Source organism: Rhipicephalus sanguineus, chromosome 4 (genome assembly GCF_013339695.2).
Source record: "Rhipicephalus sanguineus isolate Rsan-2018 chromosome 4, BIME_Rsan_1.4, whole genome shotgun sequence".
NCBI classification, from domain to species: Eukaryota; Metazoa; Arthropoda; class Arachnida; order Ixodida; family Ixodidae; genus Rhipicephalus; species Rhipicephalus sanguineus.
Genome location: NC_051179.1, coordinates 28,268,809 through 28,384,510, shown reverse-complemented (window position 1 = coordinate 28,384,510; position 115,702 = coordinate 28,268,809). Strand labels below are relative to the sequence as shown.

Genomic DNA, 115,702 nt, shown 5'->3' with positions numbered 1-115,702 from the left:
GGTGAGGTGTCGCGCTCAAGGACCCCGGTTCCATTTCCGGCCAAGGCGATAAGGGCAAAATGCATAAACGCCCGTTACTTAGATTTATGTTCACGATAAGTTACCTCAAGGTGCTCAAATTAATCCGGAGCCACTTATTATAGCTAGCCTTTTGATCTTACCGTTGTTTAAGGCAAGTCAAATTCCAGAAATTATTGAATCTTTCTCAAGGTCATATTATAATTGTTCAACTTACCTCAGAATGCTAAAGAGTAATTGGAAATGGAAAATTGAATTCGACAGTAAAAATACCATACAAAGCATACAATGAAACAAAAACATCGTCAATTTTCAATTCTTTTACTGATTTGCTTCATAATATATTTCGCGCATGTCTTTGATGGGTGTGGCTTAGATAAAGAGACTTTGCATAGAAATCTGCATATATTTGTGGTGATTTATGTCCTTTAATTCGTTTTGGCAAATTCAACCTTTCGCAGACACGCAAAGCAAAGTTCGCGGTTGTTGCGTCGCTCGAGCCGCAAATGCGAACTTTGCTCGTAAGGGTGAGGTCGCGAGCGCTGGCACGCGCGCTATTTCGACAGACATCAAGACGCGCAATGCTTTTCCCCTTACTTTGCGCTGAACGACAAAGTGCACGAAAAGCGCTTCGCCCCTCGGAACGGCCGTATTCGCTTAAACAAGCGTTTTGTAAATTTACGCCAGATCGGATCCAAAAGAGTTAGTGCTAGCCTTTCTTCGTATAACATTCCAATTCGTTGCTATCGCATTAACTGTTTCGCCGTCCCGGCGATAATGTGATTTCTTTTCCAGGTGAAGCATCCTTTGAGTTATAGATTTCGGTCGCGCATTGTACGCGATAACCCTAGGCATAATGAGGCCCTCGAATGTGCGCCGATTACACGTGTATTTCTATACGCCGTCTTTCGATAATTGATGCTCCTCTCGATAGTGGGGTTCTGGCGATCAGTCGTTTTGTTATGACAATCTCACCTTTTATCGTTGTCCGCTTGTCATTTCACGTTGCCACATTTGATTGCTGCATGGATGAGAATGCATGACCTCACGTTCCGGCCCCAGCGCTGAAACATGAGTGATCAGTAACGATGCCAGCTGAGATGGTTTGCCCTCACGCCACTCCCGCAACCCATCATAAAGCAGCATTAAATAATTAAAGGAGCACTAAAGCATTAAATGAGCCCCGAGCATTAAAGGAGCACAAAAGTGAAACAATAAATCAATAATTATCGGGGTTTAACGTCCCAAAACCACGACATCATTGAGAGATGTCGTAGTGGAGGGCGCCGGAAATTTGAACCACCTGAGGTTCTTTAACGTGCACCTGAATCCAAGCACACGGGTCTCTAGCATTTTCGCCTCCATCGAAAATGCGGCCGCCATGGCCGGAATTTGATCCCACGATCTTTGGGTCAGCAGTCGAGCACCATAAGCACTGGGCCATCGTGGAGGGGTAAACAATGAGTCATAGACTGTTAAATTATTCTTTGAGTACTTGACTGTCGTTGACTCCACGATGATATGTTTGTTATATTGGGATAAAAATCAAGGTCAAAGTATCATTATTCCGCGCCGATAACTATGCACCTGAATGCACTCGTGACGTCACGCAACTTGACAGCCTTTTTTAGTGGAGGCCGGACTTGCGCCTGGCGGGGCGTCACCGACATGATGTGTCCGACCGCAAGCACCGCTCGCCCAGAGAATAACAGAGCCTACATTAGTGACATTAGCCCAGCAAAGTTTCCTGAAACTTGGTATCCTAGGTCTATGACCCCATTAAAGAGCATACGTTTCGTTGTAGCCGAATAAGTCCTAGAAGATGCCGTCAAAATCAGTGACGTCACGATGAGCTGTTTCGGGAACTTAAGCTGGCGTCACCTCCTGTATTTTTCTTTTTACGCGTGTTCTTGCTCACGTCACGTGCCTTCTCGAGGCAAGAGTGGTACTTTTGGTATTGTGAAATGGTAGCTTACCAATACGAGAAAAATTCTTTCTCTTTGAAGGAATTCTTGTACATCTCGTCCATCTATATAAGAATTTCGAATAAGGTATCGTGTTCTTTGTAAAAAAAAGCATTGTGACTTTCCTATTTACGTAAAAGATCGTAGCTTAAGATGAGCACGCCAGAAAGTGAGTGAGACAATTGTGCAACCTCTGATTCCTAAAAGAAAGATCCCTACAATGAAGTTCTACTACAACGACTTCATTGAACGTAGACCTTTGATTTGCGATCCGTTTTTTAAAGGCGAAAAGCTTTTGCAGCTCATAAAATTTCTGGAGCATTCCTCTAGGCGTCCCTCATAATCATATTAAGGTTTCGGGACGTTAAGTCGCAATAGTTATTAATATCGTTATAGCACTCTGAAACGCGGTTCCGAAAACACAGCGCGGTTTATTAATGTATCTCCGCCATTGTTCCAACTACCTCTTCCTTCTCCTCAGCAGACTACCCACTACTAGTTTATGTCCCAAGTGTGTCGTGCCAGAAGTAGAAGAAAAGTATGCCACAGTTGGCCCCCCCTGCAGACAAGTGGCCGTGGGCACTTGAAGAAAAAAAATGATCAGACGGAGCTTGTCAGAATGGGTGCCGGCTTGATCCTTTCAATGCTGACTTACGCAGGATTACGCAGGATTGTAAAATCCCATTACGCAGGATTGTAAAATGATGTTCAGAACGCTTGATGACTGAGAAAGGACCGTCATAGCGGGGCTGAAGAGCACGGCGAGACGCATCGACACGAACAAAAACGTGTGAAGATGTCTGTAGGTTTGCCGGCAGAAAAACGTCGTTCTTAGTGTGAGCTGAAGTTGGTGATGGGCGCAAGTTTTGCATGAAGATCCGCAGACGATGGACGAAAGAAGATGGATCCGAAACACTCTGCGTAGTAACGGGGCTGACGAGGTCACCAGGGAAACGGAGTGTGCAGCCATAAACCATCTCGGCTACAGAGCAGGCAAGTTCTGGCCGAAGTGTTGAACGCAGGCCGAGAAGCACGATGGGGAGGTGTGATACCCAATCTTTGGCGTGAGGCTGCGAGGCGAGTGCTGCTTTTAGATGACGATGGAGTCTCTCTACCAGGCCATTTGATGCTGGATGATACGCAGTTGTGCGAATACGCGCACAACCCAGTAGAGATGTGACAGAGGTGAAAAGCGCTGACTCAAACTGTCTGCCTCGATCAGTAGTCACCGTTGATGGTACACCGAAACGGCTAATCCAGGTAGCAAGAAAGGTACGAGCAACTGTTTGTGCCGCGATGTAAGGCATTGGAGCTTCTTCAGGCCACCTAGTGTACCTGTCAATACACGTAAGCAAATACGTATTTCCCCGACATGGAGGTAAAGCCCGACAATGTCCAAATGAATGGTGTGTCGTTGTACCTTGATACGCTGACACGTTGTGCAAGTGCGAACCCAGTCACGAATGTTAGCGCGTATGCGCGGCCCGACATAGCGTTCAGTGACCAGGTGTTGCGTAGCTCTTACGCCTGGATGGCAGATGGAGTGGAGGGTGTCAAAAACAGCACGACGCAGCTGTGAAGGAACATAGATACGAGTGCAGTTGTGTGAAACATCGCACCAGAGCGTAACGTCGTCGTCGGGAAAGTTGACCTGTTCCAGTCGGAGGGAAGTAGAGGATCGGAGTCGTGGAAGCTCATCGTCTAATGCCTGTGCCTCCGCGAGCGAAGAAAATGAAAGGACGGTGGTGCCTGTCGTGGCATTGATGGTAATACGACTGAGAGCGTCCGCTGCACTGTTAAAGCTGCCTTTTACATAACGTATGTCTGTGGTGAATTCGGCAATGTAAGGAAGGTGTCGAAGTTCTCTAGGAGTGTGCGTGGCACTGCAGGAACGTAAAGCCGAAACAAGTGGCTTGTGGTCGGTAAGAATGGCAAATTGTCGCCCTTCAAGGAAGTACCTGAAATGCTTCACCGCAAGGTAGGCCGCGGTGAGCTCCCGTCCGAAAGTACTGTATCGGCGCTCCGTGTCGCGTAACTTGCGGGAAAAGAAGGAAATTGGAGCCCATGCACCATTGATTCATTGATGAAGAGCGGCTCCAACTGCTTCTGAAGAAGCGTCCACCATGATGCTAGTGGGAGCAGTTTGTGAAGGGTGGTGCAGGAGGGTGGCCTGGGCGAGTTTGGTCTTAACGGCGGCAAAAGCTTGATCCGCGACCGTGTCCCAGGGAAGTGCGGCTGACTCGGCTTGCGAAGTCGGGAGTAGTGCTTCCAGAGGCTGCAGCAGTGTAGAGCATGTAGGGATGAAGCGGCGATAAAAATTGACGAGTCCGAGAAAACGTCGCAGACTACGTATGGACGTGGGAGGCGGGTACTCGAGGATAGCTGAACCTTGTCAAGTAGAGGAGTGATGCCATCTTTAGTGATCTGATGTCCGAGGAATGCTATCTCCGAGACTCCAAACTGACACTTTTCTACATTGATGACAAGGTCGTAATCACGCAGTCAAGTGAAAAGCTCACGTAGATGTGCCTTGTGCGTTTCAGCGTCCTTGCTGGCAACGAGAAGATCGTCGATATAGGCGAAACAAAACAGCAAGCCTCTTGTGACTTCGTCTATAAAACGCTGAAATGTCTGAGCTGCGTTTCTCAAACCGAAAGGCATTCGTAAATACTCATAGAGCCCAAATGGGGTAGTTATTGCAGTTTTGGGAATGTCAGACGGCTCAACGGGGATCTGGTGATAAGCTTTCACGAGATCAATCTTCGAGAATACTGTTGTGCCGGTTAAAAAGGCAGTACAGTCCTAAGTATTGGGTAACGGGTATCGATCTGGAACGGTGACTACATTGAGAGCCCGATAATCACCACAGGGCCGCCAGTCATTGTTCTTCTTGGGAACCATGTGTAGCGCCGACGACCACGAGCTTGATGAGGGACGAATGATCTGCAGCTGTAACATATGCTCAAACTCGTTGCGAGCAATTCGAAGTTTATTAGGGCCAAGTCGGCGAGGGCGGCAGTGAACCGGTGGGCCTGTGGTAACGATGCAGTGGGTCACAGTGTGCTTGGGGGTCTTATCCATTGGAGACTGCGTTGTAATCTCCGGAAACTCGTTGAGCAGAGCTGTATATGGTGACGTAGGCGGTTTCACGAAAGTGGGGTTTAGGGCTGTAGCGCGTGACAGAAAACCATTGACCGATAAACCGGTATAGCTATCCACCAGGCGACAGCGGTTCATATTCACGAGCAGATGAAAATGCCTTAAGAAATCGGCGCCTAAAATTGCGTAGCGTACGTCTGCTATCCAAAATAACCCCTGCAGTTTCCTCTTGAGACCGAGATCAAGGGTCAGAGGCTTCTGTCCGTAAGTTGCGATGACCGAAGAATTGATCGCTTGTAAAGGAATTGACTTCTCGCGGAGACGCCGGTCAGTTTTGGACGCTGGAATTATGCTGACTTCTGCTCCAGTGTCCACCAGCAAGCGAAGACCTGTGGTTCTGTCGGTGATGTGGAAGAGGCGGCTTGATGCTTGGCCTTGATGGCCCGCCGCTGTTATTGACGATCGGCCGGAGCGTTTCCCATGCGCCATGAGCAGGGTGGCACACATCTGCGAGCCGCGGCACGAAAACGCCGGTGATAGTAGCATGTGTTCTGCGGTGAAAAGTGGTGCTCGGGCTGGTGGAGGGGCCGTTGCGGAGCAGGCGACGTTAGAGATGGTCAGTGTGGACGAGGCTGGTCATTTAAGTTGCGAATGCTCAGCAAGTGCAGACGCAAGTTGGCAACTTCAGCTGCGAGATCTTTTACCGTTTCTCGAAGGGAATCTGCTTCGGAAATCGGAGAGGTGTGGGTAGCGTTTATGACTGCCGGAGCAACGCCCATCATGTCATCGGCCATTTATGCCAGCTCCGACAGAGTCTTATACAGAGCTGGGACAAGAGCCATTCGCACGGTAGGTGGACGACGCTGTAGAAACAACTCACGTAGTATGGGTGTTTCCGAGCCGTCCGGCTGGTCCCCAAGCAGGTGTTGCAGGTGACGTAGAAACTGTGTGGGACGTCGGTCCCCGAGCTCTTCGTTGCACAGAAGTTGCTGAATGCGCCGATGCTTAGGCGGAACGAGTCGGTGAAGAAGAGCCTGTTTGACTGTCGTATATGGAGTGTCACCAGGCGGGCCCACGAGGATGTCGCGTATTTCAGTCATTGCCCGTGGCGGCAACGCTTCAACGAGGAGCTCATGCTTGCGAACTTCTGACATGATGCGATGAATGCGGAACTTGTTCTCGACTTGAATGAACCACAAGGAGGGATCGGCAAGCCACAGCTGTGGTAGCGTTATGGTAGTAGTACCTCCAACAACACCCAAAGAGGGTACATGGCCGGGTGCAGTGGCAGCGGTACCAGTGCTGAGGCCGTCGAGATTCTCACGCTGCTCCATGGAAGGTCGCGTTCGTAGTCCGGGTCACCAATAAATATAGCACTTTGAAACGCGGTTCCGAAAACACAGCGCGGTTTATTAATGTATCTCCGCCATTGTTCCAACTACCTCTTCCTTCTCCTCAGCAGACTACCCACTACTAGTTTATGTCCCAAGTGTGTCGTGCCAGAAGAAGAAGAAAAGTATGCCACATCGTTATATAGCTCATAAATCGCGAAAATTGACCGTCGGCGCAACGTCTCCTGGTGGGCGTCGTCAACACGAGTGATGGAAAAAAAATCATCACATGATAACGTCATCTTATGGCGCCGTCATGCCGTCACACAACGCGACATCATGTGATGACGTCAGGCCCGTAGCCAGGAATTATTTTTGGGGAAGGGGGGGGGGGGCACTTGCTGAAAGCCTCGACTATTTGCGAAAAATTTTCATTATTTATTTTCGGTAAAACACCATGTATCATAAAAATTTCGGGGGTGGCCAGCCCCCCCCCCCCCTGGCTACGGGCCTGGATGACGTCCCCACACGACATTGTCGCTTGGTCAAAGGTGAGCCGATCACGGTGGCGGTGCAAAACCATGTAAAGTGCAGAAAGCTTGCAATTCCTCCGATCCTGGAGGCAGTGCTAAACCCCGTTAGGTGCAGAAATCTTGACGCTGCTAAATGGTATTCGCATTACTTTCTCGGCTATTCCGAATAATAATGCTTTGGTCGGATAAACTACAGAGACGGGAGTGGTCCCGAGCATTATTTTCGTGAAGTGCCCCATGCGGTCACTATGTGTTCAACCGTCACCGTGAAACGAAAACTCTGTTTCAAAATTTCAGTGAGTCTGGAGATCAGTATCGGATAAGTTTCTCGAAACGCGACGTCAAAGCCCCTCAGATGAGACCCATGTATGAGATATTTGGACAGGCGTTCTTTCAAACGGCAACGTTAGGTGACGCTTTGCTCCAAATCTTTCCATACACACCTCTCCCCCCCCCCCCTCCCCCGCTCGTACCTTCACTGTGCCGGCCCTTGTTGAACTAAATTTCCCGCTACAGCTCAGGTGAGATTGAGACCTCTGCTCTCAAGGATGCGAGACAGCAAAATATTCTGTTGTATGTACGGTCCCTGTTTCTATCGGGAGCCCTTCAAAAACGTGGCATCTGCCATATCGAGCACTGAGAGATAGCAGGCCATCCGCCATCGTCGTGACGGAGCATATCAGGACGGTGCACGACGACGGCAGCTTAGCGCGCGCTTTGCGCATGGCTCCCTTTATTTTTTGTTTCTTTCGCGGCGAAAGGACAATTGCATCGCGCTGAAGCATTCTAAGTTTTCGAGCGCTTTGTTGCTGTCCGAAAGCGCTCCTACGCGTTGACTTACCGAATGCACTAGTCCTTTTGTACCGGCAAAGTGTGCAAGACAACCGCGCGCAAGCAGAGTTGCATTCGGAAGCAGAAACGGTCAAGACGCATTCCGTGTGTATTATATCAATCCATTCTCGTTTGGGAGATTGCAAAAGCTATGCCACCGCATGTAGCATTTCTATATGGCTGTAAAACTTTGCAGATGCAACTTTCATAGCGATTAACCATGTAATGTGCACTTTAGTTGTTTCGCAGGCGAATCATCGTAGATCATGTTCAACACATTGCCGCTCGCTCATATTTACGGTTGTCTTAACTTTGAACTCCAAGTTCCCTATTTCTACTAAAGAGAAGTGACAGACGACGCACCGCTGCCAAGGAGCAGCTCAAGGTGCGTACTAGATGATTGTTTTTTATTATGCTGGTTCTGCATCGAAAATTGTACGGCATACGTAGCCGTCGTCGGTGCTTCCACCACGGCTTCGCTGGCTTTCATCCTCACAACAGTGGAAAGGCTTTCCATCGCTTAGTAACTGCTGCTTTGGATATACAGGCAGGCCCCGGAAACTGAACACCAGTTTCGGTTTCAAGGGACATGGGCGCTCGCAGCGGTTGCCGGGCATCCTAAGATCTGGCTGAACGAAGTGAGGTTGACGTGGATGTTCCCATATATTGTCTTTCACGAGTTTTTTAAAAATAAAGAAATTTGATTGAACTGTCAAGAACTCTTCCTTTGTTTATTTGTCCTTTTTCTTTCTTATTTTGTGAATTTTAAATCAGGCGAAGCGCGGGAACTGGTGTTCGTAGCGCTTGCCTCCACTCACCCTTGCCACTCGCTGAGCGATATCACAAGTTGGATCGCGCTCGGTTATCTCGCTCGGTTGGCGTGCCAAGTATGGATACAGGGAAGATAAGAGATTTGATGTGGCGTGCAGCGAACGGAAGACGCAATGAGGCACGTCGAACAGGTCAACCGTGCATTAGACGAAGAAGGCTACATCGGGGCATCACATGTTTTGCGCGGATCTGTGGTGTGTTAACCCAGGGATTTCCTGTTCCGCGAAGGTTTTTCAGGTTTCCTAGTGCCAACGGGTGAGTTCTAGTATTTGGGTCCATTAATTGAGCAGGTTTTACCTTTGCATGAGTACAGGTGCCCCAAAAGTAAAACGGAGCACGCGAGCTGTGGCCAAACGGGGCGAAACTGCATGCCAGCGCGCTCTATCAGAAGATGCGCTCCAGATAGCGAGAGTGTGTCGGCATATCCGGCTTACTCATCCCGATATTCTAGTGCTCGCATTATCACCGGTTCGAGCGAAGCCGCGCTACTGCCATCACTGAGTGCCAGGGGCAAAAGTGGTGGCATTCTTGGCGATGCTAAAAGCGCATGCCTCCTAAGATTCCGCCACGACACGGGCAAACAAATGCATAAAGCATTGAAGCTCCCCCGACGAGCAGTGATGGTAGCAGCGCGGCTTCGCTCGAGCCGACGATAAGGCGAGCATCAGAATATCGGGATGGGTCAGTCGGATATGCCGACGCACTCTCGCTATCTGCAGCTCGTCTCCTGATAGAGCGCGCTGGCATGCAGTTTCGCCCCGTTTGGCCACAGCTCGCGTGCTCCGTTTTACTTTTGGGGCACCTGTACATGAGTAAACCCAGTCCTCTGCAAGCCTGACTGGACTGTCATGAGCGCAGTGTCGCTAGACTAATTCGTCATGACCGCAGCCTACCTGTTGCCGGCAAAACACGCTTAATGAAAGGCTTGAAAGCGTGTTGGTTCCGCGACACGGTTTGTTCGTTTTTTGCTTTTGGCATGTAGTTCAAATATTTTTGACGCAATTATAGGCTTCTTCCTGTCCATGAAAATGCATGTAGCCAGTTTGAAACATTGTGGGCCTTTGCTTCTGATACTGTCACTCAAATACATGTAATGGACTCACTGATGCTTTGAGAAATCGTTTAACAGGAAATGTCCCCGGAGCCAACGCTTTGACAAGTGGTCTTCGTCAAGGCAATGCTGCCGCGCCGACGAAGACAAGTCAACTTGCCGAAATGTCGTCTCCAGCGGCATTCGCTGTGATTGAGTCAAGTACTACGCAGCCTGCTCTGGGTTCCATGTTTGCTCATTATGTGCATATTTCAGTTGTGAATTAAAGCTACTTTTGAAGATTGACACTTTCACAGTACGTGTATGTCTGTTTTTTAGTAGGAAACGTGTGAATAAAAAATGATTTAAAATATACTTGTGCTGATCGAGTTTTGTCTCATTGAGAAATCGGTCAGCTTTAGTTTGTCCACTTCGATACGCAACAGAAAGACGATCTCTGAAGGCGGCCTTGCACCTTCAACAGGACTCGTGTTTAGAACTGCGGCACATTCTGGGTCCATGGCAAAACAGCATCTGTGCGTTACGCGCAACGAAAGCGCTGCTGACTTTCTTGCGGGCCACAAGCTCATCGAAACTCTGTAAACAGTGTAGTCTATGTATGTGTGTGTGGTTATCAATGTATATATCATAATCATCACCCTGGAGCACCTGGAGTAGCATGTCAGGCGAACAGCCAGGCAAACATCTCCAGCTTTTCATTAAAACATTTCTCTCTCTCTCTATTCGCAAATATGAAGGCAACGTTCACTAACCAAACTCTGTTTTCTTTTCCCCTGCTTACTGCTTTTACGCACTTTTAACGCGCAGTAAAGGCACAAGAACGATAAGGAAAATGAGATATAATGATAAGGATGGTTTGTGGATACGGGTCTAAATTACCTGCTTTTAAGGAACTTAAGCGATTTGCAGGCACAATATGGAATCGGGTCGGTCGTGCAAGGTAGGAAATATGTTCGGCATCATTGGGACAGGCTTTCGTCCTGCTGTAGACATAAAATTACCTGATTACTACTACTACTACCATACCCAGCAATTCCGGACATCGCTTTCAGTTCGCGGTTTTTGGCACCACGTGGCGTACGGACCTTAAAGATTCGTAATTCCCGCTATGACTCCGACAGCGTAGCGGACACAAAGACAGACGACAATATCGGCTTTCACCACCACGCGCGAACCGGCAATCGCCGACTGATAACCGCAACGCATGCGACGAGCGGGCGGCTGCTCAACTGTGAATCAGCACTAGTTTTGTTGCAAAGTGGCTCGGTCCTTCTTCAAGACGGCGGAACCTGGAAAGGGCGTCCTGCCCTTCCTCTCATTTTTCTTTCAATATTTTCCGAGTTTCTTCCATATTTTTCGTCCGATCGTACTGCCGTTGGCCTCCCCTGGTTCCTTTTAAAGTTGGCGAACACGCCTTTTGTCGCTGCCGTGTTTTGAATCACAGAAGCTAATTTTGAGAAATAATACCATCTTAAATTATGATGACGGTCGCGCGTTTCGGACTATGCACACTCAGGCTTGACTTCCCTCATTTTCGTTGACGTCAGTTTACAAACCCATTATATTGTACAACTGGGTGAAAGCGCCAAGCCGTGTGTTACAGTCGCTAACAGACTTCGCTTTTTCGTGTTCAATAAGCGACTCAAATAAGGCACAAATTTATTTGAATAATGAAGATTATTCAGTAGCCTTCGGTGAAGTATTTTAATTAGGCGCCATAGTTTCAACTATGTTGCTTTCCTTTCTCAAACTCATAATAAAATACGCCCTAAATAACTTATGTTCCTAAACACAGTACACAATTTACAGCTCGCCCTCGCCTTTCTTCTCAGTGTTTCTGAAAATGAAATTAAATCGAATAAACTGACAAATCCCACCTCAATGCCTCAATGGATATCTGCTAGTCTGCAGATTTGTGCGAAGTCATGGATTGAAACCAAGCTCTTGCGGCCTTTTTAAAGCAGGAAAAAAACGAAAACCAAAACGTGTTTCTTTACGTGACAACGTACGTTACAGGCCCTTCACGAAATCCATTGAAAACTTTTGTTACATTTTGAAAGTTTTATGTTGCTTATGTAAACAAGGCAACTGCAAGAGTCTCGAAACGCATGTCTTCTTGTTCTCTGTGATGAATGCTTGTTTACCGTGAAAAAAGTGCGTGTTCTTTGCAAAACATTGTTTCGATTGCACCTAAAGTTGTAGATGCCATCTAGCTAAGATTTCAAGAATGATTTTTTTGTAAATTTGTTAATTATAGGAAGAGTTGCAAGATGTTGAACTGTCCTGTTACCGCATTTCCAGAAGATCAGCACCACTGACAACTCAGGCACTCTGTGTCTTTACCTCGGCAAGAGTCCATAAGCGAAGTTAGTTTTTTTTTCCCGCTTTCTTGTGGACACTGTAGCCTCAGTACGTTGTAATATTCAGGTGATGGGTCCCGCATGTTTTTATCGCTATTTTTCATTGCGGCACCATTCTAGTGTCGTCACTGAGCGTCTCAGATTAGAGGGTTAACTGAAGTTGCGTGTCATAGTCAGTGACTCGATCACTGCGCTGCAGTCCGTGGCTCACATTCGCAGAAAGCCCGGCTCCCTCAGAAAGGCATCATCTTCTGTATCAAATTATGGCCGCCCTTCTGCGGAGCAGCCACTCATGTTTTGTAGACACGATCACCACAGAATGATGTGTACTGCCCATTTATTTGTAGTGCGCACTGATCATAGTGAGAAAATCCGACGTGCAGGGGGGGAATAAGGGCATAAGGCAGGCTAGCCGATGTTTTCGTATACGTGAGCCTATCTTGGTCAAAGGCGTCAATGACCAACCCTTTCAAACATATGGCGCCTTTGACGAATATACCACCCATCGAAACATCAGCTAACAGGTATGAGGCCCCTATTATGGCGAAAGCCTTGGATGCCTCATCAAACGCGAAAAGTGACCGTCGGCGTCTTCGAGATTTGGCAATATCTCTCGATACTTCGCGAGACCGGCGTTGGCGTTGAAGGATGCAAAAAAAGTAATAAAAGTGGGTTCAAAGTCACGTGATCGATACTCAAGTGAATGTGTGTGTGTGTGTGTGTGTGTGTGTGTGTGTGTGTGCAGTCGGCGTACCAAAAGTCACATGACCTCAGTGTAACATGACGTCAGCATGACGTCACAGATCGCCAGAATTTGACACATCGTAGTGGCGACATCGAAGGGCATCGTCACTTGATTAAAGGCGGGCCGATCACGGAGGCTCTGCAAAACCATGTCAGGAGCAGAAAGCTTGTAATGCCTCCGATCCGGGAGGCAGTGCAAAAGCACGTTGAACTCGGAAAGCTTTTGAATGTTACGCTGGAGGGGAGGGTCAGCACGTCGACCGAGAAGAAAAAGAACAAGAAAATGGCTTTCGCCTTCGAGTTGTCTTAGGCGATTGCATAAGGGACCCTCTGAGTTTTTCCTGTTCAGACAACCTCTATAGCACACCTATTCGGTGTCTTTGACTACGCTGTCGCTCATCTTCACAAATTCAGTCATGCGATGCTACCAATAAGCACTTCACAAAATTCAGAGGGCAGTACTAACATTTAGTAGTCCGAAGTCGCCGACATGGGTCACTGGGGGCAAATAGATACGACCCGTTGAACACAACCACACATTTATACTTCGTCGTTAACGCGGGAGTGTCACGCACTAAGCTTCGCCGAAATTAAGCTTGGGAATGTTCTATTGGAAGCATAAGTTAGTTCGTACGCAATCTGGGAAAGTTCACATGCGCATGCTATGCGCATGTGAACTTTTCTAGATTACGGACGCTATTGCTTCGCGATGAGTTATTGCAGTCATGACGGCAGATGTTTATCCCGCCTCTCCAATCTTGCTTCTGCTCCCTAGGCTGTCTTCTGGCGCTGCTGTTGCACGTGAAATGTTTCAATGCAGTGCATTTTGCTTCGTGGGATACGAGTCAAGCAATTTATTCTCATGGTATCCGCGTTTCTTTTTCTTTTCTTGCCATAGGTTGGGAAATCCACAGCATGAATAGAGGCTTAATACTTGTGTAGCTCATTGTTCGTACACCGGTGCACCGAGCAGACAATGTTGAACCAGCTTCAATGGAAAGCTTCTGAGCTTTCATTTGTGCCAATACAATTAAGTGTAAACGATCACATTAGCAGTTTGTGTTGACAATTAAAAAACGACCGCTTTAATTGATTTGACGTATTTCATCAGGGCTTATAGCTTAGAACGCTAGGTTACGTTAAATCCAGTTAACTTGTATATTCAACAGCTAGGGCACACTGTTCATTCAGCTGTGATTAAGCCCTCTTTCGGTCAGTCCAAGAAACGCCTCTGTGAGCATCATAAGCATAATTATCATCATCTTCAACCTATTCAGTGACCACTTAACTGAGGTTTTCTCTAGCGATCTCCCATTCCCTCTATCCCGCGACAGTTGATTGCACTTTATTCCTGCGACATTTTTAATTTCATCACCTCGACCTAACACTCTGCTGTCATTGACTTCGTTTCTGTTCTCTTGGTATCCATTACGCTGCACTAACGGCACATCAATCATCGGTCCTTCATATTAGTGACCTGCGCAAGTCCACTTTTTTCTGATGATGTAAACTAGGATGTCGGCAACGCCTGTTTGTTCCCTTATTTCCTCTACGTATCATTCGGTGTCTTAATGCGGGCCATTTTTTTCTTCCGTCATACATTGCGCGGTACTTCACTTTTTTCTTGAGTTTCCTTGTTATCCTCCAAGTTTTCAGCCCCGTATGTTACTACCAATACTACGAAATTGCACAGGTCGGCAAACTCACTCATGAGTCGACTCACTGAAACTCATTCAGACTCAGATAGGGCCATGAGTCTGACTCTGAGCGAGTCCGGGTAAGTAATCTTTTGGTGTGTTTTAGTCGGAGTGAGTCCAACTGAGGAAAATTTTAGTGAGCCTGAGCCCAGGTGCGTCCAGTTGAGAAACATATTGGTTATAGAGTTCCAACAGGGGAAAGGAACGTTTACTGTTTAATAGACACAGGTTTCAGCCATTGCAGACTTCATCTTCCTCTTCTCTTCTCCGTCGGTTCTTCAGCCGCAGGATCCCTACATCCTCCCGGGCTTTTATTTTCATCCCTCCGTGGATGGTATAGCAGTGTATTCCCAACCGACGCCTCTTCAACTTTGCTTCGTGGTCCTTGATAATATATAGTCTTGAGAATTCCTTGTTGCCTCGCTGTTTTCACGACCAGGTAAGGACCTACAAATGGACACTTTGAGTCCAGACCCTTTCGAACCAGTACCATGTCTCCAGGTTCAATTTTGGGCATGGCTGACTGGTGACGTTTGTCAAAGTTCGCCTTCATCGTTTTCCTATATTTCTCTTTCTGTTGCACATCCAAAGGCTTTTCCTTCAGCGTGATTTTCTCAAATATACACAGTTCTTTGTCCGCAGGAAGCCAAGGTGGTTTCTTGAAAACGGCGAAATAGGGGCTACATCCTAAGGCAGCAGTGTGCGACCGGTTATGATGGTTGACAGCAGCTTCCAACGCGCACTTCCACCCGCCTTTGAAGTTGGGGTACAGGGCTATGAACATTTTCACATCTCGAATAATTCTCTCAGCTAGAGAGTTCGCTTCCGGGTGATATGGTGCAGGAAACCGCAGCTCGATACCTCTTGCGGTAGCCCAATGCTGAAGTTTCTCGCTTCGGAACGCCGGTCCGTTGTCTGCAACAATAACGTTGACGTTGCAGAACATGTCCCTCTCTAGAAAAGAGATGACGCAGTTCGCATCCTCCCTTCCAGCTTTGGCAGCCACAAACGGCGTGCATTCGTCCACTGCGACTAGAAAAGCTTGAGTCTTCTTGACGCCCTCACCCTTCTTTTTCAGTTCTGCAAAATCAAGGTGCAGTATTTCAAATGGTGTGTCAGAATACTGTGGAGTTACCATTTTGTTTCCACGAGGCCTAAACTTTGCTTTGCAAATTTGACAGTTGTGGCATGTCTTTACATATTTAGCCACGTCGTCCTTCATGCCCTTCCAAGTAAATCTTTGGGTTAATTTTCTGTACGTTCTTTTGAACCCATCGTGACCTCCAGACTCAGGGCTGTCATGGTATAGTCGCAGTATTGTAGGTACTGCCGTTTCGGGCACAAGTACCTTGCCATCTTCTATCTTGAGGTCTTCGGAGCCTTCCCACAACTTTATTAGGTTGACTTCTTCAAGGTTATTGTCCCTGGGTACATGGAGTCTTGATAGAGCGTCTGCGTCCTGGTGCTTTTGTCCTGGGCGATGGGCCACTTCAAACGTGTACTGCAGAATCTCACTGACCCATCTGGCAAGCCGGCCTTTTGGTTGTGTCAATTGCAATATATAAGTCAATGCTTGGTTATCTGTGTATAGTATAAAGTTTCTTCCCTCAAGATAGCTCCTAAAATATTTGAGTGCCATAACAACTGCCAAGGCTTCTTTTTCTGTGGTAGAATAATTTACTTGAGCCTTCGTAAAGGTATAGGAGAAATATCCTATCACTTGTAGCATTTGTGCGACGGGCTTATTGGTGTCTCTTTGATAAAGAACGGCTCCAGTACCATAATGAGAGGCATCTGTGCACAACTCAAACGGCAAGTTAAAATCCGGCAGCGTAAGTACAGGATCTGCCGAAATAATTTCGACGAGTTCGTTGTAGCAACGCTCGCAATCTTCCGACCACACGAATGGGGTATCCTTTTGCGTAAGGGCTGTCAAACACTTAGTCTTTGTGGCATAATCCTTTATAAACCCTCGGAAGTGCCCGGCAAGGCCCAAGAAGACGCGAAGAGAGTGCAAATTGAATGGCTTGACTAGTGTTTTTATCCGCTGAATGCTCTCTTCCTTGGTGCTTTTAGTCTTTCCGTCAAAGGACCTGCCTAAGAACACAACCGTCCGACAAAAAAATTCGCTCTTCTTAACATTTATTTTAAGTTGTGCTTTACTTAGTGCTCCTAGAACCATTGACAGGTGGGCAATGTGGTCTTCTCTTGATCTTGAATAGACCAGTATATCGTCAACATACACGTTGCAGAATTTTACAAGAAAATCTTTGAGCACCATGTTCATCATTTTCTGGAACCAAGCGCCAGAATTTTTCCACCCAAATGGAAGCCGGTTGTACTCGTAGACGTCGAAAGGCGTGACAAAAGCGGTGAACATCTTAGTTTCTTCTTTCAGAGGTACTTGCCAGTAACCCTTACATAAATCAATCTTGGAGAACCACTTGCATCCTCCCGTCTCGTCAATTATTTCGTCGATTCGGGGCATGGAGAACGGGAACAAGTCAGTTTGCTTGTTAACAAGTCTATAGTCCGTGCACAATCGATAAGACCCGTCTTCTTTTGGCACAATGGTAATCGGTGAAGCAAATGTAGAGGTTGATGGTCTGATAATGCCGGAATCTAACATTCCTTGGAGCTCTTGCTTAAGCCATGCTTTCTTTTCGTGGCTTAGTCCATATGGTTTCTTTCGCACGACACTTTTATCTCGAAGCTCGAAAGGTACTTCAATTACTGTAGTTGCTGGTGGACAGTTCCCAACACACAAAAGCTCAGGAAATGTTGACACAACTTCTTCCGAGCACGTGACTTTCCTGTCTTGAGATGTATGTACGAGGTTGGAATGCTCGGTGGTGATGGCGTCATTCCAAAGAATATTCATTTTAAATAGCTTCATGTCAGGCCTTGACAAAAGGAAATCAAACTCAACTCCTGTAATGACAAGGCTTTTCACCATATGCTCTTGACCTCTGAAATGCACTTTTACGTCCGTCCATTTCTCTAGCTCTCGGCATGTTCCGTCGTAACTTTGGACTCTAACAACTCTTCCTGTGAAAATGAGATTTTTGTCCACTCGCTGCTCGTTGATCAAGCTAACTGATGCTCCAGTGTCCACAATCGCGGACACCTTGCAATTATTTACAGTCATGGGTACGGACAAAATGTTTGATTTCATAAGAAACACCATCTCCGGCAGAATCGGGATTTCCTTGCTAGTAAATTTCCATGTCATGCTGTTGGCTAGTTCACATTCGCCTGGTGTGCAAGATGCCACGCTAGTAGTGTAGTTGCCGTATTCGTCAAGTGGCCTCGATTTATGTGTCGCCTCTTGTATTGGAGTCACATCGGACCAGATCTCACATGAGACGTATTTTAAGCAGTGAAGAAGCTCATCTGAAGTTGACGGTGACACATTCTGTACTTGTCTCCGGCACCCTTTTGTCATTGTTTGTATGACTAGTGGCACGATGCATGAATCGGGGAGCGTGTGATCCGCTAGTTGCAGTAAGCGCCTCTTCTCAAAATAGTAGTCCAGCAAATTGCTATCTCCCTGCTTGTAAGAGATAGCTTGATCCCATAAATGAACTGGGTTCATTTGGAAGGCTTGCAAAAAACTCTCTTTCCACGTTTCCCACGAATCTTCAAGGTGGTGCAGGACACGTAGGTCATACCACTTCTTAGCGTTCCCAGACAGGTATGATCGCATGTTTGTTATACGATCTGAGTCATTTACCCAGCTATTCTGTTTGCAGGCAGACTGATAAAGTTCCAGCCGCACATCCGCGCCAGCAGTACTACCATCGAACACATCTGGCTTCACTATATCTTGACGTAGTGCCTTAGCTGTTATTGTCTTCAAAATTGCTTGTTGTTGCTCCATATAGTTGCGCTGTATATCAGTTAGCTGGTCTAATGCTTTTACTATGGCTCTCATCGACGGCGATTGCCTCTCATCTGCATCTCTTTCCGTGTTGCTCGCAATGCTTAGTCCCTTCCACAATTCAAACTCTTCCGCTTTCACGTCGCTTGTTACAGTACCTCTTTCGGTGACGTCGCTCATCGGTGCGTATGCTGTGCTGGTGATGGTATCCGTCATTTCAGTTGTGGTCAGATGCTGCGATGCCTCAACAAAGTCCTCACCGTCCAGCGCATAGCCCGTGATGATGTGGCGACCGTCCCGTCTAGAGAGGTAGAAATATCCATATTAGGTTGCTGTCGACGACTGCGCCAAATATAAAGTTCCAACAGAAGAAAGGAACGTCTACTGTTTAATAGACACAGGTTTCAGCCATTGCAGACTTCATCTTCCTCTTCTCTTCTCCGTCGGTTCTTCAGCCGCAGGATCCCTACATTGGTGAGTCTGAGTACGAGTGAGCCCTAAGCACAAAATATATTTCCTTTTAGTGAGTCCGAGAGGGCTGCACCGTCCATTGCCGACCTATGGTCATATCTACTCATCTTCAGCATTACTATCAGTCTTATATCGGCTTACCATTATACCCAAGTCTATTCACACATATGGCAACGCACGAGCGTTCATGCGCCACCTCAATATTTATTGATCAGAGGTGTGAGGCGTGTGCGATGGGGGGGGGGGGGGGGGGCGTTGACCTCCCCGTGCAAACTCTTTCACGGGAAGTTCTTGATAATATATCTCGTGTGAGTCGCGTATTTCATAAAACTGTCCTTGCATGATTTAAGCCACTTATAATACGTGTTTGATGGTGCAAGGTCAAAAGGCGCCTCGTAGAGCACCGATTACGTGAGATATTGGCGCTAAAGAACATCGGCACCATGACCGAAAAAGCTAATTTAACGCTAACAGACTCATGAATCGACTCACTCAGATTCACTCAGATACAGGTCAAGCCGTGAGTCTGAGTCTGAGTGAGTCCGGGTGAGTAATATGTTGGTGAGTTTGAGTCCGAGTTAGTCCGGTTGAGAAAACATTTAGTGAGTCTGAGTGAGTCCGATTGACGAAAATTGGTGAGTCTGAGTCCGAGTGAGCCTTCGGAGCAAAATGTATTTCTTCAGTGAGTCTGAGTGAGCTCCAGCTTTTTGGCGACCTATGCGCAATTGTTGTATACATCCCGCTTTAAGAATAGCGGCGAATTGCCTGTCATGACTTAGGAATGGCTATCTCAAGCACTACTCCAGCCCATCATCGGCGAGTTTTGGTTTCATGAGTAGGTTACCCTTTTAATTATTGGTGTCGATGTACATGCTCTCGCGCAGGTTCTGAACACTGGTTGCTAATTTTGAGTTCTTCTAAGGACTCAAAACAGCCGAGCACGCAGCACGGTTAAATTTGCAGATACAGGAAAAAATATTTTGATTATCACTGCTCCTCCGCTTGTGTTTCTTTGGGGTAAGGTGATTGAATTGAATTGAATTTTATTGCTCACATTTTTTAGAAAAAGTTTGCATACACTGTGTGGACCCATAGCCATAGGCTAGTTTGGGTCCAAAAAGAAACATTTTATAATGGCACTTCGGAAAAGTGTAACTAAAAATTTATATAATATCCAACAAAGAAACATTCATCATCAGCCTGTCTACGCCCACTGCAGGGCAAAGGCCTCTCCCATGTTCCGCCAATCAACCCGGTCCTGTGCTTTCTGCTGCCACGTAATACCTGCAAACTTCTTAATCTCATCTACCCACCTAATTTTCTGTCTCCCCCTCACGCGTTTGCCATCTCTTGGAATCCAGTCAGTTACCCTTAATGACCACCGGTTATCCTGCCGACGTGCTACGTGCCCGGCCCATATCCATTTCTTCTTCTTGATTTCAACTATGATGTCCTTAACGCCCGTTTGTTCCCTGACCCACTCTGCTCTCTTCCTGTCTCTTAAGGTTACACCTATCATTTTCCTTTCCATCGCTCGCTGCGTCGTCCTCAATTTAAGTTGAACCCTCTTTGTAAGTCTCCAGGTTTCTGCTCCGTAGGTAAGTACCGGTAAGATGCAGCTGTTATATACCTTCCTCTTCAGGGATAGTGGTAGATTACCATTCATGATTTGATAATGCTTGCCGAATGAGCCCCAACCCATCCTTATTCTTCTAGTTATTTCACTCTCATGGTTCGGCTCCGCGGTTACTACCTGTCCTAAGTAGACGTACTCCTTTAGAAAGAAACATTACAGTACATGTAATAGCCGCACGAAACCTTTACAACACAAGAAAGAACGAAGAAAGAAAATCACCAACTTACATATTAAAATTAAGACAGTCATCAGACTAAATATGACAGGACATTAATCAATCAGTACATTCTTCTAAATAGTGTTTTTCTAGTGCCTTAGTGAAATTAGAACACGTTTTTATTTCAAAAGGAATAACATTCCAGATTTTAATACCAACGAACTGTAAAAGCCGTTCACCATATACATTGTTACTTCGTGGAATATTTCATTTACCAAAGGTTAGTTGTCTAGTAGAACGAGAAGGTGCGGAAAACATCGAAACATGAAAAGGGTGGTTGTAATTAATAACTGTGTGTACATATTTGGCTAGTTTAAATTGCCATAGCTTGTCGAAGGGCAAAATAAGTAATCGGAAAAACAAAGGTTTGCTGGGGTCGTTATACTTGGAATGAGTAATGATTCTTACAGCCCGTTTTTGAAGTCGTCTAACCGGGTCCAGGTAAGTTGTGTACGTGCCGCCCCAAGACTCAATGCAATATGAGATGTGACAATGAATGAAAGCATAATAAAGTATTCGTAGAGTAGTGGTATTAAAATGTCGAGCCTGAGTAAGTGCATGACACCCTGAGGCTAACTTGGAACACACATTCTGAATCTGCATCTGCCAATGTAAGTTGTTATCTATAGTGACACCAAGATATTTAATTGTGGTCACTTGCTCGATCACAGAATCGTTAATTTTTATGTGCATATCATTAGCATTAATGAATTTCAACCTAGAGTGAAATGTGATGCATTTAGTCTTATCGGTATTTATAGATAGTTTATTATTCGATAACCAATGAGCAACCTTTTCCAATACGACATTGGACTTCGATTCAAGATCACTTAGATTTTTACCTGTTACTATGACACAAGTATCGTCAGCATACATCGGTATGTTAGAAGGCTGTAATATCTGCGGAAGGTCATTAATATACAAGGAAAAGAGCAATGGCCCGAGCACCGAGCCCTGGGGAACACCACTACTCAAGTGGCTAATAGAAGACATGAAATCATTAATTAATACAGCCTGTTGACGACCTTTCAGGTAATCTGAAAGAAGTTTGAATATGGTCCCACGGAAACCATAATGTGGTAATTTACTTAGCAGTATTCTGTGGTCTACGGTGTCAAAGGCTTTTTTGATGTCCAGAAAGATAACTGTTACTAATTTATTTTCATTCAATGCTGTGTTTATAACTTGACTAAGGGTCATAACGGCGGTAGAGGTAGAATAATTTGGTCTAAATCCGTGTTGCTGATGGGAGAGCATGTTATATTTCGCAATTAATTTATAGAAACGATTGGCAAGAATTTTTTCGAAGATATTGTTAATTATGCTCAAAACGGAGATTGGCCTGTAGTTTGACGGTTGAGAGTGATCGCCGCTTTTATGTATTGGAATAACTTTTGCGATTTTTAAACAAGATGGGTACATGGCTGCTGTCACAGAATGGTTAAATAGGCGACACAAAACCGGTCCGAGGACGTCTAAATTTTCTTTGAGAAGCCTTACAGTTATCCCATCTAGGCCTGCCAATTTATTCATTGGCATTCCTGACACAATAGATCTGATTTCCTCAAGGTCGATGTCATACATGACAAAAGAATTCGGATTGGAATCTGAGAGACCATGTTCATGGCTAGGTTCCTTGAATTTTTTAGCTAGTGTTGGACCAATGGAGGCGAAGTAAGTGTTAAACGATTCAACCGTATTGGAGTCGATGACATCCGGAAGCACCTTAGACGCGAAGGGTTACCGACAACGTCATTTACAATTTGCCAAAGTTTTTTCGAATTACCATTCGCCTGCTCTATTTGTCGTGCATAATATTCTTTTTTACTCATCCTCATCAAGGCTACTGATTTATTACGCATTGTTTTAAACTGGCGTAAATAAAACTCATTATGCTTGCGCCGTTTCCATTTGTCGTGCCAGTAATCCTTGCTTCTTATGACTTCCAAGATTTCTTTGTTCATCCAGGGACATAATGGGGTTTCCCGTGAATGAACCGAAACTTTTCTGCTGCTTCTTTTGATCGCGTTTTTAAGAAGAGTAATCAAGTTCGAAAATTCGATATTAACGTCATCATGGTATATTTGATTAAAACTAGATCCAAGAAGAATATTTCTTAAAGCCACGTAGTCTATTTTTGTTACAAACCTCGGCACGTCACGTTTTTTATTCTTTAGGCAATCGACAGAGACAAATATGGGGAAATGATCTGTGATAGGCTTATCATAGACTCCGGCACTAATATGTGTCTCGGAATTTGTCAGTGCGTGATCGATCAATGTAGCAGACGTTGCTGTTATTCGAGTTGGTGTAGTGATGAGGTTGCAAAAGTGATACGATTTGAGCAAGTACATGTAATCATCGTTCGCTGGACTACGGTTATCAATGTTCATATCACCAACAATAACAGCAGATTGTTTGACATTGTTTGTTAGTTGACTCAGAATCATTTCAAGTGTTTCAAGAAAGGAGAGAAAACACGCGTTTGGGGGACGATAAACTACGCCCACTGCAACTGAGGATTCCAACCTGATGAATAGTGATTCAATGGCACGTGTGCTGCATGATAGTGAAGGAAGAATTGTAAATGAATGCTCATTTTTCACAAAAAGAGCAACACCGCCCCCTCGAGAACGAGAGTCACGTGGCTGCGATAGCATTGTGTAATCAGGAATAACAATGTTTTCGTTCCTTTTAGGGGCGAAGCTCCTTAAGGCGGCACCCGTTCGTCCCTCGTAGTCGTAGTAGTGCGTAACCAGTCGCAACGCTAGTACCAGATCTTGACCTCCAAGGTGGTGCCGGTGGGAGATTTTTCCTGTGGGTTGTTGAACAATAAAAAATTCGCAGCGTGCGCGTTAACTAAAAGCCGAATTCTTCTGTCTCTCATTCCCCATTAGCAGCCATTGGCATGTTCCAGTAGGAAACGTTAGTAGAAGTAGAAGTGTAAGTGTTAGCTAAAAGCCGACTTCTTCTGTCTCTCATTCCCATTAGCAGCCATTGTTTACCTCCAAGGTAGTGCCTGGTGAGATTTCTCCTGTGCGTGATTAAACAATAAAAATTTTGTTCAAAACGCCGTTGATTGATGAAATAAACCAACGAAAGACGCCAGATGTTTTCTAAAAGCAAAACGAAAGAACGCCAGATGTTTCTAAAGCAAAACGAAAAGACGCCAGCTGCTTAACGAAAGACGCCAGATGTTTTCTAAAGCAATATTTTTCTAAACAATGAAAATTCACAGCGTACATGTAAAATTAAAGTGAGCTGCAAGTCGTCATAACTCATCGAACCTTTAGTATAAACGCGACCGATCTCACGTCGGTGATGATGTACTGGGCAGAATTCACGGAAGATTCACGGTTTACCGATGAACCTCCGCAGCTTCGCCCACTCATCATCATTCACTCCGTGGATATGCTGTGATTTTTAGCCAAGTTTCAGTGACAGCGATCACGTCAAGGCGTTGTGGCTGCTGGGCAATAAATGCGAGAAGCTGATCCAGGTTTTTTCTTATGCTGCGAACGTTGCTATGAAATATCGACATGCTTCTGCGAGTGCAATCGTCTTGTTGATTTAGGCGAAGCATTTTGTTTGAACTGGGTACGTGCACTGGGTATAGGCACAAGAGAAATACTTATGCCACACTGCCAAGGTCAGTGATTCGACACATCGTTTTTTTTTCTTTGCGGGCTCACTACAGGCAGTAGTATATATCTGCTCGAAAAAATACTTACAGAGTCCCAGTTTCCACTTTAAGGAAATCTATACATTTATGGCGTTATATATATATATATATATATATATATATATATATATATATATATATATATATATATATATATATATATATATATATATATATATATATACATATGGTGGGGTGAAATTCAATGGATCCGGTGGAAAATGCGGTAGAAAAATAGGTCGACAAACGTGCGAAACACAAGTTTTACTAACGTTTCGGCAGGAGGGCCTGCCTTCATCACTCTGACGAAGGCAGGCCCTCCTGCCGAAACGTTAGTAAAACTTGTGTTTCGCACGTTTGTCGACCTGTTTTTCTATGATATATATATATATATATATATATATATATATATATATATATATATATATATATATATATATATATATATATATATATATATATATCTGTGAACACTGCTCTCTTCCCGTCTGCGTCAAAGAATCGAACGCTCGAGCACGGAATTTTGAACCGCCACCTACGCAGGAACCATGACATGATGCTTAACCAATTCGCTCATTTTACACGAATTTGAATGTCACTCCGGCTGAGTCATGCTCACAACTGATAGGTCACTTTTATTCTGATTACTGCTTAATAATTCTCTTATTTGTTGCATTTCTTAGCAAACCTTTGGCACTTTGAGAGTTTCTATCTATCTATCTATCTATCTATCTATCTATCTATCTATCTATCTATCTATCTATCTATCTATCTATCTATCTGTCTATCTATCTATCTATCTATCTGTCTATCTATCTATCTATCTATCTATCTATCTATCTATCTATCTAGCCGCCTACGTATGGGTGCTCTCATGATTGCCTCTTTAACTTGGTGTAAACCAAAATTGGCATGGGAAAACAAGAGGATTTGACGAATATGACTGTCGGGTCATACACATGAATAACATGGAAATGCTGTCGCGTACGTCGTCAAACCCTTTCCTCCAGACACGTGTGGAACATACCCGTTTACCATGGCCGCGGTGTACCGGTATGCGCCACAGGTGATTTACAGTTTATATTTCCCCACGAACGGCGAGAACACACATTGGTATTTAAAACGCGAGAGCATTAAGAAAAACCGACATCGGCAGCGTTGACCTCGAATGGAAAGAATAAAAACTAGGATCTCAGCAGGAATAGAACCCAAGGATTCTGTGTGACAATCAGGTATTCTACCACAGAGCCACGCCAGGTCTAGAAACTGCTTTGGAAAAACACCCAATGCAGGCGTAATTTCGGTGCAACATCAATTGTGGTTGTGGTGCTGGGTATATAATTGTGTAACAATGCAACAAACATGTACTCCTACGATACAGGCGTCATGTCAGGTTAACGTCTCTGATTCCAGTGTTGGCTTCGCTTTTATAGCAGTCTAATAAACATAACATTTGTATTCCCATGGTTCAGCAAGCTATAATGAAGCATTGCTCGACCCCGGAAGAATACATTAACGAAAGTTACGTATGATATTCCCATTATTGCACCGTAAAGTGCATTTAGTTTCGATAATACTGACGTATGTACCTAACGTGAGGGCTGACGTTACGTCGCACCATAAGTTAGACTTTGAACGCCAATGTTATGGACGTGCCTGGAAAGCCCAACATGTGCACACAGCTACTACACTTACAAAATCACCTTGATCAACCTCGTAACGCTTGGCTAAAAGCCATAAAATACAGCATAGAAGTACTCGCTGACTGCTTCGCATGAAACAGATTCCCAGAAAGCAGGGGATCTGCCGAATTTTCGTTTGGAGCAACAATCCGAAAATGTTTAAAATTAATGTCAGTACTTCTTTAACGAATAGGCCGACTACGTCACGGGACCCTGGAGTGCTCTTCGAAATCGAAACTGCCTCAGGTCCTAACATGCGAGCACATAAATAAACATTCGTCTTGCGCTGGGGCAAATGAGTTTCGTTGCCGTTATTAAGGAGACTGTCGCCACTGATTGGGAGAAAAAAAAAGAGGTTCACAAATTTTCTGTCACCCCTCCTTTAAAACATGCAAACTGCACGTAGTTATACTACGGTCACGTAAAAGCGCGTGCGTTGTTCTTCACTCCCGCGTACAGGAAGCATCGGCAAGCCCAAACAAATTGTGACACTTGCTGGACAAATAAAAACGAAAATTTAAATAAAAAAAATAAATTACGACTGTATTCTGATAGCGTTCATGTCAGACCAGACTTTGCGTACAGCAGCCCAAAAAAAAGCATGACGAATGTTCCATTCTTGAAGCAGTTTGCGCATGCGTGTGAGAACGACATTGGTATAAAAGGCAAAGCCGCATGGTCGACAAGTAACAGCGGTTTAACTCTGTGTTGGCAACTATTCGTGCGGCTTCTTCCCGCGGTGGGCACTTCGCGTCTTCCTGCAGATGTACTACGTGGACGACCGATTCACTGATCGAGCATTTGCGTATCGGCATGGCTTGGTGTCTGCGTACCAGGAGCCAGGCCTCATGGTTCTACAAACAGCGCTCTAAGTGAAGGTGAGTTATGCGTTGTAATATTTTCGTTGGAGCATTCGTGTTTCGCTGCAGGTGGCAACGAAGTTTCATTTGTTCAGAGTAAAGTGGTAATACTGAAATTTGACATTAGCACAAAAAGCCTTCAAGAGTAATAACAATTCGTCGGGTTTCACGTGCCAGAACCACAATATGAATATGAGGAACGCGCTTCAGTATAGTAACGGAGAACGGGCCAACAAAAAAGCGGCAGATAGTAACTCTCGCACAGAAAGAAATCTGATGATGAGAGCAGTGCTTTAATAATACGCAGTAGTCCTGTTATTCTTTCATTTATTTGCTCCTGCGAATAATTTGGGACGCTTCTTTCAGCTAGACCGGCTTCCGTCGACACCTAGCATGTTGCCGTCCTATACATCACAAAGCCTACCGAGTAAGCTAACTTGAGTGCGATACCGTGACATTTGCGCCAACGGCTACAAGAGATGCGTTCAAAGCCTACCGAGTAAGGTAACTTGAGCGCGATACCGTGTTGCGTTCACTTCAGTTTTGGTCGAAGGTAGTCGCGTGTTTGCACTCTTCCTGTTTTCGCGGATTCTGCGAGTTCCACAGCTTAGAAATCAGCGCCGTGACTTTTGTACTGGCGTGGTTTCCTTTATATGGTGCTACATATCTGTTACTACTGCCGATAAATGTAGCCGCACCGTTGGCAAACATTGAAACAATCTAACCGCAGGTTCAGTGCCGTCGACGTTGCCGGCGCTGCGCTTCGAAATGATGTACATGTTTCCCATACTTTCTGAAAAAGGAGACAACCGTGCGAGACCGCATGTAGAAAGCTGATAAGTGGTACACACGATGTGTGTGATCGATAACTTCCACTTCTTTTGTTTCTGAATGGCGCGCTTGCACAACAACCTGTGTTGAACACTCAGATTTTTGCTTTTTGTGGTATGCTATACTTGTCAGACGTAGCAGTTCGCCCTCTAAATGCGCCCGTTCAGCAATGCAGGAGCGAATAAGTGACGTTACATCGTATAGATTAGCATGCGCACGTTAGCTGAATTATAGACGAAGTCAAGGTCATTTTCGGGTGGTCAGTGGTGCAGCAAATACATGACTGCGTAATATTGTCTCCTTACCAGTAAATTTTGTCCGTGCGGGTACAAGATGTTCTAGATATGTGTTTCCATAAGACCATGAAACGTTTTTCTGCATGGGCGGCCACAGGTATACACTGAAATTTAGAAGACAGCACTTCGGTGTGACTGCGGTCAAAACCTGGTGTTCAAACAAACCCGGGTGTCGCTTTTTTTGTTGTTGTTTTTCAACCACCATACACACCGTACAAGTTCACGTACAAATTGCATTTTCTAAGTAAGAATTTGTGAAATATTGGGCAGGCCTAGTACGTGACGTGCTGCAACACAATTTTAGGCATCTTAATTCACTGATGCTCTCGAGGCATCTTTCGCTTGCATGATATAACTCATGAGAAAGCATGTGCCAACCACGATACGATTGAAGAACGCCGTAGTGGGGACTCCGGGTTAATGTAGGCCCACCGGGATTTACTTAAATTGCAAGTCCGCCGCGGTGGAGCAGTGGTTATGGTGCTCGGCTGCTGACCCGAAGGTCGCGGGTTCGATCCCGGCCGCGTCGGTCGCATTTCGATGGAGGCGAAGTGGTAGAAGCCCGTGTACTGTGCGATGTCGCTGCACGTTAAGGAACACCAGATGGTCCAAACTTCCGGAGCCCTCCACTACGGCGTCTCTGATAATCGTATCATGTTTTTGGGACGTAAAACCCCAGATATTATTACTATTAAATTGCATCCAGTTCTGAGAACACGGGTGTTCGCATTTCGCCTATCGAAATCTGGCCGCCATCGCCCGGAAACAAAGCCCGCGACCTCGGGCTTAGCAGCGCGACAGCTTACGCGCTAAGCTACCGCGGCGGTCGTTATTCAGCTTGCATCTCTGCACTTTTATAGCTCGCTCACCTCTGCGACCAATTGAACCCATCCCGCTAATGCGGTACATTCATTAACGCGATGCAGCCGCTTTCTTGTGTTCTTTTTTTAATTGCATAAGTGCGATTAGCGATAACCATTTTGTAGCTCACGGCTGCAGCGAAGTTGAGAGCTCTGTGGCCAACGTAGCGGGGTGCCGGATGCGCGCCGCGCGTTGAGCGAAAACTTTGTACGAACTATTGCGCAGACATGGTGGCAGAAGGCAGATTGCTCAAGCTAATCGTCAACAAAACAGGGCAGGGGGGGGGGGGGGCATTTCATGCAGGCAGTCACGGCCAGGACATCGTCGTGACCGAAAACCGTAAGACCGCACGTGCACATATACCCTCTGATAGCGAGCACCAGGAGTAATCCGCCCTTATTGTGCTGCCGACTGCGATTCCGTTTTGCGGGTAACATTTTTGCGGATGATCTCGCCCACACTTTTCAACAAAACATGAAAAAGTGTTGCTTCAAAAGCGGCGCAGATTGATCGATAGCATTGAGCATCCTTCATGTAGCAAACACACGTGCGGCGCGGCTGACGACTCACTGCTGTCGTCATACGCGATGGGACGGCAGTGAAAGATGTGGTGGGGGCTAATACTGCTCCCTTGTAACTAACTTAGGCAAAATTAAATTTCATTGCAGTTGGCCTTCTGATGCACTTAGGATGCATCCCTTTTTTTTCTTTCTAACGATTATTAAAAAAGTAGTCTGCATTAGCGAAATGGGCTCAAAATGTGGTATAGGTATGTTATCGCGAAGAACGCCGCGCGATGCTAGTCGAACCTATTCAGAAAGCTTGGTAAAATCACATCCACGGCCTGCCTGACCTTTTCCCGCACCTGTCACTTGTACATGACATTTGTACGTTTTTCGCAAAAAATAAAAATCAAGGGAAGTGAATAACGAAAAGACCGGTTGACTAATTCATTGAACATACGGTTGGTTTCAACGGACTCTATCAGCTATATGTACTGGACTAGGCCCTTAGTATCTGCTGATGCTTTATACGCCACATATTGTATATGTACAAAGTGCCTCTGATTATTTTTTATTTTCTTATTCATTTATTTTTCCTAGTTTTCTTTGTGTATTTCTTCAATACTACTATCATGATGATGGGATAGCCGGCTCTAACGTAGCCTACCTTCCCATATTTTTTTTTTCATATATAAATCTATAAAAAAAAAGCTGACCAAAGCCGCGTCAAAGTGCTATCGCGTGTAGTACTGCATAATCGCTCCCATAGTTTCAGAAACAGTGACGTATGGAGCAACAAACCCAATCATTATACCCAATCACTAAACCCAATCAGATACAATACGTGTTGCGCGAGACCAAGCAAATAGCTGCACGACCAGCCTCAAAGGCCATGCTATACAGGGTGTTTAAGCTAAGAAGCACCAAGTATTACAAAAATTAAGCATAGGTGCTACGCGTCCCCAATTAGCGCAGTATTGTTCTGAGCCATATAGAGCACGTCAGAACATTTTTTCCAATCCGCCAAGCTCGGCAATTAACAAAGATTGCTTAATGAACTTTTTAAATAGTAACTCTATAGAAACGTTTTCAATACAGAAGTTGTAGCGCTTGCTCAGGAACATCGAATTTTTCAATCTATGTTAAGATAACTCCCCTGCTTAATTTTTTTCCGGCCTTTCTTTAAAGCGCGCAAATTTTAAAAAATACCACGTGACTGCCGCCAAACGCGCGGCGCTTTGTGCCCTAAAATGTAAGTTAAACGAATTATCAACGGCTGCTTCGCGCACGCAGATCGATGGAACAGGTTATCGGTGACTGCGATGGACGTTAAGCGACAAAATGAGCATACCGTTTCAACAACAAAAAAAGATTCTTCAAGGAAAAATTTGGCAGATCCCACGTACCGTGGGAATCAATGTTATGCGAAGCATGCGCGGGATGGTGACTGTGGCGTAATTTTGATATTGAGCGAAACGTTGCGGAATGACGCCAGAGAAATATGGAAGTGGTGTACGCGCACTCATATGTTGAAGAGTCGCATATCAATTATAAAGCCAGTTGTTTACAGTTGCGTAGCGATGGCAACAGACACATGGGTGTTACCAACACTAGAGGCGGTAAGCTGATTTGTAGTGCTTATATTATTGAATACTGGATAGCACGAATCCGTACAGGGCAAAGAAGGAACACAGGCGCACAGGGCAGGCATAACTCGCAACTAAGCTTCATTCAGGAAAGTTTCCCTAGATATATACACAGCCGCATGGCACGCGCAGGGGCACTGCACGTACGGTACAGTCACAGTTACAGTTGTAATGCTTATATTTGCCGTTATGAAGGAGAACGCACGCACATACGGAGAACGAACGACGTACGCACGATCCCGCGTGCATGTGTGGAAGGGGTTCTTGACAGTTCTTGATCAAGGTCATCATCAAAGTGACCAGTGAGCCCGAGCAGCTGCACCGGACTTGTTAATCGGATCCGTTCGTGATCACGGTTACGAGGGGTCTAAGTGTACTGGAGTGCGAAGTATAGTGCAGATGGTGGAAATCCTGGATGCCTCTTACGATGAAATCATCTATGATGCATCCTGTCGTGGACGTGGCAGCGAGGCTTTTGATGCCCTCTCCACATCCAATCCGTCTTTCACGCAGTATAGAGACCAAGCATTTTTGCGTCCTGATAAATCAGCGTTGAAGACACCGGTAATGATTAGAGGCCTGGTTCTCTCAGCACGAATATTGTAGGAAGCATTGGCGCCGGTTTTTGCGTAATCCACATGGTCCACGTTGCGGACCACGAGTACGAGTGGATGGTGGTTGAGCGTCTTCCAGGGGTGCTCTTTCTTCAGTTTCCTCACTTTCCTTGCGTCCGCCGCGTTGGTGTAGCGGTTAAGGTGCTCGGCTGCTGACCCGAAGGTCGCGGGTTCGATCCCGGCCGCGGCAGTCGCATTTCGATACAGGCAAAATTCTAGATGCCCGTGTTCTGTGCGATCTCGGTACACGTTAAAGAATACCCAATGCTCAAAATTTCCGGAGCCATTCGCTACGGCGTCTCTCACATCATATCGTGGTTTTCGGACATAAAACCCCAACAATTACTATTATTATCGCTTTCCTTGCGTCTGTATCACCTCCCTCTGTATCATCTGTGGCACATACCCGCACAACATTAACTCTGGTTTACGGGTATGTGCCACACGTGACTGAGAGAAAGGGTTTCATGACGTACGCGACAGGTATTTTGCGTTATTCATGTCATGACCAGTGAATCGTGTTCGTCATACACTGATCCCCTGCTAGGCCAATTTTGGTATATTACAAGTTATACAGACGACCAGGAGAGCGCCCAGACGTAGGCGGCTAGATAGATAGATAGATAGATACGTAGATAGAAACGGCCAAAGTGCCTGAGGTTCGCTAAGAAATGCTTCGCAATTAAAAGCGGCAGCCACGGAGCAAATGCCACATGAGACCGTAGGCAGCATTTGATGCAGCGTAGGAATTTTTTTCTTTTCTTTTCGCACCAATGAACACACGCATTGGAAGACGAAGAACGAAAACAGCGCTAAACACGGGACGAGAAGAGGACACAAACACCGCGCCGTGTCCCCTTCTCGTCCCGTGTTTAGTGCTGTTTTCGTTCTTCGTCTACCATGCAGCACCAACCAGCCCAAGCAAGCACTTTGTTAAACAGGCATTGGAAGGGGCGAGGGTGACAGCGCGATGAAGGACCGAGCTAAGATTCACTCACACGTTGCGGCCGCTCTTTCGTAGACTTTTAGATGCGAAGCATCTTATGGCGGAGTTCAAACTGGTGGTGGTGGTGTGCGGTGTGACCACCCTTACTGCGCATGCGCAAACACTCTCCACACACCTCCTCGTCACTCCCCCTCTGAAACGCGGGCTCGACATGCCGAAACGCTGCTTCGAATCGCCTCATGGTCCCCTTTAGCGGGAGATGGTGTGATTTTTTTCTTTAGACGGTACGCCCCTATCATCATTTAGCGTCCATCGCAATCACCGGTTGCCTGCTCCATCGAGCTTCGTGCGCGGAGCAGCCTTTGATAATTTGTTCAACTTACATTTGAGGGTCCTAAAAGCGTGGTACTTTTAAAAAGTCACGTGGTACTTTTTAACATTCGAGCGCTTTAAAGAAAGGCCAGAAAAAAATTAAGCAGGGGAGTTAGCATAGATTAAACAAGCGCTACAACTTTTGTATTGAAAATTTTTCTCTAGAGCTACTATTTAAAAAGTTCATTAAGCAATCTTTGTCAATTACCGAGCTTGGCAGATTTGAAAAATATTCTGACATGCGCTATATGCATACCCAGGAATTCGGGACATCGCTTATAGTGTACCGTTTTTCACACCACGTGGCGTACGGACCTTCAACGTTCAAAATGCGCTTACGGCAAGCGATGACGCTTGCCGTAACCGCACGAATTGAGAACACGACAATACATAACAAAAAAAGCACGATGACGACATCCGCTACAACCAGCGAGCACGAACCTCAGTCGCCGACAGATAACCGCAACGCATGCAACGAGCGGCCGGTTGGGCTGCTCGACTGTGAATCAGCAGTACTGTTGCAATGAAAGGGTGCACACGTATACAACTCGCTTGGCTGTACTTGGTGACGACGAACTCTCGAAAGAGAGCGCTGCCCTTCCTCTCATCCCCTGCCTCTCCAAAATATTTCGGCCAATGATGTTGTTGGCTCCAACGGGTTTCTTAAAAGAAAGCAAGACCGTCCTTTAGCGCTGCTGCTTTTGTAAATGTGAAAAAGCTAACTTCCAGAAAATAATGCAAGCTTGGGACGTAGTGACGACGATCGCGGGTTTCCGAATGTGCAGAGAGTCTTGACGTCCCTAATTTTTGTTGGCGTGAATTTATCGAATCGACATTTCGCACTATTACGTGAAGACGCCTGGCCGTGTTATATTCGCTGCCACAGACATTTTTCTTTAAAGCTCAATAAGAAGCAGAAGGAAAGGAAGAATACCTTTGCAAGCAGAATAGTGTTGGATGATCTTCTTAAAAAGAATGGTTTTAATAAAATAGCTTTAGTTTCAACAGCGCGCTTTTTGTTTCTAAATAACATAACTAAAGACGTCGGAAAGCACCGACTTCATTATACGCATGACACACTACACAGGCCGCGTTTTTCTCTCTGTTAAGTGTTGGTGAAGGAGTAATGAGACAGATTAGATTACTATAACGTATCGAGAAACCCGCGTTGTTTGACTGCCTATGCTGGTCTGCAGAAATGTTGGAGGTCGCGGCTTGGAACCTCGCTCTTGCGGCCAGCTTTATTCGGGACAGAATAGCGCGTTCTATATTTACGTGGTAAAGTTCGCTAAAATACCCCTCGTCAGGACCCGCTTAATGTATTGATTACGAGCTGCAATATTTCATTTATGTGAGCAAGGACACCTGGAAGTTTCTCGAAAAGCCGTTTAATTTTTATTCGCTGTGTCATGTGTTTGTTTACCGTGAGACAACTTATAGCACCTCATCAGGCGATGTTTGGGGTAAGCTGAGCAACCTTTCACAAGAGTTGCCCTGTTGCCTGCCCTGTTGCCGTGCTGCCAGAAGATAAACATTGCTGTCAACGCAGGCCTTGTCCGCCACGGTGGAGCAGTGATTATGGTGCTCGGCCGCCCGAAGGCCGCGGTTCGATCCCGGCCGCGGCCGTCGCATTTCGATGAATGCGAAATGCTAGAGGCCCGTGTACTGTGTGATATCAGTGCACGTTAAAGAACACCAGATGATCGAAATTTCCGGAGCCCTTCACTACGGCGTTTCTCATAATCATATCGGGGTTTTGGGACGTAAAACTCTAGATAGTATTATTAACTCTGCCCTTACCTTTGCCAAGGTGATGGCCAGCAAGCGGAGTTCTTTCCCTGCCTTCCCTTGCTATCGTAGGCAATGTACCTTACGTGACAAGCCCCACCTTTTTTCTGTTTTTCTTCGCGGCGCCTTTAGAGTGACCACATTGAGCGTCTCGCAATGCGAGGTTAACTGAAGCCACGTGCTGTAATCAATGACGCTGAAAGCAGTGTGCTGCAGTGCGCGACTCGCGTCTCGCAGGAAGTGTGGCCCCGTCCGAGATGCGCGGACTACTTTTTATTATTTTCATGCTTGACAGACACGATGTTCACCTACTAATCTACAGACCTAATTTGTCAGAAATCTTAGATCATGAAATTCTTCGGTTTCCTCGACTACCATATCACTCATTGCCATCGTTTCAATTGTACAGTAATGTCAATAAACACATCGCACCGTCAGAGGGTGCTAAGTAACTATCACTCATTAAGGAGAGAGCGTTGTATGGCTCGTGGTTTTAAAAATCCGGCGTTCGGCGGCGCGAATACCATTGGTACCAAAACTCGAGTGGGCCGATACCGCAGGCTGTGCAACAACGGGTGAGGTGGAAAATGCTTGAGGGTGAGGGTGGGACGAACAATGCAATTGACTAATAACGTTAAAGTAGTTTATTTAATGAATGTCTCTCCAGAGCATAGGTTACTGTGGTCTCCTTAGCGTGAGATAAAGGGGTTAAATTTTATTCCAGCGCCGCCGAGATAATGTACATACTCGCCGTGCGAGCTATTGGCAGATAAAGTTTGGCGCTGCTAAGCGCGAGGTCGCGGGTTCGATTCCCTGTCATGGCGGCCGTATTCCAGCAGGGACGAAATGCAAGAACATCCGCTCATTTAGATCTAGGTGCACGTTCAAGAACCCCGGGTGTTTAAACCTATTACAGAATTACCCACTGCGACTTGCCCCGTAATGACAATGTGGTTATGGCAAGTAAAATCCCTTAAATTATTAAAGTAGGACGCTAGGGGACAACAGAAATAATACGTGAAAAACAACCCCCTACACATGCTTCATCATTAACGTTGGAGTGTCACGCACCGAGTTTTGCCTAAATTAATGTTGGGCATGTTCTTTCATCTGCTTATAATAATTCGCAAGTATCCACGTGTATGTGCATGTGGACACTTCAGAATTACGGATGCTCTTGCCGCAGGATTGCTTGCTTTGCTCGCTAGGCCGTCTTCTGGCGCTGCTGTCACATGCGAAAAGCTACACCGCAGTGTGTATTTTCGCGGGGTACAAGTCAAGAAATGGCTTCTCCTGCTCTTTGTACTTTTTTTTTTCAGTCATATAGCAAGTTGAGAAATCCAAAACACGACTAGACGCTTAAGACGAGTGCGGTTTAAACCAATGCACTGCGGAGAAAACATTAAACCAGGTTGAATATAAAGGCTTCGAGCTTTCATTTTTGGTAATTCAATTTACATAAACCAACACTCTACCAGTATCAAGTGTTAATAATAATAATAATAATAATAATAATAATAATAATAATAATAATTGTTGATGTTTAACGTCCCGAAACCACGATATCATTATGAGGGACGCCGTAGTGGGGGGCTCCGCAATTATTGACCACCTGGGGTTCGTTAACGTGCACCTAAATCTAAGATAAGATTTATTCCAGTATTTTTATATATGGTTCGTCGACGCTCCAATTCCGTAGTTCCTGCGTAACTGCTGATACTCGACCGAATAAAATGCCTTCTCGTAATCTATGAAGGTTATATATAGGGGTTGGTTATATTCCACACATTTCTCTATCACATGATTGATAGTGTCAATGTGGTCGGTTGTCGAGTATCCTGTACGAAATCCTGCTTGGTCCTTTGGTTAATTGAATTCTAATGTTGTTCTAATTCTGTTAGCTATTATGTTTGTAAATCGCTTGTGGACAACGGACAGTAAGCTGATCGGCCTGCATTTTTTCATGTCCTTGACGTCCCCTTTCTTGTGGATTAAGATTATGTTAGCATTCTTTCAAGGCTCCGGTACCTCACCGTCAAGAGGCACTTCGTATACAGGGTGGCCACTTTTTCTAACACATTCTGTCCACTCTTTCAACAGATATGATGTTACATGATCCTCACCAGCGGCTTTGCCTCTTTTCCCTCCAAGGCTTTCTTTATTTCCCCTGTCGTTACTGGTGGGATGTTCGATTCCTCTGGTCTACTATTACTTCTTACATTATCGTCCTGGTTGCCCCGGCTACTGTACAGATCTTTGTAAAACTCCTCAGCTACTTAAGCTATCCTATCCATACTGTTAGTGACTTTGCCTTCCTTGTCCCTTAGTACCAGTGTTGCGGAGTTCCCACTCCGGAATTGGAATGACTCCGGAATCATTCCACATTTTCGCGATCCCGGAATGGAATGGGAATGGAATTAAGCGCTTTTTGCACGGAATGGAATGTGAATGTAATTACGTCTTTTTCCAAAAATAGAGCAAGTTTTCGTCTACGCGCTGTTTATCAAACTTTTCAATTATCACGTTATAGGTTTCAAAACAGGAGAAAGTGCCTCAGATCAGGCTGGCCGACGTTTCGATAGGGGACCTATCTTTGTCAAAGGCGCCTTGTCATCCCTGGCGTGTTAGTTTTAAGGGGTTAGTGATGACGTCATCACTAACCCCTTGGACATGACGTCATCACTAATCCCTTGGACATGACGTCATCACTAACCCCTTAAAACTAACACGCCAGGGATGACAAGGCGCCTTTGACAAAGATAGGTCCCCTATCGAAACGTCGGCCAGCCTGATCTGAGGCACTTTCTCCTGTTTTGAAACCTATAACGTGTATCCATCCGTCGGCTCCCTTCTTGATCTTTTTCAATTATCAGTAAGTCAGAACCTTGAATTTAACAATAAAGCAGTATTTTTAAAATGGCTTGGCTTATTACAAGCACGGTACATTTATATAATAATAATACTATCTGGGGTTTAACGTCCCAAAACCACGATATGATTATGAGAGACGCCGTAGTGCAGGGCTCCGGAAATTTCGACCACCTGGGGTTCTTTAACGTGCGCCTAAATCTAAGTACACGGGTCTCAAACATTTTCGCCTCCATAGAAAATGCAGCCGCCGCGGCCCACGGTACATTTATAAGCAACGCGCCTACTACAATCCTGTCCTTATATAGACTGTGTTGCTCCGAAGTCTCGAGCTGAGAGCTGGTCAGCCTGCACTCCCACTGCTCCTGGGTGGGATCATTTCATTATTATCATTATCCTTTTTTTTTAGATGCGAAGTATCTTATGCCGGTGTTCAATCCGGTGGTGGTGGTGGTGTGCGGCGTGACCACCCTTACTGCGCATGCGCATACTCTCTCCACTCCACCTCTCCCATTTCCCTCTCCCATCCCCCTCTCCACTTCCCCTCTCCCCTCCCCCTTTCCACTCTTCCTCTGAAACGCGGGCTAGACATGCCGAAATTGTCTTCTGCGCAACGCCGCGATGAGCACCAGCGCATGCACGTCCACTCCCCCTCTCTCTCCTCTCCTACGCTGCCCCCTCTCGCACGCCTGCCGGCTGCGTTCCCCGCTCGCCCTGTGAGAATTAACGGCCAGGCTAGAGGGAAGACAAGACGCGCGTAGCGTTCCTCTTCGCGTTCCACGACGCGAGGTCGGTAGCATGCCCAAAGAACGCCAACGGAACGCGATCGTGCAAGTGCTCCGGCTTCGCATCGCCTCATGGTCCCCTTTAGCGGGAAATGGTGTAATTTTTTTGCATCTTTTCTTGCTACGGCTCGGCACATACCCGCGTTCGCATCGCGAGGGCATTAGGGAGGAACGTATTTTCCGACACCCTTAATTGCTACTACTGTAATATGATGCTCAAATTAGTCATGTAGGCGTGAGTACATGTTTTTTTCGAAGTCGAAGGCCATAACGTATTCTCTAGGTCCAGCTTTAGTTAGCCAGAGCCACGGTGTAACCGTGGCCAGAGCCAAGGGTAGACGTGTAAAAGTGTGAACGGTCTGCCAATTTGTAAAAGAGAAACCGAGGCATAAGTCAGTGTGCAAACAAATGCATTATCCCAGCAGCTACTGAAGGGAGAAACAAATTATCCCTGCGCGTTGGTTCCTATTGATACCCCCACACGGAAGCGGCCAGGGGCGTAAGCCAAGGGGGGGGGGGTCGGGAGGGTTCAGCTCCCCCCCCCCCGAAATTTTTCAGTTTTGCTTGCGTATATAGGCACGCACACATACAAACGCACGCACGAACATACATCAAGTATGGTTGAACCCCCCCCCCCCCGAAAAAAATTTCTGGCTACGCCCCTGAAAGCGGCGAATACTCTCTGCACAGCCTGATCTTTATCTCACGAGCAGTTTAGTACCTGACACACGTAAATAACCTTTGCGACAAGGAAGACATTGCATGCCTGCGCACAGGCGAACACAGAAAGTCCTCCTCACCCCATTCATGCTTGAAAGGCGCGCTTGACAAGCATGAGTGCTGACGAGCAGTGCTGCCCAGTGTTCCATATTCGATGCAAAGGCACAAGGTGCCCGAGCGGTGCACTGTTCCAACTAATACCGGCAGATCTAGAGGATTTTGTTCCCTACTAACCAAATCTTAGTTTTCCCCATATTCACGACCGCTTGGCAAAACTGCTTAGTCTTCATCAACGCTACTTTTGTCAGCATAAAAATGCGTTATGTCGTCATTTTAGCATTAACACATTTAAGCTTAAACAATATTAAAACACCATTCGTCCAAACACGCTGACCATGCAAATACTATAGGCAGCGGGAGAACTGCCCCTATGGGAATTGGTAGGGTGTATGTACTGCACGAGATATGTCACCAAGCTATACTATCCCTCGACCTTGGTTACGTGCTTTGCGTACTTTTGCAGTTCATAATTAATGTGATGACATCAGCTTTATGGGGCGTTCATTCTTAACTCGATAAAACTATCAGATGCCTTTCATACGCTGAGGAATTACAGGAATGGAATTACGGGAATGGAACTGCCCGGCCATTCCCGGAGTGGGAATGGGCTAAGTTTTTTCATTCCGAGGAATTGAAGGGAATGGAATTGCGGCAAGTTCTAATTCCCCGGAATGGAACTGGAATGAAGGCGCCCATTCCGCAACACTGCTTAGTACATACATCTGGTTTTTGCCTATGCCCAGTTTTCTCTTCACCGCTATGAGGCTTCGTCTGTTCTAGAGATGACTAATAAAAACATAGCACGAAGTCAGTCACGTGCGAGTCGGGCCGGGTCCCCTGCCCCTGCAGCATAAATTAAATAAAACAGTACAACTCGGCTTCCTAGATGAAGTTCAGGAGCGGTCTATGCAATTCGCAGATCCATTTGGAATCAACGTCCGTCGACACTGTCGACGAGCTGAAGGTGAGGCTCTGAGAAAGAGTATAGTAGGCGTTTACTAAAATAAAGTATACATTGATTAGACCGCGTGCGCGTCATTCGCACCATATATGTAACAAACCGTAAGCTTTTATCGCCCTTCGTTGATACTAACTGCTGTTGTTGCATTTTAGAAACGCTGGTTGTGCTTTCGCGTGTTGGCTAGCAGGTGAATGTATACCGCAGATATGTATAGTCGTGAGCAAGATGAGCTGCAACTCTGATATTACCTTTTGAATAGGCTATAGCGACTAAACACAGCGAGCAAGCGCAAAAGTGTTCATGACACTAAATGCTCAAACGGAAAGGTGTGTATATGGCAATTCAGTACGTCACATTTACACTAGTACATTACAAGTTTTTGTACACTAAACATTAATTCGGTGTTCGGCTCATAATGATGACAACAGAACGTCTTGACGGCATCGGCACGCGATAACGCACATGCCGCTTAAGTGCTACGTCCGATATACATACATACGCTCAGCAATACCTACACTGACTGCGTTCTTCCTTTCACATTTCATGCGTAGATACATGCAGATGCGTTCGGATATGTGAAGTGTTTTACGAAGTAGGAATATTCAAGCGGCGACGTGTTTCTTTTTTGTTTTTTTTTCGTCTCGTGCTCCCACGGCGCCAACGAGCAGCGGGCGACCGAACGGCTGGCTCGATCGATGTACACACTTTTCCCATAGTGCCTACGCTCCCACGGGCGTTCTGGGATTGCTTGAAAGGGTTTATTAGCAAGAATCTCCCAATGCATTCACCCTCTCTCTATAGGATATCATGTGATGCTTTGCAATCTTATCCTTCAATTAATTTTTATTATATATCTCCACTTAATTATTTGCCTGTAACTATCCGCGCAATTAATTACTCCTTTAAATTGCGGAAGGGTGTCTTGAAGGGCCAGTTGGTGCCTGTTACTGCGTTGAAAATAGCGCGAAAACGGGACGAAGGGTAAGGAACAAACAACACAAGGCGCTGTTCCTTTGTTTTCTTAGCTTTCGCGCCCTTTTCGCACTGTTTTCAACGCAGTAACATGTAGCAACTGGCCCTTCAACACAGCCTTCTGTGATTTGTTTCTCTTACATCAGGCTCTTTCGCACCCAGTGCTTTGCATAATTCATCAATGTGCCAGCGCTTGTGTAGTTTTTTCCTTAGCCTTTGTCCAGTTTTCGCGCTGTTTTCAACGCAGTACTCCTATAAATCGTGATCTCTCGTAAATGTTTCTCGTAGCACATGTGAGTGATAAATGGCATCTATATTAAAGGAATAATTATCATTGATTACGAATTAATCATATTTATTGCTGCTAATTAACAATATTCTATCATTTGCCGTTATCGTGCTATAACTGCATTGATTGAGATACTAGCTATCTATCTGTCTTAATTATGTCCTACACTGACAGCTTGCACCCCTACATTTAAAATATGTTGAATTCGTTGTCGCCATTCATTAGTAATGCACTGCATGCCAAGGTGTGAATGTAGATCAACATTAGTCACTTGCTGAGAATTCTGCTTGGTTAACCTAATTTTCAAAATTCGCGCAGCTTGCACAGGGTCGCGCAAAGCTTGGCTAGAGGGGAGCTGGTCGACACTTGGCTGGTCCTGGCTTGACCAGCCAAGTGTCGACACGTGCATTCACACGCCGATGCACGAAGTGTTCACGGGATCACATTCTAAATCACGAGTATAGACTATAGTTGTTGATCGGGTTCGATTGGGTATTGCTTGTCAATCACAACACCAGGTAGGATAATTAGCTTAAGTGGATTAATTAGAATAATTAGCTTAATAGCATTGTAACGGAAGAACAGCGCGAGAAGACAGGGTCGGAAGGGGCACACACACAGCGCTCGTGTGGGTGCCCCTTCCGTTCCTGTATTCACGCGCTGTTTTTTCGTTACTATTCTAACAAACCAACTAGCCCACCGACATGCAACAGCTTAATTGGTCTAAGTGGCACATTGGAGACTTGGTGTCGGTTAGCTTGCATCCCAAGTCAGACAAGCCTTAATTATAACTGAATTAGCCTAACTCGCACACTCGACGCTCGGCCCCGAATAGCTTGCATTCGAAGTCAATCTAAGCCTAATGAGCTAATTATTCTAATTGAAGCTAATTAGGCGCAGTACTATTTACTATTATTTACGCTTTGCTCGGCACATCTTGTCAAACGCGGCATTGCTACGCACACCAGAATCTCAACTACGCTTAAAGGGACACTGAAGCGGTTTTGAATTCGCGAATTTATTTCAAATTCGGTATCGCGACCTCTTAGAACATGCCTGCGAAGGTTTTTCCCCCCGATTTTCGACTAAACAACGGCGCTATAAGCGAGCAAACTTTGGCCGAGGGAACGCTCCCCTGCGCGCGCGGAGCGCAGGGTAGGAGGACGGCAGAGAGAGAAACGTGGAGAGGTGACGTCATCGACAGGAACGAGCAGGGCCGTTGCGCCTGTTTGCTTCGGTTTGTTACTTGTTTCTGCTGCGACCTGCTGCCTAGCGAAGCATCAGTTGTGCCAGTTCGCATGGGTTTCTTGCCGTTGCACCATTGTCTTGTTTCGATTAGAGATTTTTGCTGTCCGACATTCACTAGTTGTGTTTGTCGGGGGTTGAAGCGGACTCGCGATGCCGCAGTACTGCGCGGCATATGGCTGCTGCAACACTTTCGGTCGCGATGAGATCGATTTGCATAAGTTTCCTCGGGATCAGAAGATGGCTGCAAAATGGGTCACTGGAGTTAAAAGAAAAGACTTCAAACCTACGAGAGGAAGTGTGCTGTGCTCTAAGCACTTCCATGACAGCGACTACGTACGAAGCCCGTCTCTGATGCAGTCGCTGGGATTGACGATCAAGAACAGCGACGCGATTCCTTCTGTGTTCCCGCACCTGAGGGGGGCCTCGCGCAGGACGTAAGGTGCTTCCGTGTTAAACTCTTTGATATGGCTTACGATGAGATCTCGAAATCGGGTACTCTACATGACAGTCGCATACTTATGACGCGGCAAATATACCGTTTGCATTTCAACACGCCATCATTATAGTACTGGCCAGAATTCCGAAAGAGCGACGACATTGTAAACAGAACTGCAATATATGAGCCAAATTATCCATGCGCAAGATCAGGGGCGTAGGCAGAAATTTTTTCAGGTGGGGCGGGGGAGGCACCTCCTTGATCTGAAGTGGGGGCCGGGCAGGAAGATGTGGTCGAGTGTCATTGTGTGCTCTATATGCTGTGGCAAAAAAATCTTGCGCAGTGGCGTGGCCAGCGCGGGGGGGGGGGGGCACGGGCCCGGTGTGCCCCCCCCCCCCCCCACTCTGGCTACGCCACTGCGCAAGATTGCAACGCAGCCCGGAGCACATGTCACCACTGCGGCAAAGATCGGCTCTCGTGTGCTTTTTTTTTCTCTCGCGATAGCACACTGACTCATCACATGCTTTTTGCCCGCTGCGAAGTGTGACACTGATTGCGTCAACAACGCTGCACTTTGAGCAGAGAAATTCACGAACAGCTGATGTTGTCGCACGATGTGCGCGCGCAGCGCGGACCCTGCCAATACGCGGCTAAAAGCGACTGCCAATGCTGCTGTTCCCTATCGGATATAATATACACGGCTGAACGTATCATTTCTATCGGTTCACTGCAGTGAAATTAAGCACTAACATGCACCTTGCACGTACCAGTCCATGTTTCCGACGCGGGTGAAGGTTACCGGTTGGGACACGCTTTCTTGTGCCGCATCATCGGCGCTGGCAGCATCTTCGGTCGTCGTTCCTACAGTGGCGACCGGCTCGACATGTAACAGCAACTACACGCCGATTTCAACAAAAGAAAAGAAAAACACGGCATCGCCTGCTGGAATGCGCCGTCAGCTGTCTTCACAATTCCGTCGATGATGCCACGGAGCTTCGACCAATCACAGGCGGCGGCGAGACTCGCAATGCCGGCCGAGGCGCCTGTTGCTCGTTTTCGGCAAAATAGTTGTTTTTCCTAAAGGTGCATTGCAGGTTTCGCTGCAATGCATCTTTTCATAAAACTTCCCGTCGAGCCTCACAAACTTCGCCAACATCAGCCAAACTTCACAGGTTCGAACACTGAATAATCAAGATTGGGTCACTTCAATGATTTAAGCAGGTGAGGGCGCATTGTTTTTATATAAATTTTAAATTCTCTCCCATGGAGTTTCACATAGCACATTAAAGTGGTTCTCGAACCCAGGATGTTTATGGGAATAAAACAAAACTTCTCGCACTGCGAGATGGACTCCCAGGTTATATGGACGAAGTGATTTAAGCCTATATTGAAGCGTTGCACTACAGTAAATGTTTAAAGGTCGATTCCCATTCAGTGACGCTGCCACTCAGCAGCCAACGCAACAGATGGCGCTAGTTAATGTCCCAAATTCCTGGACATGACTCGGAACAATACTGCGCTAATTGGAGAAGCGTAGCACCTAAGCTTAATATTTTTAATACTTGGTGCTTTTTTCTGAAACACCCTGTATACGCATGAAACGACACTCTGCGGTTAACATGTTCCGGAATACAACAAAGTACTACAGTGCATTTTACATAGCAAACATTTCGTCACATACATGTACACATTACACACGTAAGCAGCATACGCACACGGCACTTCGTATGTTATTACAATTAATGTACAAATGTTGGTATAATAATGAATGAGATCTTTTACCTGCTAACGTCACGTAGGGCGTGATCTTTTTACGAGCTGGCAGCTGGACAGTAATCACTCGTATACTACCTGCAGGCATCAAGTATGCCAGAACGAGACCCCCGCTACGAATGAACGAAAGAAGCTAGAGGTGTGTCAATATTCGAAAATTTCGGATAGCATTCTATTCGATTCGGTACTCGAATCGAATAGCAGACATTCGAAATACCGCATGTTTTAACAGCGAAGCTGTTTAGCAAATCGTTCCCTGTCCAACGAACCAAAAAACTATCGTCACCATGAACGGGTATGTGCCACAGAAATTGGGCAAATCCCACTACTCACCACTGGTCCATTAAAAATGAAGAAGGCAACAGTTAGCCCAACGCTGCGAAGCGACGGCGGCGAGCCGAAGATCCTGAGTACGTACAACGAGAGAATACTAGCTAACGGGAAAGGCAGCGGCGGCTGCGGGAAGACCCGAAGCGATGGAAGGCCTACACCAACGATGACGTGCCCGTAGATATGTGAAAGGGGCAAACGCTTGGTTTCGGCGCGAGTTTCTGTTTCTGGAGTTCGGACATCCATGTCGTCCGTAACCGTCTGTGGTTTAACTCGAAACTCTCTGCGCTGAGAATCACCGTAGAAATAACCTAGCATCACCTAACTAAAGCCTAGCAACGACCTTGAAACAACCTGCATCACCTATCTAAGGCCCAGAAGAACCTGAAGCAACCAGATTAGTCTATGGCGAGTCATCAGCGTCTCGGAGAAAACGACGAAGTTGCGCCTCAGCTGCTCCGCACGTTCGATAATAATAATATCGGGGTTTAACGTCCCAAAACCATGATATGATTATGAGAGACGCCGTAGTGGAGGGCTCCGGAAATTTCGACCACCTGGGGTTCTTTAACGTGCACCTAAATCTAAGTACACGGGCCTCAAACATTTTCGCCTCCATCGAAAATGCAGCCGCCGCGGCCGGGATTCGATCCCGCGACCTTCGGGTCAGCAGTTGAGCGCCATAACCACTAGAGCACCGCGGCGGGGCTCTCCGCACGTTCGAGCCTAGCGCGAAAGAAGAGGAGGCCCGCAAGAAGACAGCATCTGTGGTTGCCCATCGCAGAGCAAGCATCAATAAAATATGTGTGAAAGCGAACGCCTCACGTCTTCCCACAAGTCTTCAGAAATGTCCAGTTTCGCTGTTTCAAGCTTTGCGCGGCTTAGTGCAAGCTTCGCGATTTTTTTTTCGAATAGTTTTCGAATAATCAGCACCGACGGGAACACCCGAAAACAATGAAACTCTGGAACAGCCGAAGGTCATTTTTCGTCTTTAATCACTGAATTACCAATACGCACGCAGCCCAACATTTTGCGAGATTACCTATGCTAAATTGATTACCGGATGAAGGCGTTTTTTTTTTGCTTCTTAAAACTCCACTCCTACTCTATTTTTACTATGCTGCATCGCATTAATCAGTTCCTGTCTTCGTCTTGTAATAACTGACGTTGGGGACTACGGCTGCGCTCAGCTTCACTGTAGACAACAGACGCGTAAATTGTTTGCGTAAATTGTTCTTGCAGATGCAGCTTTCAACACTGATGCTTTCGGTGCAGAGGCCCATGTTGTAATGTCAGATTTATCAGTTTTATGACAGATTTAGCTGTAGGCGTGGTGTCTCAATTTATTAGAAGCAAGCGACTAAGTATCACCATGATTACGGTAGTAACTGCTGTATTTAAACCTACAGTTGCGAAATATTTCGAAGGCTCTGGTCGCTGCTGTATACGAGCTTACCTCGGTATTCATAACCGAGGTATTAGGGTCGGTTAAAAGTAACCGTAATGTTGTTTGGTGAAAGTGTGTGAATGTTTGTTTAAATTAAAATGTTGTAGAGTGTAGGACTTTTGAAAATGGTTGTCTTACTATTGGAAAACTATCCCTAGAGTATTCTATTAGGATTAGATTCGGTATCATCACTATTCGTATTCGATTTGGTTTCAAAACTCACTATTCGCACACCTCTAAAAGAAGGGGAATTTTTAAGGGCTCGTTTTTCTTTGTTAGACACAACGTGGCATCAATTCGGCCATAACGAGAATCCCGCTACGAATGAACGAAAGAAAGGGAATTTTTAAGGGCTCGTATTTCTTGTTAAACACAACATTGTGTCTAACAAAGAAAAACGAGGCCTGCGAAATTCCCCCTTCTTTCGTCCGTAGCGAAAATTGTAGTACTTGTTTTACATAACTAAAGTTACACCCTTTAATTGAGTCTTCGGCTATGCGTGTAGTATTTGTCGTGTTAGCGTTTAGTCCGGCTAGTGCTTGTCGCTATTCAGTGTTATAATATAGGCCATGCTTGTAGTTCCGTCATGGCCTACAAGTTCACATTAGACTAACTTGCGTAGTATTGTGTTCTACAAAAAGATCAATGGAGTGAAAAAGGTGTTGCACTTTACATATTGTACAAAAGACGTGCTTTCGTAATAGTGCGAGCCTGTAAGCTGGCAAAAAGTGCATCTTTAAAGGAACATGCTGATAGGTTTAGGACGATTGCAATAAATATGACGCATTTTCAGAGTTCCGAATAATCGTATGGTTTGCGTGGTCATTTCAACAGTCATCAAGAACTTTATTGACGAGTCCTGAGGAGTTTGAGCCGCCGGGGCATCCACGAGGGACACCCTAGCAGCCGCTACCGTAGGCGACGCCCGAGTCGGGGCGGGAACGTGGTGGCGTTCCGCCAGTTCTTGGGCCCTCCGGACTGTCTTGAGTTTGGGGTGGAGCTCGGAGCTACTGAGTGCCTCTTCCCAGTCGGACTAACTGGTGACTGCTCCCCGAGGTAACGCCAGACATTGCCAGAGCATGTGCGAGAGTGAACAATAAAATTTCTGTGCAATCTGGGCATTGTGGAGTGATGTCCGAGTTGTAATGACCGAGTAGGCAACGTGATGGGTACGATCTCGTTTGTAGCATGCGAAAGGCTACCGCTTGCGCGCGTTCAAGCTTTGTGTGTGCTAGGGGTATTGGCTTCTGTTGTTACGATAGTGAGAGGTGATTTCGTGGAAGGCGAGTAAGGGGTCGTTAAACTAAACTGTATGTCTGGACCCAGCTCTTCGGTGGCTGGTTGATCGTCGCGGCGGGTGAGTTCTCGCGCTCGGTCATGAGTGGACGTCTTTGCTCATGTGGGCAGGGAACCAAGAGAGGCATTGCCAGCACATGTGGTTGCGTGGTTGTAAAATTTGGGCTGCCTCACGCGCGATATTGCCGGTTTCGTAAGCCGGAATGGCGGCGCGTGAGTCTGTGAAGACGCTGGTGTGCGAGGGATCGATCATCGCTAAAGCTATGGCGACCTGCTCGGCTATGGCGCTCGTTGCTAGTCTAACCGAGACGGCTGAGCGTAGGGCTCCATCGCCATCTACTACCGCGAGTGCAACGGTGGAGGAGTTACCGTATTGCGCCGTATCGACGAGTACGGAAGAGTCGCGATTCGCGGCGGTGCGGTCGAGGATCGCGCGAGCCCGGAGCAGGCGTCTGTCCTTGTTGGGTTGTTGGTGGACGTTTCGTGGGAATTAGGTTACCATGTAGGTATCTCGAACATCTCTCGGGAGGGTTACTGAGCGTCCAAGGTAGGGGTGTGGGGGACATGCCGGTCTCGTTTAAAAGTCGACAGCCTGCCTTGGAGGAGGAGAGGCGGACCATTTGGGCCGTAGTCTCGGCCTCGATGAATTCGTCGATGTCGTTGTGCATGCATAGTTGGTCGATTCGGGAGATACTCGTGTTTTGGGGTAGGCTGAGGACTTGTTTAATGCTTTTGCGCATGAGTTTCGTCTTTTCCACCTTTATCCAGTTGTGCGCAGAGGCGACGTAATTGATGTGGCTAATTAGGAACGTTTCCACTGTCTTGGTTAATTATACCCGCTCTGCTTGTGTGCCAATTAGCACGATTTCAGCAACGTTGTTTCGAGGTGCAAAAATAGTGCTTTAGCTTTATTGTTAACAAAAATTCGGCAGATCCCACGCCTTGTGGGAATCTGTTTCATGCGAAGCAGTCAGCGAGTAGTTGTCTATGCTGCATTTTTTGGCTTTGAGCCAAGTGTTACGAGGTGGATCGACGTGTTGTTGTAAGTGTAGTAGTTGTGTGCTTATCGTGGGCTTACCAGGCACGTCGTCTACACTGGCGTTCACAGGGTAGCTTAAAGTCGGACGTAACGTCAGCACTCACGTTAGGGCACAGACGTCAGTATTATCGAAACGGAGTGCACATTACAGTGCCATACGTAACTTTCGTTAGCGTATTCCTCTGTAGTCGGGCAACGATTGAATATAGCTTGCTGAATCATAGATAGAATTGTAATCTTTATTAAGCTGATATAAAAGCGAAGCCATCCCTGGAACCTCAACTGACGGTAACCCTACATGATGCCTGTATCATAGGAGTACATATGTAATGTTTGTTGTTTTGTTATAAAATTAAATAACCAGCACTTCAACCACAATTGACGTTGCACCGACATAACGGGTGCGTGTTCTCTGAATCAGAATAAAGTTCATTCAACAACGCCTGCATAGGGTCTTTTTCCAAAGCACTTTCTAGATCTGGCGTGGCTCTGTGGCAGAATACCTGATCACCACGCAGAATTCTGGGGCCCGATTCCTGCTGGGAGCTTAATTTTTATTTGCATTCGTCTGGTCAACGCGGCCGATGTCGGTTTTTCTTAACGCCTTACTTATATTTAGGTGCATGGTAAACAACCCCAAGAGGTCGAAATTTTCGCAGCCCTCCACTGTGGTGTCCTTCATAAATGCTGGCTTTGGGACATAAAATCCCAACAATTCTATTACTCAAACGTCTGGAGTGGGCCAAGTTTGTTTTGAACATGAGTGAACTCAACCTTTGAATTGGGTAGTCAGTTTAGTACATGGTTCTACTCAATGCTGGAATTGTGCAAGGTCAGTTTTGGCGTTAGCCACGTCCATTTTGGAAGTGGGACAAGGTAGCGTCGAGAAGGTCCTCACTGAATTGTAGGCAGGGGCGAAGCCAATTATGACCAGATTCCAGCTAGACTTCCAAATTCGTCCATTCATTTTTGGGTGGACCTAAAAATGCCCAGTATGCCAAACCATGCATTGCCAATGTTATCCTGCTGGGACATTGCCAAACTGCGCATTGCTTGTTGCGTTGACATGCAATCCATTCCCCCGGTGAGTCCAGTTGAAGCCCCGTATTATTTCCCGATATCTGCGACATCTGATAGAGCGCGCTCCAAAGGATCTTAATGGACTTTTTCCATCCATTGTTATAGATGCGAAATCTTGACAGGTAGGATATGTAGTGAAGAGTTCGACGAAAGTTCGACTGGTCAGGTAACATTAGGATGAAGTTGCGGTCACTAACCAAGTCAAGGCGAAAACGCACGAGGGACGTTTACGGGCTTGTACGGGTTCCTTGATCACGCTAAAGCAGGCAGAAGACGTCTCTTATACTAAAATATGACTTAGAGAATTGGTGTCGTCAGCGGACAGATTTCCATTGTTCCTGTTGGCGGTGTTGTCGACTGAATAAAAAATTTAGAAGTATTCTAGTTGCTAGATTTTTCTCCTTAGCTGTTGTATTGGAGTCATCCAAATCGATGCGGTGACCGCGAATGTCTGCATGCTCAGCCAGGACGTTCGATGCTTTCTTGTTGCCGATTTCTCTCTGACGCTCCTTCAATATCCTCCTGAACTTGCCAGTTTCGACGATGTAGCTGCAGTCTGCACATGGTACTTTGTCGACAAAAGGGAATTCTCGCTGTTTATCGGATCCCCGACGTTAGCAAGCTGATTTTTCAGTTTGTTGAACGGTACGCGTGGATTGTGGATGTCGTATGTAAACATGCGGTTTAGAGCTTCGCTCACACCTGGAACGGACGGAACACCGGTGCGCCCTGCAGAAGGCCTGCTTTGAGACGGCTTTCGATAAAACGAGAGATAAAACAGCGGAAGGCTTCTGGCAAGCCTGATGGCATGAATAGCCGGTATGAGTCCTTCCGGGCGCCGAACGAGAGTCTGTTCCTGTTCACTCACGCAGACGTGGAGGATGGAAAGGATGTTATCCAACTTGTATTCTGCAGTGAACTGTTTATATGGTGTTGAGAAGATTCAGGAGACTTGTTGCGTCTTACACTTGTATAATGCTGAAGCAGTCGTCTACATAACGGACGAAAATATTTGGTGTGGGCGCAAAGTAAGTATTAGGTGAGGGCGCAAAGTCTGTTCCCAAATTGCCGGTAGTCATGGAATGGAAGATCCCATGGCAATTACGACCGTTTGCTGACATAACCGTTTCCTGTAGGAGGACTATGTGTTGTTCAAGCACATCTCAAGCTCCCTTACCTGTTCACTTAGCCATTCCCGATTAAGTAATTTCCTGCAGTAAAAGAGCTCAATGTGGTAATTTTCAACATGACTGTTATCGCAAGATTGGTCCTGTAATGCAAGGTTTTTGGCTTGCAATTCCAAGGAGTTTTGTTAAGCCACCGTATAGCATGATTTCTCCTTATAGAAGCAATGGTGTGGTTTTGTCTTTCCACTGTAGAAATATGCGTGCTCGTCTCCTTCGCAGGATCCGGAGAGTAGCAGAATTCGCGATGTGTCCTGCGCTGCCCAGGGGTTCAGCTGTTTCGACAATGCTTCGCAGCGGCTCGGTTACCCATACCAGCGTACTTGGTGTCTTCTCCATCTGGTACTCTGGGGTTCTGTCGATCAAGTGTTCTGCACGACCGAGCGTGCTTTTCTGCGAGTTGCGTTCTCACCGCAATCGAGATGTTCAACCATTGCAGTAACGGTGGACCAAGAGCAGCAGAGTTCAAGGACTATCAAATGCTGGTGCGTAAATACATTCACCGAGGTGTATATTATCTATTGAGGACCAATAATTGCTTGCGTGTGGTTTCGCTTTTGAATTGTTCAATTGCGAAAGCGTATGCTCATTAGTTTGCACATTGAAACTCTTAATGAATGATGCATACGGAATAAAATTTCTGCAGGCTACATTCTATTACCACCGTAGGAGAATACTGGGCAAAAAAATTATACCTTCAGTTCCGTAATAACTTTCAACGAATGTTCGCACTAATGTCGTTGCGTGGGCAGTTGCCAACCGTATGCAGCTTGAATTTGACGTGTGCGGAAGTAGCGTAGACGTTAGGGTGAGTCGGGTGTAGCTCCATGTCGTGATGAATTGGCAACACAAAACCAACGAAAAGAACTGTGTTCTTTCTCCAGTGTGACTGCATTAGTATTTCGCGCCTAATTCATCACAACGTGACGGTTACTATTCGTTCAGAACTATAGGGGTTTAAGTCGAAGAACGCGTTGGTTCGTAGCGTCAAGTAGACTATTTAGGACCATACGACGTCAGAACTTGAGGCGGACGTAACGATAGCCGTTCGTTGTGTGAGCCCTGAACGCATACCAGTGCAAACTTGTGTTACGTAGTAGTGCTGCGTGAATATTCCGAGCAGGAAAGACTAAGATAGTGCACAAGAAATGCTGGTGTTGATTGTTTAATCACACTTTGAAGGACGTTCAGTTCAACTAAGCTTTGATTTGTCACACTTACCTGAACATGTGTGTTTACTAATAGGTATTGTGGTTTTTTTTTGCACTTAATTAGGGTGAAGAGGAGAAGGCTGGAGGTCGGCGAAAGTGAAGGTGATTCCGTGAGCGGCTCCTGCGGTGTGCGTCTGCTTCGAAGGAGAACTCGCTCAAATCGGGGAAGAAGCGTCGATTAAAGGCAGCCGCGACGTCAACGAGTGCTTACGCGAACGAATGCGTGACCACCCTGTACGCATTGGATATGCCCCTAGACTCTGCGCTATATTTATGCGCTGGACGTCGTATATGTACATATTTGTCGTGATTATTTTGGATTATTTTGTACTGCGTTATTCTTTTTAGCTGGTCTTGTTATTGTTTGTTTAGTAGCACGACCATGTTCATGGATGGGTTAGCCGGCTAGAACATTGGCTGACCTGCCATGTTTTCCGTGTATAAGATTACAGAAAAGTTATTAAAAGGTGCGTGCGGTTGTTGGTGCGTCACTGTCGTTCTTCCAGGCTCAGCCAGAACAGGTTGGCGTAAGGGGAACCTCTGCAACAACACAGCAAACTTCGTTTGCTGGCGCTTGGCCGACTCTGGACAGATTCGTCCTGCGCGCACAGCAAACTTCGTTTGCTGGCGCTTGGCCGACTCTGGACAGATTCGTCCTGCGCGCACAGCAAACTTCGTTTGCTGGCGCTTACTCTTATGACAGATTCGTCCTGCGCGCACAGCAAACTTCGTTTGCTGGCGCTTGGCCGACTCTTATATGACAGATTCGTCCTGCGCGCACAGCAAACTTCGTTTGCTGGCGCTTGTCCGACTCTGCCTGAGGGAGGTGTAGCCAGATTCGTCCTGCGCGCACAGCAAACTTAGTTTGCTGGCGCTTGTCCGACTCTGACTGAGGGGAGGTTATGCCAGATTCGTCTGCGCGCACAGCAAACTTCGTTGGCTGGCGCTTGTCCTCCTCTGACTGAGGGGAGGTTATGGCCAGATTCGTCCTGCGCGCCACAGCAAACTTCGTTTGCTGGCGCTTGTCCGACTCTGACCTGAGGGGAGGTATGGCCAGATTCGTCCTGCGCGCACAGCAAACTTCGTTTGCTGGCGCTTGTCCGCCTCTGCCTGGGGAGGTTATGCCAGATTCGTCCTGCGCGCACAGCAAACTTCGTTTGCTGGCGCTTGGCGTTCCTCTGCCTGAGGGGAGTGTATGGCAGATTCGTCCTGCGCGCACAGCAAACTTCGTTTGCTGGCGCTTGGCCTTCTCTGCCTGAGGGGAGTGTATGGCAGATTCGTCCTGCGCGCACAGCAAACTTCGTTTGCTGGCGCTTGTCCGACTCTGACTGAGGGGAGGTATGGCAGATTCGTCCTGCGCGCACAGCAAACTTCGTTTGCTGGCGCTTGTCCTACTCTGCTGAGGGGAGTGTATGCCAGATTAGTCCTGCGCGCACAGCAAACTTCGTTTGCTGGCGCTTGCCGACTCTGACTGAGGGGAGTGTATGGCCAGATTCGTCCTGCGCGCACAGCAAACTTCGTTTGCTGGCGCTTGGCCGACTCTCTGACAGATTCGTCCTGCGCGCACAGCAAACTTCGTTTGCTGGCGCTTGGCCGACTCTGGACAGATTCGTCCTGCGCGCACAGCAAACTTCGTTTGCTGGCGCTTCTCTGTGACAGATTCGTCCTGCGCGCACAGCAAACTTCGTTTGCTGGCGCTTGGCCGACTCTGGGACAGATTCGTCCTGCGCGCACAGCAAACTGGACAGATTCGTCCTGCGCGCACAGCAAACTTCGTTTGCTGGCGCTTTCTGGACAGATTCGTCCTGCGCGCACAGCAAACTGGACAGATTCGTCCTGCGCGCACAGCAAAACTCTCCAGATTCGTCCTGCGCGCACAGCAAACTTCGTTTGCTGGCGCTTGACTCTCCTCCTGCGCGCACAGCAAACTTATGACAGATTCGTCCTGCGCGCACAGCAAACTGGACAGAGCACAGCAAACTTCGTTTGCTGGCGCTTGTCCGACTCTGACTGAGGGGAGGTTAATGCACAGATTCGTCCTGCGCGCACAGCAAACTTCGTTTGCTGGCGCTTGCTCGACTCTGACTGAGGGGAGGGTAATGCCAGATTCGTCTGCGCGCACAGCAAACTTCGTTTGCTGGCGCTTGTCCGACTCTGACTGAGGGAGGTTAATGCCAGATCGTCCTGCGCGCACAGCAAACTTCGTTTGCTGGCGCTGTCCGCTCTGACTGAGGGGAGGTTAGTGCAGATTCGTCCTGCGCGCACAGCAAACTTCGTTTGCTGGCGCTTGTCCTACTCTGACTGAGGGGAGGTTAATGCCAGATTCGTCCTGCGCGCACAGCAAACTTCGTTTGCTGGCGCTTGTCCGACTCTGACTGAGGGGAGGTAATGCCAGATCGTCCTGCGCGCACAGCAAACTTCGTTTGCTGGCGCTTGGCCGACCTCTGCCTGAGGGGAGGTTAATGCCAGATTCGTCCTGCGCGCACAGCAAACTTCGTTTGCTGGCGCTGTCCTCCTCTGACTGAGGGGAGGTAGCCAGATTCGTCTGCGCGCACAGCAAACTTCGTTTGCTGGCGCTTGGCCTTCCTCTGCCTGAGGGGAGTGTATGGCAGATTCGTCCTGCGCGCACAGCAAACTTCGTTTGCTGGCGCTTGGCCTTCCTCTGCCTGAGGGGAGTGTATGGCAGATTCGTCCTGCGCGCACAGCAAACTTCGTTTGCTGGCGCTTGGCCTTCCTCTGCCTGAGGGGAGTGTATGGCAGATTCGTCCTGCGCGCACAGCAAACTTCGTTTGCTGGCGCTTGGCCTTCCTCTGCCTGAGGGGAGTGTATGGCAGATTCGTCCTGCGCGCACAGCAAACTTCGTTTGCTGGCGCTTGGCCTTCCTCTGCCTGAGGGGAGTGTATGGCAGATTCGTCCTGCGCGCACAGCAAACCGCGTGTAGAATGTGCGTCGTTACGGCCTCACGAATCGACTGCTGCAAAAATTTTTGAAATCGGTCCGGTAGAAGCGGAGTTATAGTGATTTGTCGCGCTCGCATGATAACAATGAATGTGTACATGTGGACGTTTTCCGGGAGTTTCTTGTTGTGATTTTTTCTACTTTCTTATTTAAAAGGGCGCTTTACAGTATGACGTTCAGGTTGGTCGCGAATAGGGGCCAAAACTTCTTTAACTGGTGTATTTTCATTTTATAACTGACAGACTGAGTCCCTGGCTTTCGTGTGGCTCTGATCCAGATGAGCTTTCTAGCGACCGTCCGTCTCTCTTTTGTCCCTCTCCCACAGTAGTGAGGTTGTCATCGCCATCACAACGACAGGCCTGCGTTTTTTATCAATTCAGCGGGAAGTCACCCGCCAGTTTTCTTGAGCTGGTTTAACCGCTTTTAGGGTCCTTCAATGTTTCAACTCCCATCGCTCTCCCTTTGCAGTGAGGCAACGGCCCCAGAACTCAAGGGCATTTCTCGGCACACTCTGCGAGAACTGTTTTCTGATTGTTTACTTGTAAATTTACCTGAGTCTACTCTTTTCTACCAAGCTGTCAAGATGAGAAAGGGAACTACAGAAATTCAGCAAAGTAGGGTACTTGTAAAGAGGTATGGGAAGACATTCAACGATTTTGAAAGACACAGATGTTAGTATTCAGATTAAAATTAACCATAAAAATTTCCCATTTCATTACCTGATTTCTGTGCTGCAAATGCAGTGGCTTCTAGTTGTAAGCTGACTTTGTACACGATATGTTTCTTGCTCGTAGGGTGCTGCGAAAATCATGCCCTTCAAACTCATTACACCCACAGAAACACGAAATATGTTTCTGCATAGATAAAATGACGCCCCAATGCTTCTAGTTAGGTTGTACAAAACAATAGACGTAGTGAAGCGAGCCTTACTTCGCCTTCAAGAGTAGAACGCGACAGCATAATCGGGCCCCGTGCACATCGTTTTCAACCGTGCCGCGCGGAAACGAACGTTCGTGCGCGTAACATTGGCTGTTTCGAACTATCCTAGAATGTCTACTGCAAGTGCAGTTGCGAAGCGCCCACTACGCCATTATTCTTCCATTTGCTAATTTCCGAAGTACTCACTACGCGTCAGTTAAATGCCACGCGCATCTGTGCACTTTGTAATGGTTGGGCAGCTTTAAAGGGACACTAAAGGCAAATGTTAAGTCGACGTTGATTGTTGAAATAGCATGTCAGAAACCTCGCAGTGCTTGTTTCGTGCCAAGGAAATGCTTATTATTAATGAAAAAATCAGGTTTAGGTGGTCCGCACAGCGTTAGCGCATTTCAAATCATGCACCTGAGAAGACCTAACGTAGCATTTGCCTTGCGCAACATTGCCCGCCTTTACTGCCCGGCAGCGGACGTCGTGGTTTCTGCTCTCAAGGCCACATTACACAACATCGCATGGCCACGGCCTTTTGTCGGAGTCTCCGCTAGAGCGACTTTCACGAGCGTGCAAGGCACACACAGCAGTACGCGATAACGAAACTACCACTGAGACGCGACCGCGCGAGCGGAGCGCAGCCCGGCGAAAACGAAACTTTTGCACAACCCGTGTTGCACAACGTCTTGCAAATCTCGGAATGTTCTTTTTTATAATGAGTAGCTTGACTACTAGTGATAATTTGTACTCGGAACTCTTGAAGCCATCGGACTCGTTCCAAAACGTCCCACTGCTGGCGCATACAGTGTCCTACATTTACCTTAAAGGGACTGTCTACCGTCCTTCATCGCTTTTCTGTTTTGTACCGCAATAGAAAGCGTACCGTCTGAAGTGTCCAACCTTGCAGCGGTTTCTCTGGACAGTGAGTAGAAATTTTTAAAACAGAATTTTTCCATCTGCGTTCGGTCTTCTTCCATTGGCGTGAAACATGCCCACAACACTGGTTGGTGGACGCGATGACGATTGTTGTGCCGGTAAAAATTAAAACCGAAAGCACATCTGATTTCTGTAGGATTACTTTATTTTCGCTGAACACTATGAATGTAACAGTGGTTTTCAGCGCGCTAGTGGTTAAATAATGCCTTATTATACGATTACAGAACACTTGTTTTTCTGTAATCGCAGTCTATGCGTTTATTTTAGCTCTGCTGCCGCAATCCAAGCCAAGTCGATTCATCAAAAAGAGACAATATATGCGCGCCTTCACAGCGCAGGACATGTGAGACATCCTATCAACAATACAGCGGCGCAGTGCGACCAGCGCGGAGAGCCGCATGGCATAGCGCATGAGTTGAAGCAGAAAAAATCGAAGACGGCGCCGCAAGCAGCGCCACCGGGCGCCTTTTTGGATGCGTGAGGAAAAAAAAGGCATAAAATTACTCTCTGACGCAACCGAAAGGTGCCTCAAGTGCGTAAAATACAATTTCACGTTATACATGTTTGTTTTTAAGCAAAATGAGTCTACTTTCGAGGATTTCTTGTCATACCAGTGGATTGAACCACATCGCCGTTGGGTGACGCTAGCGGTCATTCTTTCACGATTTTCAACATCGAATTAATAATATATTTACTTTTTTGTGGGGCAAAAGCATGCTCGTTGCCGCCGATGTGACGAACGATCTTCTCATTTTCACCACAATCAGAAAAATTTTTCCGAGCGGTAGACACTCCCTTTAATTTCTTGATTACTAGAGCACTGCTATTTATAATATTGACGTTTTAGGCGTTCTCAAACATTGACCTTTCACTCTGACGTAAATTTTTATTTGCCTTTAGTGCCCATTTAAACCACCCTCTCTTTGCTCAATTCAGATAATTTGACGCCTGGCGCGATTCTAAAATTCTGCCACGCAATATTAGGGTAAGGCGGGGCAAAATGAGACGCGGGGCAAAACCCGACATTTTGACTTTGCCGCCCTCTACAGCTAATACAAAAAGTACCTTTTCTTCGTTTCTCTATTTCAGCGATAGGTGCCGGTAGTTTTCGACGTTTTTGTGTAAAAGTTGACGATCGCTCACAGCGTTCACGCGGGAAAAATTGCGCGGCTGATGTCAGCAGTGTCAGTGTGTTCGTGACCCGCCGAAAAGGGGCGTAATTTTGATGCGTGCATGAAGCTACTCCGGCGTCAGTCCAACAACGCAAATATTTACGTTGTTAGGTACATGCCCCCAAAAGTTTAGTTCATTCGGTGCCATGGGCCAAAGGGGAAATATTTTTTGAATATGGACATGTGAGAGGGGCAAAACGCGACAAAAAGACATTGAATTGTCTTAGAGAGTGTCTTATTGAGTGAACCATTTATTTACGCTCATTATGTATAATATTCTTTTGTTTAGGATGGTGCGGACGTGCACCAGGATATCATCTAGAGCTTCCTGCGTAGAAAACGACTTGAAAAATGAACTGAATGTTGTTCGAGAGTTTTGGAGTAACACAGCGCCGGGTTCTATTGATTCAATGCGTGGAGTGCAAAGACTGTGTTCATGAAGACTGCGTGAGGGCCCACGGAGTGAATTTCATGTGCTGTAGTGTAAGAACTGAAGGGATGAAATTTTTTCACACCGTCTCGTTTCGCCCCACGCAGCGTCTCGCTTTGCTCCGCAGATTGGGGTAAAGTGAGACATCTGGTGCATTTTTGTTTCATTTTAAAATAAACTTTTTTCTTTTTAAATAACCTTTTGTTTTCTTTTTTTGTGTTCTTGTTTTTTTTTCGTGTTTCTAATATGCTTTCATTATGCTATCAATACAATATCGCTAGGAGGTCCTCCTGACAGTGTTTACTTCGGGACCTCCTTCTGTAATACTTATGAACCATGTCACGTGTATTTTCGTGATGTTAGAATAAACTTCAAACTTCAACAGTCCCAACATCGCCATATTTATGTAGCACATACCTCGTACCCAAAAGAAAGTTCGGGCGTTGATGTTTTATGGTGCGTAACAAGTGAAATAAAAAATAATATTCACTATTTTCACATTTTTGTCGCATTTTGCACCGCCTTACCCTACATGTTTTAAGGCGACCCCTCCCAATACATGACATTCTTATAGCGTTATTTTACGAAGCAGTTTCAAGCACTGGTGTGGCTTCGTGGTTGAACAGCAGCTTGTCATGCACAAGGCCTGGGTTCGATGCTCAGACGGGCCGAAGATTTTTTATTATTTACTTATTTGCATCTGTCTCGAATTTTAGCTCACGGACAACGACGCCGCCGCCAAAGCCGACACCGACACCGGAATTTCTGTGAAACGAGCTCTTTAACGCTGTCGCGTTAACATTGGGGCAGCTCCGTACTATGGTGCGAAGACTGAGGAAACAGCGGCGCTGGTTGCATTACCCTCCTCCTTTCCCTCCTCTTCACCTTCTCTTGCCTTTCCCGCTCCTTGCTTTACTATAATATACAAGTATATTCTATGCTTTACACTCTGCCATCCTCCTTACCCTCAAATCACTCCTCCTCATCCTCACTTTTCTTTCTCACCCCTTGCTATACTTTTCCATACATTGCTATGCTATGATTACCCTCTCCCCTCATCCTTTCTCCCCTCCTCACCCCCACATATCACTCCTCCTCACAATCACATCCCTTTCCGGCCCACTTGCTATATCATACTATAGATGGCTACGCAATGCCTTACCCTCTCAGAAGATCTTCTGTAGGGATTAGTTAGAACATAATGGATGAAAAAGTCAGCGATTCAAAGTTCACAAAGAAGGCAGACACGAACGATGAGACGAAGCGCATCCAGCAACTGATTTAAAAGTAGACAAGAAGGGTGGGTAAAAACATAAAAGGATAGGGCACTGTTGGCAAACCGCGCATGGGCAAACGTGATTGCTAACAATTGTAAAAACCCTTGTATTTTTCTTGGAAATTTACGTTACCAAAATGCCAAGTCAGAATCCAAGATGAAAGATGTACGGCGACCAAAATCTGTTTCACTAGAAATGCAACTTGCTTGTCTTTAAGTCCAACGGACGGAGAGCTCACGCATGCGCCACACTGCCCCGACGGCATAGCGTACGCTTCTACAATTGTCTTTTTTTTAATTCGGTTCCTGCTGTGTCAACATAGTTTTGGCACTGAAATTCGGGTTACGCTTACAGGCAGATCAGTGCTGAGCGTGATTCCCCTCGATTGCAACTCTATTACACATATTCTTTTGTTCCTGTAGCCTTTCGTTGAGGCACCTGCCCGTCTGTCTAATGTATAATCAGCCGCTGGACAGAGGAATCCTATAAACTGTATACTTTTTCCTTGCACTCAACAAATCTCTTGACACGTTTGACGTTACATGTTGCTTCTCGGGCGTCTTCACCAGTGCTCTACATGTTAATTTTAGACACAAACCTATCGATTTTTTGGGTGCCGAGAATATCATTGGCGCATCGCACCGGGAAGCCATTATTTTTAATCTGTGCGTTATTGTGTGCAAGAACAGCAACACAACCACCGGATTCCTGTTTATTTTCTAACACGAAAGTGCTTTATGCCGGGGTCCACTGAGACTTTCATGACGTATTTCCGTCACTGAAATACGTCGGCAAAATGAAGGCCATGAAATGGCAAAAAAAAACTGTCAAGAAGTTTTGATGGCAGGAGTCGAACCCATGACCTCTCGGTCCGCGACGATGGCTGGCAGGAGTTTAGCCCGCTGAGCTACCGCCAAAAAAATAACGGAGGCTACATGAACGCGCCTTTAACTTTCACACTTTCCTCTCTCAGTGCTCTTGGATGGATGCTATGGGCGTCCTCTATATAACGGGTCGGTGAGATGTGTGCCACCAGGTTAAAAAAAAAAACGCGCCGTTTTTTCCAATGTAAACTGGAATGGTGCGTTTACACTGGAAATGTAATGTCTTCAACGTTTTAAACACCGCGGGGTGGCTTTAGCCCGTGCCTCGCTCATAGCATCCATCCATATCGACAAACAGCTCTCCGACGCTCGCCTGGCTGTCGCAACGCTTTCCCTGCTCGCCCTGTGCGAATTAACGGCCACGCTAGAAGACACGATGCGCGTAGCGTTTCTCTTCTCGTTTAACGACGTTTTGAAGGAGTGCATATCAAGTTTCAGTGTTTATTATGTGCCCGTTGATGCCATATATGCACGGGTTTCACCATATGCGGTGTCCACATATATGTTAAGAACTTCAGCTGCAGCAAGGGTTAAATCATGATCATGGGCGTTAGTCGTAGGTACGGTGATGTGCCACTAGGTGTCAACGTGAGTGCGTCCACATCAAGCGGTGCTATGTCTCCCAAACAAGCTCTGACATACCAATGCACTCTAAACAATCAACTGCTACTGGGACGACACGTTTCACTTTCGTGTTATACCGATTCCTATGACAGAGGGATCAGCCATCTTTTTCTTTAGCTTTACCGGGATTGTTTCTTTAGCTTTACCGGGAACACCTGAGGGGTGGCACTTCTCCGGATCTTTAAATAAAGTTCTTCCTACCGTACCGGGAACACGCGAACTTACGCAGCTGTTCAGTGTGTTGATGCTTTTGCTGATGATGATGCTTAAATATGTCTCAGCGCTTTGTAACAAGTGGGCCTTTAAAACACGCACTCATCGTGTAATTCACATGTTTTGACGCCTGGTGCGATTCTACGTGTCTGCCACGCAATATTGCATGCGTTAAGGAGACTCCCTCCACTACATGACATTCATATAGTGTTCTTTTTTTTTTCGAAGCAGTAGAACACGTGGTAGAACACGTGCTTCCCACGCTGACGGCTTGGGTTCGGTTCTCACTTGAACCCGAAGATTTTAATTATTTATTTTATTTGCATCTTTCTCGATTATTTATGTAGTGTTCTTTTTTTGTCAAAGACGTTTCAAGAAATAGCGTGGCTCTGCGGTAGATTACCTGTTTGTATCAGACGGCCTCGGTTCGATTCTCACTCGAAACCGAAGATTTTTATTATTTATTTTATTTGGGTCTTTCTCGATTTTTCGGTCACGGACAAGATGCATCATTTTTCGCTCACAACCAGCGACGCCGTCACCGACGCCGACACCGGAATTTCTGCGAAAGGAACTCTTTAACGCTGTTGCGTTAAATTCCTGATACCATGAGAATAAATTGCTTGACTCGTATCCCACGAAGTAAAATGCACTCCATTGAAACATTTCACGTGCAACAGCAGCGCCAGAAGACAGCCTAGGGAGCAGAAGCAAGATCGGAGGGGCGGAATAAACATCCGCCGTGGTAACTGGAATACCTCATCGCGAAGCAAGAGCGTCCGTAATCTGAAAAAGTTCACATGCTTGCACTTATGCTTGCAATAGAACATTCCCAAGCTTAATTTCGGCGAAGCTTAGTGTGTGACACTCCCGCGTTAACGACGAAGCATAAATGTGTGGTTGTGTTCAACGGGGCGTATCTTTTTGCCCCCCAGTGACCCATGTCGGCGACTTTGGACTAATAAATGTTAGTACTGCCCTCTGAATTTTGTGAAGTGCTTATTGGTAGTATCGCATGACTGAATTTGTGAAGATGAGGGACAGCGTTGTCAAAGGCACCGAATAGGTGCGCTATAGAGGTTGTCTGAACAGGAAAAACTCAAGGGTTCCTTATGCAATCGCCTAAGGCGACTCGAAGGCGAAATCCATTTTCCTGTTCTTTTTATTCTCGGTCGACGTGCTGACCCTCCCCTCCCCCGCCATATTCAAAAGCTTTCCGAACTTAAAGGGAGGCTGAAGCACTTAAAAAAATGTCTTTGGAGTGTGTAATCATAGTTTGATCCTGCTGCATTCGAAAATCAATGTAATAATTCACAGATGAACGCAAATAGCATTTCTTAGCAAAAACCGCGGCTGCAGCCGCAGGGCTTCTTGAGATGCTGAGTGAACGCGGTGACGTCATCTTCGGCGTGCCGTGTCATTGGAAACATCAGCACAGTTAAAGAAAGCATGGCCTTGCGATCAGTTCCACAAACGCGCCCAGCCGGAACTAGTCACGGGGGCCACGGTTGAAGATACGACTGTGCTGCGCGGCTCCGCCAAAGCTACCGACGATGACGTAGTTCCGGTTAGTTTCGGCGCGTTCGCGTGGGCGGAGCAAGACGAAGTTTTCTTTTGCGTATTTTAAAGCTCCTGCTGCCAAAACAGCGGAAAAAATTACGCCATCGTCGACAATAATGTTGGTCCTTCTTAACAACAATGTTTTACCGAATTCTAAAAGCTCTACAGCTTCCCTTAAAGGTGGTTTTGAACATGCCTCCAGGATCGGAGGCATTGCAAGCTTTCTGCTCCTCACAAGGTTTTGCAGAGCCTCCGTGATTGGCCCGCCTTGACCAAGCAACGATGTCCTTCGATGTCGCCACCAAGGTATATGTAAACTGGTAGCGTAACTTCCGTAGAAGCCCACGTGTCAAGCCGGTGGCTAGTTGTTGCAACAGTCGCCATCTATGTGAGGAGGGGACAAACAGAATTAAAAAAAAGAAAATGATGACGTCACAACCGGAAGCGGAAATGACGTCACGTTTTAACGCGATGGGCGCGAATTTATGGATTTTTTTGACAGGGCGCCGCTTCTTACTTTTTTTTTATAGCTGCACGTTCTTTTTCTTATCACTATGACGGCTCCATAATGGAAGCCTGCAAGATAACGGGAAGAGGAAAAAGACAGATTTGATAAATAAGGTGTATTTTATTGGCGAAATATTGCAGTTGAACAGGATATTACCCCAAAATATATAACACAGAAATCAGAAGTCGCATAACAATTCAACGTGCACACAAACCTTGCACACGTGTTGCTCTTGCATCCGTAGACAGCGCAGCGTTTCTTCGCGTTACGTGGCGGACTCATCGTCCCGAAGGGCGACAGCACGCCGGCCGTGCGCTGGCAAACACAGTCACTGAAACGGTTCCCGATGGCTGCGATGGGCTTTATTACCTTCCGCCAAGTACCACGACTAGAAAACAACACTTATGCGAGGAAATCACCTACGGACGACAGGCACAAACCTACTGCGCAAAAACGAGCGACGCCATTTGCATCTGAAAATGCGCAAAACCGTTGGCCCATGTAACCAGACTGCCTGCATGTGCCCGCTGTTTCTGAAAATAAACGAAACCAATTGGCCACTCAACCACATACCCAAGACTAAACTTTGATTAAAATAATCTGCTAATTTAATTCGTGACAAATAAAATTAAAAATAATGAAAATAAACGCTTAATTACTTGTTTGTTTTCATTATTTGTCCCCCCCTCACCTAGTAGCGCTATAATCGTCACGCGGGTGTTGATGTTTGTCGCAATAGGTTTCCGACCACTTTTCGTTCCGACTTTCGCGACCTATTTAGATTGACCTTGGTCGCCACTACGATGTCTCAAAATCTGGCGATCTGTGACGTCTTCATGACGTCACAGAATGACGTCATTAATGATGTCATGTTACACTGAGGTAATGTGACTTTTGGTACGCTGACTGCACGTACACGCACGTACACAGGCACGCGCATATTCACGTGAGCATCACGTGACTCTAGACCCTCAATTACTTTTTTTACATCCTTCGACGCCGCCGCCGGTCTCGCGAAGTATCGTCACATGTCGCCAAATCTCGAAGACGCCGGCAGTCAATTTTCGCGTTTGATGAGACACCTAAGGCTTTCGCCTTAGAAAGGGCCTCATACCAGTTGGCTGATGTTTCTATGGGCGGTGTATTCGTCAGGTGCATCATAAGCGCGGCATGAAAGTCATGTCGTACATGATATGCATGTCCCAATTTTCATGTTAGGACCTGTAGTTTATGTTCTTTATACAATCATGTCATGCCATATCAATATTGGTATATATCCAATGAATGAAACGGCCGCGAACGCACCATGAGCGTGGCATGTAAATCATGCCGTACATGGCATACATGTCATGATTTTAATGTCATTACTTCTAATTTATGTTCGGCATATAGTCACGTCGCACCATACAAGTTTTGGTATCTATCAAACTAGCGAAACGGCTGCGAGCGCACCCTGAGCGTGGAATGTTAGTCATGCCGTACATGACATGCATTTTATGATTTTGATATTACCACCTGTCATTTATGTTCGTCATGCAGAAATGTCGCGCCATACGAATTTTGGCACATATTCATTTAATGACACGGCCGCGAGCGCCCCAACGCCGTGTCTTGTAAATCATGATGTAGTACATGACATGGATATCATGACTTGCGCGTTACGACCAGTCAATAATGTTCGTCATACACTCTTGTCACGCCTTACCAATCTTGGTATACATTTAATTAACGAAACGGCAGGAAGAGGACAAGACCGTGGCATGTAAATGATACCGTTCATGATATGCATGTCAAGATTTTGACCTTATGACCTGTCATTTATGTTCGTCATGCAGTCACGTGATGCCACACCAATTTTGGTGCACATCCCGTTAACGAAACGGTCAAGAGAGCACAAAGTCGTAGGCGGCTTGATAGATAGATAGATAGATAGATAGATAGATAGATAGATAGATAGATAGATAGATAGATAGATAGATAGATAGATAGATAGATAGATAGATAGATAGATAGATAGATAGATAGATAGATAGATAGATAGATAGATAGATAGATAGATAGATAGATAGATAGATAGATAGATACCATTATGAGGATGACCATGATTACTAAATAAATATAGATGTCAGTGCTATTATTAAAACGCTACAACGCCATTTCGGATACTTTTCGTTTGACAGCACTGAACACTAGGTTGCATATAATTAATAGATAGTAATTAATCTTGATTACTAATCAAGGATAAAAATGAGCAGTAGAAATCCATTATATGAAATTATGATCTATCATCTGATCGTAACTATATACCTTGAAATACCATCTATACAATACATGTGCTTTTACACTATGAGCTTGCGCCCATAAATTTCAAATAAATTGTTAGATTCTTTATTATTATTTATTACTATTACCAATTTCCTATACGTCAGCGTGATAATGTGCGTCGCATCTGCAGATTTTTCTGAGTTTTAACGTGATCAACATGCACTTTCTCATCAATTTAGCGACAGGCATTTTTTTACCCCTGTAGGGCTGCTTTCCCGCAGTGTAAGTGTTAGCTAAAAGCCGACTTCTTCTGTCTCTCATTCCCATTAGCAGCCATTGTTTACCTCCAAGGTAGTGCCTGGTGAGATTTCTCCTCTGCGTGATTAAACAATAAAAATTTTGTTCAGAGCGCCGTTGATTGATGAAATAAACCAACGAAAGACGCCAGATGTTTTCTAAAAGCAAAACGAAAGAACGCCAGATGTTTCTAAAGCAAAACGAAAAGACGCCAGCTGCTTAACGAAAGACGCCAGATGTTTTCTAAAGCAATATTTTTCTAAACAATGAAAATTCACAGCGTACATGTAAAATTAAAGTGAGCTGCAAGTCGTCATAACTCATCGAACCTTTAGTATAAACGCGACCGATCTCACGTCGGTGATGATGTACTGGGCAGAAATCACGGAAGATTCACGGTTTTCCGATGAACCTCCGCAGCTTCGCCCACTCATCATCATTCACTCCGTGGATATGCTGTGATTTTTAGCCAAGTTTCAGTGACAGCGATCACGTCAAGGCGTTGTGGCTGCTGGGCAATAAATGCGAGAAGCTGATCCAGGTTTTTTCTTATGCTGCGAACGTTGCTATGAAATATCGACATGCTTCTGCGAGTGCAATCGTCTTGTTGATTTAGGCGAAGCATTTTATTTGAACTGGGTACGTGCACTGGGTATAGGCACAAGAGAAATACTTATGCCACACTGCCAAGGTCAGTGATTCGACACATCGTTTTTTTTTCTTTGCGGGCTCACTACAGGCAGTAGTATATATCTGCTCGAAAAAATACTTACAGAGTCCCAGTTTCCACTTTAAGGAAATCTATACATTTATGGCGTTATATATATTGTGAGCATCGCCATAGAGCTCGCTCACGGCAAGGCAGCCGCATCGCGAGATGATCACCCTCAAGATGGACGATCGTTAATCGAACATGTAGAAATAAACAGTTCTCTTTAATCCAGTGTAATCGGTCCTTCCATCAAGATATTCTACCCCTTAAGTTACGTACTTACGGCTAACATGGCGCAGTCGACGTCGAACACGGACTCCAACGAGAACAACGATCTACGGAGTGAAATTCAAGACATTAAGTCACAGCTGCAGACGCTTCTCCATGCCCTGAACCTCGGCACCGATCGCGACCAAGATCAACGGCCAGAGGGAGGAGAAAGATCTGCAGGAGGGGAACGCACGCACCAAGGGCCCGCAGAGCCACGCACGTACACCGTTCCAGACCTGGATCCCGCTCACGTAGGCGATGGAGACAACGCAACGCACCCCGTCGCCTTGAACGATGTTCTCGGCGTCATCGTAGAGACGCAACGTCAGCTTGCACAAGCATTGCAACAGAACACCCAACCACTTCAGGTACACTCGTCCGGCGATACAGCCTCAGCTATAAATACCTTCCAAGGAAACCCGCGAGAAAACGTGAAGGAATGGCTTGCTGAGATAGAACGCGTAGCGTCTCTTGCAAACTGGACGCAGTCGCTCGCGATGTTGAACGCCATCACGCGTCTCCGTGGAGCGGCGCGCGACTGGCACAGTTCCTACGGTATTTACATCCAAGATTGGGAGACATGGAAGCATGCTATCACGGAGCGTTTCCAAAGAAAGATGAATCTGCAAGAGTTTCTAGTCTATCAAAACGAGCGGAAACTGCTCCCAACTGAAACAATCGTACAATATATGTACGCGAAGAACGCTATGCTCGAGAAAGCCCCTTACAAACTCGCCGCGGAGGAACGCATATCGCTCATCTTGAACGGCATCGAAAACGACAAGTGGGCTACGCCGCTAGCGTCTCAAAACTGCAATTCCGTGCTGGAACTTATTGACCGAGCTGCAAACCTCGACTCACGACGAAAGCTAGTAGTCGATTCATGTACCAATCCCAAGTATATGCCGATGAACAAGACAGATGGATCGCGCCATTTCAGCTCTACCTACGCGCAGAAACCGTTAGCTGCCAACCGCCTAACGGACATCAGCCCCCGAGAGCGAAGATGCTTCAACTGTTCGGTGTTCGGTCATATATCAAGGGACTGCCCAAAACCAAAAACTATCGCAACTCTCAAAGCAGAGCAAAGACGGAACAGCAGGCAAGATGCAGCGTTTGACAGATCCGAGGACCGAAATGTCCACTGCTTCTTGCGCACCACGGGAGACGCGCTTCCCATCGTGACAGCCCACACAACAGGAGGTACAGAACTCAGAGCATGCATCGACACTGGATCAAATGTATCCATAGTGGACCCCAAGGCTCTACCTGCCAGTGCAGAAAAGGTGACCTGCAAGGACCATGAATTAGTAACGGTTCTCGACAAACAGATCAAACCCGAATGGACGACTTCACTGTCAATTATTGTGGGTAAACTAACAACCAGAATTCCCGAAGTACTTGTCCTCCCGTTGCCACCGACAATGGACTTATTATTAGGTTCAGACTGGAGGAGTCTGGCCAATGTTGATGTAACATTTCATGTTTCAAACGACGTCACGCTCATCAGCCTACCTACCCAGGCCGCAACCCAACAAGTTGTCGATGCAGTAAGCCCACAGCAACCACCACGAACAGGAGAGGCACTGATTTCTACATTCTCCACGCAAACGCCACATCAAGCGAAGGAGAACACGACCATGTTTGTCTCGTTAAAGCCGACGACTCCAGGACCAGACCCGGAGCTCGAGCAGAAAATAACGGCTGCGGTCAAACTGATGACACGGGACGCATCACCAGAAGAGCGCGAGAAACTCCATGCAATATTAGCAACTAACCATGATGCCTTCACGACGCATGTGAATCGGCTGGGAACTTGCCCGCACACCGAACATTCAATCGATCTACGGGATTCCATTCCTGTGGCTTCACGACCGTACAGATGTTCATATGCGGACCGGGAGTTCATGAGGAAACAGGTCAGTGATTCTTTGGAGAGAGGAATCATCGTACCAAGTCAGAGTGAATACGCTGCTCCTACTCTTGTAATTGACCAGCCGAACCATCCCACTACACCGAAGAGAATGGTTCACGACTACAGGAAACTGAACGCCAAAACTGTGAATCCGCCCTATCCAATGCCACTGATGGAAGATGCTCTTGACGACATCATGAGAGATCGGTCACGTTACTTTACAACCATGGATATCAAGACCGCTTTCCTCACGATCCGTGTCAAGCCTGAAGATACGCACAAGACAGCGTTTGTGACACCTGATGGAAAATACGAGTATCTTCGCATGGCGTTTGGATTTTGTAAGGCCCCTCAGACAATGCAGATGGTCATGCGGAGGACTTTCGACGGTCTCGCACGCACTACCACATACATGGACGACATTGCGCAGGGAGCAAGCACCATTTCAGAGGCCCTCGCACTTCTGGAAGAGGCATTACGCCGCGTGATACGCAACGGCTTGAGAATGGACATTGAAAAATGCCAATTCGTGCGCGACCAGGTGTCGTTTCTTGGCTTCATGATTACCTCAGAAGGCAGGGTACCTGACCCAAAACGGATCGAAGCCATAGACAAATTTGAACCGTCAAGAGACGAAAAGCATCTTTACTCGTTTCTGCAGTTCCTCAATCACTTCAGAAAGTTCATTGAGAACTTCTCAGCAAAGACGCAGCCACTCCGCAAACTCCTCACCAAGGACACCAAATTCTTTTGGACGATGGAACATCAAGAGGTTGTGGATTTGCTGAAACAGGCCTTGAAGAACTCTCCAATACTTGCAAACTTCCGCAGTGACTGTCCGTCAACAGTGCACACTGACGCCAGTCAGAAAGGTCTAGGCGCCATACTGACACAGACGCAAGAATCCCAAGAACGTGTGATCGAGTATGCAAGTCGTGCGCTGAACACTCACGACAGCCAACTTCACTCGAATATGCTGGAGTGCATGGCCTTCCACTGGGCAATTACCGAGAAATTTGCCATTTACCTCAAAGGGGGTCCAAAGTTCACAGTAATCACAGACAATCTGAGTCTCACATATTTGGTGCAAAAGGCTGCAACAAACCGCCGCTTCGCACGCTGGACCATTGATCTAGCCGAGTTCGACTTCAAGATTTGCCATCAGCCGGGCAAACAGAACAAGGCAGACGCCCTGTCCCGACTCGATGGACCAGACAGAGAGCAGGAGTCTCTCTCAACCACTAAGACGCCAAGTGGCAGGCTGATCTGCTTGGCAATTGTAACAGGCAGCAGCAGCCTACGTGAACAACAGTCGTGTGATTCGGACTGCCAACGTTTTCGACAAAAAGCAGAAAAGGGCTGCGCAGAGTTCGCAATGAGAAACAACATTCTCATTAAGTGTGACACTGACGGAACTGGTACCAAGGTGGTAGTGCCCAGCACACTCAGGGAAGTAGTACTGCAGATGTGCCATGACGCTACCGGGCATATGGATACTCAGCGCACTCTGAATCAAATCCGGAGAAGATACTGGTGGCCTAGCATGTCGCGACACGTCAGAGACTACGTGCAATCATGTCACACGTGCAAGAGAATAAACCGCAGGACTACGACGCCGGAAGGATCCTTACAACCAAGGGAGATTCCATCAGATCCAAACACAGTGATATCACTTGATCACTTCGGACCGTTGGAAGAGCGCAACGGATACCAACACGTACTAGTTTGCATCGATCATGCCACACGCTACATAGATGCAGTGGCCGTCCCCACTACTGCTGCGATGTACTACTTGGACTACCTAATGAACACATGGATACCAAGATTTGGAGTCCCTAAGGCGATCGTAACGGATCAGGCAAAGGGATTCGTCAACAAGAAGACAACAGCAGTGCATAGACGCTTGGGAATCACTCATTTGACAACGCCCCCGTACTGGCCACAGGCGAATGGCTTGGTAGAACGAATTGTGGGAATGCTGAAGAACATACTTCGCAAGATAATTGAACCACACCGTGACTGGGACAGGAAAATTCCAGAGGCTGTCTTTGCCATAAACGTCTCGTGGCAGAAATCATCTAGATACTCACCGTTCGAACTGATGCACGGGTACATTCCACGTGTTCCGGGCCAACTTCATCTGTGTGATGTGGAAGAGGACCTAAACGAAGTGTCTAGGCTCGCAGAGCTGGCCAAAAAGCGAGAACAAGCCAAAGAAAACCTCGAGCAAAGTCAGAGGGCTGCTAAAAGTCGATATGACGCGAAGCGCAAGGAACCAAACTTCCAGCTAGGAGACACGGTGTACTGTACGCTAGGATCACGATCATCGACCCTCGACCCATTCTACGAAGGACCATTCGAAGTAGTGGAACTCTTAGGCGGCAACACGGTGAAGATTGCACGCATCCAAAACCGCCATCACCGAAAAAAGGAGAGAGTAGTCAATGTAGAACAGCTACGCAGACACTCTGTGCGAAACCCCAGCTTTCCAGAACTAGGAGAATCGTTCATCGGTCAGCAACTACGACAACGTTTAGAGGACAGACCAGAAAACCAGGAAATCGAGTCTCTACAGGGAAACCTAGGAGTGGAGAACAGATGCGGTAAATTGAACAACAACCACGGAGTCCTGAATGGCGAAGCTGAAGTACCTTACAGAACGCGCCAGCTGCCACTTAGAGCCTGCCGACTCCCACGCCATCTCAAGGACTACGAGATCTGAGGACAGATCCAAATTATGGTGGGGCGTGTGAGCATCGCCATAGAGCTCGCTCACGGCAAGGCAGCCGCATCGCGAGATGATCACCCTCAATATGGACGATCGTTAATCGAACATGTAGAAATAAACAGTTCTCTTTAATCCAGTGTAATCGGTCCTTCCATCAAGATATTCTACCCCTTAAGTTACGTACTTACGGCTAACAATATATATATATATATATATATATATATATATATATATATACACATGGAGGGGTGAAATTCAATGGATCCGGTGGAAAATGCGGTAGAAAAATAGGTCGACAAACGTGCGAAACGCAAGTTTTACTAACGTTTCGGCAGGAGGGCCTGCCTTCATCACTCTGACGAAGGCAGGCCCTCCTGCCGAAACGTTAGTAAAACTTGTGTTTCGCACGTTTGTCGACCTGTTTTTCTATGATATATATATATATATATATATATATATATATATATATATATATATATATATATATATATATATATATATATATATATATATATATATATATATATATATATATATTTTGGCGAAGCAATTGGTACTGCTTAACGGTTGCGCTCTCCAGCGGCTCCTAGTGGGTCGTCCTCTTCTAAACGCCGCTCGCGCTCTCGGAGCCCGTGCTTTTGCCTTGACTGTCGCCATAGTGCATTGTCGCCGAGTGCCGTCCAATAAACAGCTTAACAAATTGGTGGAGAGTGCTGTGCTCCCATTCAATGCCCCTGGAGCTTCGTTCCCGTACTCTGCCATCTACCATGCTTCAAGACGCCGCTAAGCAAACGCCGCCTCCCACACCGACCACATGTCCCGGTGTCCCACGCATCCGCGATCCACCTATCTTCACTGGCGCCGATGGCACCGACGTGGAGGACTGGCTCGCAATTTACGAGCGCGTGAGCGTACCCAACAAATGGGACGAAGCAGGCAAGTTGAGCAACTTGGTCTTCTACCTCGCGGGAGTAGCAAGCTTGTGGTACAACAACCACGCGTCCGATTTTGCTACTTGGTCGGATTTCAAGACCGCCGTCATCAACGTTTTTGGCCGCCCTGCAGTTCGTAAGCTGCAAGCAGAACAGCGCTTACGCGAACGAGCTCAGCAGGCCGGTGAATCTTTCACCAGTTATATCGAAGACGTCCTGGACTTGTGTAAGAAAGCCAACGGCACCATGTCCGAGTCTGACAAGATCCGGAACATTATGAAGGGCATTGACGACGATGCCTTCACCATGTTGCTCGCTAAAAACCCTTCCACCGTGGCCGAGGTCATAACACTGTGCCAGAGCTACGAGGAGCTCCGCCGGCAACGTTCGATGACCCGTCGCTCTCCATCACGCGACGAAGAGCTTGCTGGCTTGGCGGCCATACCTGACCAGGCCACGCTGCTGGCAGAAATGAAGGCATTCGTGCGCGAGGAAATCGCACGCCAGTTCTCTCTCCTGGCCTTCGCCCACCCGCCGCACGTTCAACAGTCGTCGACGACCCTTCTTCCTCCCATCCGCCGAGCAATTGAGCAGGAAATCGCGGAGGTGATGCCTGAGTACCACCAGCAACCTCCGGCTCCTGCGCCACAGAGTTACGCTCAGGTTGTCCCCAGGACGCACCAGGCAATCCCTGCGGCTGCACCGTTGAGTTACGCCGAAAGCCGCCGCTAGACCTCCGTCCTTCGAAGCGGGCGTGCCGGCTACGTATGCTGCCGTCATTCCTAGGCCCCGACTGCAACCTACCTTGCAGTCATTTCAGCAGGCGCCCCGTCAATCGCATCCTGTGACGTGGGCGGGACCTGCCCCGGCGAACAGATGGCGCACACCCGACAATCGGCCCATCTGCTTTGCATGCGGTTATGCCGGTCACGTGGCCCGTTACTGCCATCGCGTGCAGCCGCCTCGAGTCGCGTCAACCACCACCAGCTAGTCCAGCCGTGCATTCTACGACCCGCCTATGTCGCCGTACGTCACGCCCAGCTCCATCCACTCGCCGCTCTCCGTCTCCACGCCGTCGCTCACTGTCACCAATGCGGCCACGTTCTGTCGCACGAGAGCAGGAAAACTAGTCGTCGCAGTGCACGAGGCAAGGGCTGCGACGCTATCGAACTGTAAAAGCCCTCAGCGAATTCCATCGAATGTCATAGACGTGTTTGTGGACGGTGTTCGCGCATCTGCCCTTGTCGACACCGGAGCCGCCGTATCCGTTATGGACGCAAAACTTAGCCGCTTACTTCGAAAAGTGACGACGCCACTTTCTGGGATGTCCCTCCGTACCGCCAGCTCCCAGAGTGTTAGGCCTACAGCAGTATGCACTTCTCGCGTCGTCATTCAGGACGGTGCATACGACGTCGAGTTCATCATAATTGCTGCATGCTCCCACGACGTCATCCTGGGATGGGATTTTCTCTCCCGCCACGACGCCATAATTCACTGCGCACCAGCCGCCCTCGAACTCTCACCGTTCTCACATTTGACGCCGGCAGACAGTCCATCGGCATTCACCAAGACCCTCGTCAAAGACGATACCAAAATTCCTCCAAACTCGTCGACGGCTGTGCCAGTTTATTGCGCCGGTCTCTGTGACACAATTGCACTCCTTTCCCCATCTGACCGCGTTTGCACTAGGAAAGGGTTGCTGGTACCTTTCGCGACCGTGCAAGTCACTCAGGGTAGCACCGCTATTTTTGTTACCAACCCATCCCCGCACATTGTTACGTTGGTGCGAGGGGAATGTATCGGCAGAGTGGAGCCCCTCGAAGACGCACAAGTTCTGGACGCACACGATGACTCGCACTGCACCAGTTTCCGTACCATCAGTGCCGTTTCCACGTCTGATTCCTCACCCGCGGATGTATTTGGTCCCTCCATTGCTGACAACCTTACGTCGGTTCAGCGTTCCCAGCTTCTGTGCCTGTTGGAAGAATTTCGTTCTTCTTTCGATGTCGCACAAACTTCTCTCGGCCGCACGTCCGCTGTTACGCATCGCATCGACACTGGCGCCCAACCACCACTGCGGCAACGTCCATATCGCGTGTCTCCCACAGAACGTCGGGTAATTAATGAGCAAGTGGACGATATGCTTCGACGCGACGTTATTCGACCCTCGGACAGCCCGTGGGCGTCTCCTGTTGTTCTCGTTGCCAAGAAGGACGGTTCTGTGCGCTTCTGTGTAGACTACCGAAGGCTCAACAAGATCACTCGGAAGGATGTTTATCCACTGCCGCGAATCGACGACGTGATTGACAGCCTCCAAGGAGCAGAATACTTTTCATCTCTCGATTTGCGCTCGGGGTACTGGCAAGTACCCATGGCTGATGACGCTCGACCGAAGACAGCCTTTGTCACGCCCGACGGCTTGTACGAGTTTAACGTCATGCCGTTTGGTCTGTGCAATGCGCCCGCGACCTTCGAGCGCATGATGGACACCGTTCTGCGCAACTTGAAATGGCACACGTGCTTGTGTTACCTGGACGACGTCGTCGTTTTCGCTCCGGACTTCTCCACGCATCTTCAACGTCTGCGGCATGTTTTGACGCGTTTGACCAACGCCGGCCTCCAACTGAACCTGAAGAAGTGCCGATTTGCAGCACGGCAGCTGACAATCCTAGGCTACGTCGTGTCCAAGGACGGAATCCTTCCCGATCCGGCCAAGCTTCGGGCCGTGGCCGAATTTCCCAAACCTACGTCCGTCAAAGAACTGCGCAGTTTCGTAGGACTGTGCTCCTATTTTCGACGTTTCATACGCAACTTTGCCACCATCATATCGCCGCTGACGAAGCTCCTTGGAAGTAACGGGCCCCTACATTCGTGGTCGTCCGAATGCGACGACGCGTTCGCAAAGCTCCGTCGTTTGTTGACGTCTCCTCCCATACTACGCCACTACGACCCTACGGCCCCAACGGAGGTACACACGGACGCCAGCGGTGTAGTCCTCGGTGCTGTCCTTGCGCAACGCAAACCAGGGTTCCCCGAATATGTCGTCGCCTACGCAAGTCGTACGCTTACTAGAGCCGAGACCAATTACACTGTCACGGAAAACGAGTGCCTGGCGATCATCTGGGCCCTTACAAAATTCCGACCTTATTTGTATGGTCGCCCATTTGATGTCGTCCCCGATCACCACTCACTATGCTGGCTGTCGTCATTGAAGGATCCCTCGGGCCGTCTCGCCCGTTGGGCACTTCGCCTGCAAGACTATGACATCCGCGTGCTGTACCGCAACGGACGTCAGCATGCTGACGCCGACGCCCTCTCGCGCTCCCCCTTGCCTGACGGCAATGCCTCCTGCTCAGTGTCTCACACTGCTGTTTCTTCTATCGATGTTCACACCATCGCTACCGAGCAGCGCAAGGATAAATGGATCGCTTCGCTAATAGACTTGCTCACTGATCCGTCGACAACACCAACCACTCGAGCGTTGCGTCGTCAAGCCCACCATTTCGCCATTCGCGACGACCTACTGCACCGACGCAATTATAACGCCGACGGCCGCCAGTGGCTACTTGTGATACCCCGAAGTCTGCGTGCTGAAATATGCGAGTCCTTCCACCCTGATCCGCAATGCGCGCACTCTGGGGTATCCAAAACTTACCACCGCATTCGACAACGATACTTCTGGCGAGGGATGTACCGCTACGTGCAGAAGTTCGTCCGCTGCTGCCTCGATTGCCAACGCCGAAAACCTTCAACGCACGTGTCACCAGTCGGTCTACAACCATTACCTTGCCCTAACCGTCCGTTAGGGCGCGTGGGCATCGATTTGTATGGACCACTTCCTCTGACGTCGGCTGGTAACCGTTGGGCTATCGTCGCCGTTGACCATCTAACGCGATACGCCGAAACTGCTGCCCTCCCAGCGGCTACAGCGCGTGATGTTGCCTCCTTCCTGCTACACCGATTCATGCTGCGTCACGGTCCACCCCAGGAGCTTCTCAGCGATCGAGGCCGTGTCTTCTTGTCGGAAGTCGTCGAAGCCATTCTCAAAGAGTGTCATGCTGTTCATCGCAAAACTACTGCTTACCACCCGCAGACGAATGGCCTAACCGAACGCTTCAACCGCACGCTCGGCGACATGCTCTCAATGTACGTCGCCGCCGATCACACAAATTGGGATGCCATTCTGCCCTTCGTCACCTACGCCTATAATACCACCCCTCAGAGCACTACTGGTTTTTCACCCTTCTTCCTGTTGTACGGAAGGTACCCGTTGCACACCATCGACACGATACTACCCTACAAGCCGGATCCATCTGATTGTGCGCCTATTTCTGACACAGCCAGGCTTGCTGAAGAGTGTCGCGAGCTTGCAAAGGCCTTTACAACGCACGAACAAGAGCGGCAGAAGAGCCTTCGTGGTGGCACCGCCACTTCTGAGTCCACGTTCCTTCCCGGAGCGCTCGTATGGCTCTCGGTCCCTACCACTGCAACCGGCCTCTCTTCAAAACTACTGCCGAAATACGAAGGCCCCTACCGGGTCGTCGAGCGCACATCCCCGGTCAACTACCTGATCAAACCCATCGAACCAGCTTCGGACATGCGCCGTCGAGGGCGCGACATAGTCAACGTGGAGCGCCTCAAGGCCCACTATGACCCACTCGTAGTAACGAGCTGTTAGGTCGCCGGACGGCTCCCTTTTCGTACCCGGGGTAATTGTGGCGAAGCAATTGGTACTGCTTAACGGTTGCGCTCTCCAGCGGCTCCTAGTGGGTCGTCCTCTTCTAAACCCCGCTCGCGCTCTCGGAGCCCGTGCTTTTGCCTTGACTGTCGCCATAGTGCATTGTCGCCGAGTGCCGTCCAATAAACAGCTTAACAATATATATATATATATATATATATATATATATATATATATATATATATATATATATATATATATCTGTGAACACTGCTCTCTTCCCGGCTGCGTCAAAGAATCGAACGCTCGATCACGGAATTTTGAACCGCCACCTACGCAGGAACCATGACATGATGCTTAACCAATTCGCTCATTTTACACGAATTTGAATGTCACTACGGCTGAGTCATGCTCACAACTGATAGGTCACTTTTATTCTGATTACTGCTTAGTAATTCTCTTATTTGCTGCATTTCTTAGCAAACCTTTGGCACTTTGAGAGTTTCTATCTATCTATCTATCTATCTATCTATCTATCTATCTATCTATCTATCTATCTATCTATCTATCTATCTATCTATCTATCTATCTATCTATCTATCTATCTATCTATCTAGCCGCCTACGTATGGGTGCTCTCATGATTGCCTCTTTAACTTGATGTAAACCAAAATTGGCATGGGAAAACAAGAGGATTTGACGAATATGACTGTCGGGTCATACACATGAATAACATGGAAATGCTGTCGCGTACGTCGTCAAACCCTTTCCTCCAGACACGTGTGGCACATACCCGTTTACCATGGCCGCGGTGTACCGGTATGCGCCACAGGTGATTTACAGTTTATATTTCCCCACGAATGGCGAGAACACACATTGGTATTTAAAACGCGAGAGCATTAAGAAAAACCGACATCGGCAGCGTTGACCTCGAATGGAAAGAATAAAAACTAGGATCTCAGCAGGAATAGAACCCAAGGATTCTGTGTGACAATCAGGTATTCTACCACAGAGCCACGCCAGGTCTAGAAACTGCTTTGGAAAAACACCCAATGCAGGCGTAATTTCGGTGCAACATCAATTGTGGTTGTGGTGCTGGGTATATAATTGTGTAACAATGCAACAAACATGTACTCCTACGATACAGGCGTCATGTCAGGTTAACGTCTCTGATTCCAGTGTTGGCTTCGCTTTTATAGCAGTCTAATAAACATAACATTTGTATTCCCATGGTTCAGCAAGCTATAATGAAGCATTGCTCGACCCCGGAAGAATACATTAACGAAAGTTACGTATGATATTCCCATTATTTCACCGTAAAGTGCATTTAGTTTCGATAATACTGACGTATGTACCTAACGTGAGGGCTGACGTTACGTCGCACCATAAGTTAGACTTTGAACGCCAATGTTATGGACGTGCCTGGAAAGCCCAACATGTGCACACAGCTACTACACTTACAAAATCACCTTGATCAACCTCGTAACGCTTGATGGAGGCGAAAATGTTCGAGGCCCGTGTACTTAGATTTAGGTGCACGTTAAAGAACCCCAGGTGGTCGAAATTTCCGGAGCCCTCCACTACGGCGTCTCTCATAATCATATCGTGGTTTTGGGACGTTAAACCCCACATATTATTATTATTAACCTCGTAACGCTTGGCTAAAAGCCATAAAATACAGCATAGAAGTACTCGCTGACTGCTTCGCATGAAACAGATTCCCAGAAAGCAGGGGATCTGCCGAATTTTCGTTTGGAGCAACAATCCGAAAATGTTTAAAATTAATGTCAGTACTTCTTTAACGAATAGGCCGACTACGTCACGGGACCCTGGAGTGCTCTTCGAAATCGAAACTGCCTCAGGTCCTAACATGCGAGCACATAAATAAACATTCGTCTTGCGCTGGGGCAAATGAGTTTCGTTGCCGTTATCAAGGAGACTGTCGCCACTGATTGGGAGAAAAAAAAAGAGGTTCACAAATTTTCTGTCACCGCTCCTTTAAAACATGCAAACTGCAGGTAGTTATACTACGGTCACGTAAAAGCGCGTGCGTTGTTCTTCACTCCCGCGTACAGGAAGCATCGGCAAGCCCAAACAAATTGTGACACTTGCTGGACAAATAAAAACGAAAATTTAAATAAAAAAATAAATTACGACTGTATTCTGATAGCGTTCATGTCAGACCAGACTTTGCGTACAGCAGCCCAAAAAAAAAAGCATGACGAATGTTCCATTCTTGAAGCAGTTTGCGCATGCGTGTGAGAACGACATTGGTATAAAAGGCAAAGCGGCATAGTCGACAAGTAACAGCGGTTTAACTCTGTGTTGGCAACTATTCGTGCGGCTTCTTCCCGCGGTGGGCACTTCGCGTCTTCCTGCAGATGTACTACGTGGACGACCGATTCACTGATCGAGCATTTGCGTATCGGCATGGCTTGGTGTCTGCGTACCAGGAGCCAGGCCTCATGGTTCTACAAACAGCGCTCTAAGTGAAGGTGAGTTATGCGTTGTAATATTTTCGTTGGAGCATTCGTGTTTCGCTGCAGGTGGCAACGAAGTTTCATTTGTTCAGAGTAAAGTGGTAATACTGAAATTTGACATTAGCACAAAAAGCCTTCAAGAGTGATAACAATTCGTCGGGTTTCACGTGCCAGAACCACAATATGAATATGAGGAACGCGCTTCAGTATAGTAACGGAGAACGGGCCAACAAAAAAGCGGCAGATAGTAACTCTCGCACAGAAAGAAATCTGATGATGAGAGCAGTGCTTTAATAATACGCAGTAGTCCTGTTATTCTTTTATTTATTTGCTCCTGCGAATAATTTGGGACGCTTCTTTCAGCTAGACCGGCTTCCGCCTACCGAGTAAGCTAACTTGAGTGCGATACCGTGACATTTGCGCCAACGGCTACAAGAGATGCGTTCAAAGCCTACCGAGTAAGGTAACTTGAGCGCGATACCGTGTTGCGTTCACTTCAGTTTTGGTCGAAGGTAGTCGCGTGTTTGCACTCTTCCTGTTTTCGCGGATTCTGCGAGTTCCACAGCTTAGAAATCAGCGCCGTGACTTTTGTACTGGCGTGGTTTCCTTTATATGGTGCTACATATCTGTTACTACTGCCGATAAATGTAGCCGCACCGTTGGCAAACATTGAAACAATCTAACCGCAGGTTCAGTGCCGTCGACGTTGCCGGCGCTGCGCTTCGAAATGATGTACATGTTTCCCATACTTTCTGAAAAAGGAGACAACCGTGCGAGACCGCATGTAGAAAGCTGATAAGTGGCACACACGATGTGTGTGATCGATAACTTCCACTTCTTTTGTTTCTGAATGGCGCGCTTGCACAACAACCTGTGTTGAACACTCAGATTTTTGCTTTTTGTGGTATGCTATACTTGTCAGACGTAGCAGTTCACCCTCTAAATGCGCCCGTTCAGCAATGCAGGAGCGAATAAGTGACGTTACATCGTATAGATTAGCATGCGCACGTTAGCTGAATTATAGACGAAGTCAAGGTCATTTTCGGGTGGTCAGTGGTGCAGCAAATACATGACTGCGTAATATTGTCTCCTTACCAGTAAATTTTGTCCGTGCGGGTACAAGATGTTCTAGATATGTGTTTCCATAAGACCATGAAACGTTTTTCTGCATGGGCGGCCACAGGTATACACTGAAATTTAGAAGACAGCACTTCGGTGTGACTGCGGTCAAAACCTGGTGTTCAAACAAACCCGGGTGTCGCTTTTTTTGTTGTTGTTTTTCAACCACCATACACACCGTACAAGTTCACGTACAAATTGCATTTTCTAAGTAAGAATTTGTGAAATATTGGGCAGGCCTAGTACGTGACGTGCTGCAACACAATTTTAGGCATCTTAATTCACTGATGCTCTCAAGGCATCTTTCGCTTGCATGATATAACTCATGAGAAAGCATGTGCCAACCACGATACGATTGAAGAACGCCGTAGTGGGGACTCCGGGTTAATGTAGGCCCACCGGGATTTACTTAAATTGCAAGTCCGCTGCGGTGGAGCAGTGGTTATGGTGCTCGGCTGCTGACCCGAAGGTCGCGGGTTCGATCCCGGCCGCGTCGGTCGCATTTCGATGGAGGCGAAGTGGTAGAAGCCCGTGTACTGTGCGATGTCGCTGCATGTTAAGGAACACCAGATGGTCCAAACTTCCGGAGCCCTCCACTACGGCGTCTCTGATAATCGTATCATGTTTTTGGGACGTAAAACCCCAGATATTATTACTATTAAATTGCATCCAGTTCTGAGAACACGGGTGTTCGCATTTCGCCTATCGAAATCTGGCCGCCATCGCCCGGAAACAAAGCCCGCGACCTCGGGCTTAGCAGCGCGACAGCGCGACAGCTTACGCGCTAAGCTACCGCGGCGGTCGTTATTCAGCTTGCATCTCTGCACTTTTAAAGCTCGCTCACCTCTGCGACCAATTGAACCCATCCCGCTAATGCGGTACATTCATTAACGCGATGCAGCCGCTTTCTTGTGTTCTTTTTTTAATTGCATAAGTGCCATTAGCGATAACCATTTTGTAGCTCACGGCTGCAGCGAAGTTGAGAGCTCTGTGGCCAACGTAGCGGGGTGCCGGATGCGCGCCGCGCGTTGAGCGAAAACTTTGTACGAACTATTGCGCAGACATGGTGGCAGAAGGCAGATTGCTCAAGCTAATCGTCAACAAAACAGGGCAGGGGAGGGGGGGGGGGCATTTCATGCAGGCAGTCACGGCCAGGACATCGGCGTGACCGAAAACCGTAAGACCGCACGTGCACATATACCCTCTGATAGCGAGCACCAGGAGTAATCCGCCCTTATTGTGCTGCCGACTGCGATTCCGTTTTGCGGGTAACATTTTTGCGGATGATCTCGCCCACACTTTTCAACAAAACATGAAAAAGTGTTGCTTCAAAAGCGGCGCAGATTGATCGAAAGCATTGAGCATCCTTCATGTAGCAAACACACGTGCGGCGCGGCTGACGACTCACTGCTGTCGTCATACGCGATGGGACGGCAGTGAAAGATGTGGTGGGGGCTAATACTGCTCCCTTGTAACTAACTTAGGCAAAATTAAATTTCATTGCAGTTGGCCTTCTGATGCACTTAGGATGCATCCCTTTTTTTTTCTTTCTAACGATTATTAAAAAAGTAGTCTGCATTAGCGAAATGGGCTCAAAATGTGGTATAGGTATGTTATCGCGAAGAACGCCGCGCGTTGCTAGTCGAACCTATTCAGAAAGCTTGGTAAAATCACATCCACGGCCTGCCTGACCTTTTCCCGCACCTGTCACTTGTACATGACATTTGTACGCTTTTCGCAAAAAAATAAAAATCAAGGGAAGTGAATAACGAAAAGACCGGTTGACTAATTCATTGAACATACGGTTGGTTTCAACGGACTCTATCAGCTATATGTACTGGACTAGGCCCTTAGTATCTGCTGATGCTTTATACGCCACATATTGTATATGTACAAAGTGCCTCTGATTATTTTTTATTTTCTTATTCATTTATTTTTCCTAGTTTTCTTTGTGTATTTCTTCAATACTACTATCATGATGATGGGATAGCCGGCTCTAACGTAGCCTACCTTCCCATATTTTTTTTTCATATATAAATCTATAAAAAAAAAGCTGACCAAAGCCGCGTCAAAGTGCTATCGCGTGTAGTACTGCATATTCGCTCCCATAGTTTCAGAAACAGTGACGTATGGAGCAACAAACCCAATCATTATACCTAATCACTAAACCCAATCAGATACAATACGTGTTGCGCGAGACCAAGCAAATAGCTGCACGACCAGCCTCAAAGGCCATGCTATACAGGGTGTTTAAGCTAAGAAGCACCAAGTATTACAAAAATTAAGCATAGGTGCTACGCGTCCCCAATTAGCGCAGTATTGTTCTGAGCCATATAGAGCACGTCAGAACATTTTTTCCAATCCGCCAAGCTCGGCAATTAACAAAGATTGCTTAATGAACTTTTTAACTAGTAACTCTATAGAAACGTTTTCAATACAGAAGTTGTAGCGCTTGCTCAGGAACATCGAATTTTTCAATCTATGTTAAGATAACTCCCCTGCTTAATTTTTTTCCGGCCTTTCTTTAAAGCGCGCAAATTTTAAAAAATACCACGTGACTGCCGCCAAACGCGCGGCGCTTTGTGCCCTAAAATGTAAGTTAAACGAATTATCAACGACTGCTTCACGCACGCAGATCGATGGAACAAGTTATCGGTGACTGCGATGGACGTTAAGCGACAAAATGAGCATACCGCTTCAACAACAAAAAAAGATTCTTCAAGGAAAAATTTGGCAGATCCCACGTACCGTGGGAATCAATGTTATGCGAAGCATGCGCGGGATGGTGACTGTGGCGTAATTTTGATATTGAGCGAAACGTTGCGGAATGACGCCAGAGAAATATGGAAGTGGTGTACGCGCACTCATATGTTGAAGAGTCGCATATCAATTATAAAGCCAGTTGTTTACAGTTGCGTAGTGATGGCAACAGACACATGGGTGTTACCAACACTAGAGGCGGTAAGCTGATTTGTAGTGCTTATATTATTGAATACTGGATAGCACGAATCCGTACAGGGCAAAGAAGGAACACAGACCCACAGGACAGGCGTAACTCGCAACTAAGCTTCATTCAGGAAAGTTTCCCTAGATATATACACAGCCGCATGGCACGCGCAGGGGCACTGCACGTACGGTACAGTCACAGTTACAGTTGTAATGCTTATATTTGCCGTTATGAAGGAGAACGCACGCACATACGGAGAACGAATGACGTACGCACGATCCCGCGTGCATGTGTGGAAGGGGTTCTTGACAGTTCTTGATCAAGGTCATCATCAAAGTGACCAGTGAGCCCGAGCAGCTGCACCGGACTTGTTAATCGGATCCGTTCGTGATCACGGTTACGAGGGGTCTAAGTGTACTGAAGTGCGAAGTATAGTGCAGATGGTGGAAATCCTGGATGCCTCTTACGATGAAATCATCTATGATGCATCCTGTCGTGGACGTGGCAGCGAGGCTTTTGATGCCCTCTCCACATCCAATCCGTCTTTCACGCAGTATAGAGACCAAGCATTTTTGCGTCCTGATAAATCAGCGTTGAAGACACCGTTAATGATTAGAGGCCTGGTTCTCTCAGAACGAATATTGTAGGAAGCATTGGCGCCGGTTTTTGCGTAATCCACATGGTCCACGTTGCGGACCACGAGTACGAGTGGATGGTGGTTGAGCGTCTTCCAGGGGTGCTCTTTCTTCAGTTTCCTCACTTTCCTTGCGTCCGCCGCGTTAGTGTAGCGGTTAAGGTGCTCGGCTGCTGACCCGAAGGTCGCGGGTTCGATCCCGCCCGCGGCAGTCGCATTTCGATACAAGCAAAATTCTAGATGCCCGTGTTCTGTGCGATCTCGGTACACGTTAAAGAATACCCAATGCTCAAAATTTCCGGAGCCATTCGCTACGGCGTCTCTCACATCATATCGTGGTTTTCGGACATAAAACCCCAACAATTACTATTATTATCGCTTTCCTTGCGTCTGTATCACCTCCCTCTGTATCATCTGTGGCACATACCCGCACAACATTAACTCTGGTTTACGGGTATGTGCCACACGTGACTGAGAGAAAGGGTTTCATGACGTACGCGACAGGTATTTTGCGTTATTCATGTCATGACCAGTGAATCGTGTTCGTCATACACTGATCCCCTGCTAGGCCAATTTTGGTATATTACAAGTTATACAGACGACCAGGAGAGCGCCCAGACGTAGGCGGATAGATAGATAGATAGATAGATAGATAGATAGATACGTAGATAGAAACGGCCAAAGTGCCTGAGGTTCGCTAAGAAATGCTTCGCAATTAAAAGCGGCAGCCACGGAGCAAATGCCACATGAGACCGTAGGCAGCATTTGATGCAGCGTAGGAATTTTTTTCTTTTCTTTTCGCACCAATGAACACACGCATTGGAAGACGAAGAACGAAAACAGCGCTAAACACGGGACGAGAAGAGGACACAAACACCGCGCCGTGTCCCCTTCTCGTCCCGTGTTTAGTGCTGTTTTCGTTCTTCGTCTACCATGCAGCACCAACCAGCCAGAAAAAAAGGCCAGAAAAAAATTAAGCAGGGGAGTTAGCATAGATTAAACAAGCGCTACAACTTTTGTATTGAAAATTTTTCTCTAGAGCTACTATTTAAAAAGTTCATTAAGCAATCTTTGTCAATTACCGAGCTTGGCAGATTTGAAAAATATTCTGACATGCGCTATATGCATACCCAGGGATTCGGGACATCGCTTATAGTGTACCGTTTTTCACACCACGTGGCGTACGGACCTTCAACGTTCAAAATGCGCTTACGGCAAGCGATGACGCTTGCCGTAACCGCACGAATTGAGAACACAATACATAACAAAAAAAGCACGATGACGACATCCGCTACAACCAGCGAGCACGAACCTCAGTCGCCGACAGATAACCGCAACGCATGCAACGAGCGGCCGGTTGGGCTGCTCGACTGTGAATCAGCAGTGCTGTTGCAATGAAAGGGTGCACACGTATACAACTCGCTTGGCTGTACTTGGTGACGACGAACTCTCGAAAGAGAGCGCTGCCCTTCCTCTCATCCCCTGCCTCTCCAAAATATTTCGGCCAATGATGTTGTTGGCTCCAACGGGTTTCTTAAAAGAAAGCAAGACCGTCCTTTAGCGCTGCTGCTTTTGTAAATGTGAAAAAGCTAACTTCCAGAAAATAATGCAAGCTTGGGACGTAGTGACGACGATCGCGGGTTTCCGAATGTGCAGAGAGTCTTGACGTCCCTAATTTTTGTTGGCGTGAATTTATCGAATCGACATTTCGCACTATTACGTGAAGACGCCTGGCCGTGTTATATTCGCTGCCACAGACATTTTTCTTTAAAGCTCAATAAGAAGCAGAAGGAAAGGAAGAATACCTTTGCAAGCAGAATAGTGTTGGATGATCTTCTTAAAAAGAATGGTTTTAATAAAATAGCTTTTGTTTCAACAGCGCGCTTTTTTGTTTCTAAATAACATAACTAAAGACGTCGGAAAGCACCGACTTCTTTATACGCATGACACACTACACAGGCCGCGTTTTTCTCTCTGTTAAGTGTTGGTGAAGGAGTAATGAGACAGATTAGATTACTATCACGTATCGAGAAACCCGCGTTTTTTGACTGCCTATGCTGGTCTGCAGAAATGTTGGAGGTCGCGGCTTGGAACTTCGCTCTTGCGGCCAGCTTTATTCGGGACAGAATAGCGCGTTCTATATTTACGTGGTAAAGTTCGCTAAAATACCCCTCGTCAGGACCCGCTTAATGTATTGATTACGAGCTGCAATATTTCATTTATGTGAGCAAGGACACCTGGAAGTTTCTCGAAAAGCCGTTTAATTTTTATTCGCTGTGTCATGTGTTTGTTTACCGTGAGACAACTTATAGCACCTCATCAGGCGATGTTTGGGGTAAGCTGAGCAACCTTTCACAAGAGTTGCCCTGTTGCCTGCCCTGTTGCCGTGCTGCCAGAAGATAAACATTGCTGTCAACGCAGGCCTTGTCCGCCACGGTGGAGCAGTGATTATGGTGCTCGGCCGCCCGAAGGCCGCGGTTCGATCCCGGCCGCGGCCGTCGCATTTCGATGAATGCGAAATGCTAGAGGCCCGTGTACTGTGTGATATCAGTGCACGTTAAAGAACACCAGATGATCGAAATTTCCGGAGCCCTTCACTACGGCGTTTCTCATAATCATATCGGGGTTTTGGGACGTAAAACTCTAGATAGTATTATTAACTCTGCCCTTACCTTTGCCAAGGTGATGGCCAGCAAGCGGAGTTCTTTCCCTGCCTTCCCTTGCTATCGTAGGCAATGTACCTTACGTGACAAGCCCCACCTTTTTTCTGTTTTTCTTCGCGGCGCCTTTAGAGTGACCACATTGAGCGTCTCGCAATGCGAGGTTAACTGAAGCCACGTGCTGTAATCAATGACGCTGAAAGCAGTGTGCTGCAGTGCGCGACTCGCGTCTCGCAGGAAGTGTGGCCCCGTCCGAGATGCGCGGACTACTTTTTATTATTTTCATGCTTGACAGACACGATGTTCACCTACTAATCTACAGACCTAATTTGTCAGAAATCTTAGATCATGAAATTCTTCGGTTTCCTCGACTACCATATCACTCATTACCATCGTTTCAATTGTACAGTAATGTCAATAAACACATCGCACCGTCAGAGGGTGCTAAGTAACTATCACTCATTAAGGAGAGAGCGTTGTATGGCTCGTGGTTTTAAAAATCCGGCGTTCGGCGGCGCGAATACCATTGGTACCAAAACTCGAGTGGGCCGATACCGCAGGCTGTGCAACAACGGGTGAGGTGGAAAATGCTTGAGGGTGAGGGTGGGACGAACAATGCAATTGACTAATAACGTTAAAGTAGTTTATTTAATGAATGTCTCTCCAGAGCATAGGTTACTGTGGTCTCCTTAGCGTGAGATAAAGGGGTTAAATTTTATTCCAGCGCCGCCGAGATAATGTACATACTCGCCGTGCGAGCTATTGGCAGATAAAGTTTGGCGCTGCTAAGCGCGAGGTCGCGGGTTCGATTCCCTGTCATGGCGGCCGTATTCCAGCAGGGACGAAATGCAAGAACATCCGCTCATTTAGATCTAGGTGCACGTTCAAGAACCCCGGGTGTTTAAACCTATTACAGAATTACCCACTGCGACTTGCCCCGTAATGACAATGTGGTTATGGCAAGTAAAATCCCTTAAATTATTAAAGTAGGACGCTAGGGGACAACAGAAATAATACGTGAAAAACAACCCCCTACACATGCTTCATCATTAACGTTGGAGTGTCACGCACCGAGTTTTGCCTAAATTAATGTTGGGCATGTTCTTTCATCTGCTTATAATAATTCGCAAGTATCCACGTGTATGTGCATGTGGACACTTCAGAATTACGGATGCTCTTGCCGCAGGATTGCTTGCTTTGCTCGCTAGGCCGTCTTCTGGCGCTGCTGTCACATGCGAAAAGCTACACCGCAGTGTGTATTTTCGCGGGGTACAAGTCAAGAAATGGCTTCTCCTGCTCTTTGTACTTTTTTTTTTCAGTCATATAGCAAGTTGAGAAATCCAAAACACGACTAGACGCTTAAGACGAGTGCGGTTTAAACCAATGCACTGCGGAGAAAACATTAAACCAGGTTGAATATAAAGGCTTCGAGCTTTCATTTTTGGTAATTCAATTTACATAAACCAACACTCTACCAGTATCAAGTGTTAATAATAATAATAATAATAATAATAATAATAATAATTGTTGATGTTTAACGTCCCGAAACCACGATATCATTATGAGGGACGCCGTAGTGGGGGGCTCCGCAATTATTGACCACCTGGGGTTCGTTAACGTGCACCTAAATCTAAGATAAGATTTATTCCAGTATTTTTATATATGGTTCGTCGACGCTCCAATTCCGTAGTTCCTGCGTAACTGCTGATACTCGACCGAATAAAATGCCTTCTCGTAATCTATGAAGGTTATATATAGGGGTTGGTTATATTCCACACATTTCTCTATCACATGATTGATAGTGTCAATGTGGTCGGTTGTCGAGTATCCTGTACGAAATCCTGCTTGGTCCTTTGGTTAATTGAATTCTAATGTTGTTCTAATTCTGTTAGCTATTATGTTTGTAAATCGCTTGTGGACAACGGACAGTAAGCTGATCGGCCTGCATTTTTTCATGTCCTTGACGTCCCCTTTCTTGTGGATTAAGATTATGTTAGCATTCTTTCAAGGCTCCGGTACCTCACCGTCAAGAGGCACTTCGTATACAGGGTGGCCACTTTTTCTAACACATTCTGTCCACTCTTTCAACAGATATGATGTTACATGATCCTCACCAGCGGCTTTGCCTCTTTTCCCTCCAAGGCTTTCTTTATTTCCCCTGTCGTTACTGGTGGGATGTTCGATTCCTCTGGTCTACTATTACTTCTTACATTATCGTCCTGGTTGCCCCGGCTACTGTACAGATCTTTGTAAAACTCCTCAGCTACTTAAGCTATCCTATCCATACTGTTAGTGACTTTGCCTTCCTTGTCCCTTAGTACCAGTGTTGCGGAGTTCCCACTCCGGAATTGGAATGACTCCGGAATCATTCCACATTTTCGCGATCCCGGAATGGAATGGGAATGGAATTAAGCGCTTTTTGCACGGAATGGAATGTGAATGTAATTACGTCTTTTTCCAAAAATAGAGCAAGTTTTCGTCTACGCGCTGTTTATCAAACTTTTCAATTATCACGTTATAGGTTTCAAAACAGGAGAAAGTGCCTCAGATCAGGCTGGCCGACGTTTCGATAGGGGACCTATCTTTGTCAAAGGCGCCTTGTCATCCCTGGCGTGTTAGTTTTAAGGGGTTAGTGATGACGTCATCACTAACCCCTTGGACATGACGTCATCACTAATCCCTTGGACATGACGTCATCACTAACCCCTTAAAACTAACACGCCAGGGATGACAAGGCGCCTTTGACAAAGATAGGTCCCCTATCGAAACGTCGGCCAGCCTGATCTGAGGCACTTTCTCCTGTTTTGAAACCTATAACGTGTATCCATCCGTCGGCTCCCTTCTTGATCTTTTTCAATTATCAGTAAGTCAGAACCTTGAATTTAACAATAAAGCAGTATTTTTAAAATGGCTTGGCTTATTACAAGCACGGTACATTTATATAATAATAATACTATCTGGGGTTTAACGTCCCAAAACCACGATATGATTATGAGAGACGCCGTAGTGCAGGGCTCCGGAAATTTCGACCACCTGGGGTTCTTTAACGTGCGCCTAAATCTAAGTACACGGGTCTCAAACATTTTCGCCTCCATAGAAAATGCAGCCGCCGCGGCCCACGGTACATTTATAAGCAACGCGCCTACTACAATCCTGTCCTTATATAGACTGTGTTGCTCCGAAGTCTCGAGCTGAGAGCTGGTCAGCCTGCACTCCCACTGCTCCTGGGTGGGATCATTTCATTATTATCATTATCCTTTTTTTTTAGATGCGAAGTATCTTATGCCGGTGTTCAATCCGGTGGTGGTGGTGGTGTGCGGCGTGACCACCCTTACTGCGCATGCGCATACTCTCTCCACTCCACCTCTCCCATTTCCCTCTCCCATCCCCCTCTCCACTTCCCCTCTCCCCTCCCCCTTTCCACTCTTCCTCTGAAACGCGGGCTAGACATGCCGAAATTGTCTTCTGCGCAACGCCGCGATGAGCACCAGCGCATGCACGTCCACTCCCCCTCTCTCTCCTCTCCTACGCTGCCCCCTCTCGCACGCCTGCCGGCTGCGTTCCCCGCTCGCCCTGTGAGAATTAACGGCCAGGCTAGAGGGAAGACAAGACGCGCGTAGCGTTCCTCTTCGCGTTCCACGACGCGAGGTCGGTAGCATGCCCAAAGAACGCCAACGGAACGCGATCGTGCAAGTGCTCCGGCTTCGCATCGCCTCATGGTCCCCTTTAGCGGGAAATGGTGTAATTTTTTTGCATCTTTTCTTGCTACGGCTCGGCACATACCCGCGTTCGCATCGCGAGGGCATTAGGGAGGAACGTATTTTCCGACACCCTTAATTGCTACTACTGTAATATGATGCTCAAATTAGTCATGTAGGCGTGAGTACATGTTTTTTTCGAAGTCGAAGGCCATAACGTATTCTCTAGGTCCAGCTTTAGTTAGCCAGAGCCACGGTGTAACCGTGGCCAGAGCCAAGGGTAGACGTGTAAAAGTGTGAACGGTCTGCCAATTTGTAAAAGAGAAACCGAGGCATAAGTCAGTGTGCAAACAAATGCATTATCCCAGCAGCTACTGAAGGGAGAAACAAATTATCCCTGCGCGTTGGTTCCTATTGATACCCCCACACGGAAGCGGCCAGGGGCGTAAGCCAAGGGGGGGGGGGGGGTCGGGAGGGTTCAGCTCCCCCCCCCCCCGAAATTTTTCAGTTTTGCTTGCGTATATAGGCACGCACACATACAAACGCACGCACGAACATACATCAAGTATGGTTGAACCCCCCCCCCCCCCGAAAAAAATTTCTGGCTACGCCCCTGAAAGCGGCGAATACTCTCTGCACAGCCTGATCTTTATCTCACGAGCAGTTTAGTACCTGACACACGTAAATAACCTTTGCGACAAGGAAGACATTGCATGCCTGCGCACAGGCGAACACAGAAAGTCCTCCTCACCCCATTCATGCTTGAAAGGCGCGCTTGACAAGCATGAGTGCTGACGAGCAGTGCTGCCCAGTGTTCCATATTCGATGCAAAGGCACAAGGTGCCCGAGCGGTGCACTGTTCCAACTAATACCGGCAGATCTAGAGGATTTTGTTCCCTACTAACCAAATCTTAGTTTTCCCCATATTCACGACCGCTTGGCAAAACTGCTTAGTCTTCATCAACGCTACTTTTGTCAGCATAAAAATGCGTTATGTCGTCATTTTAGCATTAACACATTTAAGCTTAAACAATATTAAAACACCATTCGTCCAAACACGCTGACCATGCAAATACTATAGGCAGCGGGAGAACTGCCCCTATGGGAATTGGTAGGGTGTATGTACTGCACGAGATATGTCACCAAGCTATACTATCCCTCGACCTTGGTTACGTGCTTTGCGTACTTTTGCAGTTCATAATTAATGTGATGACATCAGCTTTATGGGGCGTTCATTCTTAACTCGATAAAACTATCAGATGCCTTTCATACGCTGAGGAATTACAGGAATGGAATTACGGGAATGGAACTGCCCGGCCATTCCCGGAGTGGGAATGGGCTAAGTTTTTTCATTCCGAGGAATTGAAGGGAATGGAATTGCGGCAAGTTCTAATTCCCCGGAATGGAACTGGAATGAAGGCGCCCATTCCGCAACACTGCTTAGTACATACATCTGGTTTTTGCCTATGCCCAGTTTTCTCTTCACCGCTATGAGGCTTCGTCTGTTCTAGAGATGACTAATAAAAACATAGCACGAAGTCAGTCACGTGCGAGTCGGGCCGGGTCCCCTGCCCCTGCAGCATAAATTAAATAAAACAGTACAACTCGGCTTCCTAGATGAAGTTCAGGAGCGGTCTATGCAATTCGCAGATCCATTTGGAATCAACGTCCGTCGACACTGTCGACGAGCTGAAGGTGAGGCTCTGAGAAAGAGTATAGTAGGCGTTTACTAAAATAAAGTATACATTGATTAGACCGCGTGCGCGTCATTCGCACCATATATGTAACAAACCGTAAGCTTTTATCGCCCTTCGTTGATACTAACTGCTGTTGTTGCATTTTAGAAACGCTGGTTGTGCTTTCGCGTGTTGGCTAGCAGGTGAATGTATACCGCAGATATGTATAGTCGTGAGCAAGATGAGCTGCAACTCTGATATTACCTTTTGAATAGGCTATAGCGACTAAACACAGCGAGCAAGCGCAAAAGTGTTCATGACACTAAATGCTCAAACGGAAAGGTGTGTATATGGCAATTCAGTACGTCACATTTACACTAGTACATTACAAGTTTTTGTACACTAAACATTAATTCGGTGTTCGGCTCATAATGATGACAACAGAACGTCTTGACGGCATCGGCACGCGATAACGCACATGCCGCTTAAGTGCTACGTCCGATATACATACATACGCTCAGCAATACCTACACTGACTGCGTTCTTCCTTTCACATTTCATGCGTAGATACATGCAGATGCGTTCGGATATGTGAAGTGTTTTACGAAGTAGGAATATTCAAGCGGCGACGTGTTTCTTTTTTTGTTTTTTTTTCGTCTCGTGCTCCCACGGCGCCAACGAGCAGCGGGCGACCGAACGGCTGGCTCGATCGATGTACACACTTTTCCCATAGTGCCTACGCTCCCACGGGCGTTCTGGGATTGCTTGAAAGGGTTTATTAGCAAGAATCTCCCAATGCATTCACCCTCTCTCTATAGGATATCATGTGATGCTTTGCAATCTTATCCTTCAATTAATTTTTATTATATATCTCCACTTAATTATTTGCCTGTAACTATCCGCGCAATTAATTACTCCTTTAAATTGCGGAAGGGTGTCTTGAAGGGCCAGTTGGTGCCTGTTACTGCGTTGAAAATAGCGCGAAAACGGGACGAAGGGTAAGGAACAAACAACACAAGGCGCTGTTCCTTTGTTTTCTTAGCTTTCGCGCCCTTTTCGCACTGTTTTCAACGCAGTAACATGTAGCAACTGGCCCTTCAACACAGCCTTCTGTGATTTGTTTCTCTTACATCAGGCTCTTTCGCACCCAGTGCTTTGCATAATTCATCAATGTGCCAGCGCTTGTGTAGTTTTTTCCTTAGCCTTTGTCCAGTTTTCGCGCTGTTTTCAACGCAGTACTCCTATAAATCGTGATCTCTCGTAAATGTTTCTCGTAGCACATGTGAGTGATAAATGGCATCTATATTAAAGGAATAATTATCATTGATTACGAATTAATCATATTTATTGCTGCTAATTAACAATATTCTATCATTTGCCGTTATCGTGCTATAACTGCATTGATTGAGATACTAGCTATCTATCTGTCTTAATTATGTCCTACACTGACAGCTTGCACCCCTACATTTAAAATATGTTGAATTCGTTGTCGCCATTCATTAGTAATGCACTGCATGCCAAGGTGTGAATGTAGATCAACATTAGTCACTTGCTGAGAATTCTGCTTGGTTAACCTAATTTTCAAAATTCGCGCAGCTTGCACAGGGTCGCGCAAAGCTTGGCTAGAGGGGAGCTGGTCGACACTTGGCTGGTCCTGGCTTGACCAGCCAAGTGTCGACACGTGCATTCACACGCCGATGCACGAAGTGTTCACGGGATCACATTCTAAATCACGAGTATAGACTATAGTTGTTGATCGGGTTCGATTGGGTATTGCTTGTCAATCACAACACCAGGTAGGATAATTAGCTTAAGTGGATTAATTAGAATAATTAGCTTAATAGCATTGTAACGGAAGAACAGCGCGAGAAGACAGGGTCGGAAGGGGCACACACACAGCGCTCGTGTGGGTGCCCCTTCCGTTCCTGTATTCACGCGCTGTTTTTTCGTTACTATTCTAACAAACCAACTAGCCCACCGACATGCAACAGCTTAATTGGTCTAAGTGGCACATTGGAGACTTGGTGTCGGTTAGCTTGCATCCCAAGTCAGACAAGCCTTAATTATAACTGAATTAGCCTAACTCGCACACTCGACGCTCGGCCCCGAATAGCTTGCATTCGAAGTCAATCTAAGCCTAATGAGCTAATTATTCTAATTGAAGCTAATTAGGCGCAGTACTATTTACTATTATTTACGCTTTGCTCGGCACATCTTGTCAAACGCGGCATTGCTACGCACACCAGAATCTCAACTACGCTTAAAGGGACACTGAAGCGGTTTTGAATTCGCGAATTTATTTCAAATTCGGTATCGCGACCTCTTAGAACATGCCTGCGAAGGTTTTTCCCCCCGATTTTCGACTAAACAACGGCGCTATAAGCGAGCAAACTTTGGCCGAGGGAACGCTCCCCTGCGCGCGCGGAGCGCAGGGTAGGAGGACGGCAGAGAGAGAAACGTGGAGAGGTGACGTCATCGACAGGAACGAGCAGGGCCGTTGCGCCTGTTTGCTTCGGTTTGTTACTTGTTTCTGCTGCGACCTGCTGCCTAGCGAAGCATCAGTTGTGCCAGTTCGCATGGGTTTCTTGCCGTTGCACCATTGTCTTGTTTCGATTAGAGATTTTTGCTGTCCGACATTCACTAGTTGTGTTTGTCGGGGGTTGAAGCGGACTCGCGATGCCGCAGTACTGCGCGGCATATGGCTGCTGCAACACTTTCGGTCGCGATGAGATCGATTTGCATAAGTTTCCTCGGGATCAGAAGATGGCTGCAAAATGGGTCACTGGAGTTAAAAGAAAAGACTTCAAACCTACGAGAGGAAGTGTGCTGTGCTCTAAGCACTTCCATGACAGCGACTACGTACGAAGCCCGTCTCTGATGCAGTCGCTGGGATTGACGATCAAGAACAGCGACGCGATTCCTTCTGTGTTCCCGCACCTGAGGGGGGCCTCGCGCAGGACGTAAGGTGCTTCCGTGTTAAACTCTTTGATATGGCTTACGATGAGATCTCGAAATCGGGTACTCTACATGACAGTCGCATACTTATGACGCGGCAAATATACCGTTTGCATTTCAACACGCCATCATTATAGTACTGGCCAGAATTCCGAAAGAGCGACGACATTGTAAACAGAACTGCAATATATGAGCCAAATTATCCATGCGCAAGATCAGGGGCGTAGGCAGAAATTTTTTCAGGTGGGGCGGGGGAGGCACCTCCTTGATCTGAAGTGGGGGCCGGGCAGGAAGATGTGGTCGAGTGTCATTGTGTGCTCTATATGCTGTGGCAAAAAAATCTTGCGCAGTGGCGTGGCCAGCGCGGGGGGGGGGGGCACGGGCCCGGTGTGCCCCCCCCCCCCCCACTCTGGCTACGCCACTGCGCAAGATTGCAACGCAGCCCGGAGCACATGTCACCACTGCGGCAAAGATCGGCTCTCGTGTGCTTTTTTTTCTCTCGCGATAGCACACTGACTCATCACATGCTTTTTGCCCGCTGCGAAGTGTGACACTGATTGCGTCAACAACGCTGCACTTTGAGCAGAGAAATTCACGAACAGCTGATGTTGTCGCACGATGTGCGCGCGCAGCGCGGACCCTGCCAATACGCGGCTAAAAGCGACTGCCAATGCTGCTGTTCCCTATCGGATATAATATACACGGCTGAACGTATCATTTCTATCGGTTCACTGCAGTGAAATTAAGCACTAACATGCACCTTGCACGTACCAGTCCATGTTTCCGACGCGGGTGAAGGTTACCGGTTGGGACACGCTTTCTTGTGCCGCATCATCGGCGCTGGCAGCATCTTCGGTCGTCGTTCCTACAGTGGCGACCGGCTCGACATGTAACAGCAACTACACGCCGATTTCAACAAAAGAAAAGAAAAACACGGCATCGCCTGCTGGAATGCGCCGTCAGCTGTCTTCACAATTCCGTCGATGATGCCACGGAGCTTCGACCAATCACAGGCGGCGGCGAGACTCGCAATGCCGGCCGAGGCGCCTGTTGCTCGTTTTCGGCAAAATAGTTGTTTTTCCTAAAGGTGCATTGCAGGTTTCGCTGCAATGCATCTTTTCATAAAACTTCCCGTCGAGCCTCACAAACTTCGCCAACATCAGCCAAACTTCACAGGTTCGAACACTGAATAATCAAGATTGGGTCACTTCAATGATTTAAGCAGGTGAGGGCGCATTGTTTTTATATAAATTTTAAATTCTCTCCCATGGAGTTTCACATAGCACATTAAAGTGGTTCTCGAACCCAGGATGTTTATGGGAATAAAACAAAACTTCTCGCACTGCGAGATGGACTCCCAGGTTATATGGACGAAGTGATTTAAGCCTATATTGAAGCGTTGCACTACAGTAAATGTTTAAAGGTCGATTCCCATTCAGTGACGCTGCCACTCAGCAGCCAACGCAACAGATGGCGCTAGTTAATGTCCCAAATTCCTGGACATGACTCGGAACAATACTGCGCTAATTGGAGAAGCGTAGCACCTAAGCTTAATATTTTTAATACTTGGTGCTTTTTTCTGAAACACCCTGTATACGCATGAAACGACACTCTGCGGTTAACATGTTCCGGAATACAACAAAGTACTACAGTGCATTTTACATAGCAAACATTTCGTCACATACATGTACACATTACACACGTAAGCAGCATACGCACACGGCACTTCGTATGTTATTACAATTAATGTACAAATGTTGGTATAATAATGAATGAGATCTTTTACCTGCTAACGTCACGTAGGGCGTGATCTTTTTACGAGCTGGCAGCTGGACAGTAATCACTCGTATACTACCTGCAGGCATCAAGTATGCCAGAACGAGACCCCCGCTACGAATGAACGAAAGAAGCTAGAGGTGTGTCAATATTCGAAAATTTCGGATAGCATTCTATTCGATTCGGTACTCGAATCGAATAGCAGACATTCGAAATACCGCATGTTTTAACAGCGAAGCTGTTTAGCAAATCGTTCCCTGTCCAACGAACCAAAAAACTATCGTCACCATGAACGGGTATGTGCCACAGAAATTGGGCAAATCCCACTACTCACCACTGGTCCATTAAAAATGAAGAAGGCAACAGTTAGCCCAACGCTGCGAAGCGACGGCGGCGAGCCGAAGATCCTGAGTACGTACAACGAGAGAATACTAGCTAACGGGAAAGGCAGCGGCGGCTGCGGGAAGACCCGAAGCGATGGAAGGCCTACACCAACGATGACGTGCCCGTAGATATGTGAAAGGGGCAAACGCTTGGTTTCGGCGCGAGTTTCTGTTTCTGGAGTTCGGACATCCATGTCGTCCGTAACCGTCTGTGGTTTAACTCGAAACTCTCTGCGCTGAGAATCACCGTAGAAATAACCTAGCATCACCTAACTAAAGCCTAGCAACGACCTTGAAACAACCTGCATCACCTATCTAAGGCCCAGAAGAACCTGAAGCAACCAGATTAGTCTATGGCGAGTCATCAGCGTCTCGGAGAAAACGACGAAGTTGCGCCTCAGCTGCTCCGCACGTTCGATAATAATAATATCAGGGGTTTAACGTCCCAAAACCATGATATGATTATGAGAGACGCCGTAGTGGAGGGCTCCGGAAATTTCGACCACCTGGGGTTCTTTAACGTGCACCTAAATCTAAGTACACGGGCCTCAAACATTTTCGCCTCCATCGAAAATGCAGCCGCCGCGGCCGGGATTCGATCCCGCGACCTTCGGGTCAGCAGTTGAGCGCCATAACCACTAGAGCACCGCGGCGGGGCTCTCCGCACGTTCGAGCCTAGCGCGAAAGAAGAGGAGGCCCGCAAGAAGACAGCATCTGTGGTTGCCCATCGCAGAGCAAGCATCAATAAAATATGTGTGAAAGCGAACGCCTCACGTCTTCCCACAAGTCTTCAGAAATGTCCAGTTTCGCTGTTTCAAGCTTTGCGCGGCTTAGTGCAAGCTTCGCGATTTTTTTTTCGAATAGTTTTCGAATAATCAGCACCGACGGGAACACCCGAAAACAATGAAACTCTGGAACAGCCGAAGGTCATTTTTCGTCTTTAATCACTGAATTACCAATACGCACGCAGCCCAACATTTTGCGAGATTACCTATGCTAAATTGATTACCGGATGAAGGCGTTTTTTTTTTGCTTCTTAAAACTCCACTCCTACTCTATTTTTACTATGCTGCATCGCATTAATCAGTTCCTGTCTTCGTCTTGTAATAACTGACGTTGGGGACTACGGCTGCGCTCAGCTTCACTGTAGACAACAGACGCGTAAATTGTTTGCGTAAATTGTTCTTGCAGATGCAGCTTTCAACACTGATGCTTTCGGTGCAGAGGCCCATGTTGTAATGTCAGATTTATCAGTTTTATGACAGATTTAGCTGTAGGCGTGGTGTCTCAATTTATTAGAAGCAAGCGACTAAGTATCACCATGATTACGGTAGTAACTGCTGTATTTAAACCTACAGTTGCGAAATATTTCGAAGGCTCTGGTCGCTGCTGTATACGAGCTTACCTCGGTATTCATAACCGAGGTATTAGGGTCGGTTAAAAGTAACCGTAATGTTGTTTGGTGAAAGTGTGTGAATGTTTGTTTAAATTAAAATGTTGTAGAGTGTAGGACTTTTGAAAATGGTTGTCTTACTATTGGAAAACTATCCCTAGAGTATTCTATTAGGATTAGATTCGGTATCATCACTATTCGTATTCGATTTGGTTTCAAAACTCACTATTCGCACACCTCTAAAAGAAGGGGAATTTTTAAGGGCTCGTTTTTCTTTGTTAGACACAACGTGGCATCAATTCGGCCATAACGAGAATCCCGCTACGAATGAACGAAAGAAAGGGAATTTTTAAGGGCTCGTATTTCTTGTTAAACACAACATTGTGTCTAACAAAGAAAAACGAGGCCTGCGAAATTCCCCCTTCTTTCGTCCGTAGCGAAAATTGTAGTACTTGTTTTACATAACTAAAGTTACACCCTTTAATTGAGTCTTCGGCTATGCGTGTAGTATTTGTCGTGTTAGCGTTTAGTCCGGCTAGTGCTTGTCGCTATTCAGTGTTATAATATAGGCCATGCTTGTAGTTCCGTCATGGCCTACAAGTTCACATTAGACTAACTTGCGTAGTATTGTGTTCTACAAAAAGATCAATGGAGTGAAAAAGGTGTTGCACTTTACATATTGTACAAAAGACGTGCTTTCGTAATAGTGCGAGCCTGTAAGCTGGCAAAAAGTGCATCTTTAAAGGAACATGCTGATAGGTTTAGGACGATTGCAATAAATATGACGCATTTTCAGAGTTCCGAATAATCGTATGGTTTGCGTGGTCATTTCAACAGTCATCAAGAACTTTATTGACGAGTCCTGAGGAGTTTGAGCCGCCGGGGCATCCACGAGGGACACCCTAGCAGCCGCTACCGTAGGCGACGCCCGAGTCGGGGCGGGAACGTGGTGGCGTTCCGCCAGTTCTTGGGCCCTCCGGACTGTCTTGAGTTTGGGGTGGAGCTCGGAGCTACTGAGTGCCTCTTCCCAGTCGGACTAACTGGTGACTGCTCCCCGAGGTAACGCCAGACATTGCCAGAGCATGTGCGAGAGTGAACAATAAAATTTCTGTGCAATCTGGGCATTGTGGAGTGATGTCCGAGTTGTAATGACCGAGTAGGCAACGTGATGGGTACGATCTCGTTTGTAGCATGCGAAAGGCTACCGCTTGCGCGCGTTCAAGCTTTGTGTGTGCTAGGGGTATTGGCTTCTGTTGTTACGATAGTGAGAGGTGATTTCGTGGAAGGCGAGTAAGGGGTCGTTAAACTAAACTGTATGTCTGGACCCAGCTCTTCGGTGGCTGGTTGATCGTCGCGGCGGGTGAGTTCTCGCGCTCGGTCATGAGTGGACGTCTTTGCTCATGTGGGCAGGGAACCAAGAGAGGCATTGCCAGCACATGTGGTTGCGTGGTTGTAAAATTTGGGCTGCCTCACGCGCGATATTGCCGGTTTCGTAAGCCGGAATGGCGGCGCGTGAGTCTGTGAAGACGCTGGTGTGCGAGGGATCGATCATCGCTAAAGCTATGGCGACCTGCTCGGCTATGGCGCTCGTTGCTAGTCTAACCGAGACGGCTGAGCGTAGGGCTCCATCGCCATCTACTACCGCGAGTGCAACGGTGGAGGAGTTACCGTATTGCGCCGTATCGACGAGTACGGAAGAGTCGCGATTCGCGGCGGTGCGGTCGAGGATCGCGCGAGCCCGGAGCAGGCGTCTGTCCTTGTTGGGTTGTTGGTGGACGTTTCGTGGGAATTAGGTTACCATGTAGGTATCTCGAACATCTCTCGGGAGGGTTACTGAGCGTCCAAGGTAGGGGTGTGGGGGACATGCCGGTCTCGTTTAAAAGTCGACAGCCTGCCTTGGAGGAGGAGAGGCGGACCATTTGGGCCGTAGTCTCGGCCTCGATGAATTCGTCGATGTCGTTGTGCATGCATAGTTGGTCGATTCGGGAGATACTCGTGTTTTGGGGTAGGCTGAGGACTTGTTTAATGCTTTTGCGCATGAGTTTCGTCTTTTCCACCTTTATCCAGTTGTGGGCAGAGGCGACGTAATTGATGTGGCTAATTAGGAACGTTTCCACTGTCTTGGTTAATTATACCCGCTCTGCTTGTGTGCCAATTAGCACGATTTCAGCAACGTTGTTTCGAGGTGCAAAAATAGTGCTTTAGCTTTATTGTTAACAAAAATTCGGCAGATCCCACGCCTTGTGGGAATCTGTTTCATGCGAAGCAGTCAGCGAGTAGTTGTCTATGCTGCATTTTTTGGCTTTGAGCCAAGTGTTACGAGGTGGATCGACGTGTTGTTGTAAGTGTAGTAGTTGTGTGCTTATCGTGGGCTTACCAGGCACGTCGTCTACACTGGCGTTCACAGGGTAGCTTAAAGTCGGACGTAACGTCAGCACTCACGTTAGGGCACAGACGTCAGTATTATCGAAACGGAGTGCACATTACAGTGCCATACGTAACTTTCGTTAGCGTATTCCTCTGTAGTCGGGCAACGATTGAATATAGCTTGCTGAATCATAGATAGAATTGTAATCTTTATTAAGCTGATATAAAAGCGAAGCCATCCCTGGAACCTCAACTGACGGTAACCCTACATGATGCCTGTATCATAGGAGTACATATGTAATGTTTGTTGTTTTGTTATAAAATTAAATAACCAGCACTTCAACCACAATTGACGTTGCACCGACATAACGGGTGCGTGTTCTCTGAATCAGAATAAAGTTCATTCAACAACGCCTGCATAGGGTCTTTTTCCAAAGCACTTTCTAGATCTGGCGTGGCTCTGTGGCAGATATCCTGATCACCACGCAGAATTCTGGGGCCCGATTCCTGCTGGGAGCTTAATTTTTATTTGCATTCGTCTGGTCAACGCGGCCGATGTCGGTTTTTCTTAACGCCTTACTTATATTAGGTGCATGGTAAACAACCCCAAGAGGTCGAAATTTTCGCAGCCCTCCACTGTGGTTGTCCTTCATAAATGCTGGCTTTGGGACATAAAATCCCAACAATTCTATACTCAAAACGTCTGGAGTGGGCCAAGTTTGTTTTGAACATGAGTGAACTCAACCTTTGAATTGGGTAGTCAGTTTAGTACATGGTTATACTCAATGCAGGAATTGTGCAAGGTCAGTTTTGGCGTTAGCCACGTCCATTGGAAGTTGGACAAGGTAGCGTCGAGAAGTCCTCACTGAATTGTAGGCAGGGGCGAAGCCCAATTATGACCAGATTCCAGACTAGACTTCCCAAATTCGTCAGAACCATTCGTTCGTTTTGGGTGGACCTAAAAATGCCCAGTGATGCTCATGCATTGTGTTATCCTGCTGAAGGGACGTGATTGCCGAAGGAAACTGCGCGATTGCTTGCTTGCGTTGACATGCAATCCATCTGCGCGCTGGACGTCGTATATGTACATATTTGTCGTGATTATTTTGGATTATTTTGTACTGCGTTATTCTTTTTAGCTGGTCTTGTTATTGTTTGTTTAGTAGCACGACCATGTTCATGGATGGGTTAGCCGGCTAGAACATTGGCTGACCTGCCATGTTTTCCGTGTATAAGATTACAGAAAAGTTATTAAAAGGTGCGTGCGGTTGTTGGTGCGTCACTGTCGTTCTTCCAGGCTCAGCCAGAACAGGTTGGCGTAATTCGTCCTGCGGGCAAACCTCTGAACAACAACAACAACAACAACAACAGACAGATTCGTCCTGCGCGCACAGCAAACTTCGTTTGCTGGCGCTTGGCCGACACTGCCTGAGGATATGACAGACAGATTCGTCCTGCGCGCACAGCAAACTTCGTTTGCTGGCGCTTGGCCGACACTGACTGAGGGCTGACAGATTCGTCCTGCGCGCACAGCAAACTTCGTTTGCTGGCGCTTGGCCGACTCTGACTGAGGGAGGATATGACAGATTCGTCCTGCGCGCACAGCAAACTTCGTTTGCTGGCGCTTGGCCGACTCTGACTGAGGGCAGGATATGACAGATTCGTCCTGTCGCGCACAGCAAACTTCGTTTGCTGGCGCTTGGCCGACTCTGACTGAGGGCAGGATATGACAGATTCGTCCTGTCGCGCACAGCAAACTTCGTTTGCTGGCGCTTGGCCGACTCTGACTGCGCGCACAGAGGGCAGGATATGACAGATTCGTCCTGCGCGCACAGCAAACTTCGTTTGCTGGCGCTTGGCCGACTCTGACTGAGGGCAGGATATGACAGATTCGTCCTGCGCGCACAGCAAACTTCGTTTGCTGGCGCTTGGCCTTACCTGCCCGGAGGGTTGAGAAATGACAGATTCGTCCTGCGCGCACAGCAAACTTCGTTGCTGGCGCTTGCCTACTCTGACTGAGGGTGAAGGAAATGACAGATTCGTCCTGCGCGCACAGCAAACTTCGTTTGCTGGCGCTTGGCCTTCCTCTGCCTGAGGGGAGGAAATGACAGATTCGTCCTGCGCGCACAGCAAACCGCGTGTAGAATGTGCGTCGTTACGGCCTCACGAATCGACTGCTGCAAAAATTTTTGAAATCGGTCCGGTAGAAGCGGAGTTATAGTGATTTGTCGCGCTCGCATGATAACAATGAATGTGTACATGTGGACGTTTTCCGGGAGTTTCTTGTTGTGATTTTTTCTACTTTCTTATTTAAAAGGGCGCTTTACAGTATGACGTTCAGGTTGGTCGCGAATAGGGGCCAAAACTTCTTTAACTGGTGTATTTTCATTTTATAACTGACAGACTGAGTCCCTGGCTTTCGTGTGGCTCTGATCCAGATGAGCTTTCTAGCGACCGTCCGTCTCTCTTTTGTCCCTCTCCCACAGTAGTGAGGTTGTCATCGCCATCACAACGACAGGCCTGCGTTTTTTATCAATTCAGCGGGAAGTCACCCGCCAGTTTTCTTGAGCTGGTTTAACCGCTTTTAGGGTCCTTCAATGTTTCAACTCCCATCGCTCTCCCTTTGCAGTGAGGCAACGGCCCCAGAACTCAAGGGCATTTCTCGGCACACTCTGCGAGAACTGTTTTCTGATTGTTTACTTGTAAATTTACCTGAGTCTACTCTTTTCTACCAAGCTGTCAAGATGAGAAAGGGAACTACAGAAATTCAGCAAAGTAGGGTACTTGTAAAGAGGTATGGGAAGACATTCAACGATTTTGAAAGACACAGATGTTAGTATTCAGATTAAAATTAACCATAAAAATTTCCCATTTCATTACCTGATTTCTGTGCTGCAAATGCAGTGGCTTCTAGTTGTAAGCTGACTTTGTACACGATATGTTTCTTGCTCGTAGGGTGCTGCGAAAATCATGCCCTTCAAACTCATTACACCCACAGAAACACGAAATATGTTTCTGCATAGATAAAATGACGCCCCAATGCTTCTAGTTAGGTTGTACAAAACAATAGACGTAGTGAAGCGAGCCTTACTTCGCCTTCAAGAGTAGAACGCGACAGCATAATCGGGCCCCGTGCACATCGTTTTCAACCGTGCCGCGCGGAAACGAACGTTCGTGCGCGTAACATTGGCTGTTTCGAACTATCCTAGAATGTCTACTGCAAGTGCAGTTGCGAAGCGCCCACTACGCCATTATTCTTCCATTTGCTAATTTCCGAAGTACTCACTACGCGTCAGTTAAATGCCACGCGCATCTGTGCACTTTGTAATGGTTGGGCAGCTTTAAAGGGACACTAAAGGCAAATGTTAAGTCGACGTTGATTGTTGAAATAGCATGTCAGAAACCTCGCAGTGCTTGTTTCGTGCCAAGGAAATGCTTATTATTAATGAAAAAATCAGGTTTAGGTGGTCCGCACAGCGTTAGCGCATTTCAAATCATGCACCTGAGAAGACCTAACGTAGCATTTGCCTTGCGCAACATTGCCCGCCTTTACTGCCCGGCAGCGGACGTCGTGGTTTCTGCTCTCAAGGCCACATTACACAACATCGCATGGCCACGGCCTTTTGTCGGAGTCTCCGCTAGAGCGACTTTCACGAGCGTGCAAGGCACACACAGCAGTACGCGATAACGAAACTACCACTGAGACGCGACCGCGCGAGCGGAGCGCAGCCCGGCGAAAACGAAACTTTTGCACAACCCGTGTTGCACAACGTCTTGCAAATCTCGGAATGTTCTTTTTTATAATGAGTAGCTTGACTACTAGTGATAATTTGTACTCGGAACTCTTGAAGCCATCGGACTCGTTCCAAAACGTCCCACTGCTGGCGCATACAGTGTCCTACATTTACCTTAAAGGGACTGTCTACCGTCCTTCATCGCTTTTCTGTTTTGTACCGCAATAGAAAGCGTACCGTCTGAAGTGTCCAACCTTGCAGCGGTTTCTCTGGACAGTGAGTAGAAATTTTTAAAACAGAATTTTTCCATCTGCGTTCGGTCTTCTTCCATTGGCGTGAAACATGCCCACAACACTGGTTGGTGGACGCGATGACGATTGTTGTGCCGGTAAAAATTAAAACCGAAAGCACATCTGATTTCTGTAGGATTACTTTATTTTCGCTGAACACTATGAATGTAACAGTGGTTTTCAGCGCGCTAGTGGTTAAATAATGCCTTATTATACGATTACAGAACACTTGTTTTTCTGTAATCGCAGTCTATGCGTTTATTTTAGCTCTGCTGCCGCAATCCAAGCCAAGTCGATTCATCAAAAAGAGACAATATATGCGCGCCTTCACAGCGCAGGACATGTGAGACATCCTATCAACAATACAGCGGCGCAGTGCGACCAGCGCGGAGAGCCGCATGGCATAGCGCATGAGTTGAAGCAGAAAAAATCGAAGACGGCGCCGCAAGCAGCGCCACCGGGCGCCTTTTTGGATGCGTGAGGAAAAAAAAGGCATAAAATTACTCTCTGACGCAACCGAAAGGTGCCTCAAGTGCGTAAAATACAATTTCACGTTATACATGTTTGTTTTTAAGCAAAATGAGTCTACTTTCGAGGATTTCTTGTCATACCAGTGGATTGAACCACATCGCCGTTGGGTGACGCTAGCGGTCATTCTTTCACGATTTTCAACATCGAATTAATAATATATTTACTTTTTTGTGGGGCAAAAGCATGCTCGTTGCCGCCGATGTGACGAACGATCTTCTCATTTTCACCACAATCAGAAAAATTTTTCCGAGCGGTAGACACTCCCTTTAATTTCTTGATTACTAGAGCACTGCTATTTATAATATTGACGTTTTAGGCGTTCTCAAACATTGACCTTTCACTCTGACGTAAATTTTTATTTGCCTTTAGTGCCCATTTAAACCACCCTCTCTTTGCTCAATTCAGATAATTTGACGCCTGGCGCGATTCTAAAATTCTGCCACGCAATATTAGGGTAAGGCGGGGCAAAACCCGACATTTTGACTTTGCCGCCCTCTACAGCTAATACAAAAAGTACCTTTTCTTCGTTTCTCTATTTCAGCGATAGGTGCCGGTAGTTTTCGACGTTTTTGTGTAAAAGTTGACGATCGCTCACAGCGTTCACGCGGGAAAAATTGCGCGGCTGATGTCAGCAGTGTCAGTGTGTTCGTGACCCGCCGAAAAGGGGCGTAATTTTGATGCGTGCATGAAGCTACTCCGGCGTCAGTCCAACAACGCAAATATTTACGTTGTTAGGTACATGCCCCCAAAAGTTTAGTTCATTCGGTGCCATGGGCCAAAGGGGAAATATTTTTGAATATGGACATGTGAGAGGGGCAAAACGCGACAAAAAGACATTGAATTGTCTTAGAGAGTGTCTTATTGAGTGAACCATTTATTTACGCTCATTATGTATAATATTCTTTTGTTTAGGATGGTGCGGACGTGCACCAGGATATCATCTAGAGCTTCCTGCGTAGAAAACGACTTGAAAAATGAACTGAATGTTGTTCGAGAGTTTTGGAGTAACACAGCGCCGGGTTCTATTGATTCAATGCGTGGAGTGCAAAGACTGTGTTCATGAAGACTGCGTGAGGGCCCACGGAGTGAATTTCATGTGCTGTAGTGTAAGAACTGAAGGGATGAAATTTTTTCACACCGTCTCGTTTCGCCCCACGCAGCGTCTCGCTTTGCTCCGCAGATTGGGGTAAAGTGAGACATCTGGTGCATTTTTGTTTCATTTTAAAATAAACTTTTTTCTTTTTAAATAACCTTTTGTTTTCTTTTTTTGTGTTCTTGTTTTTTTTTTCGTGTTTCTAATATGCTTTCATTATGCTATCAATACAATATCGCTAGGAGGTCCTCCTGACAGTGTTTACTTCGGGACCTCCTTCTGTAATACTTATGAACCATGTCACGTGTATTTTCGTGATGTTAGAATAAACTTCAAACTTCAACAGTCCCAACATCGCCATATTTATGTAGCACATACCTCGTACCCAAAAGAAAGTTCGGGCGTTGATGTTTTATGGTGCGTAACAAGTGAAATAAAAAATAATATTCACTATTTTCACATTTTTGTCGCATTTTGCACCGCCTTACCCTACATGTTTTAAGGCGACCCCTCCCAATACATGACATTCTTATAGCGTTATTTTACGAAGCAGTTTCAAGCACTGGTGTGGCTTCGTGGTTGAACAGCAGCTTGTCATGCACAAGGCCTGGGTTCGATGCTCAGACGGGCCGAAGATTTTTTATTATTTACTTATTTGCATCTGTCTCGAATTTTAGCTCACGGACAACGACGCCGCCGCCAAAGCCGACACCGACACCGGAATTTCTGTGAAACGAGCTCTTTAACGCTGTCGCGTTAACATTGGGGCAGCTCCGTACTATGGTGCGAAGACTGAGGAAACAGCGGCGCTGGTTGCATTACCCTCCTCCTTTCCCTCCTCTTCACCTTCTCTTGCCTTTCCCGCACCTTGCTTTACTATAATATACAAGTATATTCTATGCTTTACACTCTGCCATCCTCCTTACCCTCAAATCACTCCTCCTCGTCCTCACTTTTCTTTCTCACCCCTTGCTATACTTTTCCATACATTGCTATGCTATGATTACCCTCTCCCCTCATCCTTTCTCCCCTCCTCACCCCCACATATCACTCCTCCTCACAATCACATCCCTTTCCGGCCCACTTGCTATATCATACTATAGATGGCTACGCAATGCCTTACCCTCTCAGAAGATCTTCTGTAGGGATTAGTTAGAACATAATGGATGAAAAAGTCAGCGATTCAAAGTTCACAAAGAAGGCAGACACGAACGATGAGACGAAGCGCATCCAGCAACTGATTTAAAAGTAGACAAGAAGGGGTGGGTAAAAACATAAAAGGATAGGGCACTGTTGGCAAACCGCGCATGGGCAAACGTGATTGCTAACAATTGTAAAACCCTTGTATTTTTCTTGGAAATTTACGTTACCAAAATGCCAAGTCAGAATCCAAGATGAAAGATGTACGGCGACCAAAATCTGTTTCACTAGAAATGCAACTTGCTTGTCTTTAAGTCCAACGGACGGAGAGCTCACGCATGCGCCACACTGCCCCGACGGCATAGCGTACGCTTCTACAATTGTCTTTTTTTTTAATTCGGTTCCTGCTGTGTCAACATAGTTTTGGCACTGAAATTCGGGTTACGCTTACAGGCAGATCAGTGCTGAGCGTGATTCCCCTCGATTGCAACTCTATTACACATATTCTTTTGTTCCTGTAGCCTTTCGTTGAGGCACCTGCCCGTCTGTCTAATGTATAATGAGCCGCTGGACAGAGGAATCCTATAAACTGTATACTTTTTCCTTGCACTCAACAAATCACTTGACACGTTTGACGTTACATGTTGCTTCTCGGGCGTCTTCACCAGTGCTCTACATGTTAATTTTAGACACAAACCTATCGATTTTTTGGGTGCCGAGAATATCATTGGCGCATCGCACCGGGAAGCCATTATTTTTAATCTGTGCGTTATTGTGTGCAAGAACAGCAACACAACCACCGGATTCCTGTTTATTTTCTAACACGAAAGTGCTTTATGCCGGGGTCCACTGAGACTTTCATGACGTATTTCCGTCACTGAAATACGTCGGCAAAATGAAGGCCATGAAATGGCAAAAAAAAAACTGTCAAGAAGTTTTGATGGCAGGAGTCGAACCCATGACCTCTCGGTCCGCGACGATGGCTGGCAGGAGTTTAGCCCGCTGAGCTACCGCCAAAAAAATAACGGAGGCTACATGAACGCGCCTTTAACTTTCACACTTTCCTCTCTCAGTGCTCTTGGATGGATGCTATGGGCGTCCTCTATATAACGGGTCGGTGAGATGTGTGCCACCAGGTTAAAAAAAAAAAAACGCGCCGTTTTTTCCAATGTAAACTGGAATGGTGCGTTTACACTGGAAATGTAATGTCTTCAACGTTTTAAACACCGCGGGGTGGCTTTAGCCCGTGCCTCGCTCATAGCATCCATCCATATCGACAACAGCTCTCCGACGCTCGCCTGGCTGTCGCAACGCTTTCCCTGCTCGCCCTGTGCGAATTAACGGCCACGCTAGAAGACACGATGCGCGTAGCGTTTCTCTTCTCGTTTAAACGACGTTTTGAAGGAGTGCATATCAAGTTTCAGTGTTTATTATGTGCCCGTTGATGCCATATATGCACGGGTTTCACCATATGCGGTGTCCACATATATGTTAAGAACTTCAGCTGCAGCAAGGGTTAAATCATGATCATGGGCGTTAGTCGTAGGTACGGTGATGTGCCCTAGGTGTCAACGTGAGTGCGTCCACATCAAGCGGTGCTATGTCTCCCAAACAAGCTCTGACATACCAATGCACTATAAACAATCAACTGCTACTGGACGACACGTTTCACTTTCGTGTTATACCGATTCCTATGACAGAGGGATCAGCCATCTTTTTCTTTAGCTTTACCGGGGATTGTTTCTTTAGCTTTACCGGGAACACCTAGGGGTGGCACTTCTCCGGATCTTTAAATAAAGTTCTTCCTACCGTACCGGGAACACGCGAACTTACGCAGCTGTTCAGTGTGTTGATGCTTTTGCTGATGATGATGCTTAAATATGTCTCAGCGCTTTGTAACAAGTGGCCTTTAAAACACGCACTCATCGTGTAATTCACATGTTTTGACGCCTGGTGCGATTCTACGTGTCTGCCACGCAATATTGCATGCGTTAAGGAGACTCCCTCCACTACATGACATTCATATAGTGTTCTTTTTTTTTCGAAGCAGTAGAACACGTGGTAGAACCGTGCTTCCCACGCTGACGGCTTGGGTTCGGTTCTCACTTGAACCCGAAGATTTTAATTATTTATTTTATTTGCATCTTTCTCGATTATTTATGTAGTGTTCTTTTTTGTCAAAGACGTTTCAAGAAATAGCGTGGCTCTGCGGTAGATTACCTGTTTGTATCAGACGGCCTCGGTTCGATTCTCACTCGAAACCGAAGATTTTTATTATTTATTTTATTTGGGTCTTTCTCGATTTTTCGGTCACGGACAAGATGCATCATTTTTCGCTCACAACCAGCGACTGCCGTCACCGACGCCGACACCGGAATTTCTGCGAAACGGAACTCTTTAACGCTGTTGCGTTAAATTCCTGATACCATGAGAATAAATTGCTTGACTCGTATCCCACGAAGTAAAATGCACTCCATTGAAACATTTCACGTGCAACAGCAGCGCCAGAAGACAGCCTAGGGAGCAGAAGCAAGATCGGAGGGGCGGAATAAACATCCGCCGTGGTAACTGGAATACCTCATCGCGAAGCAAGAGCGTCCGTAATCTGAAAAAGTTCACATGCTTGCACTTATGCTTGCAATAGAACATTCCCAAGCTTAATTTCGGCGAAGCTTAGTGTGTGACACTCCCCGCGTTAACGACGAAGCATAAATGTGTGGTGTGTTCACGGGGCGTATCTTTTTGCCCCCAGTGACCCATGTCGGCGACTTTGGACTAATAAATGTTAGTACTGCCCTCTGAATTTTGTGAAGTGCTTATTGGTAGTATCGCATGACTGAATTTGTGAAGATGAGGGACAGCGTTGTCAAAGGCACCGAATAGGTGCGCTATAGAGGTTGTCTGAACAGGAAAAACTCAAGGGTTCCTTATGCAATCGCCTAAGCGACTCGAAGGCGAAATCCATTTTCCTGTTCTTTTATTCTCGGTCGACGTGCTGATCCCTCCCCTCCCCCGCCATATTCAAAAGCTTTCCGAACTTAAAGGGAGGCTGAAGCACTTAAAAAAAATGTCTTTGGAGTGTGTAATCATAGTTTGATCCTGCTGCATTCGAAAATCAATGTAATAATTCACAGATGAACGCAAATAGCATTTCTTAGGCAAAAACCGCGGCTGCAGCCGCAGGGCTTCTTGAGATGCTGAGTGAACGCGGTGACGTCATCTTCGGCGTGCCGTGTCATTGGAAACATCAGCACAGTTAAAGAAAGCATGGCCTTGCGATCAGTTCCACAAACGCGCCCAGCCGGAACTAGTCACGGAGGCCACGGTTGAAGATACGACTGTGCTGCGCGGCTCCGCCAAAGCTACCGACGATGACGTAGTTTCCGGTTAGTTTCGGCGCGTTCGCGTGGGCGGAGCAAGACGAAGTTTTCTTTTGCGTATTTTAAAGCTCCTGCTGCCAAAACAGCGGAAAAAATTACGCCATCGTCGACAATAATGTTGGTCCTTCTTAACAACAATGTTTTACCGAATTCTAAAAGCTCTACAGCTTCCCTTAAAGGTGGTTTTGAACATGCCTCCAGGATCGGAGGCATTGCAAGCTTTCTGCTCCTCACAAGGTTTTGCAGAGCCTCCGTGATTGGCCCGCCTTGACCAAGCAACGATGTCCTTCGGATGTCGCCACCAAGGTATATGTAAACTGGTAGCGTAACTTCCGTAGAAGCCCACGTGTCAAGCCGGTGGCTAGTTGTTGCAACAGTCGCCATCTATGTGAGGAGGGGACAAACAGAATTAAAAAAAAGAAAAAGATGACGTCACAACCGGAAGCGGAAATGACGTCACGTTTTAACGCGATGGGCGCGAATTTATGAATTTTTTGACAGGGCGCCGCTTCTTACTTTTTTTTATAGCTGCACGTTCTTTTTCTTATCACTATGACGGCTCCATAATGGAAGCCTGCAGATAACGGGAAGACGAAAAAGACAGATTTGATAAATAAGGTGTATTTTATTGGCGAAATATTGCAGTTGAACAGGATATTACCCCAAAATATATAACACAGAAATCAGAAGTAGCATAACAATTCAACGTGCACACAAACCTTGCACACGTGTTGCTCTTGCATCCGTAGACAGCGCAGCGTTTCTTCGCGTAGCGTGGCGGACTCATCGTCCCGAAGGGCGACAGCACGCCGGCCGTGCGCTGGCAAAACACAGTCACTGAAACGGTTCCCGATGGCTGCGATGGCTTTATTACCTTCTGCCAAGTACCACGACTAGAAAACAACGCTTATGCGAGGAAATCACCTACGGACGACAGGCACAAACCTACTGCGCAAAAACGAGCGACGCCATTTGCATCTGAAAATGCGCAAAACCGTTGGCCCATGTAACCAGACTGCCTGCATGTGCCCGCTGTTTCTGAAAATAAACGAAACAAATTGGCCACTCAACCACATACCCAAGACTAAACTTTGATTAAAATAATCTACTAATTTAATTCGTGACAAATAAAATTAAAAGTAATGAAAATAACGCTTAATTACTTGTTTGTTTTCATTATTTGTCCCCCCCCCTCACCTAGTAGCGCTATAATCGTCACGCGGGTGTTGATGTTTGTCGCAATAGGTTTCCGACCACTTTTCGTTCCGACTTTCGCGACCTATTTAGATTGACCTTGGTCGCCACTACGATGTCTCAAAATCTGGCGATCTGTGACGTCTTCATGACGTCACAGAATGACGTCATTAATGATGTCATGTTACACTGAGGTAATGTGACTTTGGTACGCTGACTGCACGTACACGCACGTACACAGGCACGCGCATATTCACGTGAGCATCACGTGACTCTAGACCCTCAATTACATTTTTTTGCATCCTTCGACGCCGCCGCCGGTCTCGCGAAGTATCGTCACATGTCGCCAAATCTCGAAGACGCCGGCAGTCAATTTTCGCGTTTGATGAGACACCTAAGGCTTTCGCCTTAGAAAGGGCCTCATACCAGTTGGCTGATGTTTCTATGGGCGGTGTATTCGTCAGGTGCATCATAAGCGCGGCATGAAAGTCATGTCGTACATGATATGCATGTCCCAATTTTCATGTTAGGACCTGTCGTTTATGTTCTTTATACAATCATGTCATGCCATATCAATATTGGTATATATCCAATGAATGAAACGGCCGCGAACGCACCATGAGCGTGGCATGTAAATCATGCCGTACATGGCATACATGTCATGATTTTAATGTTATTACTTCTAATTTATGTTCGGCATATAGTCACGTCGCACCATACAAGTTTTGGTATCTATCAAACTAGCGAAACGGCTGCGAGCGCACCCTGAGCGTGGAATGTTAGTCATGCCGTACATGACATGCATTTTATGATTTTGATATTACCACTGTCATTTATGTTCATCATGCAGAAATGTCGCGCCATACGAATTTGGCACATATTCATTTAATGACACGGCCGCGAGCGCCCCAACGCCGTGTCTTGTAAATCATGATGTACATGACATGGATATCATGACTTGCGCGTTACGACCAGTCAATTATGTTCGTCATACACTCTTGTCACGCCTTACCAATCTTGGTATACATTTAATTAACGAAACGGCAGGAAGAGGACAAGACCGTGGCATGTAAATGATACCGTTCATGATATGCATGTCAAGATTTGACCTTATGACCTGTCATTTATGTTCGTCATGCAGTCACGTGATGCCACACCAATATTGGTGCACATCCCGTTAACGAAACGGTCAAGAGAGCACAAAGTCGTAGGCGCTTGATAGATAGATAGATAGATAGATAGATAGATAGATAGATAGATAGATAGATAGATAGATAGATAGATAGATAGATAGATAGATAGATAGATAGATAGATAGATAGATAGATAGATAGATAGATAGATAGATAGATAGATAGAAGATAGATAGATAGATAGAGATAGATAGATAGATAGATAGATAGATAGATACCATTATGAGGATGACCATGATTACTAAATAAATATAGATGTCAGTGCTATTATTTAAAACGCTACAACGCCATTTCGGATACTTTTCGTTTGACAGCATTGAACTAGGGTGTACTTAATGTAGTAATTATCTAAACCTCAACACAAAATTGAGCAGTAGAAATCCATATGGAATTAGAATCATCTCATCGTACCTATACCTTGCCAAAAGCATCGCAATACATAGAGGAACTGACTTCGCCGCTTGTCTTATTTGCAATGTTAATTGAATCTTCACTGTTTGTCATTATTTGTAATCCCACCCTTATGTAACACCCCCTGAATGGGGCTTTAAGGAAAATAAACTGAACTGACCTGAACTGAACATGTGCTTTTACACTATGAGCTTGCGCCCATAAATTTCAAATAAATTGTTAGATTCTTTATTATTATTTATTACTATTACCAATTCCTATACGTCAGCGCGATAATGTGCATCGCATCTGCAGATTTTTCTGAGTTTTAACGTGATCAACATGCACTTTCTCATCAATTTAGCGACAGGCATTTTTTTACCCCTGTAGGGCTGCTTTCCCGCAGTAGAATTTAGAAAAACTCTTCGGGGAAAAAATCCAGCCAGCGCAATCATACCAAACTGCAAGCACATGGAAGGGTTGTCGTACTGTACATGCCACTAGAGTGCAATTAGCGAATAGATGATCGTTGCGCTACAATTAACTTTTGAAAAATCACCCCATGCATTTTCAGCGGATCCACGAAAGTGTCTCGGGAAAAACATCCAGCCGGCGAATTCAAACTAATCGCGATGTACAGCATAAGAACGTTGTCAGCGTTAAGTCCCTAAGTGCAATTTGCGAAAATTAGGCATTCTTCAGTAATCATTTTTAAAGAACGCTCTCCATAGCGTTACGCCGAGCGCTTCCCCTTAGGGTCGACTTTGCCGCAGCACTCTATGTCCCAGATTTGCTGGACATGAGTCGTTAGATTTTTCGTCTCGTTTCCGGGCTATAAACTGCAACTTTAACCAGGACATGATTAAGAGTGTATGAGTACATACCACAGGTGGAGTCTATCAAGTACCCTTGGGGTATTATGATCAATCCTTAACTGGCGG

The 115,702-nt window shown here is 46.7% G+C and overlaps 1 long non-coding RNA gene across 1 annotated transcript; it reads left to right on the top strand.

Annotated features, from left to right (window-relative positions):
• Nucleotides 1-26,649: 26,649 nt before the first annotated feature.
• LOC119388719 (uncharacterized) lies at nucleotides 26,650-52,922 on the top strand. Its single transcript, XR_005182805.2, has 4 exons — nucleotides 26,650-26,905; nucleotides 47,468-47,689; nucleotides 51,455-51,717; nucleotides 52,508-52,922. It is a non-coding gene; the product is annotated as an uncharacterized LOC119388719 (long non-coding RNA).
• Nucleotides 52,923-115,702: the final 62,780 nt, after the last annotated feature.